This window comes from Panthera onca, chromosome A1, assembly GCF_046562875.1.
Source record: "Panthera onca isolate mPanOnc1 chromosome A1, mPanOnc1 haplotype 2, whole genome shotgun sequence".
NCBI classification, from domain to species: domain Eukaryota; kingdom Metazoa; phylum Chordata; class Mammalia; order Carnivora; family Felidae; genus Panthera; species Panthera onca.
Window position 1 is genome coordinate 160,586,733 of NC_138339.1, and position 126,302 is coordinate 160,713,034.

General features: G+C 49.0%; 3 protein-coding genes across 8 annotated transcripts; 1 reads left to right on the forward strand and 2 right to left on the reverse strand.

The window, feature by feature from the left end:
• Positions 1 to 44,075: 44,075 nt before the first annotated feature.
• ING1 (inhibitor of growth family member 1) lies at positions 44,076 to 51,097 on the reverse strand. 3 transcript variants are annotated; one of them, XM_060636689.2, is made up of 2 exons: positions 50,847 to 51,097; positions 44,076 to 45,023 (listed from the first exon to the last, which is right to left on the reverse strand). In XM_060636689.2, the coding sequence occupies exons 1-2, from the start codon at positions 50,986 to 50,988 to the stop codon at positions 44,320 to 44,322; spliced, it is 846 nt and encodes a 281-aa protein (XP_060492672.1). In that variant the 5' UTR covers positions 50,989 to 51,097; the 3' UTR covers positions 44,076 to 44,319. The 3 variants fall into 3 exon arrangements, with proteins under 3 accessions (XP_060492672.1, XP_060492673.1, XP_060492674.1); XM_060636690.2 differs by lacking the exon at positions 50,847 to 51,097 and adding an exon at positions 49,716 to 50,211; XM_060636691.2 differs by lacking the exon at positions 50,847 to 51,097 and adding an exon at positions 46,419 to 46,590.
• Positions 51,098 to 55,599: 4,502 nt separating this feature from the next.
• On the forward strand, positions 55,600 to 100,320 carry CARS2 (cysteinyl-tRNA synthetase 2, mitochondrial). 3 transcript variants are annotated; one of them, XM_078453037.2, is made up of 15 exons: positions 55,602 to 55,909; positions 56,168 to 56,218; positions 61,365 to 61,482; positions 68,322 to 68,393; positions 68,511 to 68,616; positions 71,020 to 71,103; positions 73,240 to 73,369; positions 86,070 to 86,203; positions 88,482 to 88,549; positions 95,026 to 95,092; positions 95,644 to 95,782; positions 97,536 to 97,659; positions 98,318 to 98,442; positions 99,639 to 99,845; positions 100,169 to 100,320. In XM_078453037.2, the coding sequence occupies exons 1-15, from the start codon at positions 55,698 to 55,700 to the stop codon at positions 100,263 to 100,265; spliced, it is 1,734 nt and encodes a 577-aa protein (XP_078309163.2). In that variant the 5' UTR covers positions 55,602 to 55,697; the 3' UTR covers positions 100,266 to 100,320. The 3 variants fall into 3 exon arrangements, with proteins under 3 accessions (XP_078309166.2, XP_078309163.2, XP_078309169.2); XM_078453043.2 differs by having other exon boundaries at positions 55,604 to 55,909; positions 98,344 to 98,442; XM_078453040.2 differs by lacking the exon at positions 56,168 to 56,218 and having other exon boundaries at positions 55,600 to 55,909.
• A 1,817-nt stretch (positions 100,321 to 102,137) lies between these two features.
• Positions 102,138 to 120,637, reverse strand: NAXD (NAD(P)HX dehydratase). Of its 2 annotated transcripts, none has more exons than XM_078453048.2 (10): positions 120,507 to 120,637; positions 116,629 to 116,779; positions 113,915 to 113,960; positions 113,125 to 113,213; positions 111,031 to 111,139; positions 105,474 to 105,524; positions 105,289 to 105,393; positions 104,595 to 104,733; positions 103,362 to 103,482; positions 102,138 to 102,478 (listed from the first exon to the last, which is right to left on the reverse strand). In XM_078453048.2, the coding sequence occupies exons 1-10, from the start codon at positions 120,550 to 120,552 to the stop codon at positions 102,328 to 102,330; spliced, it is 1,008 nt and encodes a 335-aa protein (XP_078309174.1). In that variant the 5' UTR covers positions 120,553 to 120,637; the 3' UTR covers positions 102,138 to 102,327. The 2 variants fall into 2 exon arrangements, with proteins under 2 accessions (XP_078309174.1, XP_078309172.1); XM_078453046.2 differs by lacking the exon at positions 120,507 to 120,637 and adding an exon at positions 120,381 to 120,500.
• Between the last annotated feature and the right edge of the window lie 5,665 nt (positions 120,638 to 126,302).

Sequence of the window (126,302 nt, forward strand, 5' to 3'; positions counted from 1 at the left end):
GTTGGAGCTCCGGGGGCTCGGGGCCCCCAACCCTTGGCGCCCTCTGACCGCCTCCTTCTGTCTGTCTGCCCTGTGCTTCACGCTGTGCACTGGGGAGTGGGCTTGGTAGCAACTCCCCCTTCTCAGGGTTGCCGGGAAATTAACAAGTGCACGTGACGCAGTCACAACGGTGCTTCTGCTCTCGGTTGTAGGGCAAATAGTTGCCGAATCAAATAGGACAGCATTTCAGGCTTCCCAGATGGATAGCCAAGTTTTCCTGGAGAGATTTTAAACCAACTTCCCCTTTCTTGGGTTTTGGGTTTTGTTTTTCAAAGGGCCTGTTCACCTGAGCCCCCGCCAATATCAGATAGTTCCATTTGCTTTAATTTGCCAATTTGACCTTTACACCATTATCTTCTGCTGGCCCCCCACCCCCGGATGCAATTTGGTTTTCTACTGTATTTTGATGCTGTTTATTTGCCATAACCCAACCCCCTTTCTGAATAGGCGCTTCTGCCTGTTCCTGGAGGGCCTGGTCTCTGTGGCTGCAGGACCATCTGGTGTGACCGACCCGGGGTCACGTCATCCTTTCGCTCTCCCCTGGGACAAACCCCACTTTCCACTCAGGTAGTTGCTCTGACCGTGCCCACCACGCTGCCCCTCCTGCGCCCGCGCCCCACACTCATACACTTTGGGAGCAGAGCTCCAAATCCACCCCAACCACTGAGCAGCACCCCCTAACCCCCAGAAGCACCCCCTGCCACTAAACAGCACCTCCTAACCACTGACAGGACCCCCTCAACTGTGAAAGAAGGGCAGAAACAAGCACCCCCAAAGGGCTCTTTGTTTAAGAGAACCTTACAACACACGTAAAAGAGAAAAATTTACTACAAAGGAAGATAACAATGTGTATCAGGATAAAATTGGCAGTTCTAAACTTAGAACAATGCATCTCATTAAAGGAGAGAAAGGAATCAAGTTTAGTTAACTATAAAAGGAGACAGGGGGGTGCCTGGGTGGCTTAGCCGGTTAAGCGTCCGACTTCAGCTCAGGTCATGATCTCGTGGTTCATGAGTTCAAGCCCCACGTCGGGCTCTGTGCCGACAGCTGGGAGCCTGGAGTCTGCTTCAGATTCTGTGTCTCTCTCTCTGACCCTCCCTCACTCATGCTCTGTCTCTCAAAAGTAAATAAACATTAAAAAAAAAATGTTTAAAAAAAAAAAAGGAGACAGAAAGTCCAGATAAAAGGAAGGAAAAAGTGCATTCTGACATAAAACAAATAGAAGTTGGGCACCTTTTTATAAAGAGTTAAAAGTGGAAGGAAATAGGGGAAGTGGGTGGACAGTGGGTTACCTAGGTGATGGGTAAGGAGGGCACTCGTGATGAGCAGGGGTCGGGCTCTGTGCTGACAGGGCCTGTGTGGGATTCCCTCTTTCTCTTTCTTCAAAAATAAATAAATAAACATTAAAAAAAAACAAAAACAAAAACTGGAGGGCAGGGTGCCTGGGTGGTTCAGTCAGTTAAGTACCCGACTTTAGCTCGGGTCATGATCTCCCAGGCCATGAGTTCAAGCCCCGAGTCAGGCTCTGTACTGACAGTGTGGAGCCTGCTTAGGATTCTCTCTCTCCTTCTCTGCCCCTCCCCTGCTCACTCTCTCTCTCAATATATAAATGAACATTAAGACAAATTTTTTTAACTTGAAAAAACAAAGGATTTATATGGAATTGGGGCACCTGAGTGGCTCAGTCAGTTAAGCACTCGATTCTTGATTTCAGCTCAGGTCATGATCTCACGGTTGGTGGGTTCAAGCCCTGCCTCGGGCTCTGTGCTGACAGCTCGGAGCCTGCTTGGGGTTCTCTGTCTCCCTCTCTCTGCCCCTCCCCCTCCTCTCAAAATAAGTGAACATTAAAAAGTAAAGGATTATATGGAATAAATGAGGCAATGCTGGGCTATACAGCGGAAGGGAATAGGCTTGTATAAAATGCTTCAGTGCTTCAGTTACTGAGAAAACCAGTGGGGTCAGCAAACTGAGGACACAGATCTAGTGCAGAGAAGAGAGCCGGGAGGGCAGCGATGGGGCCAGCGTTTGCTGGCCTTCCGTCCTGGGAGTCCATTGTGTTCATGCTCCTGATGGCATGTGGGTCCCAGTAGTGCTAGCCGCAGGAGAGGGCAGCATTTCTTTTTTTCTAACTTTTGGAAGAGTTTTTGAAGAATTCGTAAATGAGTGGTAGAATTCAGGGACAAAGCCATGTGGGCTTCTCTTTTTCAGTCGTTGTTTCACTACTGATTCGATCTCTTCCGTTCGGCCAGCACCAGCCCCTGCCCTTCCTCTTGCCCTCCCGGGCCCTGGCGCTCCGTACTAACCCGTTATTGGCCTGCACCTGAGTTAAGGTCCACAACTCGGGTGCCCATCCTGTCTGCCCTGCTCTCCCTGCGATGTACCTGCTATTGTTTCTGGACCCATGAGAATAGGGAAGTTAGCCATCCACCCAGACAGCAGCTCAGGGCATAGTCTCCTGGGCTCCATGATTTAACCAACCTGTCCACCCTCCAGTGGGCCTTGGAGATGCCACTTCTGGGGTTGCAAATGCCAAATGGGCCACTCTTCACAGGGAACTTGCAGAAATCAGAACACCCCCGAGGTTATAGCCTAAAACCATAGGAGAGAGACTGAGATTCCACTCCCACTGTCTTCCCTCAAAATGTGATTGCTGGGGGCCCCTGGGTCTTTCAGTCGGTTAAGTGTGCAACTTTGGCTCAGGTCATGATCTCACGGTTTCTGGGTTCAAGCGCCACGTGAGGCTCTGTGCTGTCAGCGCAAAGTCTGCTTCGGATCCTCTGTCCCCCTCTCTCTCTGCCCTCTCCCACTCATTCTCTCTGTCTCTCTGTCTCTCTCTCTCTCTAAATAAGTAAATAAAATTTAGAGGAAAAAATTGATTGGTCAAAGATCTAAGACTGCAGGCAACAAAGAGATGAATCCACCTGTAACTATAGGCATAGAAGAGAATGTTTGGAAAGTACTCTGGCCCTACTCTAGACACCCAAACAGTTCTGGACGCAGCCGCACATGGCGGGAACCCCATGAGCACCGCTGCAGGAAGGCCGGGCAAACACAGCGCAAACTGATGGCTTGACAGCTTAAGAATTTGAAGGAAACAAGCCAGGGCCAGCTGTTCCCTCCAACACCCCTGCAGGTAGGCGTGTTTGCAGATCCCGTAAGGAAGAGGGATGCTGGGTTTAGAATTGCGTAGGACAGACGCCTGGGGGGCTCAGTTGGTGGAGTGTCCAACTCTTGATCTCAGCTCAGGTCATGATCCCAGGGTCTTGGGATCGAGCCCCGCGTCAGGCTCCGCAATGAGTGTGGAGCCTGCTTGGGACTCTCTCTCTCTCTCTCTCTCTGTCCCTCCCCCGCTGGCACTCTCTCTCTCTCAAGATTAGTTGATAGATAGATGATAGATACAAAGAATTGCCTGGCTTTGAAATGCTCCATGGATCCTGCCAGGGTCCACAACTAACTCCATGCGTGGCGGACATAATCCCCCTCAGGGGACACCCCCAACTTCCGAGTGGGTTCTCCTGCTAACACTTCTGCCACCTTGGAGTAGGCACACCACGCTTGGGACTCCTCCCTGACACCTGCTCACCTAAACCCCCTCCTCTCACAAGGGCTCCTCACCCCCATGCCCCACCCCCACCACCCGGCTCTCCGCTCAGCTCTACTGTCTACAGGAAAGCCTCAGGAGGTCAGTCACCTTCAAGCAGAGCATGACTATGTCTCTGCTCTCCTGGGAGCCCCACCATTGATGCCCAACTCCACTCCCCACACCTTTGTCCTTCGTGAGTGCTCCGCCCTTCCCGCTCCCGCTCAGAGTCCCCGAACCCCCTGAGTCCTGTGGCCTTTCTTGCTCCCCTGAACCTCTCACAGTAGAAAAAATGCTTCCATGCCGTGGCCAAGCTTACGGCCACGTTCTCAAAAACTAGAGGCCCCAGGTCTACAGCCTAAAATTAACCCGAGGACCCCTGAACATGGTGCACATGAGAATACCCCGAGGTATGGGAAGAGAGCTGAGCCGGGTGTGTGGGAGAGCCGGCCGTCTCCCAGCGCATCCTGGACGGAGGCAGTTAAGCATCTGATTCGTGAGTTAGGCTCAGGCCGTGATCTCACAGTTCATGAGTTTGAGCCCTGCATTGGATTCTGCACAGTGTGGAGCCTGCTTGGGATTCTCTCTCTCTCTCTCTCTCTCTCTCTCTCTCTCTCAAAATAAATAAATAAGCTTAAAAAAAAAAAGCCATTGAGTTCCAATCCTGTCAAAGGCTGATTTTTTTCATTAAAATTCCTATTAAACTCTTCCCAGAAGAGTAACCAAAGCAGTGTAGACCCTGCCTCAGAATGAGCCTCGTCGGAGGTCAGTGAGCACGTCCCCAACAAAGCAAGGGCCACAGCTGTGGCGTGATGGCAAACCTTCTGGCTGCTAAGAGTCACAAAGACTGCTCCCATCAAAATCTTGTCGCTTAAATACTTAGTAAATAAATTTCTTCAAACCATTTCACATCCCTGCCCCTCAAGGATCCACAGACTCACCTCATGACTACTGGACTTCCAAAAGGTAAGGGAAAGCACTTTAAAATGTAACACTTATAGTTTCTCTTAGTATAAAAGTGAGAATTGTGCATTTGTTTTTATTATGTGTATACATACACGCATACATTTATTCTGTAGGCAACTAAGAATAGAAAATGACGAGTCGATTTTTACATTTTATCAAGAAATTATAGAGATTTTATTTTTACAATTTAAGGGGACCGAACCAACAACACACCTTTTAAAATACTCAGAGAAGGGGCATCTGGGGGATCAGTCGGTTGAGCATCCAACTCTTGATTTCAGCTCAGGTCATGATCTTGTGAACTGTGGGATTGAGCCCCACATCGGGCTCCGTGCCGACAGCTGGGACCCTGCTTGGGATTCTCTCTCTCTCTCTCTCTCTCTCTCTCTCTCCCTCTCTGCCCCTCCCCCTGCTCATGCTCTCTCTTTCTCAAAACAAACAAACATTTAAAAAATAAATAAAGTAAAATAAAATACTCCTAAAAAGCATCCACAATGGAAACACCAACACATGAATGAAAATGAAAACCAGCGACAGTGTGACCCTCCAGCATAATGATGGAGGCGTTCACGTGGGATTTCCCTGAGAGAGCAGTCTGGCCTTGCCCTGGTGAAAATCCACACAGCAGCCTAAAATCAAATGACTTCTGGATAAACATGCGGCCACCCACCTCCGCATTTTTTCAGAGACAAAACGGCGCAAAGGCAAAAATTGTTTGTAATCTGTACATGTGAGTAACCCACACTGCTTGGCAGAAAGGATCCTGGGGCTGTTTGGACGAAACTGCAGCTGCTTGGAGATGAACATCATGAACTAGATTTATCATTGAGGTCTTCTTGGTGTATTAAGAACTAAGATAATCCAATTTGTGACTCGTCAGTAGACATGAGAAAGAAGGTGTATTCTGTTTCAGGATACAAAGTTCAACATATAAGGATGGAACAGGTCTCATTAATTCTGCTGTCCGGGACTGTCACACCCCAAAACTCATTTTTCTGTCCATTTGATCTCACGTGGATGAAAGGTGAAGTTAAGACTCCTATTGTATTTTAATTTCCTCTTGCGTCTCTTAGTTGTACCTTATAAACGTGATGCTTTTTTAAAACTTTTAAATCTTATTTTTAATTTTTTAACTTATTTTTAACTATTTTTATTTAGCTACTTTGTTTTTAACTTTTTATTCTATTCTTTAACTAGTTTTATTTTATTTAACTTTTTTATTCATTTTAACTATTTAACTTTTTAAATGTTTATTTGAGAAGGAGAGCATGAGCGAGCGAGATGGGGAGGGATGGAGCAAGACGGACAGAGAGAGAATCCCAAGCAGGCTCCGAGCTGTCAGCACAGAGCCCGACTCAGGGCTCCATCCCATGAACCTTGAAATCACGACTTGAGCCGAAACCAGGAGTCAGACGCTTAACCGACTGAGCCACCCAGATGCCCCTATTTTAATTTTTAATTTTAATTTTATTTTGGAATGACTCCAAAGTATAAAATGTATGAAAAAAAGCAATACCCATATATCTTTCACCTTGATTCCCCAGTTATTAATATTTTACCCTTTTTGTCTTATCGTCCTTTCTCTCCTTCTATTTATCTGTTATTATTTTCTGAACCATCTGAGAGTAAGTTGCAGATGCAATGTCTTATTCCCCCTAAAAACTTAAGAAGTATTTTCCTAAAAATAAGGTCACTCTCCCACTTGACGGTAAAACCAGCACCAGTGCAATGCCACCGTCTGATCCGCAGACTCCCTTCTGCGGCACCCGAGTCAATGTGACTTTCCAGCACAATGTTGGAGGTTCCCAGTCCACCTGGACCACACGCTGCGTGTGACTGTCTCCTCAGTGTCCCTCACTCGGGGCCAGCTCCTCAGTCTTCACGGGTCTTTAATAACCTTGAGAGCCGTAGAACAGCCTAGTTACCTTGGGGACTGTTTCTAAACTTGGCTTTGTCTGATATTTCCTCCTGATTATATTCAGAATGTGCATTTTTGGTAAGAATACCGCAAAAAGGACACTGTGTTCTCCGTGTGGCGTATCAGGAGATGCACGATGTCCCTTTGTCTCCGCGGTACAGGTAATTGCGTGCGAGTGCTGGAAACCGTGTATGCTCTTTATCGCTGAGGATTCTTATCTGAATTGTTACCATGATGACTTTGCCAAATGTTGGTTTTCTAATTCCATCACTCCTTCTACTTGTATTAGTTGGGATTCTGCTGTATTTTCTTACTTGTTCCTGTCAGATGATACCCACAGATCTTTATTTTACTCAGTGGGTCGTAATCTATCTATTGTGACACTCAGATGTGGCCCATAGAAGCTTCTTCAAGATGACTCCCACGTCGTTTGACGTGTTCCCGGTAGCTTTGACGTTTCCTCACTTTCCGGCACAAGAGACGTTCCAGGCACAACACATTTCCCTGTGCAGCCTGGAGTCGGGCTTTTTTCAAGAAACCCTGCTTCCTTTCAGCGGAGAAGGGTATTAGAAACCACGATCTGGCCGCGAGACCTGCTGGTTGCATGGGGCCCATCGCTTCGAAGCCCTGAGTGCACAGAACTAGGAAGCACGTGTGCAGGCACATCTGAATTGACATGAGTTCGTATTGATGGAATTAACTCTAATTCAATACAACGGAGGCTGTCTGCCCCTTTTCATATTTGTAATCCTCTACGGGTTTGGAATATGGCTCTGATTAACCTCGGTGCATTACACACTTGCTCAGGTCCCCTGCACCAAACCTCCTGGCCCCCCAGACCATCTATTTGGCTGAAGCCTGCAGACGCAGCCTCACAGATGTTCCCCCCTGGGTGGCTCTAACAAACTCTCGAGCGGTCCTCCAGAATTCTCTGCTCCCAGCCCCAGCGAATGCATAATCTCACCCGCCACATCCCCCACCGAGGAGAGGGGAAGGGAGACGGTACGTTCATGATTCATTAACACTGGTAACTGTCATAACTTCACTGGATATTGTTCCTGTTAGAATTACAAAGCACTGGGGTCGCGCGGGTGACTCAGTCGGTTAAGCGTCTGGCTCTTGATTTTGGCTCTTGTCATGATCTCATGGTTTGTGGGTTTGAGCCCCACGTGGGGGTCAGCACTGACAGCGTGCAGCCTGCTTGGGATCCTCTCTCTCTCTGCCCCTGCCCTGTGCTCAATCTCTCTCTCTCTCAAAACAAATAAACATTAAAAAAAGAATTACAAATCACCATGCTTTGCTTCGTTTAATTCCTATTCTTAATTCAGTGTAGTCTGAAATGAAGATTTATATCTTTTAAACAAGTTTTTATTTTGCTGGAATTTTAGAGTTATAGAAAAAGGCGCAAAATGGGAGAGTCCCATCTGCCCCTCCCCCAGTATCTGCTCATGTCTCCATCTCACACAATTTGGTACATTTGTCAACATTCAGAGATTAAAGTTGGCATGTTTCCACTAGCCGAGCTCCAGAGTTCGTCTGGATGTCACCAGTTGCTGTGTGAATGGCCTTCTTCCGTGCAGAGACCCCACCCAGGACCCCCCATGGCGTTCAGTCATCATGTGTCTGTGGCAATTCATCAGTCTGTCCTTGTTTTCCATGACCTTGGCAGTGTGGGGAACATTGGCAGGTATGTGATGGACTGATGTTTTCACTGTGTTTAAACTAGGGTTGTAGGGTTGTTCTGGAGGACACTGAAAGTGAAGTGTCCTTCTTTCTCCCCACATCCTACCAGGCACGCGCCATCAGCACAAATGGGCACTGGTGACATTAATCTGGATCGCAGACTTCTCGGCAGTGAAGCTACCATTTTCTGGTCTCCAGACTCTAATCTTGGGAAGTAAGTCGCTGAATCCAGTCCATCCTCCAGGGGTGGGTGGGGCGGGGGGAGATTGGGCTCCGCCTCCTGGAAAGGGAGTACCTTCCTGTATCATTTGGAATTATTCTCCAAGGAACATGGGTCTTCTTTCCCTCTTTAGTTACTCTTCCAATCGTTTCTTTATAGCAATATGGATTCATGTTCAGTCTACTATACATACAGATACAGAATACAGAAATCATCACAGATATATGTGTATACCTGGGTTAGAGTGCATACATACATCTCCTAGCTTCATCTGCTACGAGGTCCTATGAGAAGTGATAACGGGGAGCGACAGGCACAGCTACCACCAGCTCTTGGTGTCTGAATATCATCCTCCGATGAAATGAATCAGACTCCCTGGAAAATAATGGATTCTGGGATGGGCCTGGAGGATCTAGTAGTGCAAACAAGTAAGGAGTGCTCAAAAAACAAAAGAATGGGGACGCATCGGAGGGATATGGGAGCCAACCAGAAGAGCTTTCACAGGCCGAAGCTAGAACAATTTGAGCAATAGAGTGATTCTTTTTGTTATTATACCTGTGTATTCTATCAATGTGTCGATACTTACGTTCTACCAAATCTTCTGTGGCTGCAAATATGCTGCTGGCCTTTTAACAGCCATTGCACAGTGACTGCAGTGTGTAAATCCATAAGATAAAATCCCAGAGATAGAATTGCTGGCTCAGATTTCAGTGGTGGCCGTTCCTTATGGCCTCTTGTCGTTTTAGCATGGAAAACATCTTCTCAGATTTGTCTGAAAGTACTAATTAGCGCCCGTACAGATTCTCTGCTGTAGTCATTCCTTTCATGGGGCCATGAACCCAGATGGATCATCTCACATATGCAGGTGGTCGTCACGATCACTTTTACATATGAAGGTTAAAATTTTATTCTCATTGCTTTTTGGTCATTGAAGTTGGTCTTTAGGAGAAAAGAGAGATGAATGTAGAAACCAAACATTCCACATTGTTCTGAATAAGTAATTCACAACAGTCGCACTTTCTGTTTCGTGGAGGAAGATTTTATTAATTACAAGGGAAAGGGAATATAAGGAACTGAACAATTATAGTAAAGATCAAGAGGGAGAGAGTACAGAGAACAAAGAAGGCTAACACACCAAACCGGGTACTCGTAACACCCCCCCTTCTGGCAGGGGAAGGCCCGTGGTGAGCAGCCCGCTTGGAGTCCTGATTAAGGGTCCTGGGCAGACTGTCCTCCCCTCAGGTGAGAGTTCAGCTAGCTCTTCCCACCAGTGCAACAGGTGCACCACCCACCCGTGTGTGATCTATGCTGAGTCATGAAGTTTACCTAAGTGCAGTCCCGAGCAAGCTGGTTTTTCTCTGTTTCTCTTATTGTATCAGGATCTTAGGAACCTGGCATCCGCGTTTTTCTCTTCCCTCCCTGATCCATTCCAGGGGCCCAGCCCGGTCCGGCTCCGGGAGGTGAGGCATGATAATCCCCCTTGGTGTCAGGAACAGAGGGTCAGTTCTGATCCCGAGGCCAGATACGGAGCACAAGCCAAGTAAGCCCCCCCGTGATTGCGTATGTGCGGCTCTGGGCAGAAACGCACAAGTCACACAAAACAGCTTCAGTACAGAACACACCTGGAGGTGAATGTTTACATATTGTTTCGTCATCTTTTAAAATTCTAGATTACGTACACTTCTCCGTATCTTCGAGTTTTCTCCAAGTAGAAATTCTCAGTGGCTGGGGAGTAGTCCCGTTGTCCAGTGAAGCATACATTTTTACATCATTTTACTATTTTTAAATATTTTGTCTGTTTCTTTTATTTTATTTTTACGTTTTTATTTCCACTCCAGTTGGTTAAGATACAGTGTAATATTAGATTCTGCTATACATTATTTTTTAGTTTAGTTTTTGGGTCTTTTTTATATAAAGATCATATTTTTAAGTAATCTCTGCATCCAACGTGGGGCTCAAACTCACAACCCCAAGATCAAGAGTCACACGCTCCACTGACAGAGCCAGTCAGGCACCCACCCTCTAACTTTGTTTAACGGATTATAAATAGTAACATACATTACAACTAAAACTGTAAGGCATATCTTTATATGTAAACCTTTCCAGACCTCTCTGATTATTTCAAGGGGATTTTTGAAAGTGATGTCGTAGGACAATCGGAAAGCGCACCTGGAGGTTTGAAACACAATGGCAAACCACCCTCTGTACTGATTGTATCCACTCACCACTCCCCCATCAGAGGGTGACTTCAGGGAAGTAACTTGAAAGTGTCCCTGAGCGGGTTAAAATAAAATTCTAAGTGTCCCTGAGCAGGTTAAAATGAAATTCTAGCCAGCTACACTTAGCTAGCTAGATGTCAGGTCACTAAATCTGAAATAGGTTCTAGCTAAAGAGGACTTAGCTGACTATGGATCCAGCAGACCCTGAGCTTCTTGGAACCCAAGGGCTGAAGAAGCCGATGCAAGGTCATTTGAAGGCTAGTAAAAGGTCATATCCTCTCCCCGATGTACTCAAAGGTATCTCTTCCCCGATCCAGAAATTCATTGCATTGAAATGAGCTCTTTGGGTGAAAAAATCTGAAAGTAAGACCATAAGGAAAAGATAGTGAGGATGAGAAGTTTCTTGGAGGTGGGGGCTTAGGAGGGGGGCCATGGGGTGCATTCGTGCCTCCCCAGAGGATAGGTGCAGGTGCACTCCCCCATGGTGGCCATGAACCTAGAATTCCCTGCTCTGGACACCTAGAAGAACCAGTAGTGAGGAAGTGGAAGCCCTTGGGTGGGCGAGCCTCAGAACCAAGACCAGATGCTGTGGTCTGTTAGATTAAGCAGAGCTGACATCTAGAAAACATTTGTGTCTTTAAAAATAATGTGGGGGAGGGGCACCTGGGTGGCTCAGTCAGTTGAGCATCTGACTTCAGTCATGATCTCCTGGTTCACGAGTTTGAGCCCCATGTCAGGCTCTGTGCTAACAGCTCAGAGCCCGGAGCCTGCTTCCGATTCTGTGTCTCCCTCTTTCTCTGCCCCTCCGCTGCTCACACTCTGTCTCTCTCTGTCTCTCAAAAATGAATGAATGTTAAAAAAATTTTTTTTAATAATAATGTGGGGGAGGGAATATCTTTCAGCTAAAATGTGTAATTTTTGTTGTACAATAATACTGTAGAGGCGCTTGAGTGGCTCAGTTGGTTAAGTATCCGACCTCAGCTCAGGTGACAATCTCGCAGTTTGTGGGTTTGAGCCCCGCGTCGGGCTCTGTGCTGACAGCTCGGAGCCTGGAGCCTGCTTCGGATTCTGTATCCCCGTCTCTCTCTGCCCCTCCCCCGCTCATGCTCTGCCTCTCCCTCTCTCTCAAAAGTAAACATTAAAAAAATTTTTTTTAATAATACTATAAACATAAATATTATAAAAATCAAAAATTCTAAGAAGAAAGTACAGATCATCAGATGAATTAAGTCTTCAGCTTTAAAGGATACTGGACTTCTCAGGGTTTGTAAGGAAACAGCCATGGCTATTTTTAGTCATACTCATGACCAACTCTTGGGCAGGGCAGACTCATTCGGTTCCGCTCATCAGGCTAACAAGATTCCAAAGACCTCATGGCCACTTCCGAGAAACAAGAACTTAGTTCCAAGAACTAAGCAAGCCAGGCTGTGACCTGCACCCCTGTGCTCCAGATGTGGCAGAACCACTTGGAGAAAGGAGTGGGTATACGTATGAACTGACACGGATTCTTCCTGTAGAATGGTCTGGAATGACACCGCAGCCGTTAACTGCATTTCCACACCTGCAACATGGAGGACTTCCTGTGTGATCGGAAAGAGGCTGCTATGACGTACACGAGAGATCAGAGACTCTCTCTTTTGAAACTCCAAGGTCATAGAAATCATAGTCATATTCCACAAAATAACTATATATGACCTTCAAGGATAGGCCCTTCCTCTTATTATTTTAAGAAAACTATATCAATCTGCTCCTTACTGTTTAACTCATTAGACCAGGAAAAAGTTCAAACGTCTTGGGAACTTACAAAATAAAATAACATTCCACTGCTCTTTTGAATGAAAATTATAAATATATATAAACCTTTAAATAACGGAATAGGGATTTTTGATACATTTCTATTCCTATTTTTACTATTCACGTTGTAGTTTGCCGTCAGATCTAGAACAATAATGACCAAGGACGGGGCGCCTGGGTGGCGCAGTCGGTTAAGCGTCCGACTTCAGCCAGGTCACGATCTCGCGGTCTGTGAGTTCGAGCCCCGCGTCAGGCTCTGGGCCGATGGCTCGGAGCCTGGAGCCTGTTTCCGATTCTGTGTCTCCCTCTCTCTCTGCCCCTCCCCCGTTCATGCTCTGTCTCTCTCTGTCCCAAAAATAAATTAAAAAAAAAAAAAAAAAAAAAGTTGGAAAAAAAAAAATTAAAAAAAAAAAAAAAATAATGACCAAGGTCAATCACGTGTGTTTTCATTACTCGTATTTCTGCTTCAAAAAAAATAAACATTATGCATTCTACTATAAAAAAAAAAAGATTAAGCAGACAACTTGTCCAATGAACAATCTTACTGTTCATTCTCCCAATTTTCAGTTAAGACACTAAGTCTTTGGTGAGGAATCCAGATGGGAAATGGCGGAGGTCCAGCCCCATTGGGTGGCTTCAGACGCCATGCTGTAATTCCTCACAGAAGGGCGGTTGCCCCAGAAAACCCCTACCTGAGTGGCTCAGACTGGGGACTCATGGCCTGGCTACTTGGGGCACCCATGGAAACAGCTTCCAGGTGCCAGAGCCCCGCTGTCAGGACTCACACACCTCAAGCACTGGGCCCTGTGGGTGGGTCATGATAAGTGTCTACTGGTTGACTGAAAACTGTACAAACTTCATCGAAGAAGGACTTACAAAATGGTAGGAGGAGAACAGAGAGATTCACAGAGAGTGGGAGACAGAACAACAGTTTCCCAGAGGCTCCCCTGTAAGTGGCGGCAAGGGGGAGGAGTGAGAGCCAGGAGAGGAGGGGGCCAGGGGGCAGGGACCCTTAAGGGTCACATATGCCCTAGAGTTTGCCACATCTGTGTGTCATGTCTTGGGTGGCCATGCTTGCTCCTCGTCCAATAAAACTTGGCAACATTCAAGCTGTTTGAAAGACCAAACAACTCATTTAGAATCCACTTGTGTTAGAAACGCACCTAAGGAATTCAGTTTTCTTAATTGGGTAAGGCAGTTTCATTAACCCTTCACAGAACTTTATCACAATCACACTACTCTTCAAATGAAGTGAGAAACCTAGAATACCAACTCTAGATTATATAATAGAAGGGGCGTGAGATTCATTTTGAATTATGAAAAAAGGAGGCAAAATAAAAAAAATCAAACTTGATATTAAACAAGTAAAATGCAGTCGTGCGTTTCCCACTGGGCTGACAAAGGAGAACAGAACTGGGCTTTGAAATTGTTGAAGCTTCTTTTTAAAGTAGACTTGGGATTTTAAACCCTCTGGTCTCTGAAACAATCATGGAGGCATTTATGAGGTTTTCAAATGAGTGGTGGCTGGGCAGAACCAGTTAGCAAAGTGGAGGGGGCCCCGCCCCAACTACTGGCGGGCAGGAAAGACCCCCAGTCTCCATGGCCACTTGGAGTCCACTTCGGTCCATTGAGGGAGGAACTGCCGATTCATGCTTTTCTCACATCATCTCCCCACCACCTATCAGGAACATCCATCCTTACAAAGCAGCCCGGAAATTCTTGGCATTGGACAATAAAGTGAAAAAGACAGCAAGATGTTTATTGCTGAACAAAATATTAGCAAGATAAGGCTGTGTTCGTGATTCAGATTTTCCACCCTAACCTATGTTAGGCAGGAGTGACAGAGGAAACAGACACAGATGCCTGGAGGAATACCTTTAAGGCTAGAAGCATCTTTGCTTGGGAAAAGAATTAAATCAACCAGTGTTCTCCACACAGTCTCCACTGTTCACCCATCGGTACATAGTGTTTGCACCCGTGCCCCTAGTCTATGCATATTTATAAGTTACATGCATGAAAGATACTGGAAAAACAGCAATTTTCTTTAATTTTTTAACATTTTATTTATTTTTGAGAGAGACAGAGCATAAGCAGGGGAGGGACAGAGAGAGAGGGAGACACAGAAGCTGAAGCAGGCTCCTGTCAGCACAGAGCCCAATATGGGGCTCAAACCCACAAAGGTGAGATCATGACCTGAGCCGAAGTCGGATGCTTAACCAACTGCTCCACCCAGGCGTCCCCCAAAATAGCAATTGTAAATTGCTATTTTTTTTGGTAAAAAAAGTAAATCATAAGTATTCGAATATTTCCTTCCTGCTCCCCAGTGTAGAATTCTGGTCCTGGGGGGGGTCACCATGCACTTTGGAGTCTACTGAAATGGTAAAGGAATTCATGGAAACATGCAGCCTGTATTTTAATTCAGAATATAACAAAGGCAAGTTGAAGAAAGAGGATGGATAGATAAAAGAGAAGAAGCATGTTCATGAGGGAAAAGGAACATGTTCTGGGTGTTTTGGTTGTCTTTTCTCTCGGTTTGTATTAAGTTGTATCACTCACATTTCTAAACAGAGACATGGCACTTTGATTTTGCATTTATTCAGAATGTTAGGTTTTAACTTCGCTCTCGTAAGAACAGAGCTATAGCAAGGAGCAGATTAAAACCCTGTAGGACTTTAAGAAAGCAGGGAAGGGAGGAGGATAGGAGGAAGGGCGTTGAGACTACTGAGAGCACTTAAAAATGTCCAGGTTATCCAGGAAGAGTGAGGAATGGAGACACAGTCAACTGGGTGAGTGTCACCTGGGAAGAGCCGGTGAACACTGCCCTGGGGGATGGGCACAGCAAACTGAGAGTCCTTGGGGGCCATTAAAATCTGAGGACACATGAGCAGTAAGGACCTGGTGCTTTACAGGCAGGGGACACAGGATGGGGACACTAGACGGGGACACTGGACAGGGAGGCAGGGACACTGGATGGGGCACCAGACGCTGCCCCCTGACCCGGGCTGCACCTTTCATATCTCGCTCCATCCCAGTGTCAACACTGCAGCCTCCAGTGAAACCCTCCCGGCTGCTCCAAACTCAGTGGCCACTGTCTGCCTTGTGCCACTGCTGTGACCAGTACGGATTTCTATTGCTGCGTACTTTTCACTATGCTGCAATTACTAACATTAGCCTCTGACTGGAAGAACACAGAGTCAGGACTATGCCTTCTTTAGAACCCATGTTAACCGCAGAACAGATAACACACAATCCACCAAAGCCGATTGAAGAATGAAGGCTGAATTTGAAAGAGTGGTTTGGTGAGACAATCCAATGATTGTGGCTAATGTCGATACCAGTGGCGGGGTCGGGATGGGGGGGTGCCTGGGTGGCTCAGTCAGTTAAACGTATGACTCTTGGTTTTAGCTCAGGTCACGATCTCATGGTTTGTGAGATTGAGCCCCATGTCCAGCTCTGTGCTGACAGTGCAGAGCCTGCTTGGGATTCTCTCTCTCTCTCTCTCTCTCTGTCTCTCTCTCTCTCCCCCCACCCCAAAAATACCAATGAGAGAATGAGGAATACCACCGGGAAGCAGCAGAAGTTGCAAAATTCTTAGGCTGAGAATATTTTTCTAAACCTTTGGAATCTGATTCCTCTAATTATGCAATTTGTCTGCAACGTAAACTTCTCTGCTGTCCTATTGTATCAAACCCGTGTGATTCCAATTAAAGTACAACGGGGCGACTTCCCAGCTAATTCGATTAAAATAAAGTTCACATGAATAGTCAGCTTCCCAGGGTCCTGTCTCATCCACACTGTGGTGTTGAGTTACAGCCTCAAGGGTTTTCAGAAAGGAAATTGCTTGGATTGTACTTCGAATTTCAAACCAATTACTTGAACCTGCAAGGGTTGTTTCTGGCGTTTGTTCCAGTAGTATTTCCTGTGCACGCGCTAATGTGTGCCAGGGCCCAGGATGTAGAAGTGAATCAATCAAGGTTCCTGGTCTCTTGGAACTCAAGGTTTAATGGGCAGAGGGAGTTGATAAGGCCCGTTTCCAGTCATAGGGCAGGCTGGATCTCCTGGAAAGCCCTGAGGTTGAAGTGATTCCTATGTTAGAAAATACTTTTTAAATGCATTGCCGACATGGCATGAAGTTAAAACAATTCCACAAAAAAAAAAAAAAAAAAAACAATTCCACAGAGGCCAAAACCAAAATGAAAGCAGAAAGCCTTGTTGGTGCCCAAAATGTCTTTCCCCTTAGGCTAAACGCTCCGGCCTGGGGCTACCCCCTGCGGGCGGCAGGGGGCCCAAGGCACAGAGTGGACCCTCACCTCTCTCGAGGCCTCCCTGGTCCAGAGCCCACCCCAGCTGCAAGTGTAGCATCATCCATGCTCAGAAAGCTAGAACAAGGATAGATTTGCCATGCGGAACAGGACAGCAAGGAAAACTATCTTTGTCAACTGTGGTCGGAAATGCAAAAATGCCCTCCCTTTCTCGTGTGTTTGTGGTGTGGATTTAACCAGCTTTATGGTTTGAAAAACCCCACACTGAGATTTTTGTTGGCCTTGGTTTCCAGGTTGCTGGGGGTCAGCAGAAGAAATGAACGTTCCAGTGGAAGACGTCACCTTCAACCACAGCCTCGACTCCTATTGATGAAATCCCGAAGAGATCAGCTGCGTCACGGAAGGAAGTGAGCTCATTAATTAATTTTAAAAACAACAAGAGAACGAGGTCCTACAGCTGAGAATGACAGACAGCAGCATAAAATCCTCGAAGACTTCAGATACTACAAGTATTGCACTATGAGTTATATACGATGTAGAATTATCCATCATAGAATGACTATGTTTAAAATGATTTTGAAATAAAAGCTTAATGATATGATTAAAGAGCAAGGAAGTTTTTCAAATAACCAAGTAGAAGTTTCAGAAATGAAAACCATAATTGAAATTTAAAATTTAATGTAGAATAGGGATGGGGCACGTGGGCGGTTCAGTTGGTGATGCGTCCGGCTGTCAATCTTGGCTCAGGTCTTGATCTCGGGGTCGTGACTTCAGGCCCCGCGCCGGGCTCCATTCTGGGCACGGAACCTACTTAAATAATAATAATGTAGAATAAATATCAGATTCAATATTACTGTCAAGGGAATTCGTGACCTGGACGATAGAGCCAAAGGAGTTATCTGGAATGTAATGTGCGTAGATCAAGGTAGAAAATGCATTTAGTAGGGACATGAAGAGAATGAGAATTTGGATCCCTGTGTGATCAGAGCTCCAGACGGCTGAGATGGAGAGAATCTGAAAGAGTAAACCACCAACAGATTTTTGCTAAAGGAAACCCCAAAGTCAGAACTTAAGGCGGAAGAAAACCTCCCAGGGACAACTTCTGAGGCGCGGGAGCTGTGGTGAGCAAAGGTGTGAAGGAGTGAGGGCAGATCTGGACAATATTGGCCGTACGAAACAGCGATAATGTCTGATTTGTGACAATAATGGTGCCATCCCGGGCAACGGTGTATCTACATGGGTGTTTATATTGTTACAGAGGAGACACGGGTGTGAATTAACCTCAGGCCTTGCTGGGGATACAGGACAAGGTCCAGAGTAAGGACTAAAGGCATACAGAGGGTGTATCACTCCTCAATGTTGGTCTTGGCAGTTATTTGGGGGGATACGACACCAAAAGCACAGGCAACAAAAGCAAAGATAAACACACGAGAGGACATCAAACTAAAAAGCTTCTTGTGTCACAAAGGAAATCAACAAAATGAAAAGGCCACCTACAGGATGGGAGGAAATATTTGCAAACCATGTATCTGATAAGGGGGTAATATTAAAATATATAAGGAACTTGGGCAACTCAAAAGCAAAAAAAAAAAAAATTTTTTTAATGGGCAAAGGATCTGATAGACATTTTTCCAAAGAAGATATGTCTTCTAGCAGAGGCCTACCAGCATCAGGGAAATGCAAACCAAAGCCACCATGAGAGATCACCCTCACACCTTTAGGATGCGACGATCTCAAAGACAAGAGGGCAATGCTGGCACGGATGTGCAGAGGGGACCCTCGTGTGGAGGGGCCTCGAAGGACGAGAAGTGGACCAGCAGTCCCACTGCTGGGGATTCACCTGAAGGAAAAATGAAGCCAGGATCGTGAAGAGACATCTGTGGCCCCATGATCACCGCAGCATTACTCACAATCGTCAAGATACGGAAACAACCCATCTGCTGACAGATGAACAGGGAAAGAAGACACGGTATTTATACACAGTGGAATATTACTCGGCCGCAAGCAAGAAGGAAATCCTGCTGTCTGCAACAACACGGATGAATCTAGAAGACATTATGTGAAGTGAAATGGGGCAGAGCAAGACCCTGCGTGATCTTACTTATATGTGGAATACTGTTTTTATGTTGAATTCACAGAAAGGGAGAGCAGAATGGTGAGGACCAGGGGCTGGGGGCCGGGGGTGGGGGTGGGGACGGGGAGACGCTGGTCAAAGGTTATAGATGAACAAGCTGTGGGCATCTAATGAACAGCACGGTGATTATAGCCAATAATACTGTGTTATGTACTTGAAATCATCCAGAGAGTAGACCTGAAGCATTTCCAGCCTCACACAAGACAACTAAGCGAAGTGATGGATGTGTTAATTGGCCTGATTGTGGTCATTTTGTAAAATGGACATATGTCAGATCATCAGGTTGTATGCTTTAAATACACACAAATTTAGGAGCGCCTGGGTGCCTCAGCTGGTTGAGCATCTGACTTTTTTTTTTTTCAACTTTTTTTTTTTTTTTTTTTTTTTTTTTATTTTTGGGACAGAGAGAGACAGAGCATGAACGGGGGAGGGGCAGAGAGAGAGGGAGACACAGAATCGGAAACAGGCTCCAGGCTCCGAGCCATCAGCCCAGAGCCCGACGCAGGGCTCGAACTCACGGACCGCGAGATCGTGACCTGGCTGAAGTCGGACGCTCAACCGACTGCGCCACCCAGGCGCCCCTGACTTTTTTTTTTTTTAATGTTTATTTATTTTTCAGAGAGAGAGAGAGAGAGAGAGACAGAGTGCAAGCAGGAGAGGGGCAGAGAGAGAGGGAGACACAGAATCCGAAGCAGGCTCCAGGCTCCGAGCTGTCAGCACAGACCCAGGCGTGGGGCACGAACCCACAAACCCTGAGATCATGACCTGAGCCGAAGTCAGACGCCCAACGGACTGAGCCACCCAGGTGCCCAGAGCATCCGACTCTTGATTTCAGCTCAGGTCATGATCTCACAGTTCATGGGGTGAAGCCCAGCATCAGGATCTGTGCTGACAGTGCAGAGCCTGCTTGGGATTCTCTCTATCTCTCTCTAATCTCTGCCCCTCCCCCACTCACGCTCATACTCTCTTAAAATAAATAAACTTTAAAAAAAATATTTATTTATTTTTGAGGGGAGAACACAAGCAGGGGAGAGGGGGACAGAGGATCCAAAGCGGGCTCTGCACTGACAGGCTGACAGCAGAGAGCTGGACGTGGAGCTCAAACTCACAAACCACAAGATCATGATCTGAGCCAAAGTCAGGCACTCAACTGACTGAGCCACCCAGGCACCCCAAAATAAATAAATAAACTTAAAAAAAATGTGAATACATAGAATTTTATTTGTCAATTATACCTCAATAAAGTTGGAGGGGAAAACATAAATAAATAACAAAAGCTATGAAAAACAACAAAATAAACTCAACGAAAGAAGAAAGTTCTATTAATCAGAAATCAATAAAATGAAAATAATCACAGATTTGATCAATAAAACCAGATACAGTCACTTTGGAAGGACTACTATTTGACCAACTGATGTAAGAAACAAAATACAATATCCAATAAACAACACTAGAAAGGAGAGAGGTTACAAGACCATAGTCATTGAGGAGATAAAAGTAGGCAATACCTTCAGCAGCAGATCGATACATGTGACAACCTGGATGAAACTGATGACTTTCAGGGGAAATGCACCAGAGAGTATAGGAAATGTCAAATGGAGTCAAGGAGAGGTAGAGAGGTCCCGGATGTAAGGAACCAGAACCTCCCTGCTGTCATGACTGCTCCGTTACTGAAGCCGCGTCCACTGACCCCCCCTGGGCCTTTCCTGTGCCTGTGACTTGCCCTGACTGTGCTCCTGGCGAGGGTCAGGCTCCCTGCTGGCCACCTCTCTAGCTGCACTCTCCTAGCTGCACACTGATGGTCCCAGTGACTGTCTCTGCTGGCACGGGGGCAGGTTCGGCCAGCCAGCCTGCAGCTGGCAGGGCTGGCGGTCCCCAGCTGGTGAAGCAGCCCGTTGACGCCCGGGCTCTGCGTCTGGGGACCGACCGGGTTCCACCCGGCCTGGGCACCGCTGACCTTGGGCGCTCGAGTTAACTGGTGGCGAGGTGACAGTTTCTGGTTTCAGTTTGGGCAGACCTCTCAGTGGGCACTTGGTGCGCAAGGGCACCTGGGCCAGTTTCTCCCGCTTCCTGGCCTTGGCTCTTGGACTTCATTCAGCCACCTCCGAACAAGGGGTGTAGGGTCTCATAGCCTCCTTTTCTTGCTGAAGAGAAGGCTGATGAGGAAGCCGGGCAGTTCAGCCAGCGAAACCCTGACTTTGAGGGAGGAACTAGAAACCAGGGAGCCGTTCGGTTCAGTGCTGAGGGCCCACATTTGGGGGAGGAACCAACGCTCACAGGGGAGCTCTGGCTTCAGTCAGTTTGTGTGTTTGCTGCAGCTTTTGGTAGCTGAACACAACCGCCGTGTTCTAAGTGGAAAATGGGAAATGAGCACATATCTCTGCTGGCAGCCCTTTGGGTCATATTCTCCCAAATTGAGCAATCTTTTTTTTTTTTTTGCAACACTGCTTGGCCACAATATTCATTAGACTCCGGAGAAAAATGGCCAGTGAACGGGTCTATAAATTATGGTACCAACTTGCAATGAGATTTGTGTTGTAAAGGGGAGACATCTGGAAATTGGGCCTTTTTGTCACATCTTGTTTTGCGTATTTGGGTGTGCGTCCACGCACGTTGTAAATGTGAGATCTTCTCGACCTCCAGTGACATTGCTAAAATTAACTTGCAAAAGAGCTCTGTTTAGTTGGTTTAAAGGTAAGCGCTTATAAGAAGTGGGCATTCTGCAACTCAGAAACACAGAAACGAACTCAAATGTTTTACAAGTTCACATGATCTGGGAAAACATATGCTATTAAAGCTAATATAAAGTCGTTTTAATTAACCTGGACACATCTTTAGAATTGTCAGCATCACATATGAGGCTTTTTTACGCTTACTGAAAGTTAAGTTGGTGTTATCTCCGTTGCAAAATTTGTCCAGAAAGAAACAGAACTTTCCAACTCTAAGGCCTCATGAAGTTTTACCGGTAAGCTAAGAACAAACACACAGGTGTAGATAATTTTAACAAATGTCATTAAGACTACTGGAAATAATCGTGGAAACAACTCTGTATGTGAGGAAAGCGAGGCTGGGTATTTAAAGGGGGAACACTTAGGACAAAATCTGAATGAATGTAGAAAAGGGTTGTAGGAGGTTCGTGAGAAGAGAATCTTTGGAAAGGACCTCCGTGTGTGATCGGGACCAGGATGGTGGAGAGCAGTAGGGAAAGGGGTTTATCAGAGAGCGATCGACACCTTGGCGGGAAGGGAGGGTAAAAGTAAGATTGGGCAGAAGTTGAGCAGTGACACGGCATCAACGGGAGTCCCAGCTGGTTCTCCGAGGAGCCCCGACAGCTGGACTGCCCTCCAGAACCATCCTAAATTGGGCCAAAAGGGCTGGGCTTTCCTAACAGTCCTTGGATGGGACCACCTGCGAAGGGGGGCCCTGGGCAAGGCGGGTGTCTTCAATGAAGGCAGATCCCTGGCGGCCTTCTCACAGCTGGGGGTCCTTCATTCCTGAAGGGGGTTCTGGTCGGCACAGCATCCAGCCTCAGAGCGGAGATCCACGCGGTTCCCTGCATGTCCTTGTCTCAATAAGCACATCTCAACGCGGGAGACGACAGGGAAGAAAAGGTAGGGACTGCACATATGTTTCCAAAAATGCACCTTGAGGGGATGAATGAGCTTTAATATAAAGTGCACCTGTATAAGGTTGGAATTGGGGTTTTCACTCTGTGGAAATGAGTTTTCTTAGATTATTAGCCTAAATTGTAAACCAAGGTTTTTCTTTATCCTTAATCTGCTTAGAAAAACAAAGTTTCTATGTTTTGTCTTTATTAGGTTGTTGATTACTTAACGTTGAATCTTAGCAATATTTTTTAAAGTTTATTTATTTTTAGAGAAAGAGTGAGCAGGGGAGGGAGAGAGAGAGAGAGAGAGAGAGAGAGAGAGAGTCCCAAGTAGGCTCCACGCTGTCAGCGCAGAGCCCAACTCGGGGCTCAAACTCACCAGCCAAGCCATGAGATTGTGACCTGAGCTGAAGTCAAGAGTCAGACGCTTAACCAGCTGAGCCACTCAGGTGCCCCTGAATCCTCTCATTATTAAAAGAACTAAGTTTTCTTAATAATTACGTAACCCTCTGAATTTGCCTTTTAGAATCTCTTATTGTGACCTAGATAAATAGATAAAGAAGTTTTATAATGACTTGTAATCTTATTTAGGCATGTGCTTTTCAACTTTTTGATATTTCAAGGAACTTCCCAAAATTCAACTTTTCTTTCTTTCTTTCTTTTTCATTTTATTTTTCTCATCATGACAAGTGCCCTCCTTAATCCCCATCACCTATTTCCCCCATGCTCCCACCCCATCCCCTCTGGGAACCATCAGTGTTCTCCATAGTGACGAGTCTGTTTCTTGGTTTCTCTCACTCTCTTTCTTTTGCTCGTTTGTTTTGTTTCTTGAATTCCACATGAGTGAAATCATAAGGTGTTTGTCTTTCTCTGACTTATGTCACTCAGCATCATACCCTCTAGATCCATCCATGTTGTTGCAGATTGCAAGGTCTCGTTCTTTTTTATGGCTGAGTAATATCCCATGGTGTATATAGAGTTATAGAATAGATAGATACCACATATTTATCCACACATTATTGACAGATGCGTGGGTTGCTGCCATGAGTTTGGTTATTGTACATGATGCTGCAATAAACATAGGGGTATGTGCATCCTTTTGAATTAGTATTTTTGTATTTTGGGGAAACCCGGTAGTGCGATTGCCAGATCCAAGGGTAGTTCTATTTTTAACTTCTTGGGGAACCTCCATACTGTTTTCCACAGTGGCTGTACCAGTTTGCATCCCATCAACAGTGCATGAGGGTTCCTCTTTCTCTGCGTCCTCGCCAACACTTAAAGTCTCAATGGTTTACTTTTGCTTTTATTTCCCTACCCTCAAGAGACCTATCTAGAAAGATGTTGCTATGGCCAGTGTCAGAGAAATTACTTCCTGTGCTCTCTTCTAGAATTTTCATGGTTTCGGGTCTCACATCTAGGTCTTTTAATCCATTTTGAGTTTATTTTTTTTGTATGGTGTAGGAAAGTGGTCCAGTCTCATTCTTTTGCATGTAGCTGTCCAGTTTTCCCAGCACCATTTGTTGAAGAGACTGGTTTTTTCTCATTGCATATTCTTGCCTCCTTCATCAAAGATTAACTGACCGTATAATTGTGGGTTTATTTCTGGGTTTTCTCTTCTATTCCATTGACCTCTGGGCCTATTTCTATGCCAGTACCGTACTGTTTTGATTACCATCACTTTGCAATGTAACTTGAAGTCTGGAATCGTGATGCCTCCAGCTTTGCATTTCTTTTTCAAGGTTGCTTTGGCTTTCTGAGGTCTTTTGTGGTTCCACACACATTTTGGGACTGTGTGTTCTAGCTCTGTGAAAAATGCTATTGGTATGGTGATAGGGATGGCACTAGATGTATAGATTGCTCTGGGTAGTGTGGACATTTTAACAATATTTGTTCTTCTAGCCGATGAGCGCGGGATGTCTTTCCAATTCTTTGCTTCGTCTGCAATTTCTTTCATCCGTGTTTTCAGAATACGGGTCTTTCACCTCTTTCATCAATATTCATTTCAATATTCCTAGGTATTTTGTTGCTTTTAGCGCCACGGTAAATGGGATTGTTAATCTCACTTTCTGCTGCTTCATCCTTAGTGACGAGGAATGCCGCAGAGTTTGGTACGTTGATTTTGTATCCTGTGCCTTTACTACACTCATTCATCAGTTCGAGTAGTTTTTGGTGGAATCTCTGGGGTTTTCTATATATGGTACCAGGTCATCTGGACAGAGTGAGAGTTTTACTTCTTTCTTGCCGCTTTGGATGCCTTTTATTTCTTTATGCTGTTTGATTTCTGTGGCGAGGGCTTCCAGTACTGCGTTGAATAAAAGTGGTGACAGTGGACATTCTCATCTTATTCCTGACCTTAGGGAAAAGGCTCTCAGTTCTTCCCCATTGAGTATGGTGTTCACTGTGGGTTTTTCATATATGGCCTTTATTATGTTGAGCTATGTTTCCTCCAAACCTTTGTTGAGTTTTTTATTTTTCTTTTTTTGAGAGAGACAGAGCACAAGTGGGGGAGAGGCAGAGAGAGAGACACACACACACAGAATCCGAAGCAGGGTCCAGGCTCCGAGCTGTCAGCACGGAGCCCAACGTAGGGCTCGAACTCACGAGCCATGAGATCATGACCTGAGCCGAAGTCAGACTCTTAACCGACTGAGGCACCCAGGTGCCCCAAGAGTTTTTATAATGAATGGATGTTGTACTTTGTCAAATGCTTTTTCTGCATCTAGTGAAATGATCATATGGTTTTTATCCTCTCTCTTATTGATGTGATATATCATGTTGATTGTTTGCAAATATTTAAAATACCCTTGCATCCTGGGAATAAGTCCTACTTGATTATGGTATATGATTTTTTAAAATATATTTTTGGATTTGGTTTGCTAATATTTTGTTGAGGATTTTTGAATCTATATTCATGAGATATATATTGACCTACAATTCTCTCTCTCTTTTTGTGGTGTCTTTATCTGGTTTTGGTATCAGGGTAATATTGAACTCATAGAATGAATTTGGAAGTTTTTCTTCCTTTTCTATTTTTTCGGAAAGGTTTGAGAAGAATAGACATTAACTCTTCTCTAAATGTTTGGTACAACTCACCTGTGAAGCCATCCAGTCCTGGACTTTTGTTTGCTGGGAGGTTTTTTTTTTTTTTTTTAACCTTTCTTTTTTAATTTTATTTTTATTGAGAGAGAGAGAGAGAGAGAGAGAGAGAGCAAGTGGGGGGTGGGGCAGAGAGAGGGAGAGAGAGAATCCCAAGCAGGCTCTGCTCTGTCAGCACAGAGCTGACACAGGGCTCAAACTCACAAACGATGAGACCATGACCTGAGCCAAAGTTAAGAGTCAGATGCTTAACCTGTTGAGCCACCCCGAGGCCCCATTTTTGCTGGGAGTTTTTAAATTACTGATTCAGTTTCATTGCTGGTTATCGGTCTGTTCAAATTTTCTATATTTTCCTGCTTCAGTTTGGGTAGATTATATGTTTCTAGGAATTTATCCATTTCTTCTGAGTTGTCCAATTTGTTGGCACATAGGTTTTCATAATTTTCTGTTAAAATTGTTTGTGTTTCTGTGGTGTGAGTTGTTATTCTCCTCTTTTATTAGTAATTTTGTTTATTTGGGTCCTTTTTTTAAAATGAGTCTAGCTAGAGGTTTATCAATCTTGGTGATCTTTTCCGAGGGACCAGCCCCTGGTGTCATTCATTGATCTGTTCTCTTGTTTTGTTTTTGTTTTTTTAGTTTCTATATCATTTATTTCAGCTCTAATCTTCATTATTTCCTTATGCTGGGCTTGGGTTTTGTTTGCTCTTTTTTTTTTTTTTCCTAGCTCCTTTATGTGTAAGTTTAGGTTGAGATTTTTCTTGCTTCTTGAGGCCTGTGTTGCTATAAACTTCCCTCTTAGAACCATTTTTGCTGTAACCAAAGATTTTGGACCATTGTGTTTTCATTTTCATCTGTTTCCCATGCAATGTCTTTGATTTCCTGGTTGACTCATTCATTGTTTAGTGGCATGTGATTTCACCTCCACGTACTTACAGTTTTTCCAGACTTTTCTTGTGGTTGATTTCTACTTTCGTAACATTGTGGTCAGAAAAGATGCACAGTGGGGCGCCTGGGTGGGTCAGTCAGTTAAGCGTCTGACTCTTGATTTTGGCTCAGGTCATGATTTCATGGTTTGTAGGCTCAAGCCCTGCATCAGGCTCTGTGCTGACAGTGCAGAGCCTACTTGGGATTCTGTCTCCTTCTCTCTCTTCCCCTCCCTCGCTTTCTCTCTCTCTCTCTCTCTCTCTCTCTCTTAAATAAATAAACAAAAAAAGAAAAAGAAAGAAAAGATGCATGATATGACTTTGATCTTTTTTAATTTGTTGAGGCTTGTTTTGTGGTCTAATGCGTAATCTATTCTGAAGAAAGTTCCGTGTGCACTTGAAAAGAATGTGTATTTTGGAACGTTCTGAATATGTCTGTCAAGTCCATCTGGTCCAGTGTGTCATCCAAAGCCAGTGTTTCCTTGTTGATTGTCCGTTTGGATGATCTGTCCATTGATGTAAGTGTGGTGTTAAAGTCCCCTAATATTATTGTATTTACTATTGATTATTTCTTTTATGTTTGTTATTATTGTTTTAGGTACTTGGGATAGTCTATGTTGGGTGCATAAATATTTATAATTGTTATCTCTTCTTGTTGGATTGTCCCCTTTGTTTTGGTATTCCTTCTTTGTCTCTTGTTTCAGTCTTTGTTTTAAAGTCTATTTTGTCCAATTTAAGTATTACTACCCTAGATTTCTTTTGGCATCCATTTGCATGATGAATGTTTCCCAAAGTTCAACTTCTAAATGAAGTCTTTTTGACGATTTTTGCTTGTTTATTTGGTATGTCAAATCACATGGGAAGCATTGTGAAATAAGTGATGATAACCTTAGGTTATATTATATGGTTGGATGCTATAACTGTTCCAGAAATTATATAAAGGCCTATGGTTTTTATATGTCCTGGTATAATGCCATCACTTGTAGCCCTAATAATTGACATGTTATGTGTCACAGAATTTCCTTGTCAATTGCACTGTTACGAGGAATACATGTCTCTGATACCTTTAAGATCATAAAAGTAAGAGTGAGAGGGGGCGCCTGGGTGGCGCAGTCGGTTGAGCGTCCGACTTCAGCCAGGTCACGATCTCGCGGTCCGTGAGTTCGAGCCCCGCGTCAGGCTCTGGGCTGATGGCTCGGAGCCTGGAGCCTGTTTCCGATTCTGTGTCTCCCTCTCTCTCTGCCCCTCCCCTGTTCATGCTCTGACTCTCTCTGTCCCAAAAATAAAAATAAAAAACGTTGAAAAAAAAAAAAAAAAAAAAAAAAAAAAAGTAAGAGTGAGAGTTTCTGGAACTAATCGGAAAATTGCACCCAACACTCTTGTTTGAAACACGGCTGGTTGTCTAATGTTTGCTCTTCCAGAGTTAAAGCTACCTATGACTTTTAGATATTTGGTAAAATATTCCTTTGTAAACAAATAGGAAAACTTTATCTTTTTCTCTCTATGTGATCCCTTCAGAAATCAGAAAGTCTCAGTATTTTTATATTTTCATGGCAATATATTTATTTGCATAAGTTCAATAAGAATCTGATCTTCTTGTAATAGGCCACCATTGGAACACTGGTCATATTACTAAGGCTTTGGCTGGGTTACCATATTTGAGAGAGACAGGTATAGACTCGGACATGTCCAGACAACTTTAAGGAGATAAGGTCAACTTTATGAATCCAATAGAGCCCCTTCAAAGAATTGACCTGGTACGTTGCTATTTATAGGGTTCCCAGAAGCCTCCCCAAGTGAGTAAAAAAGACCATTTCCCAGCAGGCACAGGAGTGTCAGGATATTTGGGGACTTTGAGAAGAGAGGAATTCACTCAAATCTATAGGTATTATGGGTGAAATCTGATGGCAAGTATTTGGCGTGGCTTATTAGTCTCAAGAAGCTGTTAAAAACTCAACCTGAAATTTCTTATGAACAGTTCCAGTAAAGGAAATTTAAAAAAACAAAAAACAACAACTATGTGGCCAATCATTATTCTTGCTGTGTTTGTGTAAATAATCAGGCCAACTTTGTTAAAATTGGACAGATTTACAAATAAATTAGTCTTAATTTGGCTATCTTTGGAAATAGGGTGATTTAAAAAAATTTTTTTAATGCTTATTTATTTCTGAGACAGAGAAAGACAGAGCACAAGTAGGGGAGGGGCAGAGAGAGAGAGGGAGACACAGAATCCGAAGCAGGCTCTAGGCTCCGAGCTGTCAGCACAGAGCCCGATGTGGGGCTCAAACTCACAAACCGTGAGATCATGACCTGAGCCGAAGTCATTTGCTCAACCGACTGAGGCACCCAGGCACCCCAGAAATAAGGGTGATTTTAAAGAGAAACATCAGGGGCACCTGGGTGGCTCAGTTGGTTAAGCGTCTGACTCTTGGTTTCGGTTCAGGTCATGATCTCACAGTTTGTGAGATTGAGCCTCACGTCGGGCTCTCTGCGCTGACAGTGCAGCGTCTGCTTGGGATTCTCCCTCCCTCTCAAAAACAAATAAATATTTTTTTAAAAGAGAGAAAAGTCGGGGCGCCTGAGTGGCTCAGTTGGTTAAGCATCCGACTTCAGTTCAGGTCATGATCTCACAGTTGGTGAGTTCGAGCCCCGCATCAGGCTCTGTGCTGACAGTTCAGAACCTGGAGCCTACTTTGGACTCTGTGTCTCCCCATTTCTCTCTGCCCCTCCCCCAGTCGAGCTTTGTCTGTCTGTCTGTCTCTCTCTCTCAAAAATAAACAATAAAATTTTAAAAAAGAGAGAGAAAAGTCATGTTTCAGTAACACAGCTTTGTTGATGTTAGATTCTAGTTCTGATTAGTTATCTTCAAGTGTTTGTTGTTTGTCTATAAAACTGGGCAGGATCTTGAATTCTTCTGGTTTCCTTGAACATCTGGCTATGACTCTCCAAACTAAGGTTTCCAGTCTTCTCCCATTCTCTTGGCTTGGAATCATTGAACTAAAACTGCTCTTTTTCCCGAAGCCCTGCAGACTGAAACTAGACAACTTGAGGTCAACCTCAGAGAGAACTTGCCATAGTGACCCATGTGTAGACAGTCTTCATTCCTGTCATTGTGTGGTGTGGGCCACTCAGAAAGAGAAGGAGGCATACAGGTAATTGAACAAGTTTATTTCAGTCATCCCAATGTGGTGGGTCTGCCATTGAAAAATTCAGACTTTGAGACGCTCATGGATGGGAACAATTTTATGGATCAAAGACAAAAAAGAACTGCATGCAGGGTGACCCATTAGCTGCAGTCCACTGTTGAGGACACCAGGAATCAGACTGACTGCCTAAGGGAACAAAGACCCCAAAACCCTCTATGATGACTTTAGTACCAGACATAGACTTAACTAAATATCAACCCCAATAGTCCTTGGAGGACCAGAGAAGAGCTAAGCGATGGGGATTTGGACACCACGCCGACTCTAAAGCTGGCTGCAAATATAATGAACCATTTTCCCAAAACATCTTATGGAAGAAGTAATTAACCACATTCACCAAAGCACCCTTTATGGGTATCAATAAAGATCTTCGGTGGACCCAGAAATATATCACGGGTCCCGATCTTCAGAGAACTCTTCAAAAATGTGACATCTGTGTTAAAAAACAACCCTAAAGCTGGGCCCCTACCCGTTCTAAAAGGTATACAATGTAGAGGCCCTAGACGTGGAGAAGGCTGCCAGGTAGCCTTCACCATGATGCCAAAAACAACAGGGTAATTCTTGATATTTGCTAGTATTTCAGTAGACAACTTTACAAGTTGGGTTGGGCTTTCCCCATGCTGTTCCGACTTCAGAAGTTGTCAAAACACCTGTAAATGATGGCATTCCTAGGTTTGGACTGCCGCTAACAATTCAGAGTGACAACAGGTTGGCATTTGTGGCAAAAGTCACACAAGCAATGTCCAATGCCTTGGTCATTCTTTTTTTTTTTTTAATTTTTTTTTAACATTTATTTATTATTGAGAGAGACAGAGCATGAGCATGGGAGGGGCAGAGAGAGGGCGAGACACAGAATCCGAAGCAGGATCCAGGCTCCGAGCTGTCAGCACAGAGCCTGACGCGGGGCTCAAACCCAGGAACCGCAAACCCAGGAACCCGAGCTGAAGTCGGACGCTTCACCGACTGAGCCACCCAGGCGCCCCTATTGCCTTGGTCATTCTATAGAAATTACGTGCTTCCTGCAGACCCCAACCAATTGGAAAAACAGAAAAAATGAACTTTGGCAAAGATATGCCGAGAAATCAACTTAACTTGGGGAAAAAGCCTTGCTGGCTGTCCTGCCTTGGGTGAGTGTGACCCCCAGAAGTATGCTTGGTTCAAGCTCCTCTGAGATGTTATGTGGAAGACTGTACACCCTTGTTGCGACTTAGGAATTCCTGACAGGCTCACACTTAGGGAGTTGGATACGATCAGGTACATTTGATACATAAGTTTGCTTCTAGCAGGCTGACGAACCCACAGATGTGCCTCTTCCTGACCTGAATCCTGGAGACGTGGTGTCAATAAAGACCTGGAAGGCAGGTGCCTGGAGGACCGGCTCTAACTTCATGGGACAGGACTTTACGAGGTGCTGTTGACCACCCATTCCTCAGTAAAACTACAAGGAATTAAACCGTGGATTCACCACCCTGGGACTACAGGCATCCGCAGGTTCCCCACACCCTGTCAGCAAGGAAGCCATAGAAAAGAACCCAGCTTGGACCATTCAACCTGTGACAGACCTGACACAACGATTTAGGAGAGCCAGTCTGAAGAAATCAATCAATAAGTACAACATGCTGCTTGGTCACGACAGCTCTCCCCTAAAGTCCTAGATAAATACAGTACAAAAACTAATAACCAAAGTGCAAAAGTCCTGGTAATGCAGAAGGTTGGGTTCCATCTGGAAACTCGAGAATATTTCTAGGCACGTGTGGAAAGGTTCCATTCCTCTACCCCAGTCTTCACCCCATGTCAAGCAGGAAGTAACCAGAGCCATAAAAACTCTAGGTACCCAGAATCCTGTGGTGCTGATCCTTTACCCAGAAAATCTCAGTTAGCTGATGAATTTCTACAAATAATGGGAAATTTCCAAGCAAGCAAGATGGCCAGATCAAGGACCAACATACAGAATTTAACTGCTTTCCTACATGCAAATAACAGCCAATAAAGCAAAGTCATGGAAAAACTCGTCCATGTATGGTAGCAACTAAAATGCAAAGTTCCAATAAGAGATAGGAGGAAAACTACCAAACTTCACTAAAGGATATAGTAGATGCTGTAAGTGAATGGAAACACACGACACACCCGCACGAAAAGATTCAAATACCAAGTATATAGATATTCTCCAATAGTTAATGGAAAGTAATAGAATGTTTGCCCTATTATATATAAAAATAGATACTAGAGGGGCACCTGGGTGACTCAGTCGGTTAAGCATCCAACTTCAGCTCAGGGTCATGATCTTGTGGTTTGCGAGTTCAAGCCCCGTGTCGGGCTCTGTGCTGACAGCTCAGAACCTAGAGCCTACTTTGGATTCTGTGTCTCGCCCTCTCCCCCTTCCCTGCTCATGCTGAGTCTCTCTGTCTCTCAATAATAAGTTAAGTAAAAGTTAAAAAAAAATAGATACTAGAAGGGCGTGCCTGGGTGGCTCAGTCGGTCAAGCATCCGACTTCAGCTCAGGGTCATGATCTTGTGGTTTGAGAGTTCAAGCCCCGTGTTGGGCTCTGTGCTGACAGCTCGGAGCCTGGAGCCTGCTTCAGATTCTGTGTTTCCCTCCCTCTGCCCCTCCCCCACTCATGCTCTGTCTCTCTCTCTCTCTCAAAAATAAATAAACATTAAAAAGAATTTTGATAGATACTATAAAGCTACTGCAACAAAAACACTGGAGCTCATTGCTGCAGATCAGTCAGTAAGTGGAAACTGGAGACATCTGTGTATTTATGGAACCTCAGCATATACTAGAGTTGACATTTCATAGGAGTGAGAAAGTAGTGGATGATTTGGCATTGGATTGAGACAATGGACCATCCATTTGGCTAAATACATGGTGAGGGTTAATATGCAACATTATTTTAAGTTCTATGCACTTTTATATACTTGTCTTGCCTGAACTTCATAGAAACACACTGAGGGATACATATTGTTACCATTTCACAAAACTGAGCCTTGGAGACAGGAAACAACCTCACTGGTCACCCAACACTCCCCCCCACCCCCAACCACCCAGAGCACAGCCATAGCCTCTGGCTTCTGGGTGTATCTGCCATGCCTCACGGCATCGCCCCCACTTCCCCATTGTATTCCAGCAGTTTCTGGAACTCCCCACCCCAAACACCAAATAAATTCCAGATGGATAAAGAAGGGTTTTTTTTTTTTAATATAAAGAATAGGGAATATTTTATAATCTTAGGATGGAAAAGACTTTCTTAAGCAAAATATAAACCCTTATAAGGACAAAAAGTTCAGAGCAGCCAATCTCAAAATTTAAAGCTTCTTTATGACAAAAGATGCCATAAACCAAAGTAACAACAACAGACTGGGAGAAAATATTTGCACATAACAAAGCAATAAGACAATTAATGACTTTAGTATAAATACAAATGGCCAATATACACCTGAAGAGTTGCAGAAAATCACTACAAACAAGGGAAGTGCAAAGTATATTTAAATACACATACTTATATATAAAATATACAATATGTATTATATAATATGTATAAAATATGTAATATTTAAGTAGTTAATCTATACTACATAATAACCATACAATTATATCTTTTTCTCAAGATAGGAAAACGTGTTAATATCCAGCAATGATAAAGATAAGGGGAGGGAAATATTCTCATATACTCTGGTATAAGTGCAAAAGGGCACAGCTTTTTGGGCAATTTGGCAGAATGATAAAAGTGTGAGGTTCTTCTCTTAAAATTTCATTTCTGGATATCGTAGAGAAATGCTCCCACGTGCATGATGAGACCAACACAGAGATACCCATCTTAGAATGGTTTGCAGTAAGGAACAAGTTGTAGCAATCAACATGTTGACCAACAGAGGAGTGTTTACATAAGTTAGGACAAAATTATTTGCAGTAGTTAATTATATGTTAATTAATCTTTATGTACTGACATGCAAAGATCTCCAGGGCAAAGTGTTACCTAGGAAAAAAATTAGTGTAAGATCAATACAGAGGATACGATGCCATTTACGTACAGGGCAAAGGGAAACCATATCTTTGCACAGGTTACCTACTGCTGTGTAACAAAACACCCCAAGTTAACTTTCCTGAGCCTCTGCGGTTTGGGCAGGGCTGTGCACTCGGTGTCACCTGGGGTTGGAACCACCTGCGGGCTTGCTCGTGCGTCTGGTGGGAGGCTCTGGCTGCCCAGAGACTCTGCTGAAGTTGTGGCAGGAACACCCATCTGGCCTTGGTGGGTGGCTGAGTCTCAGGGTGAGCCTCTGTGGACCGGGCTGGGCCGGAGCTATGCTGCCCTGTCCACCCTCACCTGGGTAGTCTCGAGGCCTCCCGGCCGGCTGGCCATAGTCTCCTTCTGAGCACAGGCTGGAAAGTTCATCCAGAGGCCAGGGGAGGGGAACTAGGCCCCGCCTTTAATGGGAGGAGTGAGAAATTTGTGGTTTCAAAACCACCAGAGAGGCGTGTACGTAATACCCTGGACAGAGATCTGTGAAGACAGACACAGCTGTGATGCTGGGGAGGTTAGCAGGGCTGGGCAGTGTAGGTGGTGGTAGATTTGGTCAGTGTAGAAACCCAACGTGGACTAGCTGAAGAACAAAAGGGTTTTTTTAAATTTGTTTTTTTAATTTACATCCAGGTTAGTTAGCATGTAGTGCAACAATGATTTCAGGAGTAGATTCCTTAGTGCCCCTCCCCCACTTAGCCCATCCCTCCCTCCCACAACCCCTCCAGTAACCCTCAGTTTGTTCTCCATATTTATGAGTCTCTTCTGTTTTGTCCCCCTCCCTCTTTTTATATTATTTTTGCCTCCCTTCCCTTGTGTTCATCTGTTTTGTCTCTTAAAGTCCTCATATGAATGAAGTCATAAGATTTTTGTCCTTCTCTGATTAATTTCACTTAGCATAATACCTTCCAGTTCCATCCACATAGTTGCAAATGGCAAGATTGCATTCTTTTTGATTGCCGAGTAATACTCCATTGTGTGTGTGTGTGTGTGTGTGTGTGTGTGTGTGTGTGTGTGAATGTATGTACACACACACCACATCTTCTTTATCCATTCATCCATCGATGGACATTTGGTCTCTTTCCATACTTTGGCTATTGTTGATGGTGCTTCTATCAACATTGGGGTGCATGTGTCCCTTTGAAACAGCTCACTCCTATCCCTTAGGTAAATACCTAGTAGTGCAATTGCTGGGTCGTAGGGTAGTTCTATTTTTAATTTTTGAGGAACCTCCATACTGTTTTCCGGAATGGCTGCACCAGCTTGCATTCCCACCAACAATGCAAAAGAGATCCTCTTTTTCCGCATCCTTGCCAACATCTGTTGTTGCCTGAGTTGTTAATGTTAGCCATTCTGACAGGGGTGAGGTGGTATCTCATGGTGGTTTTGATTTGCATTTCCCTGGTGATGAGAGGTGTTGAGCATTTTTTCATGTGTCAGTTGGCCATCTGGATGTCCTCCTTGGAGAAGTGTCTATTCATGTCTTTTGCCCATTTCTTCACTGGATTATTTGTTTTTTGGGTGTTAAGTTTGTTAAGTTCTTTATAGATTTTGGATACTAACCCTTTATCTGATATGTCATTTGCAAATATCTTTTCCCATTCTGTCAGTTGCCTTTTAGTTTTGCTGATTGCTTCCTTCACTGTGCAGAAGCTTTTTATTTTGATGAGGTCCCAGTAGTTCATTTTTGCTTTTGTTTCCCTTGCCTCTGGAGACGTGTTGAGTAAGAAGTTGCTGCAGCCGAGATAAAAGAGGTTTTTGCTGCTTTCTCCTCGAGGATTTTGATGGCTTCCTGTCTTACATTGAGATCTTTCATCCATTTTGAGTTTATTTTTGTGTCTCCTGTAACAAAGTGGTCCAGGCTCATTTTTCTGCATGTTGCTGTCCAGTTTTCCCAGCACCACTTGCTGAAGAGACTGTCTTTATTTCATTGGATATTCTCTCCTGCTTTGTAAAAAATTAGTTGGCCATTGTTTGTGGGTCCATTTCTGAGTTCTCTATTCTGTTCCATTGATCTGACTGTCTGTTCTTGTGCCAGTACCATACTGTCTTGATGATTACAGCTTTGTAATACAGCTTGAAGTCCACAAAAGGGTTTCTTGACTCGCACAATTCGCCATTCCAGGGATTCAAACGATGCCACCAGGGACTACACTTATCTCTGTTTTCCAGGCAGACTTTCTCCACGTGGTGGGCAAGGCAACCCCAAGAAGCCTCAGATCCAAATCTCACACCTTAGCGGTTCCAACAGAAGAGAAAAGTCACTGTGCTGGTAACCAGAAAAAGTTCCGGGAAAGATGCATAGCCATGGGCTTGGGGTGCCTGCCTGCCCCCACACTCCCGCTGGGCCAGCAGTGGGCACTGTAAGCAGCCAGGTCTTGGTGGCCTTGGTGGCCTTGGTGGTCTCTTCAGCAGCTGCCTACTATTCTTACTCTGATTTGCTTTGGGAAATCTCCTTTCTTGTGGTTGCTCTTGGGTACGTATTTCAAACATTTTCCCTCCCGCATGTGAAATATATCCAGTCTTTTTACTCTTTGAGGCTTGGTCCATCGTATTGATGAGGAGTCTTTCGTGGCTTCCATAGATTGAGACACCAATTCTCTCAATGTTATGTGTTTGATTTTATTGTCTTCTTTATTGGGGGTGATCTTCTGCTTTTCTGCACTTCAGGAATATTGGCCTGGCACCCTCAGCTGTCAAGATCCCAAGCTGCCCTATTGTCAAGGGGGACAGAATGGTTCAGGTGACAGAACAGTCTTGTCACACACACACCATGGTGTTACCACTTCCCTATGAAGCCAGAGATGTCATTTGTTGCCTTCTTCCCTACGCCAGATACTAAAAAAATATAAATAAAATTGTTCTAAGACTCTTACTGTGAAGTAGCCTTATAGGAGCAAAAGAAGAAATAAAATTAGCATATCCGTCCATGTATTTTGTTTCCGCAAGACATTGGCCCCGCTTATAACAGTAATCCCACCACAGTAAGTTTTTGCCAGTATGAACCAATTTGCTCCCCTGTGGTCTGTTCAGCTGTTTTGTATTTTTCGAAAAGTAGGTTGTGCTGGTACAAACTCAGTGGCAGGAATTGCAGCCTCTAAGATTTGCTCCACACCGGCAGGTCCTGTCAGAGGTTCTTAAGTGTGAATGATGTGCTTACTGGACACTGAATGTTCAGATAACTTTTAAATACAGAGTAACATGAATAAAACCTGCAAACTGTTTTCAGAATTGTCCTCACACATTCTGTTCTCACCCTTCCCTTCTGCAGCTCAGTTGGGTCTCTCCTTTTGTTAATATTCTTGAGTCCGGGAATAAGGTTTCAAAATTTGCAAAGTGAAATGCTCCTTATTAGCCTTTGACACTGAATGATGAGCCGTGAAAGGTTCTAGGAAAGTCCATCCTTATGGGTCACTGCCTTCAACTACCTGATGTTTTCTGGCAGATCTTTGTGCCCTGAGAGTATTTCACTGTTGGCCAAGTTTTAATCATGTTTAGGGAGGAGATCAATGATGAAAAGTGTCACAAATATTTTGAAAATCATGTGTATTGACCACAGAATAATTACAGTCCTCACCACCTAATTTTTACTTACCTTGAAATATAAAAGTTAGGGCGCCTGGGTGGCTCAGTCGGTTAAGCGTCCAACTTCAGCTCAGGTCATGATCTCACGGTCTGTGGTTTCAAGCCTCGCGTCGGGCTCTGTGCTGTCAGTTCAGAGCCTGGAGCCTTCTTTAGATTCTGTGTCTCCCTCTCTCTCTGCCCCCTCCCCCGCTCACGCTCTGTCTCTCAAAATATGAATAAATGTTAAAAAATTTTTAAAAAATAAAGTGTGCAAACATGTTTAAAAAAAAGAAAGAAATATAAAAGTTAATTTCCATTCCCTGAGCATATCCCAAGTAATGTGGAAAGAATGAAGCCAAATCCAGCCTGGTTGCCATGGTGGCAGTGTAATTACCCGTTTTAAACACAGCATCTATCAGGGCAAGAAGGATTTTAAAAATGGAAAAGTTTACTCCAAACACAGTACCTGACTGTCCAAGCCAGACTCGTGGCTCAGCATCTAGCAAGCCATCTGCCCTTGGCCATAGTTGGGGCCACATGTGTCTTCTCCACCTGTGCAGAACTGTTCCTCAGGTCACATCTGTGAAGATCTCATCACCACCTGTCCCCGGCGCCACTCTGCTTCCTGGATTTTCTGAAAGGTTTCTCTTCCATCTCTGCTTAAGGCCTAGTCAGTCCGTTACCGTTAGTTGCAGCCAAAAGATGCTTAAATACAACAGTAGAGAAAACAAATAACTATCAAGCAATCTCTCATGCAGAAATAAATTTGGGAGACAGCAAACCATTTCAAGCATCTTTGTAAGTGGATAAATTGTTAATAAACCCTACAAACAATTATTTACATCTGTTCTTTTGAAACTTCATAGTAGAAAATATCAAATGCATTGGGTGACCAAAATCTAACCAAATTCCATTTCTCAAATATTAATCATTTAGAAATACTGCATTTCTAACGGCCTATACATCTATCCTAAAAACATTTCCTTTACCCAAGTTTGAAATTCTGTCCTAGGTGTGATCATAGAACATTTAGAAGTTAGAAAAGAAAATGTCAAAGAAAGAAAAGAAAATGTCTTGTTTTTCTGTCAATTCACGGATCGATTATATACTTAACACACATCTACTGAAGGCCTCTGCTCTCTGCAGACAGCAGCTCCCCCCACGCCCGCAGGAGGGAGGCCAGCCCCAGGCTCAGACGGCAGCGTGGGCACTGGCCTCGGTGACCAGACCACCCAGGTCTGGCTCAGGAGCCTTACCACTGACTTGAGCGACTTCATCGTTCTGGGCCTCAGTCTCCTCACCTACACACGGAAGTGACTGAGCTAATTTTGGGTCTACTCGGATTCAATCAAGAGGGGAGTCAACAGGACGATTACCATGTCTCTCCACCCCTGGGTTCTACGCAGAGAAACAGGGTCATTTCTGGAAAAGCAGCTGCAGCGCCCCCCGCCCCCCGCCAAAAGGACGGAAGACGAAGCCGCCACTGTATTTTACAGCTGGACTTGATGTTTCTCTCCAGCTGTAAGCAATCTCAATTCCATTTTTTGTTTAATGTTTACTTATTTTTGAGAGAGAGAGAGAGACAGAGCATGAGTGGGGGAGGGGCAGAGAGAGGGAGACACAGAATCCGAAGCAGGCTCCAGGCTCTGAGCTGTCAGCACAGAGCCTGACGCGGGGCTTGAACCCACGAACCGTGAGATCACGACCTGAGCCAAAGTCAGACGCTTAACCGACTGAGCCACTCAGGTGCCCCTCAACTCCATTTTCCAGAACACATCTGTTAATTGGAATGATCAACAATGGACCAGAATTGTGTAGGATTCAGCATCCTTAGAGTGGGTGCGCACATTAGCTGGGCTCATCCCCAGACTGCGGGACACGCACGGTCAGAGTTGTCTAGGAGGATGCTGGGCGAGAAAACTGACCTCCCCAAGGTAGGCTGTACTGGTCCGCCAGTCCCGATTCAGACCTTCTGACTTCACGTATCATTCTGCACCTGGTAAACTGCGTAAAGTCTTAGGGGTGAAATGCAATCCTAAAACTGACTACGAGGCGAGGCAGGAAGCATGCGAGAACAAGGCGCAGGTGCACCTGGAGGGAAAGCCTGTGTGTGCTGCGCTCGGCAGCATCGGTCTTTCCTTCCCGTAAGAAGCCCAGCCACGAAGACCCCAGGCTAACCACCCTGATGTCTTATTCCGGCTCTACTCCTGGACCACGTGAGTTTCTTGGATCTTATTGTTTTTGTGGTCATAAACTGAGGGTAATTCCCTACCACACTGGGAAGCAAGGACAGAGACGAGACCACTGTAGACACCTGGTTCCACTCCTGACATCAGTTACTTTGGGCCAACGGTGCCACGGCCTGCGACCCGGCGCGTCTCCTGTGCAGGATGGTGGCTAAGAGGATACAGGCTTTGCAGCCACATGTGGGCCCCCTGCCAGGTCGTGGCATCCTCTCCAGGAACACTAACGTCTTCCCAGGCAGGGCTGTTGGGAAGATCTAACATACAGTATACACGGTGCCTGCACATGCAGACGATACATGGCGGCTGTTACTTTTATATGTTGGCTGAATAATTTAAGGTTGACTCAAACCTGACATTTTCTTGTTTAGTAAGAAAACTCTGGTTTAAAATGAAGCACCGAAAGGCACAAATCAAGACTTAGCCAGTTACTGTTTGCAGGGACTTCTTTTTAAGTAAGGATTTCTCTGTTTTATTCATTACAAGTGGGGGGTAGGGGCAGACACAGAGATTTCCAAGCAGGCTCTACGCTGTCAGCAGAGCCCGACATGGGGCTCAAGCTCACGGCCCCTGAGATCACGACCTGAGCTGAGATCAAGAGTTGGACACCTAACCAACCGAGCCACCCGGTTGCCCTTCTAAGTAGGGATTTTAAGTTGAGAAAGCATCGACCCCATCTTTATGAACAAAATCAGGTAATACAAAGTATTTGAGGCAAGAGAAGTGACCTAATGCTTTCCTTCATTCCAGTTAAAACCATGTATTTGTTGTCCTTTTTTGGTGGGTTGGGGGAGCGGGACACAGCACACTGGTGTTTGGTCTGTGAGGGAAACAAAGCCCCCACAAAACCCTAAAGAGGCCCTTTTGGTACGTGACGGACCTCTCTCCTGCTGTTCCCACCCCCGAGCCCTCCACAAGCTTGTAGACGGAGGGTAAGGACAACACGAGTTCCTCAACAGCAGTAAATGATGACTAGCCAGTTCTCCAGGTTAAACGAACCCAGAAGTCTACCTCCCAAATTGCTTAAAAGCACCTGGGCCCCAAGACTAAAGAGCTCAAGCTGAAACAGCGGGAGACCGACAGCCACGAGACCTCGTTCCGTACATGTAGTGATCGCAAGCAATCAGCAATTCCTTTAGACAGACGGTGCAGAAAGGCTGGTCTCCTGCAAAAAAAACACATCATGTCTTTAAATAGTGCGTGGACAAAATGTTTGAAACTCTGCCTAACGAGGTTTGATACCTTAATACATTCTGAACACTATGAACATGAGATACAAAAGGATATTACGAGTAAACATCCGTTCTTTCCAAAGTAGGTAGATAGTAAGACCATGCCTTTTATGTTGGTACACGCGTTATTACGTCAGCACTTGCAGCCTCTTACAGCCTTGGGTACAAAGACCAGCACACCCCAGTGTCGTCTGGGTGGGTGGCCTATGGGTCCTGCCACTGCGGTGTTCCTTCTCAGGACGGGGACGCAGGCTCCTGTGCCCCAAGAAAGCCATGCCACGGCTTTCAGTACACACCGGTTACCTGGATGAACCAAGGTCCTCAGTCCAGGTTAAAATGAAGCATATAATTGGGGCACCTTGGGGCTCAGTCGGTTGAGCGTCTGACTCAGTTTCGGCTCAGGTCATGGTCTCATGGCTTTATGGGTTTAAGCCCCACATTGGGCTTTGTGCTGATGGTGTGGAGCCTGCTTGGGACTCTCTCTCCCTCTCTCTCTCAAAATGAATAAACTTAAAAAAAAAAAAAAAAAAAGACTTGTTTAAAAGTAAATAAAAAGAGGTATTCATTCTACTGCAAAGTTTAGACTGTCTATGTGAAGCGTAGTAACTCAGTTATTAAAAACAAACAATGGATGGCTGCCAGAGCAGGCATGGGCAAAACGGGTGAGGGGGTCAAAAGATACAAACTTCCAGTTGTAAAATATGCCAGGGATAGGAGTACAGCAGGATGACCACAGTTAATAATACTGTATTGCACATTTGAAAGTTGCTAAGAGAGTGAATCTTTAAAAAGTCCTTATCAACAAGTTTAAACAAAAAAAGTTTAACTGTAGTGACAGGTTAACTAGGCTTACTGTGACGACTTCATAATACATAGAAACATTGAGTTATCGTGTACCTCTGAAACTAAAACGTTACAGGTTATACCTTAATTTAAAAACTCTTTTATAAACAAAGAAATCTAAGCAGCCGTTCCACATTAGCTAGCCTGGCATTCATCTAGTTTCACAGACTCTGGCCCCCTTGCAGTGTTTCCCACGGCCACCTGCATCTCTCTACTGTATCTAATCATGACCTAAAGCCTAAAGCTTGACGTGCTGAGTACTCACGTGTGATTTTACTGTTCACTGGAAATAATAAAAGGGATTTAAAGATCACTAAGTCAACAAAATCTTCCTAGACCATCAAATCCAACAGAATCTGCTTCTGTAACGTTCCGTGTTTTTAGAAAAAAACGCCTAGGCTTTTGTCCTTATGGGAAACTTCATCAAAGGTAGGGGAAAAATACCCAGCATTTGTCTTATCCACTTACCCTGACTTATTTCTCAGAGGCACCTTTTACGAAATAGGGGTTTTAAAAGTGACCCGTGGATGGAGTTAAGCTGTTTATTCAAGATCAAACCCCTAAGGGACAAAGATGGGTTTAAACCCAGCAAAGTTTAGCCTCTGTGTCTGTGTCTCTACTACAGCCTTTTACATACACCAGAACTGTATAAATATGAAGAAATCCAGTATTAGCAACTGTGTTCTATTCAATCTTAACTCCCATAACTTCACTTTCAGCGTTAGCTCTAATTAAAATAGAAGTAGAAAAAGCAAATGGAATTTTCTAGAAGGAAAGATTCTTTTGAACTACTTTTATTGCCACTGGACTGCTAATCAAGTATCTTAGCTTTTTATTATTTGTCTAGGTTAATCTTAACACTCAAAAAGATTCTTAAGGGGCACCTGGGTGGCTCAGTCGAGCACCCGACTTCGGCTCAGGTCACAGTCTTGCGGTCTGTGGGTTTGAGCCTCATGATGGGCTCTGTGCTGACAGCCTATCAGTGCAGAGCCTGCTTCAGATCCTCTGTCCCCCTCTTTCTGCCCCTCCCCCACTCACACTCTCCCCCAAAATAAGTAAATGTTAAAAAAAATTTTTCTTAAATGTTTTTGAAGTTTTGCCTTCTTGTAGATCCTGATATGCAAAAAGGTCACATTTGAAGGTATAATGAACTGCAATTCGCATTTCTTCACCAGACAGTTCTCTATGACAGGGATTCACTGTAAAACACTGAGGGATTTCCATCTGGCACAGATAATGTTCTCGGTGTTCATCAAATGAAGTAAACACTCAGAAAACAACCTAGTGTTTACCCAGAGCCCTGTGTGCTCCAGCGGCCACTCAGTTCTTCCTTGTGACGGCTTCATAAGCGGCTACAAGGCAGACTATACGAAAGAAACAAATTCTCTTCTCCACTTACCGCTTAGAAATGTGAACCATATTATCCCCTATAAATGAAGTTGGTCTACATCAGAAATCAGCAAACCTCTTGAGCGCAGGGCCAGAAAATAAGTAATATCAGCTTTGTGGGCCATTTGGTCTCTGTTGCAAACAACTCTGCCATCGTACAAAAGCAGCCACAGACGATGCTTAAGCGGATGAGAATGGCTGTGTGCCAATAAAACTTTATTTATGGACACTAAAATCTGAATTTTATAATTTTCGTGTATCATAAAACAGGATTTTTTTTTAACCATTTAACAATATAAAGCTCATTCTTGGCTCACGGGCCCTACAAAAACAGGTGGCAAACTGGATTTGGCTTATGGGCAGTATTTCCCACCCCCTGGTCTACATATATATTCTGCTTTGACATTTATTTGCTGGCAATTAGATAACTTCTACTTCGTTATTAAGAACGACAAAAGAACTTGCTTAAGGCTTCATCTAAACTGCTGGTATACAAATTTGTAAAACAAAAGTTTAAAAATTACTTCCATCCAAATTAAATATCCTGCTAGAGGAGCAAAGAGACCAAATTTATCTCTCGACCTCGCGTCTGCACAGCTCTCGTGCACACACAGGAAACACACCTTAGTCCTACAGTGGCATTTGATGACCGTGAGACAAGCACAGGGTCGCTTGGAAATGCACATTTACGCGCCTTATGTAAATGAGTATGGCCACACTGGGGTGTGTGATGGCACAGAGTGATTCGAAGTTCCATGACCAAGCCACTTCCATGTGGTTTCATAAAAAATATGTCCAATCACTTAAAAAATGGCCACTTGGGGAACAAGCCAGTATATAAGATGTTTGCCAGGTAAAACTTAAACCATTTCCTTTTCTACAAAATAATCTTCAAATTTAAAACCTTTATATTGAATTGTTAGATGGACAGACATTATTAGAGCAAGAAACAGATTTGCTACGGGCTATGTTTGTAGCAATTCGGCTAATTTTTTTCAACATACTCATGAAGTGATGACATTATTTTTATTGAAATAGCAGCTACGTGAAATCTCTTTCCACATTTACTGCGTTAGGTTGCTTCCAGGCCACCCCCAGCCCAGCCAACCAAAAACAAAAAACAAATCAGTCTGAGACTCACTTGAGTGTTTAATTCAAACCTATATTTGTAGTTTCTAAAATGTTGATCCACAGACCACTCTCTGGTTACACGTGTGTAGCAATGAAAACAAAGGCAGAGAATCCCGGCCATCCCGACAAAAGGAACAGCTCCTTTCCCAACATCCTTTAAAAATACACATGGGACCGTCTGGCACATCAGCGCGGGCGGTGGTGGAACACACGGGCTCCTGGTGCTCTCCTCCCTGCGGGCCCAGCTCCGCCAACTACCTGTTGTAAGCCCGCTCCTTTTTGGATTTCTCCAGGGCCTTGTCCATGGTTTTCTCATTCTCCCCTCGACACTTGGGACAGTACCACTTGCCCTTTGGTTTATGATTCAGCCCCACGCAGGAGAAGTGGAACCACTCGATGGGGCACTCGTCATTGTCGCAGCCGATCATTTCTCCATAGGAGACCTGATTGCACAGACAGTACGTGGGCTCGTTCGGGTCGATGGGAAGGTCTGCAGGGGACGCCTCCCTCTCGGCTTTGGCCTTGGAGCGCTTCTTCTTCTTGGAGGCTTTCGCCTTCTTCTCCTTGGGCGTTCCCGAGGTGACATCATCATGGTCGTGATGATTGGCCGCGTTCTCCCGGTTCTCGTTGTTGCGCTGCCGCCGGGACCTCTTGCTGTTGGTCTTTTCCGCCTGCGTGACGGTCTCGCTCTTGGACTTATCCTGGCCGGCTTTGCCACTGTGGCCAGTGGTGTCATTGACCTCCTGGTGGGCCTCAAAGAGCTCCACGTGACTGTCCACCTGCCTGGTCCGGTTCTCCACCAGCTCCACCATCTGACTCACGATCTGGATCTTCTCGTCTCCCAGCTCCTGGCTCCGAATCAGGGCTCTCTGAATGCAGTGTAACACTCTCCTCTTCTGGACACCGTCTGTCTCACGTTTAAATTTCTCATAGTACTCATCCAGCTCCTTTAGGATTTCTGCAGAGGGAAAAAGAAGCATTACACCCATGCCACAAACACTGCTGAACCTTTTATTTGATTCTCCAGTCTAGGAGAAAGCATTGGCGAAGCACAGAAACGATCGCTGCAAGATTTCCTAGGATGAAAATCCTGCAACCTACAGGCCTTTCGAGGGGGCACCGTTTTTCTCTATTGAAAAAAATCCCTGGAACTAAATACAGATGCCAACACCGTTCCGGTTCAGCGAGGTGCCGCTCAGAGCCCCCCGGGGGGCTCTGTGCATTCAGAAGCATGAGGAACGTTTCTCAGAATGGGCAAGGACGAGGAAAAGTTTAAATTTAGATGAAGTGCTGGCACCCAAACTTTTATTTTCTATAAAATTAATGATTTATGTCCTATATTTCCATTATTTTATTCAAATATTCTTCTAACTTAAAGGCCTGTATTTCCTTCATTTTAATGTACCAATGTCTAGAATACCCTGTTAGAGAACGTATATAAATAGTACCCAGTGACCCAGAGCCTCAGTTTGTCACATCTTTCTCCTCCTACCACATTATTCCTCCGTATTTACTGAAAACAAGAATGGTTTGTCACAATAAAGCCCAACAACCTAGCTTTGCTTTGAAACAAGGGTGTCACATTTTGCTTTCGCATTTACTGCTTAAGACAATACACATTCATATCTATAAAAACAAACAGATTTTAAAACATTACCAAAAACAAAAACCCTCAGTACTATATTTAAACCTTGTACAGGGGATGCCTGGCTGGCTCAGTCTGTAGAGCATGTGACTCTTGATTTTAGGGTTGCGAGTTCAAGCCCCACATTGGGTATAGAGATTACTTAAAAATAAAATCTTACAAAACAAAAAAAACAAAAAGCCCCAAAAACTCTGTACAGACACTATATGATTGGAAAATGTAACTTGGGAAAATTAGGAAATTTCCCAAGAAATAAAAGTTGTTAAATTATCTTGATCAAAATAAAGTAAATATTCTTGCCAAAAGCTATTGAAATACAAATAGAAATTCCCAGTTATTTTCCCCAAACAGTAACAAATCTAAATAGAATCAGGGGCACGTGGCTTAGTCGGAAGAGCACACAAATCTTGATCTCTCAGGGTTGTGAGTTCCAGCCCCATGATGGGTGTAGAGATTATTAAATATCAATAAATAGTATCAGATTTTTTTTTCCCTGAAACCCTCTGTAGTCTCTTAAAATAATGCAATTCTACTCTCCAACCAGGAAGTATGTGTATGTATGGGGCCGGTGGTGAGGGGGGCAGGGGAGCAGTCGGTGATGTATAAAATGTAACCTGCAAGGGTTCCAGATCTTATCTTCAAATAGTTATAAGGCATAAACCTAACACTGAAATAAACACAGGCACTTAGGCCAACCCTGAAGCTTACCTAAATGTAAGTATTCTGGGGTGCCTGGGTGGCTCATTCCATTAAGTATTGAACTCTGGATTTCAGCTCAGGTCATGATCTCAAGGTTCATGAGTTCAAGCTCTACATCAGGCTCTGCGTCGACACTGACAGTGTGGAGTCTGCTTAGGATTCTCTCTCCCCCATGTTCTCTTTCTCTCTCTCAAAAATAAAGAAAACAAAAAAGAGAGCTCTGAAGATACTTCCTAATTGAACAACGTAGACTATCTGCCACCAGAAAGGAGGAATCCCACAGTCTCATAGCGTCTTAGAGTAATTCTGAAAATAGGCTCAAGGTATCTAAGTTCTATTTCATAGATATTAAAATATGAGTTTCTGCAACGTATTTTTAAATTGATTGCACATTACAAAACTATTATCTGGTTTAATCAAGTAACCTTTTTTTTTTTTTTTTTTTTAAGTTTATTTTGAGAGAGAGCAAGCGGGGGAGTCAGGGAGAGAATCCCAAGGACGGTCAGCACTGTCAGCGCAGAACTGTACACAGGGCTTGAACTCACCAACCTTCAGATGAACCTGAGCCACCGATTCAGAGTTAGATGCTTAACCAACCAACCAAGCCACTCAGATGCCCCTCAAGTAACCAAATTTCTAACGACAATGTTACTCTTTGATAGAAGAGAGAACGATTTTACCTTATTGCTAATATTAAAATCAGTAAGGTATGGCTTCTTTTATATCACAAGCAAACTTATATCCATGTGAGGCCTCAGTCTTGGGAAAGAAACAAAAATGACATCACAAAATTACCCAGAAGTAATTCTGTTCCCTACACAATGGCTTAATTTCTGAGACTCTCCAAGTACACCGTTCCATCAGCAAAGCCAGTTAAGTACACACTGTAACAAGACCACCACCAGTTCTAACTGCGCGGGCGCCCTGCCAGGACACTTTCAGGAGCTTCTTCAGTTCCACCAGCTCAAACTGCTGCTGACGTTCCTTCTGAAACGCTCCACACCAACATCACTGTAGGCAAGCAATGGTACCACGGAAAGAATTTAAGGATTAAGTGAGACTGTAGCAAAATTTAATGTGATCTGGCCAATGTATAAAAGGCTGCACTGGTGTTCTTTATGAAGCTGACTTCCATTGCGAGGTGGGTATTTTTAAAATACTTGAAACATAACGCAAAAATAAGTTTGAATTCAATAATCCAAGCATAACCTCAAATAACATTTAAAATTGGTAAACTAATTATAATCCATCTTTATGAAGCAGTCTCCAGTTGATGCGTACTAAGCAAGTCTGACCCGCAACACAGGCCCTTCGAACGAAAAGCCCGAGTGTTCCCACGTACGGTGCACACCCCCACATGCACAGCGGAGCCCCCAGGCGAGGGGTGACCATTACCGGCAGCTCACTCGGCGGCACCGGCTGCCCGCGGGCACGCCGTCTTCCCCGCAGGAGCAACCAGCCCCGCCGCGGGTGCAGGCTGTACTGGAGACACCTGGTCCCGAAGCAGCAACAAAGTAACTTCGAGAGGATGCTAGATGAATTCACAAACACTGTCATCTTGAAATTTCCTGTAGGCGCTAACGGACGGTGAGGGCGACAACGACTCCCTTTGACCTCTGCACCGAGTCGCCGTCCCGGCTCGCCCTGCGCCCGGCCCCTGTCCCCTCACGCTTCCCCCGCTCCGCGCGGACCTGGACCATCGACGGGCCCGGGGAGGGAGGCCTGAGCTGCAACCTCTGCAGCTCCGGCACCGGGACGCCGCCATTGCTCCGCGGCCGGAAATGGCCAGGCTCGAGCCCCTGAGGGACAGGGGCGGGGCCTGGCCCCCAGCCAATGAGGAGGCGGTCAGCGGGCGTCGCGCCCCGCCCCGAGAGCCACCGCCTGTGGGGATCGCCGGGCCGTAGGGCGGAGGCCGAGCGGGGCTCCAATCACAGCACAGGATCGACGAACACGGCCCACCCCAGCAGCGCCAATGGCCAATCCCAGGCCGGAGGCCGGGCGACCCGAAGACATTCAAATCAACTCGACCCCCCTCCTCCTCCCCGCCCCTCTGAAGAAAAAAGAAGGCAGCGGAAACAGAGACCCGTGCCAGTCACTGCGCAATGCCCACCCTCCTCCGGCGCAGCAACCAATAACTCAGCAGCGGATGGATAAGGACATTCCATGGGGGACGCCGAGACCAATCACAGGGAAGCCAAAGCGGGACGTTCGCAATATGCTAATAAGACCCCTATAAAAGTCGCTGCGAAGCAGAGACTCGGCTAGAGCGCGCAGGGGGCGCCATGCCCGCAGGGGTGCCCGTTGCACTTCGGGGCGTGCGGCTGCTTCCCACCTTCCCCCCCCCCCCCCCCACGCTTCCGTTTCCCTGCTGCGCAGCCCTGTAAACATTAGTAAACTCCGAGTGACGATCCGCGTCCCATACGCAGCCCCCACTGCCGTGCCTGACCTGGCAGGAAAGTTTCCCCAACAGCCAACAATTCCCAGCGGACACGAACCCTCCTCCTCTGTCCGGAACTCTGGGCAGCCGGGGCTGCAGAGAACGACCCACAGGTCCTCTCCCCTGCCATGTTCCTCTGCAAACAGACAATCTTTGCCCGCGCCCCCCGAGCACAGATGGGCGACTTCCTCGACCCATCCTCCCTTCCCTTCCCTCTCTTCCTCTCCCCTTCCCCACCGCACGCACAGAATAAAGCCCTAGCCCTCAGCGAACTACACCCGGCCGCGCCGCCCCCTACACGGCGGCCCTCACTCGGTGTCCAGCTCCACGGGAGGCCCGGGGGGCTGCGCGGGGGCGGAGGCGGCCGGGGCCACACCGCGCGGAGTGCCGACCCCGGACTTTATATAACACTCAGATTCGGGACTGGGTGGGGGTGGCTCCGGGGATGGCAAGCAGAGCAGGGGACCCGCCGCCCGCAGCGCCCTCCCAGAAGCCCTGCGCGCAGCCCCGTCGCTGCGCCCCTCAGCCCCAGCTACCGCGGCACATCCCTCCCTCGGCGCCCTAGCCTGCGCCCCCCTGCGCCCCCTCCCCCGCAGCACCCCGCCTCGTCACTTCACTACAAAGAGCGCTTTGCTCGCGCAGCCTGGCATTGAGACCTCTCGTTCCTCCTTCCTCCTCCGTGTCCGGGCTTCGCGCACAAGGACCTTGGCGAATCAAAGACGCTCCAGACCTTTTGTTCCTGCCCGGCCGGGGCCACCTCCGCGGGCCCGCGGCTCCTCCGGGCGGGGAACAGGACGGCCCGCGGCCCCGCGGCGCGCCGCGACCGGCGGGGATGGAGCGGCCGCCCCCGCCCATCCATCCCGCCGTACCTTGGTATTTCGCGTCGATCTCTCGCATCAGCGAGACGTTTCTCTGCAGGTCGAATGGCAGAGACTCGATGGAGTCCAGGTAGTCCTCCACATAGTTCACCAGGTGGATCTGCTCCCCGTTGGCAGGGCTCAACATGGTTCACCGAGGTCCCCGGCGACTCGGCGCGGCTTTCCGCTTCCTCCAGCCCCCGCCCCCTCGGAGCCCAGCGCTGCAAAATGCAAAGCTCCCGCCCGCCGGCGCCCCCCCTCCGGCCGGCCCCGCGCCGCTACATCTGCGAGCCGCGCCGCCTGGGCCCGGGGACCCGGCGCCTGGCGGGCCGGGCCGGCGCTCGGCGGCCTCGGGCGCGGGGCGGGCGCGGGCTGCGCGTGCGGGCGCGCACCCCGGCGCAAGGGCCGGGGCCGGGGCCGAGCGAGCGCGGGAAGGGGCGCGCGCCGCCCGCCGCGCCGCACTTGTCCAACGTGGAGAACCCAAATACCAGTTTCAAACACTTGGGAAACATTCGGCCCCCCGCACCGCGCATGCGCCCCGCCCCCCACGGCCCCCTCCCCGCGGGCCCCGCCCCCGCCGCATCACGCCCCTCACCGGCCCGGCCGCGCGGGGGGTGTGGCTTTGTCTGTCACTTTGGCTGGGGAAGGGGTCGCGGGAACAGGGGCGGCGGGAGAAGCGCAAACTTTACTAGGAGTTTCGCACTTGGAAGCAGAGCCTGTCGGGCGGCAGTGCACGCCCACCGGGGAACGTGGGGGAGCAGCCGGCCTCGCCGAAGACCCGGTCGGAACCGACTTAGTCGTGGTACCAATGCCGCCGAGGCCATCGCTCGCCTGGGTTGCCACCTCCCTATCCACACCCAGCCCCTCACTCTCCAGAGCCCCGCCGCGCAGCCGGGCATAAGTAAGGCCCGAAACAGACTGGCAACGCCAAGACCCAATCCGCTCGCCGCCCTTCCTCGATAGCCCAATCAAACCGAAGGAGAGGCGGGACGAGTGAGGATAACCCCTCCCACGCTCTTACTACGAGAAACCCGCGTCCCGCGGGGGGCGGAGGGAGGGGGCGCGCCGTGCAGGGCGGAAGTGGTGGCGCATGCGTACTTGCACGGCCAGGGAAGCCATCGGCCCGGGAGGGAGGAGACCTACCATTAGGCGGCCGGACCACCGCTCCCAGCAACCTCAGCGGCTCGCGCGCCTGCGCGGTCCTCACCGCCTTCCCTTTGTGTCGCCGGCTGGAGCCCAGTGCCGAGCGGCTTGGAGACAAAGGGGCCCAAGAGGGGAGTTGCATTCGTAGCCGGGCTCCCGCAGAGGGCGGGCGATCCCGACCCCATCCCGACTGTGCCCTGGGATCCGATCTTATTCGAAAGGCCACTCAGATCGGGGCGGGGCAGGCGTCCGGGACCCGCTCCCCTTGCCATCTCGGCCTCTCCCCTCCCCCCACGGCCTCTCTCCCCACCCTAAGCTCCCGGATTTGGGTTTTCTGAAAAGCCCCGCGCAGACGATCCCGTTGCCTAGGCGACGGACCAGCGCGCAGGCCCGCCGCTTCCGGCAGAGGCCCCGCCCCGTGGGCGTGGCCGCGCTCCGCCTTTGTCCTCTGGGCTCCGGCCTCTACGGCCACAGCTGGTGCCTCCGGGGCGGGCCTCCGCTGCAGCGATCCTGTGCAGCTCGCAGGCTTCCTTCCCCCAGGTGGGCGGGGTGTCCTGTCGGGGTCTCTGACCGTGTAGCTGGCTCAGCTCTACCTTCTCCCGGTCTCTGCGGGCTGAGCAGGTGCCCTGGATCCCGCGGGATGCTCCTCCACAGACTCCGAGCCAGGGCGCTCAACTGCTGTGCAAACTCGGAGTGCTCGGCGAAGGGAGGCATGTTGTCAATAGGCCAGGCCATTGGCGATTTTTAAATTACTGTATGTTAGGGGCGCCTGGCTGGCTCAGCCCGTGGAGCCTGCGACTCCTGATCTCCATCCAGGCAGTGAGTTCCAGCCCCAAGTTGGGTGTAGAGATTACTTAAAAATAAAATCTTTAAATAAAAAGTAAAGAAAAATAAATTACTGTGTGTAAGCCACTAATATTTCAGATCAGCCCGACTTTTATAAAATAGGTTGTTATCCGGTGGTACTCATTCCAGCGATCGTACGGCATTTTGTGAGAGGGATGCCAGTAGAGCAAATGAGACTAAATCGAGCTGTTTTGTCTTTGAAATGGTTGGTTCTCGTTCCAACGTTGTTGCGGTGATAAACGACGAAGAATGTAGCACTTTGAAGTAAATAGATTTGATCTTCACTCTTAAACCCCTTCATCCCTTCCCCACATCAAAAGAATGCTCGCTTTGATAATTGGGAAAATAGTTATTTTACTTATGGATTCACACTTCTTTCAGTCTTGGCTCAGTTTAAAGCAAACGATGAAGTTTCATTTCATTTTATACAACAAAATGTATTGGCCACTAGTCTGCACGAAAAGACTTGAATACTATGACATTATGTGACAATAGAAATGGTATATGGGATAGAGATAGGATACAAAGTTGAATAAGAAAAATAATTACTAAAAAATAATTACTTTTCTCTGAGAGCAGACAAAAAATTTTAAAGTACTTATTAGTAGATCTTTGCATTTATTGGCTCTAGAATGAGTGTTTGTCTGAATTTAAGAATAAAGGTAAGACATAATTTACTGCTTCCAGGGATAAGCCAGTTTGAACTAGGGTATCTTAAAAAAAAAATTTTTTTTTTAATGTTTATTTATTTTTGAGAGACAGGGAGAGGGGGAGGGGGGAGCGGGGGAGGGGTAGAAAGAGAAGACCTATAATCCAAAGCAGGTTCCAGGCTCTGAGCTGTCAGCACAGAGCCTGTTGGGGGCTGAAACTCAGAAACCATGAGACCTGAGCCCAAGTCGGAAGTTTAACGCACTGCGCCATCCAGGCGCCCCTGAACTAGGTTATCTTTTTTAAAAATCACGATATTATCTGAATAATGATTCCTTTCATGTTTCCATGGTCTTCACAGACACAGAAACAAAAGGTTATCTTAATCATTCAACAAGAAATATTTTGTGAGTGCCAACCAGGTGCTAGCTACTGCTTAGGCCCTGGGGATACAGCAGTGACTAAGGAGCTTACATTCTATAAGATAGTTTACCCTGTGGGCTAAAAAGTCAGAAAATATTTTATTAGCTTTATAAAGTTCTTAAAAAACATAACAATGACTTAACAGTTTTCTGAACAAGGTTAGAACACCAAAGGCTAAAACGTAACTATGATCATGCATTTTAAATATACTACTAAGGAAAAGTAATTCTGAAAATACATCGAAGAACCCTGGCTGTTTTAGTTCTGCTCTTTGGAGTGTGTTGCAAAGATGGATATTAATTTTTTTTCTGAATTATATTTCTAGTTTAACTGGTGATACTCAAACTCATGGGGGAATAAAATCAGAAGTGAACATACAGTTTTTGTTTGTTTCTTTTCAGGTGCTTAAAAAAAATAACACATTTATTTCAAACTTGAAATACCTTAAACACTGTGCTACCTTATCTACCCTACTTTGGGTTTTCAAGACTTGGCCTTAAAAGCAAAGGTATTACTGAGAACTACATTTTTGGTTGTCATTAAGGACTAGGAAATGGCGTTCAAGATACTTTGAGATCATTATTATTATTTCTTTTTTTTTTTTTTTTTTTTGAGAGAGAGGAAGCGAGCAAGCAGGAGAAGGGCAGAAAGAGAGGGAGAGAGAGAGAATCCCAAGCAGCCTCCACACTGCAAAGCCCAAACCCATGAACCATGAGATCATGACTTGAGCCGAAATCAAGAGTAGGACGCTTAACCCGCTGAGCCACACAGGTGCCCCTGAAATCATTAATTCTAATATACTTCTTTGTTCTGACCCAGCGTGAGGACGAGTCCCTCCAAATTAACAGGATTCTCTTTTTTGGGAATATATTTGCTAATCTTCCCAGTCATTTTTACTATACCTGAATATTCAACCTGCAAAAGGAGTTGTATTTTAATTATTCATAATTAATCATATTTTAATTATTCTGTATCATTAAATAGAGGGTTATGTTTATCATAGTTTTGATGATTTCCAGAAGACTTAAGAAAAAGTAGAATTGCTGCCAGTTAGGGCTGAACATATTACACGACCGGTTTTCTGAAGACAGAAGATCCCATTGTTCATTTAAAAGTCATGACTTTTCTATGGCCAATTCAAACATGCCAGCTATACAGATTCATGTGTAGGATTTGGTCTTCAGTGTTACTAAATCTGTTTTCAAAACTTCTAGCCTTTCCCGTGAATTCTGTGTGTTGTCACAGATTGCCTTTTGTTCATTTTCCTCTTCTACCAGCACATCTAATATCTGGACCAGAGCTTTCCCTACCAGATATTTTACTGCCCAGATTTCCTCCCACAGGCACAACAGGTGGATTTCACAGAGTAATTCAGCAACCCTTTGCTGAATTTAATCTGCTTACAGTGAGAGAGTTCAAAAAAATTTACAATCTCAAGTACTCAGAAAAATATACACATTGTACTACAAATAAGAGACAGTAACAAAGGAACCAAAATAGGGATGCAGAGAGCAAGGGAGGGATAACCTGCCAGTAGGACTTTGAGGAGTCAGGGAGCCTGTGCTTAGCACTGAGGGAGAAGTCGCCTAATTCTCAACCACAGGTTCTAACGCTTCAGCACTATGCATTAGAACAGAGTTTACGTTGGATTACAATTTAGCTTGAAGCACAATTGCAGAATTAGACTTCAGGGACCTTGAAAGAAAGAAAAAAATAAGGAACATACCATTTTGTCTCTGGTTAAGAATTTTCCTTTCAACTGAATGACCAAAACAAACCAAAAAAAGGAAAGAAAAGAAAAAAAAAAAAAAACAACTTAGGGACCTCTGTGCGGTTTTGAGGAATGTAAAAACAAAGGGGATTTCTTTCTCTTTCTCTCTCTTTTTTGAGACATTGTTTTGCAAGACATCAGTAAGGGTACTTTTGTCAAGACAATATGAAAGCGACTTCAAATGAATCCGCCTTTTAAAAGTCCCACTGAAACCGCAATTCAGATTGTTTTTGTTCTCCAGAGGAGATGATATAGAATGTTTAACCTTAATGAATCCCAAGTAGACACTTCCCACTACTGGCACTTGATGAATGGGGCGGTTTCCAAGCTTTGGTCTTGCATCCGGAGACAGAATGCTGTCTTGGGGTGCAAGTGTGCCTTGTGCTGTTAAGTGGAGACGTGCTGTGTGCGTCTTGGGGTATCAATATGCTGTGCTGGGGTGCACACGTGCCTTGTGCACATTGGGATCATACGTTGCTGTGTTGGGGTGCAGACGTTCTGTGTTGAGGTGATGTGTTTGCTGTGTGTGTGCGCTGGGGCACAAACGTGCTGTGTTGGGGTGCAGACGTGCTGCGTAGGGGTGCTGATGTGCTGCGTGTTGTGTTGGGGTGAGACGTGCTTCCTGAACAGGCGAGAAGCCGGAGGCGTGTGCCCGCACGGTGAACTCCGGCACGGGCGGGAGGTGGGCACCGGCCCTAATTCGTCAGCGCACAGCCCGCACGACGGGCTCCAGGGAGAAGAAGGGCCCCCTCCTCCGGACGCGAAGGAGCGCCTCTTCCTACCTCCTCCCGCGCCCGCGCCGCGCCCCGCCCCCAGCGCCGCAGCAGGCGCCACAGGCCTGTGGGAGGTGCCGCGGCCACTTCCCGACCCCTTCTTCGGGGGTTGACAAGGCCGAGGCAGGTCATCTTCCGGAATGGGCGGGCAGGGCTGCGACCCCTTCCGGGATGGGCGTGGCGTGGTCAGATCCTTTTCCGGGTTGGGCGGGGCCTGGGCGTCCGCCGTTCTGGGTTGGACAGGTCACGGAAAGCCTTTTCCGGGGTAGGCGGGATCTGGAGGCCCTCTTCCGGGTGGGCGGGCCCAGTGCGAGTCCCTCCCGGAGTGGGCGTGGCGAGCCTGTCCCGCGGCCGCAGGTCCCCAGGCTCCGAGCCGCGCGCCTGCAGGCCATGCTGCGAGCGTGCGGGGCGGGCGTGGGGCCCCAGCTTCTGCGGGCGGCGCTGGGCCTGGGGGCCTGGCCCGGTCCGGAGCGGGCGGCGTCGGGGACGCGCGGGCAGGGCTGGCTGCAGCCGGCGGGCCACGACACGGGCGTCAAGGTGTACAACAGCCTTACCCGGAGGAAGGACCCCTTGATCGTGGGCAGCGCGGACGCCGCCTCCTGGTAGCCGCCGGGGACCTGGGGGACCGGGGTGCTGGGGACCAGGGGCGGGAAGGACTGTGCGTCGGAAGGTTCTCAGGTGGAAAGCATTCAGTAAGTGACAAGTGCGTGGCGGCACAATTGGAGATACTGTGCTGTAGTCACGGGTACTTGACAGGCTTGGGCTGGGAATCCCCCAAACGTGGTTCTATGATACCCTGAGAATGTGGTGTCCTTTCTTGCAAGTATGATTCACGTGATGGATTGTAACTGTGTTCCTAGGTATAGCTGTGGACCAACTGTCTATGATCATGCACACCTTGGCCATGCTTGGTGAGTGACCCCAGTTTGATTTTTCATGCTTCAAGCGACCATTTATTTTGTAAAGAAAGAGTCTTTTGCAGGTTTTTTCCATTTCCCAAGTGGAAGCTTAATACCGAATATAGTCCTGGTGCTGTGGGAAGCACACCTGTTAACAGTCTCTCATTTCGTTCTTGTAGTAGTTCTAAGCGCTCATGCCCATTTCACGGGTGAGGAAACTGAGGGAGGCAATGAGGAGCGGTGATAAATGACCTGTTTTGGAATTAGATGTTTAATGCGATGAGGCCATTCCAGGGGTTAGGACTCAGCTGGTGAGTTATTTCTGGCCCCACTAACTTCTTTCCAACTTTGGACAAGCCACTTTATTACCTTGAGTCCTGCTTTCTTTATCTTTGTGACGGGGACGATAATTCTATCCATCTTTTTTCAACCTGCACAATTTTTTGAAATAACGCCCATACAGTGCTGCTTGCAGAGTGCCTGAAGTGTGATGCGTGGTGGGGACTTCACAGTTAGTGTGAGGAACTTCCCCGAGGTCACACATTCAGGAAGCCTGGAGCCTGGTGTCTCTGATCTCCCAGGTACTCGCTTTCTCAACCTGCTAACCAGCAGCTGCACTCCTGCCTACCTTTGTCAGAATTGCACTTTTCCGAATACTCTCTATGTTCTCTCATTCGTGTTTTAAACTTGTTGTGTTTCAGACCTAGACTAAAAGTGAAAAGCTACCTGTACTCATTACACTTCTTACAAAATCATGTATCACCCAGGAAGTTTGGAGCATTTTTTGTGTTTTGTTAACATCAGTAGTGTGGGAATCCTTTCTTCCTTCACTGTGGGCTAACTTAGCGTTACTTGTAAAAAGCATATCTTGACCTCTTTATTGAAGTATGAAATATGTTGGGGAAGTATTAAAAAACAAGAACTCTTCCCAACCTGGAAAAACCTCTCCACAAAGGCAGAAGAGAAAGCAAAGTTTATTGTTGAGTAACATTAAATCAGAACGGGACATGGTCACAGGCAGCCCGCTAACAGGATTGCAAAGACAGAACTCTCATAGAGCCAGGTGGGTGACACTTGTGAGATCAGGTGGGGTTTGTGACGTGCAGTCAGATGACACGTCCGGCCCGTCCCTCTTCCTTCCTTGATGACTTTATTTCAGAAGGGTGGCTCTTAGTTCTGACGGATGTTAGCAAACAAATGGGGTCCCAGTGATCAATACAAGTTCTGTTTACTGAGCGTTGATGCCGCAAACTGAAGAAAGGAAATGTTTCACTATAAAGCTGCTTAGACTGAAGGTCTTCTAGAAGCCATCCGCACAATTTTCCACTTGCCCAGGAGACCTTTCCCCTCTGCATGCACGAGATCGCGTTAGTGTGTCGTGTTGGGGTTTACACTGATTAATAAATACCTGAAACTCAGAGCGCCTGGGTGGTTCAGTCAGTTAAGCGTCCGACTTTGGCTCAGGTCAAGATCTTGCAGTTTGTGAGTTCGAGCCCCACATCAGGCTCACTGCTGTCAGCATGGAGCCTATTTCAGATCTTCTGCTCCTCTCTCTGCCCCTCCCCTGCTCATGCATGCTTTCTCAAAAAAAAGGAAACATTTAAAAAAAATAATATCTGAAACTTAAAAAAAAAAAAAAAAGGTGGCTCTTGGGTCCTTGAGAGTTTTCTGGTCATGGGACTCAACAGAGGCTTCCTTAGCCATTAAAGCCATCTACAGAAAACATTTCATAAAAATTAAAACAAACTTTTTTTTTTTTTTTTTTTTATTTTAGAGCACACATGTGTGCCTGGGAGTGGGCAGAGGGAGGGACAGAATCTTAAGCAGTCTCCACACTCAGCGCAGACCCTGGCGCGGGCTCAATCCCACCACCTTGGGATCATGACCTGAACCCAAATGAAGAGTCAGATGCTCGACCAACCGACCCACCCAGGTGCTCCTTACATCCATTTTAGTAGGACTGAGGAATTTCTGAAAGAAAGGGGCGGTGGGGGAGAGCCTGTTTCCTTATTTTCAGCTAGGAGAACCAAGCCTCTTGATTATAATTTGTACTTGCCCTTACAAATACAGAAAAGAGTACAAATGTTAAGCGTACAGCAGAATGAAGTGTTCATGGCTCTTAGAGGGAGACATGTTACCGACAGCCTAGAAGCCTCCCCAGCGCCCCATTCGTCAGTCTCGCGCCCCCCCCCCCCCCCCCCGACTCCCCTCAAGGATAACCGCTAGGGAAGGCTGGGCTGGGAGACAGAACCCATTCTTCAGGAGTCCTTCAGGATGTCCCTGGGGGTGGAAAATCTAAGAACTACAAGATTCTGAAGATATGAGGTCGTATGGGCAGGGAGGGGCAGGCCTGGCTCCACTGCCCCTAAGGTAAAGTTCGAAGTCCTGAGGTCGTCTCTGCAGTTCTATAAGCCTGTCCCGACTTACCGTCCAGGCTCACGTCTCCCCACCTTCCTCCCCAGGTAGCCACACTGGCCTCTACTGAAAAAGACGTGTACCGGGCACCTGGCTGGCTCAGTCAGTAGTGTGTGCGACTCTTGATCTCAGGGTTGTGAGTTCAAGCCCCACCTTGGGTGTAGAGCTTACTTAAAAAAGAAAAAGAAAGAAAGACATGTAGTTAACAGACACAACACCTGCTCTTGCTGTGTGCCAGGCTCTGCTCTAAATGCTCTGCAAACACCAGCCACTGTAACACCCTAACGGCACCGGATGATGGTGCTGTGATCCCCCAGCTACAGATGGGGACATGCCGGGAAGGGGCTGACATCGTGGACATGGAGTGGCCCCTGGGGGAGTCATGCACCTGTGGCCTCAGTGCCATGAAGCCCTTAAACTCCTCAGGGCCAAGCATGTGACTCTTTTTACTTTGTGCTTCTTACTTTTTCTCTGAAATCTCACTGCTTGTAGGGTCTTTCCCTGCTCAAGTCGCAGGAAGGGCATGGTGACGCCTGTAGGAACTCGTGCTGCACAGGCCTCAGGATCACGTCCAGCAACCCCATGGGGTGGTGGGATTTTGCCCAGTTTCTGAGTAAGCAGTTCAAGCCTTCAAATGATTAAATATCTTGGCAAGGAGTTTCTGACATTGCTTTGTCACCCAAGCTGCGTTCGGGGAGTTGGGGTGTGGCAAGCCGAAGGGGTGTGATAACAGGGCTCGTCCTCGAGGGAAAAGGATGTTCGGAACTTAGAGACGTTGTGTGGATGACAGATGAGCGTGAGACTACCTGACCTTGAGCTTTAAGGTTGCTTTTATGAGAAGCCAGATTCTTTTTGCAATTTATATCCAAGTTAGTTGGCGTTTAGTGCAATAATGATTTCAGAAGTAGATTCCAGCAATTCATCCCCTACTTATAACACCCAGTGCTCACCCCAGCAAGATGTCTTCCTGAATGCCCCTTACCCATTTAGCCCGTCCCCCTACCCACCTCCCCTCCAGCAACCCTCAGTTTGTTCTCTGTATTTAAGTGTCTCTCTTTCTCTCTCTTTATTTTTTTAATGTTTATTTTATTTTTTTTTTTTTTTTAATTTTTTTTTATTTTTGGGACAGAGAGAGACAGAGCATGAACGGGGGAGGGGCAGAGAGAGAGGGAGACACAGAATCGGAAACAGGCTCCAGGCTCCGAGCCATCAGCCCAGAGCCTGACGCGGGGCTCGAACTCACGGACCGCGAGATCGTGACCTGGCTGAAGTCGGACGCTTAACCGACTGCGCCACCCAGGCGCCCCTAATGTTTATTTTTGAGAGAGAGACTGAGTGTGAGCTGGGGGGAGGGGCAGAGAGAGAGAGGGAGACACAGAATCCAAAGCAGGCTCCAGGCTCTGAGCTGTCAGCACAGAGCCCGACACGGGGCTGAAACCCACAATCCATGAGATCGTGACCTGACCCAAAGTCAGACGTTCAACTGACTGAGCCACCCAGGTGCCTGTGAATTTAAGAGTTTCTTATGTTTTGTCCCCCTCCCTGTCTTTATCTTATTTTTCCTTCCCTTTCCCCGTGTTCATCTGTTTTATATCTTAAATTCCACATGTGAGTGAAGTCATATGATATTGTCTTTGACCAATTTCACTTATCATAATGCCATCCAGTTCCATCCATGTAGTTGCAAATGGCAAGGTTTCCATTCATTTTGATTGCCGAGTAATACTCCATTGTATCTATATATACCACATCTTCTTTATCCATTCATCCATCGATGGACGTTTGGGCTCTTTCCATACTTTGGCTATTGTTGATAGTGCTGCTATAAACATGGGGGTGCACGTGTCCCTTCAAAACAGGACTCCTGTAACCCTTGGGTAAATACCTAGTAGTGCAATTGCTGGGTCGTAAGGTAGTTCTATTTTCATTTTTTTGAGGAAACTCCACACTGTTTTCCAGAGTGTGAAGCCAGACTCTTGACATTTACAATTTTTTTTTATGTTTATATATTTTTTTGAGAGAGAGAGAGCGTGAGCGCAAGCTAGGGAGGAGCAGAGAGAGGGGGAGAGAGAGAGAATCCCAAGCAGGCTCCATGCTGTCAGCACAGAGCCTGACGCAGGGCTCGAACTCCCAAAATGGGACATCATGACCTGAGCCCAAATCAAGAGTTGGACATTCAACTGACTGAGCCACCGGGCACCTCCAGATTCTTGACATTTTAAGTGGCTCTTGAACCCTTCTGGTTTTATAAGTTTGAGTTGCCCCAGTGTAGCCCACGGATAAGCCGATGTGTTAATATTCTATGATAGTTTTACACGTTCTTTAGGAGTGACACTGTACAGCTTTCATTGTACTTGCCTCGATTTGTTGTTCCTGCTGTTCTGCCATAGTGAAACATTACAGTTACTCTAGAACACGAACTGGGATGGTAACAGCTCTCTGTATTTTAAGCACCTAGTGCCATTGTATCAGCGGTGAATTTTTATACAATCCAATGGATGTAAGCGCACTTACCAGCTCCAACGTTAAAAGTGCTAATACTGCACCTGACATTGAGGGGATGCCTTTGTTAGTTTCTCGCAAGGACCCGCGTGGGCCCTTCTCCTAGCTGCACGTGAGCTGTCCGTTCTGTCACACACCCGACTGCTCTGTGGCAGCCTGTTAAAATGTAAGGCGCTCCGTTTTAAAGGTCACGGCGGTGATTTTCTGCATTAAAGATGCCCTAATACTTATTTCCTTGCAGCTCATATGTTAGATTTGATATCATTCGAAGGATCCTCACGAGGGTTTTCGGATGCAACATCATCATGGTGATGGGAATCACGGACGTGGATGATAAAATCATCAAAAGAGCCGGTGAGGTAAGCGTCGACGACGACCATGTTGATCGTGTGAGTGTTCTGATCCCTGCGTGGCAGTGCCGTGGCTGTTGCACACGTGTGTTTTATGTCTCACTGTCCATGTGTGACCCAGCGAGGTTGTGCTGACAGGTTCTCAGAGGAATCCCTGTACCGGTAAAAGAGGCCTGTTCGATTCTGGTCGCCAAAGCCTTTGATGCCGAGTCTCGCTCTGTCCCGGTCTCCTGCTTGAACCTCATCCTTTTCTGGCCCCTCGGCCCCCCAGCCTCCTGCGCAGAGGGAAGTCAAGGGCCACTTTGGGCTAGAGAAACTGAGCTCATGGGAAGCTGAATTTTCCCACCTGTTATGTGTGAAGCGAACGGGGCACTTACAACTCATACGGTATTTAGGGGAAGTTTTTTGGGGGGAAGTTTTAACTGAGGGGTTGAAGTTAAATATTATAGTTAAATTTTTAAAAGTCAACTTTCAAAGGTTTGTCTCTTCTGCTTGTCATAATTAGCAACTTTGACAATTATCTCTAAAGATCTGTAAAGGATTGTTAAACGGTCCAATCTGTGCAAAAACCTACACAGAGCATGTGACATTCCTGTTATTTTAGAAGATGTATGTATGTACTGAGCACTGTATGTGCTATTTTTTTTCTTTAGGAAACCAGTTTATAATGTTTTATAGTCTGCTTCCTCCACTTAGTGTATTTTGAGAATTTTCTTCACGTTCTTAAATATTCTCGAGCATTTTTAAATAGCCTCGTAACATTCCATCACATGGACATATCATAATTTATTTACCGTTCTTAGTTTTGGACTCTTAAGTGCTTCCATAGTCAAACTTATTTTCTAGAAACCACATCTCCCTGTTTCTCACAACTTGCCTTTTTTTTTTTTTTTTGTAACTTTTATTTACTTAAGAAATCTCTACACCTGACATGGGCTCGATGTCACGACCCTGAGATTAAGAGTCGCACGCTCCTCTGACTGAGCCAGCCGGGCGCCCCCCAATTTGCCTTTTTAACAACTCAACAGCATTCCATGCAGGGGGCTATGCAGCAGCTCCCCGTCTGGGCTGCGTCGTTTATAGCTGTTAAAGATAGGGCTGCTGTGAATGTCTTTTTTCCATAATGTCTTGTTTCACTAAATACTTTTCCCAAAGTGAAATTTCTGGTTGAAGGAGGAGTGGGTTCTTTGATAAGGCTTTTCTTCTAAGAGTTGGGCCACTCAGAGCGTTTACCAGCGGCACTGAACATGGGCTCCGGCTTTAAATGTGTTTCCTCGAGTCCCTCGGCACAGCTGGGTTGGCCAGTGGGCAGCTTAGCCGGTGTGCCGTGTTCCCCTAAGGTAGACTCAATCTCCATTTCCAGAACTGTCCCCGAGGGTGTATCGAGCCACCAGGGGTCAGACCTCCGCCTGGCTTTGTGCCCACGAAGGTGAGGGAGACGCTTCCTGGCCGCACGGAGCTTGTGTCCCCCATGAGGCGGACGATCCCACAGAGGGATGCTCGTGTGTCACATGGCTCATCTTCTAGCCAGGATGGGGGACCACAAGGAAATCCATCAAACCGCCCCGGAATTCAGAAATGACTCCCTGGAGGAGGTTAGCCCGCTGACCCGCAGTTAGTGTCAGAACAGGGTTGAGTCCCGGGACACCGGCTGCACGTTCGGTGACAGAAAGAAGATACCGCAGGCTGGGAGCAGAGAGCCGGCAGGCCGGCCTGGGTCACCGTCCCTGGTGCCCTGGTGGCTTCCATTCTGTCTCTGCCGCTGGGGTCAGGTGTCCCCCCGCTCCAGCCAAGGCCGTGCCGACGTGGGGAGCCGTCCCTTTGTCGGGAGCTGCAGTGAGGGGCAGACATGAGAGGACAGCAGGGAAGGCAGGGGCGAGGGGTCCCCGGGCAGGTACCGCTCTGCGACAGCTGGCTGACCCCACAGGAGGAGGGGCTTGGAGTGGCTTCCCCAGGACTGTGTGACTTGAGTGCGTGCTCAGCCACCTCGCTGGGGGCACAGCCTTCTGATCCTAGAGTGAAGCTTTTGAGCAAACGAGCTGGCCTGGGGAGGGGCGGGGGGCAGGGAGCTGTGCTGTTGTCTGGAATGTGCTAGGAGCGGAGGCTGGCCTGGGCAGGCGCTGGGAAGGCTGACCCCACAGGGGCTGAGCAGGAAGGCCTGTGTTCAGAATGGAGACGGCACCCAGAAATCCGTGGTCTCTGACGTCGTGAGCACGTACTTGGAAGGAACATGGCAGCACGAGGCGTTTGGAAATGCAGGTTGGTTAAGGAGGAAGGTGACGCCGTGAGTGTTTCCTCCATCCTTACCCTCAGTGGGCACCTGACAGCCCAAATGGGTCCCTGAACTTGATGAATCGGGCTCTGCTGTGAATCTGCAAAATCGGGGGTGGAAACCTCGACCTGAAAGGCCTGGGTGGAGACGGTCAGGCTCTGGAGGGCCCCGGGGAAAGGGGTGGGGGTTGGTTAGCCAAGTGGGTGACGGGACACATGTCCCAGGAGGGGCGGCAGCAGGGGTAAACGCAGCTAGAGGGAAGTTAGAGGATTTCACAGATACCATGAGGAGGCAGCGCATGTCAAAGAATTATGTTATACTTAAGGGCACAGGCATGCCTCATTCGGTTAAGTGTCTGACTCTTGATCTCAGCTCAAGTCATGATTTCATGGTTCGTGGGATCAAGCCCCATGTCAGGCTCCGTGCTGACCATGCAGAGCCTGCTTGGGATTCTCTCTCTCTCTCTCTCTCTCTCTCTCTCTCTCCCTCCCTCCCTCCCTCCCTCCCCCCCTCCCCCCCTCCCCCCCCTCCTTCTGTCTCTGCTCCTCTCCTGCGTGTGCTCACTCTCTCTGTCTCAAAATAAACCAAAAACAACAACAAAAAAATCATCTCCTACTTACACTATGAACAGGCTGGTAGAATTGGCTGAAAGATTCTGTATGCAGAGAGCGCTTAATTTTTGACCCCTGAGAATTTCCATACTTGTCCTGTCATATGATGCTAATGTGGCACTGGGTAGATCTCTTCAAGATATATCTGTAGGATGATAAAGCGCGTATCTGAAACATGGTTATGAAAACATCTATTTGTTTTTTAGCATCTCGCAAAAAAGGCCGTCTTTGATCCAGTGCAACCTTTTTAAGTGACGGCGGTATTCTTCGTGCCATCTGCTCCGGCACTTTTAAAATATTTTAAATTATAACATTATGCTTTTCTGAATCACTCCCTTGACTTTAATTTTTGGCTCAGTGTTACAGTTTGTCGGGGATAAAAACCACAGACAGGTTTCTGGGGTGACGGTTTCCAGAGGAATATGGTACATCTGCATAGTCACCGTTTGTAAGAAAACTTGTAATGAGTGTGGCATAGAGATTTGAGCCAAAGGTATTCTTTCTGTGCTTCAAGAACACCGGCCCCTGTTGCTCTTCTTTCTGGGAGGAAGGCTGGACGCTCAGCGTGAGTGCCAAGGCCCGAGCAGTGGGACTCTTGCCAGGGGGAGAACCAGCTTGAAATGGTTTATGATGGTCAGGGCGAGCTGGACAGGAATCTGAAATCACAGGACTAAGACGCCGTTTGGGCACCTGCGTCCTACAGTTTGCTGGGGGGGTGGGGAGAGGGGAGCAGTGCCAGCCCGATGGTAGTGGGATGACCAGCTGCCTAAAAATCAAATTTAAAAACTTTACTTTTAGAATATGATTCCGCTCCTCCCTGCAAAGCCGGAAATGGATTGATATTCCCCTTACAATTCACTGTCACTCAGCATTTCCGAACCATGCCCTCTGGGCTCGTGCGTGTGAGCTGGAGAAGCCACAGGCGGAAGAGGGGTTGCGTGTTTGCAGTATGGTACTTGCTAGGTCGTTACAGGAGTGTGTGTGTGGCCGTGTGCGTGAGTGTGCATGTGTACAGCTGTGCGCATGTGTGCGTGTGCATGTGTGTGCAGCTGTGTGTGTGTGCTGCTGTGCGCACACGTGCATGTGTGTGCAGCCTTGAACGTATATGTGCGGCCGTGTGTGAGTGGCCGTGTGTGTGCGTGCATGTGCTGCTGTGCGCGGGTGTGTGCAGCTGCGTGCATGCATGTGTGCAGCCATGCACGTCTGTGCGTGTGTGTGTGTCTGCAGCCATGCATGTGTGTGCATGTGTGTGCGTGTGCATGTGTTCTTACTATTCCCCTTCTTCTGAACTAGAGACCCGGATTCTAAAGTTCACACGGGACGGCACAAAAGCAAGAGTAGCAGGAAAGTTCTGTAAAAGAAGAGTATTAAGGAGGGAGTAGTCTGACCCGATATTAAAACATACTTTTAAAGCTATGGAAAATTTTTTGTTTTCATAATCTTTCCCTTTTCTGGCACAGTTTTGAGGTCAAACAGACCTACAATCAATTGCATTTAGTGCACACGAGGCCCACAGCACGGTGACGTGTGCACCTGTGAGCCCGTCTCCCGTGTGCAGACGCATGTCTCCATCCATCCATCACCCTAAAAGTCTCCTCTGCCCCTGGCCATCCTCCCTCCGTGCCACCCTGCCCCCGAGCATTCACCAGTCTGCTTTTTGTCGCTCTCAAGGTTGTAGGAATTAAAGGTCGTTGTACAGATACAATGAGCAGATAACAGGACACGTTAGAAAGTTGGACGTAGACACATTAAATAATGGAAATTTGTTTTATGGTAACGATGGCACTTCACATCAGTGGGGAAGAGAGGAGTTATCCAGTAGAAAATGTTGACTGTTAGGTAAGCATCTGGGAGAAAAATAAACCCCAGTTGAATGTGTGCCTCAACCAAATCTAGGGCAGATTGGAGACTTAATATAAAAGAAATGGAACTCCAAATTACTAAAGGAACTTTGGGGCAGTTTTTATAGCCTCTTATTGGGGAAGGCTTCCCTAAATTTGTTTCCAAACCCAGGAGCCATTTGTGGGAAAAGATTGAGAAATATAATTTTTTTTAACGTTTATTCATTTTTTGAGAGAGAGAGACAGAGCATGAGCGGGAAAGGGGCAGAGAGGGGGAGACACAGAATCCGAAGCAGGCTCCAGGCTCTGTGCTGACAGCTCAGAGCCCGATGCGGGGCTCAAACTCATGAACTGCGAGATCATGACATGAGCCAAAGTCGGACGCTCAACCGACTGAGCCACCCAGGCACCCCAAAGATTGAGAAATATAAAGGATTGCTAAATATAAAAATTTTTTCTACATGACCTAAGATAACCATAGTGTTGAAAGACTGTGAAAATAATTGAAATTCACATCAGAGATAAAAGGCTAATTTCTTTCATGTAAAAATACTTCCTACAAATCGGTAAGAAGAGAAACGGGTATGGTGGCCATACGTTCCCTGTGAATGTTTCCTAAACACGTGAGATGTTCACGCCCCCTCAGAGGAGGGAAATACATGTTACAGTTACGAGAAAGCATCCGTTAGCTGTCATGTTGACAGCGTCCAGAGGTGAGTCCCCTGCGCGGTTGGGGCTGGCCCCGCAGACACTGACGCACCCTCCATGGGGACTGTGGACAGTAGCCAGCAAGGGTATGTGCATGTGCCCTCTGCCCGGCTGTCTCAAGTCCAGGGCCGTAGCTCAGAAATGAACCTGCATGTGTGTGATGTGACGTGTGTCCCAGCAGAAGACAGCGTGACGAGGGGCCTGGGGAGGGGCTCTGAGTGTGGGTGTGTGATGGGAGGCAGTCAGGGGACAGGTCCGGGTGGTGGTGGTATTGTGTGCAGGCCGCAGGTTCAAGGCAGGGCGGTACATTTCAGGAGGGAGTTGCAGATACGTGTGGGGAGGTGCTGGGTGTCGTGTCTTCAACAGAGGTGTTAACCAGCATCGTCCATTCACACCATTGTCTTCACAGCCGCACCGAATCCTCGTGGCAAACTTGGGGGTCATCTCTGTGTTGCAAAGAAAGCCTGAGGCACAGGGGTTCATTGCCTTCCCCACGGCCACACAGCTGAACCGCCCCTTTGTTCGCCAGGTTTATTTATTCAGTACCTGTCTGTTGGTGAAAATTTCTAGGATGATTATCTGTCTGGGGCCCTGGGCAAGGAAGACCATGGCTGCAGAGTGATGGGGTTGGAGGGGGCATCTCACTTGGGAAAGTTTCTTACTGTCCGGGAAGCGGGAAACGGAGCCCTGGCCTGGGGGCCAGGGGCTGGGGAGGAGCCGGGGCTGCGGAGGCCAGTTGAGGGAGGGAGCGGCTCCCGCTGCCTTCACATGCCCAACAGTGTCCGGTGCCGTGTCCTGCTTTTGGTCTCTGAGTGTTTTTTTCTGCTGATGCCGAAAAGTAAAAAATACTTTGGGAGCCTGGTTTTGTGCGCCAGCGCCCTCTGAGAAGCTGGGGCTGCAGGTGCGCGTCCCCATATGCCCCAAGCGCAGAATTCCACGTCTGTCTCCGGGGCCGGCCTGCCCACCCGCCCTTGGGTGGAACACTGCCCGCCCACTGCCCTGTGTTCAGGTGCTGTGTTACTTTCAAAATACTTCCCCGAGTTCCTCTTTCATGTATTTTTGACTTGTTTTCTTTTGCCCCCTGAGGGGTAAGGGATAAGATAGGAACCCAAGTTTCTGCTTATTATGTAGAATAGATTGAAGTAGCTTGCCCTTGCCCTTGCCCTTGCCCTAGAAAAGTGGAGGCTTTTGTGTGTGTTTTTGGGTTTGAATTACGTAACAGAAATCGTCACATTGTTTATTCCTTTTTTCTCTCTAACCAGAACACGGGGTCTGTAATGAGCCTTCGTGACTAGCTAAGTGACTACAAGGACTTGGAGACCTGACACTGAGAGCCCCTGTGTGAGCCGGCCATGGTGAACTGAGGCCAGCCGCGTGGGGCTCCACCTGCTGACCAGCTCGCCTGTCTCTCTGCAGATGAATGTGTCACCTGCTTCTCTGGCCAATCTTTACGAAGAGAATTTTAAACAAGACATGGCAGCCTTGAAGGTAAAGCGTGTTGTTGAGTCCTCTCACCACAAGGGGGTGCCATGAGCGGTGGAAGCCAGCACGGTGGACCTCCACTTTTCACCCGCCGAAAGTCACTTCTCCTTTGCCTTCCGTCAGGTTCTCCCCCCGACGGTGTACTTGAGGGTAACTGAAAATATTCCTCATATCATTTCTTTCATCGAAGGAATAATTGCTAACGGGCATGCTTATTCGACAGCACAAGGTAGGGTTATGCTGCTTGAACTGATCATTGGGGAAACGCCTGTAGGGTTTGGAGGAACTGGACACGTGTGAACGACTTCCTGGAGTAAGCCGGATGGTTTACTGTCTTTCTTGAGGTGATTCCTGTGTGAAACGTGAGATTTTCTTATGGTTATTGTACCTCTTGGCGAAGCTGTTGAATCCGTTCTTTTTAAAAGTATTTTCCGTGGTCACAGGAAGACCTGAACATCTGGAGAGCTCACCTAGATAAAGCAGTTACCGCGGCCAGGTGGCAGGCATACAGGTGTTCTTTCGAGCCCTTCTTTTAGCGTGGTTGCAATTTTCCATGACAAAAAGCTGGGGACGAAAGCCGTACCCTTAAAGTTGCACATTTTGTTAAAGACTAGCCCTCTGACATTTTTCTCTGTGTGCGGGTGTATGTTTGAGGGGCCAGCGAAATCGGGCTGTGGACATCCTGACCCTCCCACGTGCACCTCTGAGTAAGAGAGCACCCCGCATAGCCGGGGTCGTTATCCGACCGAGGTGCCGGACAGTCCCTACCGCATCCTGTCCTCCACATATTCACGCCCTCCATTTGTCCCTGCCTCTCCCAGCCTGGTCCCCTGCTGGCCGCCCACTGTCTGGGGCTGTGCCTTCTGTCTGTGTTACCACTGGTCAGCTGTTTGGGGGGGCCCCTTCCTCTGGCTGTGTGTGTGTGTGTGTGTGTGTGTCCCTCTGGCCGAGGTCTCCTGTCCTCGGAACTTTTCTCCTGGCATTTCTGCCTCTGGGATGTCCTTCACTCTCAGCTGCACCCCCTCCCCCTCCCCCCGGTCCTTCTTGATCCAAGTCCCACCTGTCCCGGACCCCCCAACCAAAGCTTTCTCCCTCCCAGGACGCTGCTTCACCACTCGTGGTGGAAAGCGGACTTCGGCCCTGTTCTGGTGCCGGTGCTGTGTGGTTGGTAGTCAGGCACGTGCTGCCTGAACTTGCTGGTCATGCCCTTGTGTTTTGTCACTTTTTGTCATTTCTGGGGCCCCAGGAACCTTGTGCTGTTAATGAATGACCCACCAGCATGCCCAGCCTGGGGCTGGGAGAAACGGGTATTGTGACGTTTGTTGCAAGTAAATAACAAGTTAAGTCACAAACTGTAAGGCCTGAGGGTGGACACAGCTTCTGCAGGTCACTGGACTTACTGGCCGGAAGCATCCTTCTTGCAGGGTTCTTGCTGGGAACACAGACCCATGTGAGGGGCCCTGGGTCCCCCAGGTCCCCAGACCGTGCGCTGCCTCTCTCGGTAACCTCTGCGTACACAAGAGCATGCGTTTTTGGTTTTGTTTTTCCTTTACCTTATTTAGATTTTGTTTCCAAGAAGAACTTGTTTTTAAGGGGCTTAGGGGACTGAACTGGAGTTTGCTCCAGAAAATACAAGAATTGTTTCCCTGTGGCCGCCCTGTGACGTGGAGTGAGACGCACCACCTGGAGGGCAACCCTCACGAGGGGCAGAGGCGCTCATCCGAACGCGCTGTATCATTTTATTACTGTGCTTTATTGTCAGTTTTTAATAATAGACAGCGTAAATGTAATGAAGTCAAAGTAAATTGATGTTAACTCAAACTCCATTAATTTGAACTTTTCAACAGTTCCGTAAAATCTCGGTTGTAATTTGAATTTTGAACTCTTTGAGGAAACAGTTCAGCAAATCGGTAACATGAGCAAAGGTGAGGAGAATTGTCTCCTTTTTGAGAGCGTGTTGACGTTCTGACGTGGTGGACAGCAGCTCCCAGTGTCCCTACTTACCCCCGGCGTAGCTTGGGCTCTGATATGAGCTCTGGGAGAAGAGGACAGGCCGGGGCAGCGCCCAGCCACCCAGGGCCCTTGTATCAAGTCCTTCCCCGCCCCACCCCCACCCCCAGTCAGGATAGAGATCTGATGTCACAGTCCTGGCCGCTGAGCACGGGGCTCCTTCCTGTGGCGGGGGGGGGGGGGCGGTGCTCCAGCACCCGCTTCCCCCTCGTCCATCAGGGTGCTCAAGTGTGGAGGTGTTTGGGCTCCAAGTGAAGAGATGGTCGTAGACATATCTGGGTCAAGACGGGTTTTTTGTAGCCGCAGAGCCCAGAGCTGAACGCAGGCTGCGGTAACACTCTTTTTCCCCTCTCGTGAAAAAGAACCATCTCGTTTGACGTAGATCTTACACTTGGGTTTTCACACCCACTCTGGATGTTCGTGATGTGTGCAAATGCGTGCTTTTACGAAATAGTGGTGGTGGCATGAATTCTGAGTTAGAGACAGAACAAAGGGGCCACGTGAAGGCCAGATGCCAGATTCTGAGTTTGAGTCCTAATTACCAGTCAGCTCCTAAGCCCGTGTAGATGCTGATACTTAAGACTTGAGAAATGATGAGTTTCTAATTACCTTTGTAAAACAGGCAACGTCTACTTCGATCTGCGGTCAAGAGGAGACAGGTACGGCAAGCTCGTGGGTGTGGTCCCCAGTCCAGCCGCAGAGCCAGGTGGGTGGACACCCCCCTCCCCTGTGTTCAGCTTCCCCCTCCCCTGTGCTCGGCCATGGTGATGGCGCCAGACCGTCCATCCCAGCCGTGCTGTGCATTTAAGTCCCTCTTTTCTAAGAGAGGAAATTTGTGGAGTATGAGGTTCACACGGCAAGTCGTGAGTCTCCCCCAGCCCTTCCCCAGAGAGCACACGTTCACGGTGTCCCATCTCCCCACTCTCCTCCGCCTTGCTGGTGTGTTCAGTTCCACATGTACTTGGCCATACGTTACATCCCCGTAGGTATTTTACCATATAGTACGTTCCTAGGGGATTTTAATCTCTTCCTGCAGTCCCTTCTGTTCCAGTGACTGTTAGAATGAACCTATTTTTGTGGAGAAGAAATGTGTATAGAGAAGTAAATTTAAAATAATTTTAGGGGCGCCTGGGTGGCTCAGTTGCTTAAGCATCCGACTCTTGATTTTGGCTCAGGTCATGATCTCACTGTTCGTGGGATCGAGCCCCACGCTGGGCTCTGTGCTGATGGCATGGAGCCTTCTTGGGAGTCTCTCTCTCCTCTCAGCCCCTCCCCTGCTCTCTCTCTCAAAATGAACAAACTAAAAAATAAAATAAAATAATTTTAAAAGGATACTATTTAAAAGAACCAAATAAAAACAAGCAACATCTCAAAAGACAAATTGTCCAAGTCATTTCTGTCTTCAGGCATTATCCTCTGCTCTATAAACAATGCCATTTAAATTTAATTACTGACAGTATTATTTGACTCCTCAGAAATGGTGTCTGTTACTCTTAGTAGTATCCTGCTCCCCTTCTGAAAGGCCAGAACCGAGGACCGCTGGACTGGCCACACGTGTTCATATGCGGTGTGCCCCCTGGAGTCACAGGACGAGCTTCTGAGACACATGTTCTAGCATCAGCAATGCTTTTGTGTTTTGATAGACTTTATTTTGGGGGGCACTTATAGACTCACAGCAAAACCGAGGGGAAGGAACAGAGATTTCCCACATTCCTCTGCCCCTACTCGTGCACAGCCTTCCCCATTTTCAGTGTCACCCACCAGAATAGGACGTTTGTCATAGTGGACCTGTGTTACACATCATCACCCAGAGCCCATGGTTTAACATCAGGGTTCACTCCTGGTGTTGTACATTCTTTGGAATTGGGCAAATGTGTAATGACACGTATCCACCATTGTAGTATCACACGGGGCCACTTCCCTGCCCTCAGACCCCTCCCCGTGCTCCACCTGTCCGTCTTCTATCCCTCCTGACCGCTGGCAACCAAGGATCTTTTATCATCTGCATAGTTCAGCCTTCTCTAGAATGCCATAAAGTTGAAATCATACAGTCTGTGACCTTTTTCAGACTTGCTTTCTTCACTCAATACACATTTAAACGAAAATGTGCATTTAAGCCACTAGGCCCCACCAGGACGTGGGCAAGGGCAGAGCCCCTTGGGGACAGGGGACTCAACTACCTTCCACGTCTCTTCATGGCTTGATAGCTCATTTCTTTTTAGTGTCGAGTAATATTCCACTGTCTGGATACAACACGGTTTATCCACTCACCTGTCAGAGGGAATCTTGGCCACTTCAAGTTTTGGAACAGAGAGCCCAGTAGTGGTTCATCGTACAACCTCGTGTTATCTCCTGACCCTCCTCTTTGGGGTTTTCTTGCCCCTCCAATGTGATGGATATTCTGGTTTTTGGTGTGTGGTTTTTGTTGTTGTTATTTTTCTCTATATAATTCTCTTTTGGGGGGAAAAGTTACCTGAAACTCATTTGCTGGCAAACACAGCTTTCTCACAACAAGAATAAGGCAGAGAGAGCTCAGCTCAGTGCCCCCCTGGGAAGAGGCCTCAGTGTTTGTTATTTGAAATCCCGACTCGTTCTGCTTGGTGGGAGCTGGCCTTAGCTCTGCAGTGAGACCTCACAGTCCGGCATGTTTTAGATAAAAGCGTTGGGTAGTCCTTCCAGTGGCCACCTGGGGAGAGAGACCCGTGAATGAGAGATGTGAGGTCACTGATAGGAAGGCACAACATCTTTGGGTTGTGCCTCCTGCCTCCGTCTGGTGGCGGTGCTGTGTGGGTTTGCCTGTTGTAGATTCTCGCCCCTGATCGGTCACTTGATCTGTTGGCAGTTGATTCTGACAAGCGGCACCCCAGCGACTTTGCCCTGTGGAAGGCAGCTAAACCCCGGGAGGTGTTTTGGGCCTCTCCTTGGGGAAACGGGAGACCTGGCTGGCACATCGAATGTTCCACCATCTCAAGGTAAGGTTTTGTGTCGCCATGGTGGCTCACACAGTGCCCAACCTGGCTGGCACAGGGTGTGGGTGTGGACAGTGGGGACCATTCCGGGGCTTGGGAGGAAGGCTCCGGGCTCCAGAGGAAGGGACCAGCTGTAAGAAGGGAAACCAAACCCCGTCCAGTCTTAGCACCTGTTCTTTTTAGTGGAAAAGCTAGGTGTACAGGTCGGTTCTGGATTTCCCGTCACACACTGGACACTTCCAGGTGCCCCTTTGTCTTTCCTCTGCTGTGGGTTTGGGGCGGGCCCCTCAGGGACAGGGCACTAGACCACCTTCCTCTTGATTTTCTTCTTTTTTTCTCTTTCATTTTTTTATCTTAGTTCCGGTATAGTTAACATGCCGTGTTCTGTTAGTTTCAGGTGCACAACGTGGTGATTCAACAATTTCGTACTTTACTCAGTGTTCATCACTATGAATGTACTCTTAATCCGCACCCCCTATAACCCCCATCCCCCGCCCACCTCCCCTCTGGTGACCATCAAGTCTCTATAGGGTTAAGAGTCTTTCTGGGTTTGTCTCTTCTCCTTTGTTCATTTTGTTTCTTAAATTCCACACATGAGCGAGATCATAGGTATTTTTGTCTTTCTCTGACATATTTTGCTAGCCTTTATTACGCTGTCTAGATCCATCCATATTGTTGCAAATGGCAAGATTTATTCATTGGCTGAATACTATTCTATCGTGCGTGTGTGTGTATGTATTTATGAGTACATATATGTGTGTGTGTATGTATGTATGAGTATATATATATGTATGGGTGTACATATGTATGTATCTATGTACAAAACACTTTCCTTATCCATTCATCTATTGATGCACACTAGGGCCGCTTCCATAGTTTAGCTCTTATGAATAATGCTGAATAAACATAGGAGTGCATGTATCTTTTTGAATTAGCGTTTTTGTATTTTGGGGGTAAATACCCAGAAGTCTGATGACTGGATCCAAGGGTAGGTCTATTTTTAACTTTTTGAGGAGCCTCCATACTATTTTCCACAGTGGCTGCACCAGTTTGCATTCCCACCAACAGCACATGAGGGTCCCTTTTTCGCCACCTTCTCGCCAACACTGGTTGTTTGTTGTATTGATGATTTTAGCCATTCTGACAGGTGTGAGGTAATCTCGTAGTTTTGATTTGTATTTCCCTGATGAGAATGATGTTGAGCATCTTTTCATGTGTCTGTTGGCCATTTGGATGTCTTCTTTGGAGAAATGTCTGTTCACTTTGGCCCATTTTTCATTGGATTCTTTGGGTTGTTTTTTTTTGTTTGTTTTTTTAATTTTTTTTTTTTCAACTTTTTTTTTTTATTTATTTTTGGGACAGAGAGAGACAGAGCATGAACGGGGGAGGGGCAGAGAGAGAGGGAGACACAGAATCGGAAACAGGCTCCAGGCTCCGAGCCATCAGCCCAGAGCCTGACACGGGGCTCGAACTCACGGACCGGGATATCGTGACCTGGCTGAAGTCGGACGCTTAACCGACTGCGCCACCCAGGCGCCCCTCTTTGGGTTGTTTTGTGTTGATTTGTATCCATACTTTTTCCTTCCTTCCTCCCTCCCTCCCTTCCTCCCTCCCTCCCTTCCTCCCTCCCTCTTTCAAGTAGGCTTCACACCCAGCATGGAGCCCAACACAGGGCTTGAACTTATGATCCTGAGATGAAGACCTGAACTGAGATCAGGAGTCAGATGCTTAACAGACTGAGCAACCCAGGCATCCCTGAGTTGTTTAGTTCTTTATGTATTTTAGACACTAGCCCTTTATCTGATATGTCATTTGCAGATATCTTCCCCCGTTCAGTATGTTTTCTTTTAGTTTTGTTGATTGTTTCCTTTGCTGTACGGAAGCTTTTAATTTTGATGAAGTCCTAATAGTTTATTTTTGCCTTTATTTCCCTTGTCTCAGGAGACATATCCAGAAAGATGTTCCTATGGCTGATGTCAGATCACTGCCTGTGCTCTCTAGAAGGATCATTATGGTTTCAGGTCCCACATTTAGAGCCATCATCCATTTTGAGTTTATTTTTGTGGATGGTATAAGAAAGTGGTTGTTTCATTCTTTTGTATGTAGCTGTCTAGTTTTCCCAACACCATTTGTTGAAGAGACTGTCTTTTTCTCTTTTTCTTGCATATTCCTGTCTTCTGTGTTGAAAATTGACCACAGAGTTGTGGGTTTATTTCTGGGTTTTCCATTCTGTTCCATTGATCTGTGATGTCTGTTTTCACCAGTACTGTGCTGTTTTCATTACTAACACTTGAAGTCTACAATTGTGATATCTCCAGTTTTTTCTTTTTCGAGATTGCTTTGGTTGTTTGGGGTCTTTTGTGGTTCCATACAAATTCTAGAATTGTTTGTTCTAGCTCTGTGAAAAATGCTGTTGGTATTTTGATAGAGATTATAATAAATGTATAGATTACTTTAGGTAGTATGGACATTTTAACATTTGTTCTTCCAATCCATGAGCATGGAATGTCTCTCTTTTTAAGTAAGTTCTATGCCCAGTGTGGGGCTTAAACTCACAACCCCCCAAATCAAGAGTTGCGTGCTCTACCGACTGAGCCAGCCAGTTTTGTTTTTTTGATGAGTCTGGCTAGAGGTCTGTCAATTTTTCTGATCTTTTCAAAGAACCAGCCCCTGGTTTCATTGATGTGTTCTCTTGTGTGTTTTTTTGTTTGTTTGGTTGGTTTTGTTTGTTTTTTAGTTTGTATATCATTTATTTCTGCTCTAATCTTTATTGTTTCCTTCTTTCTGGTGGTTTGAGGTTTTGCTTGTTCTTTTTCTAGCTCCTTTATGTGTAAGGTTAGATTGTTCATTGAGATTTTTTCTTGCTTCTTGAGGTAGGCTTGTGTTGCTATAGACTTCCCTCTTAGAGCCACTTTTGCTGCTTTCCAAAACATGTAGACCATTGTGTTTTCATTTTCATTTGTTTCCATGTAATGTCATTGATTTCTTGATTGATCCACTCATTATTTAATAGCATGTTATTCAATCTCCCTGTATTTGTAGTTTTCCCAGATTTTTTTCTTGTGGTTGATTTCTAGTTTCATAGTGTTGTGGTCAGAAAAGATACATGGTATGACTTTGATCTTATTCAATTTGTAGAGATTCATTTTGTGGCCTAATGTGGCCTAATTCTCTTCTGGAGAATGTTCTATGTGCACTTGAAAAGAATGTGTATTCTGTTTTAAGATGGAATGTTGTGAATATATCTGTTAAATCCATCTGGTCCATTGAGATGAGAGGGGTGTTAAAGTCCCCTATTATTGTGTTACTATCAATTAGCTCCTTTATGTTTGTTACTAACTGTTGTATGTATTTGGGTGGTCCCATGTTGGGTTCATAAATATTTACAGTGATTATATCTTCTTGTTGGATCGTCTCCTTCATTATTTTATAGTGTTCTTCTTTGTCTGTTGTTCCAGTCTTTGTTTTAAAGTCTTTTTTGTCTAGCATAAGTATTCCTACCTGGCTGTCTTTTGACGTCTGTTTGTATTATAAATGTTTCTCCATTCTCTCACTTTTGTCTGAAATGAGTCTTGGGGTGCCTGGGTGGTTCACTCGGTTGAGCGTCCAACTTGATTTTGGCTCAGGTTATGACCCCAGGGTCATGGGATTGAGCCTCACATCAGGCTCCATGCTCAACACGGGGATGCTCTCTCTTTCTCTGAAATAAAAAAAATAAATAAAAAATAAAAAAAGATTTGAAATGAGTTTCTTGTAGGCATCATATATAGATGGGTCTTATCTTTTTATCCACTGTCACCTTATGTCTTTTGATTGTAGCATTTAGTTTACATTCAAAGTAATTCTTGATAGATATGTATTTATTGTCGTTTTGTTACTTGTTTTGTGGTTGTTTTCATAGTTTTTCTCTGCTCCTGTTTCCTCTTTCATGGTTTGCTGGCGCTCTTTAGTGATATATTTGAATTTCTTTCTCTTTATTTTTTTGCAATCTATTATTGGTTTTTGATTTGTGGTTACCTCTAGGTTTGTTTATATTGTCTCCTGTATATAGCAGTCTATATTAGGTTGATGATCACTTAAGCTTTAAACAATTTTTTATTCTTAACCATGTTTTAGGTATATGGTGTCATACTTTACGTCCTTTTATTTTGTAAGTCCTTTGACTGATTTTTTATAGATATACTTATTTTTACTGCTTTTGTGTTTTTTCATTTTCATAGTCTTAGTTTGGTCTTCCCTTTCTACTCAGAGAGTCCCCTTTAACATTTCTTACAGGTTTGGTTTAGTGGTTATGAATTCCTTTAGTTTTTGTCCAAGAAACTCTTCATCTCTCCTTTTATGAGTGATAGCCTTGCCAGATAGAGTATTCTTGGATGCAGGTTTTTTTCTTTCAGTACTTTGAATATATTATGCCTCTCTGGCCTGCAGAGTTTCTGCTGTTCTGAAAAATTAGCTGATAGCCTTATGGGGTTTCCACTGTATGTAACTGTCTTCTCTTGCTGTTTTAATTTTTTTTTTTTATCACTATATTTTGCCATTTTGATTATTCTGTATCTTGGTGTGGACCCCCTTGGGTTACTTTCCTTGGGGGATTTCTGTGCCTCCTGGATCCAGATATCTGGCTCCTTCCCCAGAGGAGGGAAATTTTCAGCTATTATTTCTTCAGATAAATTTTCTGTCCCCTTTTCTCTTATTCTGGAATCCCTATAACGTGCTTGTTATTACACTTGACAGGGTTGCTGAGTTCCCAAAGTTTATCCTCATTTTGAGTTTTTTTTTTTTTTTCCTCTCACCAGCTCAGTTTGATTACTTTCTGTTGCTCTGTCTTCTGGGTCATTAATTAGCTCCTCTGCTTCCTCTAGCCTGCTGTTTATTCCACCTAGTGTATTTTTAGTTTCATTTATTGTGTTCTTCATCACTGTTTTTGTTTGGTTGTTTGTTTAATCTTTCTGTTAAGGGCCTCACTGACATCCTCCACTCTTTTCTCAAATCCAGTGAGTATCTTTATGATCACTACTTTAAATTCTCTTTCAGATACAGTACTTACCTCTGTTTCACTCGGGTATCTTGCTGCGGTTTTATCCTGCTCTTTCATTTCGGACATACCCCTCTGTCTCATTATATCTAACTCTCTGTTTCTAGGTGTTGGGAAAGTCAGCTATGTCTCTTGCTCTTGAAAGTAGTGGGCGGTATGCACTTTTAACTTTTAAAAGTCGGTATGCCTGACTTTTAACAAGGGGCACTGGTCCTTTTCCACGGGGGATGCCAAGCTGCTGTGGAAACGGGGTGGCTGGGGCTACTCTGCGAAGTATGCACGGGAAGGGGGTGCAGTTTTAATAAGGTTTGTGTGTCCTCCCTGGGAGGTGACCCGCCACCCCACCGGGATCGAGGCCCCACAAAATATGTGGGTTGGGACATTCGGTGTTGGTGAGCTTCGGGTCAGTCTTCTGGGGAAGGGGATCGCAGCACTGGGGCTAAGTCAAGCATGGGGTAGGGGGACAGTATAAGCAATTTAGGTCATGTCAGTGCAGTGCTGGTTCCCACAGGTGGCTGTGTGTTTATGCTGAGGGGCAAGGGAGGGAAATGGTGTCTTCCATGGCCTTTGTTTCTGGAGGGATCTCCCTATGATCCCTGCCTCTCCAGATACGTCTGAGATGAGTAAATAGCTGTCCTTCCTGTATGCCCCAGGCTTTTTTCAAACTGCTGCTTTGGAGTTAGGACATGTGCAGGCTGTTTGTTGTGATCCCTCTTTAAGGGCAGACACTCAGCTTCCTAACGCCCTCCTGGCTCTCCCAGAGCCTAGCTGCTGATTTTTTTTTTAATTCTAGGTTTTTAATTCCTGCTGGTTGTAAGAACTCATGAAATTCGGCCTCTCTCACTTTCAAAGCCAAATGCTGTGGGGATTCATCTCCTCCGTGGGGGCTCCCCGGCATGAGAGTCTGTTTCTTGCCCTCCTGCCTGCTCCTGGCTCCCTCCCGACTGTGGTCAGCCGGGGCTATTTTAGCTCCTGACTGCATCTTTGCCCTGCCCACCCCTCTTTGATGTGGCCTCTCCTCTACCTTTAGCTGTGGAGTTTGTTCTGGGAGTCTTTGGGTCATTTTCTGGGTTATTTCTGCTGATGTGAGTGTTTTCTAGTTGTATCTGTGGGACAACGTGAGCTTAGGATTCTCCTATTTCACCGTCTTCCCAGCCTCTCCCTAGACCACCTTCCTTTTACTTGCTCTTGGTTACCAACCCGCTCCCCAGAGATGGTTCTGGATCGGACCCCTCAGGCACCACCCCAGCTTCCCCTTTCCTGGCTCCTCAGTCTTCAGTCTGCCCACTCTCCCAGCTCTTCCTGGGCAGCACCAAGTACTGGATGTTTCTGTCTTGGGGATCTCCACAAACAGATGCTTTTGTGATCTCAGTTGCAGATTTGCAGGAATCTGCAGAATCTCCAGATTCTGCTGCTCTTTTTTTTTTTTTTTTTTTTTTTTTTAGAGAGAGAGAGAATGAGCAGGGGTGGGGCAGAGAGAGGGAGGGTGAGAATCCCAAATAGGCTCCGACAGCATGGAGCCCAGTGCAGGGCTTGAACTCACAAATCACGAGAGCATAACCTGAGGCAGAGTCAAAAGTCAGGACGCTTAACTGACTGAGCCACTCAGGTGCCCCGTCTGCTTCTCATCTTACCATCTGCATTTGACCTGCTGTTGTCTCCAGGCATCCCCACTGACTCCTGAGGTCTCCTGAGGTCAGCAGTGACCCCCACCGCCAGCTGGTCAGTGACTGGTGGTCAATACACCTGCCCTTTCCTTGGCTTCTGTGAAACAACTTTCTTCTGGTTTTGCTGGGGCCTCCTCCACCTTAGATCTCTGTAGACGGGTCCTCTGACTTCCCATGGTTCTGTCGGTAGCGAGACGCCCCTTTTCTGTGTGTGTGTGGGGGGGGGGTCGGTGGGTGGTGGGGCACACGGTAGGCGGCACACCACATGTGCTCTCTTGTACAGGCGTGCCTCATTTTACTGTGCTTTGTAGACGCTGCTGTTTACAGACTGAAGGTCTGTGGCAACCCTGTGTAGAGCAGGTCAGTTGGTACGAGTAGCATTTGCTCACTCTGTCTCTCTGTGTCACATTTTGGTGATTCTTGCCATAGCTCAAGCTTTTTTATTATCGTTATAGTTGGTATAGTGATCTGTGATCAGTGATATTTGGTGCTACTGTTGTGATTGGGGGCACGTGACCCCCGCCAGGTAAGATGGCGAACTTAATTGACACGTGTGTGTTCCGACTGCTCTGCCAACTGGCTGTTGCCCCATCTGTCTCCCTCTTCTCGGGCCTCCCTATTCCCTGAGACACAACAGTGTTGAAATTAGGCCACTGATAAGCCTACAGTAGCCTCTAAGTGTTTAAGTGAAAGGGAGAGTCACACGTTTGCCACTTAAAATTTTTTTTAATGTTTTATCTATGTTCGAGAGACAGAGCATGGGTGGGGGAGGGGGAGAGAGAGAGGGAGACCCAGAATCCAAAGCAGGCTCCAGGCTCTGAGCTGTCAGCACAGAGCCCAATGCGGGGCTCGAACCCACGAACGACGAGATCGTGACCTGAGTTGAAGTCGGACGCTTACCAACTGAGCCACCCAAGCGCCAGATGTCTCTTACTTGAAATCAAAAGCTAGAAATGCTTAAGCGCAGTGAGGAAGGCTTGTGAAGACTCAAGACAGGCCAAAAGCTGGACCTCTCGTGCTGAACAATTAGCTGCCTTGTGAATGTAGAGGAAAAGTTCTTGAAGGAGATGAAAAGTGGTATTGCGGTAACCACATGAATGAGAAGAAAGTGAAACAGCTTTTCTACTGATATGGAGAAAGTTTTAGTCATCTGGATAGAAGATCACACCAGCCACAACATTCCCTTAAACCAAGCCTACTCTGGAGCGAGGCCCTGACTCTCTTTAATTCTGTGAAGGCTGAGGGAGTTGAGGAAGCTGCAGAAGGAAAGTCTGAAGCTGGCAGAGGTTGGTTCCTGAGCTTTAAGAAGCTGTTTCTGTAAAAGCGCAAGGTGGAGAAGCGAGCGCCGACCCAGAAGCTGCAGTGAGCTGTCCAGAAGATCTAGCTAAGACAGTGAATGAAGGAGCTACGTTAAACCACAGATTCTCAGTGTAGACAGAGCACCTCTCTGTCAGAAGAAGATGCCATCTCGGACTTCACAGCTGGAAAGAAGTAGTCAATGCCTTGCTTCAAAGGACAGACTGACGCCCTTTTAGGGGCTAATGCAGGCGGCTGGCGACTTTAAGTTGAAGCCAGTACTCATTTACCATTCCACAAATCCTAGGGCCCTTAAGAATTAACGCTGAATTGGGGCGCCTGGGTGGCTCAGTCGGTTAAGTGTCCGACTTCAGCTCAGGTCATGATCTCACAGTTTGTGAGTTCAAGCCCTGCGTCAGGCTCTGTGCTGACAGCTCAGAGCCTGGAGCTTGTTTCAGATTCTGTGTCTCCCTCTCTCTCTGCCCCTCCCCTGCTCATGCTCTGTCTCTGTCTCAAAAATAAATAAACATTAAAAAAAATTAAAAAAAAAAAAAAAAAAAAGAATTAACGCTGAATCTATTCTGTGTTCTGCAAGTGAACAACAAAGTCCGGATGACAGCCCATCCGTTTACAACATGGTTTCCTGAATGTTGTGAGGCCGCTCTTGAGACCTGCTGCTCAGAGAAAAAGATTACTTTTAAATGTTTTTTTTTTTTTTTTTTACGTTTATTTATTTTTGACAGAGAGAGAGAGACAGAGCATGAACGGGGGAGGGTCAGAGAGAGGGAAACACAGAATTTGAAACAGGCTCCAGGCTCTGAGCTGTCAGCACAAAGCCCGACGCGGGGCTCGAACTCACGGACCGTGAGATCATGACCTGAGCCGAAGTTGGCCGCTCAACCGACTGAGCCACCCAGGCGCCCCGAAAAAGGTTACTTTTGAAACTGCTTGTTGACAACACACCTGGTCACCCAAGAGCTCTGATGGAGCTGCACAAGCTTAGCGCTGTGTTCCTGCCTGTTAACCCAGCACCCATTCATTCTACAGCCCATGGATCAAGGAGTAATTTCAACTTTCAAGTCTTAATATTTAAAAAGCACATTTTGTAAGGCTATAGCTGCAGCAGAAAGTGATTTCCTCTGGTGGATCTGGGAAAAGTAAACTGAAAACCTTCTGGAAAGAATTCCCCATTCTAGATGCCACGGGGAACATTTGTGATTCATGGAAAGAGGTCACATTTCAACATGAGTAGGAGTTTGGAAGATGCCGATCCAACATCATGGAAGAGCTTGAGGGGCTCGAGACTTCCGGGGAGGCAGTCACTGAGCTGTGGTGGAAACAGCAAGACAACTAGACTCAGAAGTGGGGGCTGAAGACACGACTGAATGGCTGCATCTCAGGGTAAAACTTGAACGGTTGAGGAGTTGCTTCTTAAGGATGAGCAAAGAAAGTGCTTTCTTGAGATTCCTGGTGGGAGACGCCATGGAGATTGGTGAAATGACCACAGTCATTTATGAAAGCTATGAGACTGTGTCATAAACTCAGTTGAAAAAGCTGCGGTAGGGTCTGAGAGAATTTTGAAAGAAGTTCTGTGGGTAAAATGCTATCAAATAGCTTTGCCTAAAACAGAAATCATTCATGGATGGGAGAGTCCATCGATGTGGCAAACTTTCGTGTTGTCTTATTTTAAGAAACCACCACGGCCACCCCAGCCTTCATCAGTCACAGCCCTGATGAGTTAGTGGCCACCACCATCAGACAAGACTCTCCACCGGCAAAAAGATTACCAGCCACTGAAAGTTCACGTGGTGGTTTGCATTTTCAAGCAATAAAGTATCTTTTCATTAGGGTGTGTACGGCGTTTTGTAGACAGAATGCTGTTGCACACTTAATAGCCAACAGTGTAGTGTGAACATTTATATACGCTGGAAAACAAAAAAGTTCATCTGATTGGCTTGTGATACTTACGTTACTGTGGTGGTCTGGAACCGAGCCTGCGGGAATCTCCTGGATTGCCAGCAATATCTTTTTCTCCCTCTGCACTGTGTCCGGGAACCGCCTGCGGTGGTTCTCGAAGCCCGTCATTGTGCCTCAGCTCCATGGCGCTGTGCTGTGTGGGTGCACCATTCAGCTAGCTGGGACCCTATGGATGAGCGTTCAGTTCCCAGTGTTTTGTTCTTATAAATACCTGCAGTGAGTAGCCTGCAGTGAGTAACACTATTTATTTCCTGTTTCTGGAGGTGAGGGGCTTTTTAGTATCGTTAGGAGCCCATGATTTTCAAACATTTGATGTGTTTGCCTTCATCGCAGATGTTTATTATAATAAGCAGTTTTAAAGATTAGAAACATAGGGGCACCTGGGTGGCTCAGTCGGTTAAGTGTCCAACTTAGGCTCAAGTCATGATGTCGCAGTTCGTGAGTTCGAGCCCCGCGTTGGGCTCTGTGCTGACAGCTCAGAGCCTGGAGCCTGCTTCTGATTCTGTGTCTCCCTCTCTCTCTGCCCCTCCCCTGCTCACACTCTGTCTCTGTCTCAAAAATAAACATTAAAAAAAAATTTTAAAAAGAATATTAAAAAAAGATTAGAAACATAAAATACAATTAAGGTAAACAGGTCAAAGTGCCGGCTATGCCCAAACTTGAAGACCGGCAAACCCAGCCCCCTTGAGTTGGTCACCGTGTGGTGCTGTTTGCTGGCCAAGTCTGAGCGCACGCGTCGGGCGAGTAATGCCCCAAGACAGCACTCTGCCCCAGCCACTGACCCCAGACTGGCTTCCTTGTCCGGGGACGCTCTTTCCGTTCCACCGGGTGGGAGGGCCACGTCCTCCGGGACCCGCCGATCCAAGATGCGTTCATTCCACTGATGGCCTAGAGGGATGCTTTTCCACCGTGCCTCCCCTCCTGTCCTCACCTGTGATGACGTCCAGATGACTCTTCTGGAAACGCATCCGGGAGCTCCAGGCCCAACTTTTCGTTAACAAACTACCATACTGTCAGTCCTGCTGTATACACTTAGGTGTATATATAAATGCTTTTGATTTAAGACCAACGTGGGCTGCATATTAGGTTGTAAAAAGATACTTATTTGTAGATTCGAATAATTTCTCTAAAGTAGTAGAAAAAATGAACTAAATTTCAAATTAATATTCCCATTAAATATTTTTGTTGAAATCTAATGAACTAAGAGAACTCCTCGGGGTTCTCTTATATTGAAACAGGTCTAACATATGGACAAGGATAGAAACTAATGTAAGCAACAGCAAGGATCCACAGTGTAGCTTTATTTTTTTTTTTAAGTAACCTCCACCCCAACGTGGGGCTTGAACTCACAACCCTGAGACCAAGGGCCGCAGAGCCAGCCCGGCACCCCCTCCCCCATTTAGCTTTGTTAAACCCTCATGCTGTCAGCTTTGTCTCTGATCTTTGTAAAAACGAATCACTCATTATAAATAGAAAGGAGCCTCTGTTGCTCTCCTCCCTAGTCCTGCCCCTCCTGCCTCATGCGCCCTGCGCGGTGTTTGAACCAAGACTCCGAGATTCTCTAAGCCCGTCACCAAGGATGTACAAGAATGGGCTGGCAGGTTTTTGCCATGCCTGGCGTCTCTGTGGCCAGCGTGGACGTGGTCTTTCCAGAGCCGGCCTGGTGGGAGAAGAGTCGGCTTTCAGCAGAGGGAGCTCAGCGAGGCTATGGCCCCTTTGGAAATGTCTTTTTTAACCACAGTGTCTGCACCCGCAGCCCCTCTGAGCTCTGGGACGGGGAGGGGACAGGTGGCTGCATCTGCCCACAGGCCTGCGTTCCCCCCATGCTGACCACGCGTCTCCGTGTCGTCCGAAGCGTCCTGCTCAGCCTGGCCTGTAGGTGCTGGTGCCTGTTGCTTCGCAGGTGCTCTGGGGACAGAGCCAGCTCCGTGGCCCCCAGCAGCCCTGTAGGTTTTAGGGTGCAGTTTTGTGGGACGTGAGGTTTTCCGGGAACGCCACAGAATCAGACGAAGCAGATGTGCCGGCAGCTGAAATGCATTGCTTTGAATTCAGTTACCTTGTTATTTATAAGTGATTACTAAATAGGTACATTTTCAAGAGCCATGACAAGAATTCTCTTGATTTTATAGTTCTCTTTTGTTAAAGTTGGAAAACCACTCAACTCTACCTGTTGAAGAAGAAAACATAATTTTGTTGTTTTTAAAAACTGTATATTGTAGGTGAATATTGTAGGTATTTTCCATTTGAAAGACATTCTTCTTTGGGGCATCTGGGTGACTCAGTCGGTTGACCATCCAACTTCGGCTCAGGTCATCTCACAGTTAGTGGGTTCGAGCCCCACGTCAGGCTCTGTGCTGACAGCTCGGAGCCTGAAGCCTGTTCGGATTCTGTGTCTCCCTCTCTCTCTGCCCCTCCCCCACTCGGGCTCTGTGTCTCTGTCTCATAAATAAATAAACATTAAAAAAAATAATAAACAAAAACAGTATATTGTATCCAGAACAAGGAGAATTAAGCCTCTTTACTAGGATGTAAAACTATGAATCAGGGATTTATGAAGTAAAAACAGAATTTCAGTTTCTCCCTTTTGCATCAGCTAAATGATCACACATACTGATTTTAGATTGAGATCCATTTGATCCTTGCACAAAGGCCAGGAGGGCTGGCCGCCAGACGGGGTATGGAGACGCGTGCTGTTTGAACTGACCCCCCACTCTGTGCTGTCCTGCAGCTTGGTGTTTGGAAGCCGGCTGGACATCCACTCGGGCGGGATAGACTTAGCTTTCCCGCATCACGAGAACGAAATCGCCCAGTGCGAGGCCTTCCATCAGTGCAGGCAGTGGGGAAATTATTTTCTGCATTCTGGTAAGTCGTGACTTCAGGTTGACTGTGCTCTATTTCGGTGCTGTCGCTTCTGTCACAATTGGAAAGACATAGCTCGGTTTGCAGGGGAAGAACCTGTCCTCTGTCAAGGTGTTGGAGTTTAAGTCCGCCGGATGTGAACTTCCTTGGATGGGACTGGAGTTACGAGGGCGGGAGGGCTGACTAGTGCGTGCAGAATGTTCTCCGTCGCTGGGGCAGCGCTGGCAGAGGCACTCTGCTGGCTGGCGCACGAGGCCCGGCCTCACTCATGCAGGCGTCCGTGACTATAAGCCCTGAGGCTGCTTGGCCCAAAGCGTGTCCACTGCCACGTTTTCCAGTGGACAACGACTGCCCCCACAGTCGCCGCCACGTCTGCCGCTGTGCCCTGGAACAGCCGTCGTGGGTCTCTGCCACCCCAAGCCCATTTCTGCACCTCCTTGGAGGAGCGTGCGGAGGAAATGCAGAAGCGGGGCCGGTGAGCTGTCTGGTACCCGCTCCGGGACAGAACCCGGCAGGGGCCAAACTGCATTTCTGCCGGCGGTGTGCACGCTGGCGACTCCCTGGAGGGGACAGGAGCCCCGTGATGCTGCAGGGCCAGCCCGGTGGGCGCCTCAGAAGTGACCCCCGGAGCCCAGTGTAGCCCACAGTCAGGGGCCCACCCTTGGCTTCAGGAACCTCGGGAAATAGAGCCTCCCTTTGGCCTGGGGACTGGAGAGGAAGGCCCACGTCGAGTAAATGTGTGCAGAGCCTGTCGGACAGGGAGCCTCCGCGGAATGAAGGGCTGTGTCCCACCCCGGGTCAGCTGTGTGGGGGCCTGCACCACACGTCATGGTCGTGCTCCTGGTCACTTAGTTTTCTCCTGCGCCTGTCAGCGAATGTGGGCCCGGGGACCAGAGGGGACAGCGGGCCAGCGCCCCTCCTGCTTCCCTCCAGGAGTCACTAACGAGGTGTTTGGGGGCCACAGAAAAGCAGGTCCTGTTCACCCCCGGTTTGGGAACAGAAAAGGGTTTTCGTTGCTGCATTGTGACGACTGTGACAAACTATTAAGACAGCGGGCTCTCTGCCACTCTGCTGTTACCCTGTCCTGGAGAGACACTGGTGTCTCCTGATGCACAGGAGGGTTAACACCCCTCTTCTGAAGTAAGTGAACGGAAGATGAGTAGTCGGATGTATTTCATTTTCTAAATATTGTCAATTAAAAAAAATGGGGGGGGCCTGGGTGGCCCCGTCGGTTGAACGCCCCGACTCTTGATTTTGGCTCAGCTCATGATCCCATGCTTCGTGGGATCGAGCCCCGAGTCGGGCTCTGCACTGAGTGCGGATCCTGTTTGGGATTCTCTCCTTCTCTGCCCCCCTCCCCCGCCACGCATTCTCCCTCTCTCTCAAAATAAATAAACTTGAAAAGAAAAAAAAATTTAGTTAAAAAAACTAATAAAAAAGCGTTTAAGTTTAGTTATAATCTCTACATCTGACAAGGGGCCCGAATTTGCCACTCTGAGAGCAAGTCACATGCCCTTCCAGCTGAGTCAGCCAGGTGCCCCTAAGAGAGTTTTAATTGTGTTTGGTATGTATATGTTCTATGACGTTATGTGTTTGAGGTCATAGTTGTTTGGAAGCTACACTTTTTAACCAGTTCTCAGAAAAACTGGCATTGGGGCTCCCTTGTGCTCGGGCTCCTGTCAGAGAAGGCAGAAGCATTTTCTGCGGGAGAGGTGAGGCCCCCCATCTCCCGCGCCCCACTCCCCCCCGCCCCGGAAGGAAACCGTGTGAAAGCAGGGACTGAGAAGCTCCTGACGTGGGCTCTTGTCTCCCATCACACACACTCACACACACACTCACACTCACACATTCTCCCAGGCCCTTGAGAGGCCCGTGCCAGCAGACTGCAGCACACAATCGGATCATTCGCAGAGACCCGCGCTTTGGAACCTCTGAAAACCGGCACATATTGCCAGGCGCGGGGTCTGCAGAGCCCCGGGCTCTGTCCTTTCCTGGGGTGAGGGGTCTGCGGGATAGGGCGGGGCAGACCTGCCGACCTCGAGCAGGCGTGGCTGTGGGTTCCCTTTTCCTGGGGGGCCGAGCGTGGGCGAGGGTCTGGGGAGGGGGGGTGGGGCACGGGCGAGGGTCTGGGGGGGCACACTATCCACACAGATGCGGGCGTGTGCCTGCTGGGGATGCAGCGCAGCATTGCGGGAAGTGGTGCCTGGCGCTCCGACAGAACCAGCCCTCTCCTCCTCCTCCTCCCACCAGACTCGGCACAAATCACCGTTTTTTGTTTCAGGGCATTTGCACGTGAAAGGCAAAGAAGAAAAAATGTCCAAATCGCTGAAAAACTACATCACTGTTAAGGTAACCCTGCACCGCTGGCCTGTCTGGAAGGGCGACCCCAGGTCTTTGACCCCCGTGCTCCAGGTCCTTGTCCCGTGGCCCCGACAGGCTTCTCCTACCTCCCAGCTTAACGTGCGGTCTGAGGGTGGAGGCAGCCCTACTCTGCCACCCGGTGTCCTCTTGGGGCGGTGCCCTCCGCGTCCCCCTGCCCTCTCCGGGCGGCCTCCCCATGGATGCTGCCTAGCTCCTCCTGCGTGCTGGGACTCACGCCACCTTCTTGCCTGAGCCCCTTCCCGCACTCAACCCTGAGTCACACCTACCCCTTTTCCTGTCCCACCACCAGCCTGCTGGCCTGTGGCTTTGGGGCTTCACTGCCTGTGGTTTTGAAAGCCACCTGTTGAGAAAAGCATCACTGCGCCGTGGGGATGAGGGGCGGGAGGGGGCGTCCACACGAGTGGAAAGCAAGTGAGCCAACGGGAGCGCTCCAAACACTTCGGTCTTCGTGTTTGGGGCCGTGAAGCCAAACACGGTTGTAATGGCAAATACTGAAGTGACAAGGACAGTTACCAGACCTTTGTCCCCTGAGTCCCTGGCCCGGAGAGCTGTCCCCACCAGAGTTACGTTACATACAGCCGGCCCCGTATCTGCGGTCTCACTCACCGGTGTCCAGAGGCAGTGACAGCCTCACGCTGCGCCACTGCCCTCCTGTCATCCCAGGGGACGCTTATTTTCTCACAAGAGGGGCGAGAACAGGACCAGAAGGTATGTCGACAGAGACAGAGGCCACGGGCACTTACATCACAGTATGTTGCCACAGCCGTCCTGTAGTTGATCTCGTGCTGTGCCTCAATTACAATGAAACGTCGTCACAGGCGTGTTTGTATAGGGAAGACCAGTAAACACGGGGCTCGGTGCTATCACGTGTCCAGGCGTACACAGGGCCTCAGAACGCACCCCCTCCGTGGACGGGGCGGGCTGGAAGCCAGAGCGGGGGTCCTCCTCATAAAAGCGTCTTTATCGACTCCTCTTTAGCAGAAGTGTTCATTCTTAGACACGTTTTCCTGCAGAAAAGTTACTTACACGCTCACCACACAGGTTCAAGAGTTATCACTTTTCCTGCACCTAAGGGAGTGGTGGGCATGTGTGCACGTATGCATGGTGTATGTGTGTCTCATCACCACTGTCGTTGAACCGTTCAACACCGCAGGCGTCACGACCCTTCCCCATCCCGCCCGCACTCCTGAGGACAAGAGTGACACGTCAGCAGTGGCTTCTCAATACCAGTTCCCCAGTCTGCGTTCTGACTTTTCCACGTGTCCAGTGTCCCTCAGAGCCTGGTGTTTTTAAAACCAAGACCTGGTGAAGCTTCGCGTGCTGCGTTTGCGGGCCGTGTCTTTCCAGGCTTCTCAGGGGAAATGCTCCGTGGTGGGAAGGCACGGAACCGAGTTCCCGTCGTAACCGTTCTGCGGGTACAGCGCGGTCGTGCTGACTGCCCTCACTGTCGGGCTGGATGGCTCTGCCGCTTCCTCCTCGTGCACAACCGACACTCTCCCCATTGAGCATCTCCCCGCCCGGCCCGGCCCCGGCATTCCGCATCCGCTTTCTGTTCCCACGATGGGGGTGTTCCGTGGACCTCGCGCCAGCGCAGACAACGTTCATCCCGTTGTGGCTGTTTCACTGGGCACCGCGTTCACACGTCACCATAGCAGGTGACCGGGGCTCCTCCCTCCTCACACGCAATTATATCCTCCTGTTGTTTGGTTGGGTGGGTTGTTTTGGCTTCTGATCGACAACAGCCTCTCCCTGTGGTGTTAACCTTTTTGAAGGGATGAGGCCAGTTTTGGTGAATGGCCCACGTTTTGCATGTCTGTGGTGTCCTGTATCATATGTCCTTTGCATATCTGTGGTTTCCTGTCTTTCCTCGTAACTGGAAGCGAGGCCTCAGGCCTGATTCGGTTCAGGTTCAATCTTTCTGGTGGGAAACTTCCTCCGTGGTGCTGTGGGCTTCACGCAGCATCCCTCTGGGGCCACAGCGTCAGGCTGTCCTGCTGGTGACGCTGGGCTTGACTGCTCGGGTAAGGATGGCCACCAGTGGAGATTCTTTTTTCTGTATTTTTTTAGTATTTTTTAAATTTTTAAAAAAATGTTTATTTTTGAGACCGAGAGAGACAGAGCATGAGCAGGGGAGGGGCAGAGAGAGAGGGAGACACAGAATCCAAAGCAGGCTCCGGGCTCCGAGCTGTGAGCACAGAGCCTAATGCGGGGCTCAAAGTCACAGACTGTGAGATCATGACCTGAGCTGAAGTCGGACGCTTAACCGACTGAGCCACCCAGGTGCCCTTTTTCTTTCTTTTTTAAAGTTTATTTATTTTGAGAGAAAGAGAACAGGGGAGGGGCAGAGAGAGAGGGAGACACAGAATCCGAAGCAGGCTCCGGGCTCCGAGCTGTCAGCACAGAGCCTGACACAGGGCTCAAACTCACAGACCGTGAGATCATGACCTGAGCCGAAGTCGGACGCTTCACTGACTGAGCCCTCCAGGCGCCCCGCTGACAGAGAGGTTCTTATTTGTCTTTCGTGAACATGGAGAACCGGCGAGGTGATCTGCATGGGGCGTCCTCTTCCCAGACCACCTCCAGTCTGTGGTTTTCTCATGCTCTGGTGGCTTCACCCCATCGTGCGTGTCTCTGGTCCCTGCAAAGCACGCTATCTTGTGCTGTTGCCCCCGTCACACTCCCTGGCTGGCAGTCCTTTTCAGAGACGGGGGCTTGTCTGTTCTTTTTTTGGTACCACTAGGAGTTAAGCTTTTATTTTCACTCTGTGTATTATCAACTCAGCTTTCATTCTTTTTGTGCTGAAATTATTCCAGCTCTGGCCTGGGCAGGGGGGAGGGACGGGGAAGAGGCTCCTTCTTCTGGGGGAAATGCCCCGCGCATCCTGGCTTTTGGCCCCGTTTCCCGTTGCATCCTGCCCCAGTGCTGCCACTCCCCCCAAGGAGCTCGCTGCCTTTGCGGGAAGATGGAATCTCGAACCAAGATCTGGATGCTCGGTGTGTCTACCGCAAGAGTGACATTGTTTCCAGGCCTCTTCAGGGGACAGAGCTGGTGGAGATGAACCCATGTGCGTGTAGTTGGTCCCTGGAGTTCATTGTGAACTATCCAGTCCCATACTATAGGACTTTCTGGTTTTAGCTCTTTTCCCTCTTTATGAAAAATCTTGTTTCCTTCCTTACAACAGCACATCAACTTCATGCTTTCTCTTAAAATTGACATATTTAAAATGTTAATACCAATAGTCTTATTAATGGTAAAACTACTGAGTGAAGTTAAAGTTTCCTTGCAATTCTTGTTTTTAAGAACAGCTTTATTGAGATATAATTCACATATCAGAGGATTCACATTTTTTTTTCATTTTATTTATTTTAGAGAAAGCACACACGGGGGAAGAAGGACAGAGAGGTAGAGAGAACATCCCAAGCAGACTCTGCACTGTCAGCATGGAGCACAACATGGGGCTTGAACTCACAAACCATGAGATCATGCCCTGAGCTGAAACCAAAAATCAGACACTCAACTGACTGAGCCACCCCAGGATTCACCCTTTAAATTGTATTATTTGGTGGTTCTCAGTGTCTTCAGTGGCTGCACAAGTCTGTGTTCCCACCAACGGTGCACGAGGGTTCCTATTTCTTCTCCACATCCTCACCAACACCTATCGTTTCTTGTGTTGTTGATTTTAGCCACTCTGACAGGTGTGAGGTGGTGTCTCATAGTGGTTTTGATTTGCATTTCCCCGATGATGAGTGATGAGCATCTTTTCAGGTGTCGGCCATCTGGATGTCTTCTCTGGAGAAGTGTCTGTTCATGTCTTTTGCCCATTTTTGAATCAGGTTGTCTTTTGCTCTTCATAGATTTTGGATACTCACCTCTTTATCAGATACACAGTTTGCAAATGTTTTCTCCCATTCCGTGGGCTGCCTTTCCGTTTTGTTGATGGTTTCTCTTGCTTGGTGGTTGGATGCGGTTGCCTTTTCCTTCTGTTATTACCAGGAATTAGTCCCCAGAGACTGATTGCTGTAGAAAGACTACAGATTTCTACTCAAAGTACTATACTCTACAGGCGCCACCCCCCTAAGGGGGTAAAAATTCTGAATGGGAGGAAAACCCCTTTAAAATAAAATCGTAGGGGCACCTGGGTGGCTCAGTTGGTGGAGTGTCTGATTTTGGCTCAGGTCATGATCCCAGGGCTGGAGGATTGAGCCCCGCTCAGCGTGGAGCCCGCTTAAGACTCTTCCTCTGCTCCCTCCCCTGCTCATGTTCTCTCTCTCTCTCTAATACTAAATAAATAGTAAAGTAAAATAAAAATAAAATCCTACCATCCTAACATCTTAAAACCCTTTTTGGAGTGAAATAGAGAACACAGCTACCCAGAAATATACGAAAATGGAAGGGAGGCTGTCTTTGTTTAGAGACGTCAGAGAGCTTCATCAGACATAAAATGGCTGTATTACCACAGAGTCTTTAAATGTTTTTACTAAATGCACAAATACAAGCATAAAGTCAGCAGGGAAGGAAAGGTACCCAGTTCACAGAAAACACAGACGTGTGCAGAACAGGTGCATTCTGGGTGCGGCTGTATTCGGACCCAGGAGATGCACCGCTTTGCTCTGCTGCAGACCACTCCCCACGACTCCCACTGCACACACCCGACATCTGGCAACATCTTGGGAGGAGAACACAAGCAGCAGTAGCAACAACAAGGAACTGAAATGAAGGGGGGCGGGGCGGCACGGGTCCCCTGACGCCAGCTCGCAAGGAAGCAGCTCACACCCGGCTGTAGAGCCGTGGAGCCTGTGCTTTTGGGAAGGAATTCTCAAGAAATGGCCCCAAGCTGAGGGGACCCCACGCGGGAAGCCTGCCCCCCCCGGCCCCCGCTCTGCAGGTGCAGACCCAGATGGGCACTTGGGTCCACCGGGGCCGCACACGGGAGCTGTGACACCAGGGGCCTGTGCCTCAGCCGCCCTGCTCACACAGCCTCACAGACCGCAGTGGGGAAGGGACCCAGAAGTAAGACCTAAGTGGGGTGCAGCTTGGAGCCCGCAGCAGAGCAGGGATCTGGTGCCGTGTGGGCCGCTTGTCAGCTCTCCGCGCCTCGTGTCTTTGTCACCGTGGTGGGGCAGACACTGTTGTGACGCAGTGCAGCTTAGCAGTTTGTGACGAAGTCGTGGGAGCCTTCCAGTAGGTTCTGCCATTGGCAGTGTAGCAAGTACTCAGCATGTAAGGGGCTACATCCACCCCCCACCCCCCTGCCACCACAAGGCCACGTCAGCCCCCGGCGTCCTGTTATTGCTATGCGGGCCCCAGGAGGCCAGCGGTCATGTTAACCCAGGGGACAGGCTCTGCCACTGCCTCCAGGGAGCTGCCCACCGGTCCTCATGCAGGGTCCCGGCCACCGCGTCCCCCCCAGCTGTGACATGTGGGTCCCTATGGCCAAGGGGAGGCCGGAAGCCACCGCTAGACGTGGAGCGGGAGAAGGGCTGAGAGAGTCTCCTTTTGCTCACACAGAGTCCACGACGCAGGGACATTTGACTCAAACCCCACGTTGTCAGAGGGTCCCGTTGGAGCCGGCCTGTCCTCGGGGCCACTGCTGGTCATCGGTGTGGGCCCCCGTGGGCTGGGTCTGAGTGTCCCAGGCAGGCCAAGCGGTGCCCAGTGGCCTGTCTTTGCATCCCTGCCCTGTGAGGTCGCCGAGTGCCTCTCACCAGCCACCACAGACAGGGTTTGGGGTTGTTTTAACAACTTCTACAACAGGTTCTTGGGGTATCTGGGTGGTTCAGTGAGTTAAGCATCTGACTTTGGCTCAGGTCATGATCTCACGGTTCATGAGTTCGAGCCTCGCGTTGGGTTCTGTGCTGACAGCTGGGAGCCTGGAACCTGCTTCGGATTCTGTGTCTCCCTCTCTCTCTCTGCCCCTCCCCTGCTCCTGCGCTCTCTCAAAAGTAAATGAACATTAAAAAAAAATTAAAAAGAATTTAAATGACAGGTTGTTAGTTTTCCTCAGTTTAACCAGGGGCAGGGTATCCTCTGAGAACACGAGCTGGGTGCCCGCCTCAGTGCAGTGCGTCAGGGAACAGCCTGTGGGAGGGTGAGTTGGTCTCTGCCCTCAGTCTGACCCTGGTCCTGGCCTGTTTTGATGTCCCAGGCAGCTTCCGCTCCTGGGACCCCTGCCATCATGGGGCCTGGAGCTGTGCCCATCCTCTTGGGACCATGTCATGGCAAGGGGCTCCCAAGGTAAACATCGGTGTGGACCCCCTGCGTCAGCGCAGAGCAGGGGGCCTTCCCCGCAGACGCAGTCTGAAGGGAAACGTGGGGAACGTGCAAATAGGGTGGAAACAAAACCAAGCTGTCCATAAAAACTCCGACGTCTTGGTAAGTGGGGTTGGCTCACACGGTCATAGCGCACGTTATAATTTCCGGGTTCTCCCTGATTTCTCTGCCAGGACTTCCTGAAGATGTTCTCCCCCGACGTCTTCCGGCTTTTCTGCATGCGAAGCAGCTACAGGTCAGGTGAGGCCGCGGCTAGGGGCCGAACCCAGTGGTTCGAAGGACCCACACTCAGGCTGGGGAGGAAGCACAGCCTTGTCAGTGTGGCTGCCCTCGTGCCTGTGGGTTTGGGTTCTGAGTGCAAGCCCAGCGCTCGGCCAGAAGATTCTAGAAGCTTGTGTCTTGGAGGCCGTGGGTTCTCCAGTCAGCCCCTGCCCTGCTCTGTGTGGGTCTGGATGGGGTCCCCCGGTGACCCCCTCCCAGGTGGAGAGTGCGTTCTCACTGTAAACGCTGAGTTTGAGGGCCTGTCCTGAAATACAAGCCCCGTGTCCCCACCACCGACTGATCCCCCAAGCAGTGGTTCGGGGCCCAGGATCTCCTGTCCGCAGGAATGAACCCCTTGGCCAGGCGTACTGGGGGTGGTTCTCCGTGTCTTCCAAGGAGGGGAGGCCCGGGGCGGGGCGGACCCTCGCGGTCCCAGGGGGCAGGGGGGCGGTGGTATCCGTGTCTGCTGCTTCACTTGTGGCTGCGAAGTGCAGTAGCTCCCCAGGTGACCGCATGTGTCCCCTCCGCAGCCGTGGACTACAGTGATGGCACCATGCTGGAGGCCAAGCACCTCCTCCTGGCGGCAGCCGCGTTCATCGAGGACGCCCGGGCCTACATGAAGGGGCAGCTGGTGTGCGGCCCCGTCGGGGAAGGCCTGCTGTGGGAGAGGTAGGTGCCCCCCATCCGCCCCAGGGTCCTGGGTGCTCGATGTGGGGCTGCCGAGAGGGCAGAGGCTTCTGGGGGCTGATGCGGCGCCTCAGGCGAGTGGTGGTCCTGTTGGGGAGGGACGAGGACGCCCTCAGAGGGCGGCTGTGCAGGGGTGGGTGACACCCGTGCCCGGACAGGGCGCTCACTGGTGTGCTGGTGAGTGACGCACAGAGGTTCCAGGTGCCTCGCTCCATGGTTCGGTAGGGCTGGTGGGTGCGAGGCCGAGTGGAGGGGGGTGGCCTTGGTGGCTGAGCTCAGACCTGATCGGGGGTCGACCTGAGGGTCTGCATGAGTGTGTGTCCCCCTGCCCCCTGCTGTTGCACGCGGGTGTCTGTGGTCACAGGGCAGCCGAGGTAAGTATTAAGCGGGGGACGTGGGGGGACCCCCGACCCTCCACGTGGAAATCGCCTGGTTCTGCTGCTTTGTTAAGTGGTTAGATGTGTTCACAAGACCAGGGATTGACATCAGAGATGGAAAGGAGCTGGAAAGACCCAGGAAACTGGGGAAATGCTTGTCTGGTTAGGAGGAAAAGCAGCAAAGCCTGGAGCACTGGGACAGGTGGGGGGGGGGGGGTGGCACCATCAGCAAGACTCGGCAGCCATCTAGATGGCGGATACAAGGGACAGGTGGACACCCTCTTTGCCTTGGGTGCTCCTCACTACTGGGCCTGGTGGAGGGAGGGGGTAGAGGCCATTCGGCACTCTGGAGGCCAGGTTCTGCTTTGTGACAGAGAGCCCTAATTGTGGCCTGTTCCTCGTTGCCTGGTCACTCAGGCCAGGCTGGAGAGCAGCCACTGCCCCACCATCCAGGGCCGCAGGCCCACCAGAGGGGCGAGTGTCCAGGGGCTTTGCCGCCCCAGTTCAGGGCTGCTTATGATGCCGGAAAGGGTCCCGGGGCTCCACCTGCTTGGAAATCGGGGAGTTCGCAGGAAGTGGGGGGATGTCCAGTAATGGTGGACAACAGGGAGCCCATGTTGCAGACGAAGCTTCAGTGTATGAGGCAGCAGGCGTGCAGGAGAGGGGAGGGCCAAGGGACACCTGCACGTCCTTGGCATGGCTGCGGGCGGGGGGGGGGGGGGGGGTGGGGAGGAGGTGGACTATCATGGAGACTGCACTGGCTGGCAGGGCTGTCACAGCAGAGGGACAGAGGTGGAGAGGCTGCAGCCAGGTGTGGGGAGCAGGACGCACTCAGAACCTGGGGGAGGTGGGGGCAGGCCCTAGGGGCCATTGGATCCCAGCTCTGACCAGCTGCCCACAGACAGGTGTGGTTCACGGGGTGGGGGCAGGGCACAAGCTGCTGTGGCCTGCTGGGACTGCGTGACCCTGAGGTGGCCCGTCGGGACCTGAGGCTGCCCTCCGAGGGAGGCCGGGCTCTCACCATGCAACCATGTGCCCTGCCTGCAGGCTCCTGGGCAGGGGGGTTGACCTCGTGCCGTCCTTCCCTCCAAGCCTGCCCAGGCCACTTCTGTGTAATGCGGGCCGAATGCGGCCTGGCCTCGCAGGAATGCTGCCTTTCCCACCACCGCATTCTTAAACCCTTACAAGCTGCCCACACGCATAGCAGGGGTTCAAACCTGGGTTTTAGGGGCTTTCTCCCTCTGAATTCTGGGGTAACGTGACGATTCTGGGCTAGTTCTCAGTAGGGGCGTCTGCAGTGGGGAGGGCCCTGTGCTGGGCAGGGCGGGGGCGCTGAGGAACACCCGTGTCTCTCCAAGGCTCCGCCACACCAGGGAGGCTGTGAAGGCTGCGCTGGCAGACGACTTTGACACGCCTGCAGCGGTGGACGCGGTCATGGACCTCATCCACTGCGGGAACGGACAGCTGCAGGCACGCACGAAGGTAGCCCCAGCACGCGGCCGTAGCACTTTCTATCGGCGGGAAGGCAGGGATGCCACCCTGCCACCTCCTGGGGTGGCCCCCAAGGCCTCCCCTGACTTCTGGGAGCTGCCCTGTCCTGCATGGGACCCGCCCTCCCAGAGCAGGGAGGTCGCACACACGGACAGGCAGCATCACGTGTTTGCTGATACAGGAAGTACCTCCTGATGCCCCCGTTTGCTCAGGGGAACTCGGGAGAACCCGAGTTTGATGGGATGTGAACTAGGACGTTGGGGGAAGCTGTGTGTTGGGACCCCAACTGTGCCCACCCCACCAGGCCCATCTTTGGGCCTTGGCAATAATCCCCTTGGTGAGGCTCTGTCCCCGTGAGCCAGTGACCCCCCCCCCCCCCCCAAGGACCCACCTGCTGAGAGCATCACACCGGGGTTAGGTTTCAATATCCAACTTTGGGGGACACAAGCATTCAGACCTACCAGATCCCCGTGTTACAGATGGGTAGACTGAGGTGCAGGGGTGACGTGGCTTCCCCGTCGTGCGGCGGGCTGGCGAGGGGCAGCTCTAGGACTGAGTCTAGAATGTCCTCCCGGCACAAGGACCTGAAGCCGGGACCGGCGGGGACCTGCCAGGTCTCTGTTCCACGTCACTTCCTGTGCTTTGAAAGTGCCCCTTTTGGGTGATCTGCCCCAGGAGCCCAGTGGTCCCAGGAGTCCTGCCGTGTTCGGCTCCATCGTGTCCTACATTGAACACTTCTTCGAGACCGTCGGGATCTCTCTGGCGGACAGACAGGTACACCTTTCTCTTTTCAGGCCTCACTTGTAGGATTAGGACTATGTGCAGGAACCACTGACTTTTCCCCTTTTAAAACATTCATTTCAGTGGATAATTGTGTTGAATTTACTTACGTGCTTAAAACACATTCTTTAAAAAGGAAAGAGGCTTAGAGCTAGTATCTTCCTTCCGGAAGCTGCAGGGAGCCCATGCGGACTGCCTGCTGTCACTTCTGCACGTGTACTCCTGTGTGGTGTTGACTTTGTAAGACTCAAAACGCAGGTAGTTGCACAGAGGACGTTTTTCCTGAGCCTCTTGAGAGTAAGCTGCCGGCCGAGCCCCTCGGTGTCTCCTGCCCCCCCCCCCCCCACCTCCTCCTCAGGCAGCCTTCCGCACACACCCCCTCCAGGGCCCCACCTCCATGGCACCCTCCCCACGCTGTCCTGCCTGATGGCTTCAGGACTGCGAGACCAGGGAAGGAGGGGAAAGGTCAGGGCTTCAGACAGGTGTGACCGTCACACGCGTGCTGGGATCTCTCTTCCCAGATTGTGCTGTTGAGTAAGAAGAGGCCTGCCTGGCCCAGCCCTCATCAGAAAGTGCTCCCTCACCTTCCCCGCCTCGGCAGCTGATACCGGCTCCCACTTGGGGCTCACGTTTTTGTAGTCGGAAATTCGTCTTTTACTGCAGAAGCAGTAACTGAAGATAGTATATGTTCCAGAAGCTTGACCCCACAGTTGTGAAATGTGTAATTCACACATGTGAACAGCTGCTAGGATCCCCTCCCGTAAGGAAGAAGCTATGTCGGGGAGAGACAACTTCTGGCAGCTTCAGATGCATGCGACCCACTGAAATTTCTCCCCTGGGCACGGGGAGTGTTGGCCAGTGTGCGAACCACGTGCGAGGTCTATGCAGTTTTGAGTATCTGGTTAGAGGGAACAGATTCGGTTCTATTAGTCGGTATGGCGTGGACTTTCCGACTCTTGGTAATCACATCTGTGCACTCGCAGCTCCTGGCACGGCCGCCTGGCCTCCCGGGGACCCCTCCCTCCCAAGGACGTGGGTGGCAATGGGGAGCTCTGCCTGGTGACCTAGGTGTGCAGGCCAGGAGTGTGGAGAGGGGCCAAGGGCCCAGCCCAGGGAGGACGTGCTGCACCCCCCACCCCGGACACGGCCGCTTCCCGGCCTCACTAACCACGCTGCTCCCCTGGGTATAGTTCGTTCCAGGCGACGGCAGCCAGGCCGCTCTCCACAGCGTGGTGGAGGAACTGGTCCAGTTCCGGCTCAAGGTCCGGCAGTTCGCGCTGGCCAGCGGAAAGGCCACCGGGGAGGCCCAGCGGCAGCAGCGGCTGGACAGGCAGCCCCTGCTGGAGGCGTGTGACGCTCTGCGCCAGGACCTCACCGCCCACGGCATCAGCATTAAGGTGAGCCACCACGGCCGGGGGCACTGTCACCCCGAGGGCCTGTGTAAACCAGGTGGGGGCACGCAGACACGGGATGGTCCGAGCCAGACCCGCTGGGCTGATGGCGCTCGTGAGCAGAGGACCACCCCTCCCCCTGCCCCACTGACACGAGGGACCCATGGGAATATGTACTGGGGAGGAGACGCTGCGGCTGGGGATGGATGCAGGAGCAGGCCCAGGTGGCCCAGGCCCGTGGAAGCATTGGGGTGGCAGTGAGCCCTGCGTCGCCCCCTCACGCCGTGAGCTGAGGGAGTCCACTCAGCCAGAACCTTCTTCCTCTGCAGGACAGGAGCAGCACGTCCACGTGGGAGCTGCTGGGTCAGGACCGCAGACCAGGGAGCTGAGGGCTCCCGACACAGTTCTGTAAAAGCTTTACATTAAAGTTTCCTATTGTAGCTGTTTAGTGAACATGGAAGTAAATCACAGTGACGCCGTATGCCCGAAATGTGCATTCTTCATGGTGCCGATGGACAGGGGCGGTTCTCAAACCTCCTCGACAACATTGGTCCTTGACACTGGCCCTGTGTCCCCGGGTGACACCATGGCAGGACCCCACGAACACTGGAGCCCCGACATCAGGACGCAGGTCTCACAGGAGTCAGGACGGAGTGGCCTGCACCTTGAGCCCTGGGCAGTGCTGAACTAGGGGTGAGGACCCGTCCCTACATTCCCTTCTGGCTACACAGGTAACGTGTTAATCATAGGAAACAACATAACCACTCCCGCAGTCACTGCTGCACTCTGACCGTGGTCTCTTCACGCCGCATGTAACCTTTTCAACCATGGTTCTTGTGTGCCATCCTTTGTGGGAGACATAATTGGGCCGTGCTCCAGCGGCCGATTCTGGAAGAGTCTGGATGCCAGGGTGAGAACAAGTCACAGGGCGGGACATGGCCGCGTGGCTCATGGCATGGCTGAGCGTGTGGTCTCCCTGCTTTCAGTCTGTCTCTTCCCCCCCCACCCCCACACCCCGCAGGCCGTGGCTGCACCCCCCCTGCTGTCCCATACTGCCGAGATGGCATTTCCTGGGCCTGTGGGTGAGCACACGGCCACCTTCACTTCATCCCTGGCCTCCAGGACCCCAAAAGGCACCAGTGTCCCCTTCTACCCATTCATAACTAGACTTGCCTACAGTGACCCAGCTCGTGCAAATATACCCTGGGCAGGTATGCCTCTTACAAGGATACCAGAGTCCCTTCAGTACCTGGGGGTCACACTGTCCCCTGATGGCCGGAGGCCGACCTCGGCCCCCCAAATGTGCTCTGTGTTGCTAGCCTGCTCTCAGGAAAAGCACATCCCTAGCTGGAGCTAGTAAGTTCATACGGGTTTGTAAAAGCACAAGAAAGCAGTTAATTTTCGTAACAGCCACTTGCCCCTAGCTACAGGAATTTTGAGCAAGAGGGTTTGTACTTAGAGCAAACCTATAAAAACCGTTGCTGTGACTACTACAGTTTATTTTCAGCAGAAGGAAAGGCCGAGCGCATTTTAACAACGTTGGCAACAGGCTTTTACATTTTCATCTCCCTGCTGTGTCCTCACCTAGGAAAGGCATCTGCTAAAAAAGGAATACAAAACCATGCGTTGAAATAGTCACCAGGATTTAGATAGAATTCCCCAAAACGAAAAACAGGAAGTTTTTAAAGTTACACCTGAAACAAGGGGGGTGGGGAGGGAGAGACAGGTTTTTAAGAAATGTGGCTTTAAAGGAAGGATCCATTTGAGGTCAGGGGTCACACAGTATCACCCCAAACATCAGGGGAAAATGGCGTTTGAAGGAACCACATGGGTCACGAGCGGCTGCCCAGGCATCACACAGACATCAACTTCTTGACCGGAATCTGCTCCTGAGGACACACCACCTCCAACCAGCAGGGCCCTGCTGTCTGACCGTGTTCAGTCCCCGTGCCCCGATGGGCCACGTCGGAACCCCACCCACCGCTCAGGGCTGTGTCGTTTCCTCCAAAAACCAATCACTGATTGTTCTGAAATGCTTCCATTAGCCCAAACCACCAATGCTTATTTCTGCCGGGTTTCAATGTAATCAGTGTTTAAAAAGCAAACGTGAACAAGAAAACGAAGGCCACGCCACCCGGTGGGCCTCAATTTTAAAAAGCACAGCTCATCATCGTGCAGGTATTTGGACAGGACCCAGGGGATCCCCGTGGGGGGGCATCTAGCACGGGGAGCTCCTCACAGAAACAGGAAGCAGGCCGAGTCCACAGCACCAGCTCAGCGGCCGGGACCGTGTACGTCTTTCTCTCCATCACTGCTGAACAGCCAGGAAAGTTCAGGAATCCCGTTCAGTGTCCCTGTAACACCTATAGCTACGTATTAAGGCCAAAACCAACCTGTGGATCATGCTGCTCTCGTACCCCAAGGACGGGGACCCGCGACAAACGCAGCGTCCCCATCCGTGGTGCGGCCTGTTTCCCGTTGCCTCGGCTCAGGTTTCGAAGAGTCTGCGGAACGCGGGCCCGACCTCCGCGATCATGTCGGTGGTGGTGGTGGAGCGGCCGTGCTTCTGGAAAGCCTGGTGGCTGCACTGGCGTGTGAGAGAGCATGCGCCCAGGGCGGCCAGGAGCAGAGGGCTGGACCTGGAGGGAGGACCTTCAGACAGGCTCCACTTTCCCTCCCACGTCCCCCTGACACCCCAAACAGGTTCAAGCCTGCTGGGCCCGAGGCAGAAGGCGGCTTTATGACCAGGGACATGGATATGCCCGGATACAATACCCACCTGCCTGGAGGACACACTGCAGCTCCCCCCCACAAAGCATGGCCTAGAGCGCCCTCGGTGCCAGGGTGCGAGGACGACCAAAGATCTGAGAACGCGGGTCCTCGCCCCCGTCTGACACCAGACACCCGTGTGGCACCCGCACGGTTCCTGCCCACCAGCAGTGCCGCCACCCTGCAGGTCCCATAAAGCTTCACGGGTGTCGAGGGGGCCTCCAGACCCGGGACATCCCGCCCCGGCCCATGTGGCCACCAGTGTCACATGATGCGTGTGCAGGATGGGGTGGGGGAACCTGCCCGAGCTCACAGTTCCGACCCGGAATGTGAGCCAAGCCTGCATCTCCCAGTCCTGCCACTCAGAGGAAACTCCACTCTTTCGGGACAACGGGCACAGCCGGCTCCCCTAGGCCCCGCGTGTTGGTCCCACGCTTCTGCCGTACGAGGGGGTACACCTCGTACCCCCTGGAACAGGGTCCCAAGCATGGCCACCATGTTAGAATTAACTGGGGGGCTTTAAAAACTCCTGACACCTCGGAGCCATGGGCGCCAAGCAACAGGGCAGGGCCCCAACCTCGCATGGAGCAGGAGCTGTGCGGGTGACCGTCCTGGGACCCCCCCTGCCCTGGGGTCGCCTCCACGTGATCCCGAGCTTTCCCCTGCAATGTTCCAAGCGGCTAAACGTACGAGCAAACGAAGTGGCTCACACGGCTGGGAACCGGAAGGACAAGGGAGGAAGACGTCACATACCCGTTTGTCTTCTCGGGGCTGGCGTGCAGCGCCCAGTGCACAAGGACACCCAGGGCACCCGACATCAGGTCTCCCTGGCCGCCACACCTGCGGCTGCTGCCTTCGTGGGCACACTCGAGCACTGCGGGGCAGGAGGGACAGGGCCGTCAGAGCGAACTGGCCTGTGCCCGGGGTGCGATCTGGATCAGCTCCGGCCCTTCCTGTCTGCTCCTAATGAGGCGGTGTGTTTTAAGGAGAGCAAAGCCAGACGGGGCTGGAACCACCTGAGCCACGCAGGTGGCGAGCAGACTCGTACAACTGGTAGGGCGCTGCCGGAACACATCGGAGAATAGCACAGGTACATGGGGTGGCCAGGCTCATGGGCTCCGAGAGCCCAGGCCACCCAGGGACCAGCACCGCCTTCAGGGAGGTGCGTGCCACGCGAGTGCCCCCGGCACAGACCCAGCTGTGACCGTTTCGTTCACTCTGTGTCACGAGCAGCTGTTCTGAAAATACGGATCTTGAAAACGGGTTATTACAGCCTCTGAATGTGTCACACTCCAGAGCTCTCTCCAGCAATAAAAGCCCCAAGGGTCTCAGGGTCCCCCAGAGGACACGTGCTGTGTCTGTTGACCGCAGCCACGTGAGTTGAGCACTCTCGGTGCTCAAGGGTTTCTTCCCCCTTACAGCAGGTGACAGTCCTGGGTCACGCTGTTACAGCCAGTGTGCTCCCTGCCCCCCATCATGGTAAGTGAGCGGAGGACTGGCCTTCAGGGCACTAGGGAGGCAATGCAGCCGCCAGAACCTCCCCCTGCTCGGCCCACTCAACAGCCCACAGGCCCCGGCGCAAGGACGAGGGGGACGCAGCCCCTCCAGCACCTGGCAACCCCTTCCCCGGGGTCGGCTCTGAGCACCTCCTCACTCTCCCACTGTTTTCACAATAGAACAGAATGCGGTAGAATAGTCAAACTCGTCTATGACCCCGCAGGAGTGGGAGGCAGCAGGCCAGGGACCCTGGAGCACCCCCTGCTGACGGGACCGCGTCGCCACCGCCCCTGGCGATGGGGAGGGTGAACGCCCTGCGTGCTCAGTCCCCTTTGCCAAACAGGAATAAAACTAAGCTCATCAGGAAGTCCCTCTGTGTGGAACACGTGTGGCACAAGGGACCGCATGTGCCACGGGGATGGGTCTTCCAGAGCCCAGGGCCCAGCACGGCCACCCGGGCTGACAGGCGTGAGGCCTACAGCTACCCACCGTGTTCGCCGTCAGACATCACGTCCCGCTCCCCTTTCCGGACCACGGTCACGTTCCCCAAGGCCTGGCTGAGTCTCCGTACGGCTTCACGATGATCACTGCCTTCACGATGATCACTGCCGTTCACAAGGTCCCTAAGCTGCGAGGTGGGACATCACAGACAAAGCTGTCAGCGGACGCCAATGGCGGCACGAGCAGCACAAATACCGCCCTCCTGTTGACACGGAACACTGCCCGTGGTGGAACTTTCAAGGCTCACAGAAGTGACACAGGCCTGAATGATGACGCGCTAACATTCACGGGGTGCTCAATATGGAAGAACTCGTGGGTTTACATCCGTTGTGTCATTTCGTCCTCACAGGCCCTACGAGGTGATGCCGTCATTACCCACATTCCACAGGCCAGGCAACGCGGGCAGGGATGGGCTGATCCACAGAGCACCCACCCACCTCTCATCCACCAAGAGACACGCTAGCGAGAAGATGCCCCATCATCACACTCCCCGCCAGGAACCAACAGCACTGTTAGCATGTGGGGAACACGCATCTACCCGCTGGCCGTGTGCAGGGACAGGTGGGGCAGAATCACAGCATCGTCCCACCCCGTCTTCGAGAGTGGAGAGGGGGGACCTCACACCCCATCTCAGGAGGGACTCAGGCTCACGCCCCGTCTCCTGGGAGGTCAGCAAACTCACCACGGCGTCAGAGAGTCTGGTGAATTCCCCGTGGTTGGGAGTGAGAACGGCCTTCCGGTAGCCGTGGATGAGGGCCGGGTGCTGAGCAATGAGCCACAGCCCATCCTGCAGACAAGAACAGGTATTTAGCGCACAGCCTCGGGGCCTGGCTGTGAGAAGGGGAGCAGAGGAGAGGCCACACTCACCGCATCGATGATGATGGGGACATCCCTGGCCTTGGATGCTTCTAAGATGCCCTACAAGGAAAAGGAAACCACACTGAGCGACAAGCCCTCACCCCTCACCCCTCGTTGGAATTCAAAGAACACCAAGCAAGCAGTTCCGCAATGAATTACAACAACAGGTCATTGACAAGCAGAAATTAAATGTGGGCAACAAACAGAACAGACCCCCCCCCCCCCCCCGACCCAACAGCCGGGCCCCTCTGGAAGTCAGGGCCAGCCCACAGGGTGGACCCCAAGGCACAGTCTCCCACTCTCCCATCAGCACTCACCGGGGTTCCCAAATCATCAGTTCTTATGCAAATTTCCTAACACTTTGTGTTTTAAAATAAGTGACCACGGGGCACCTGGACAGCCTTCCATTAATATCCTCAGCTCTGGTCAGGATCCCAGGTGGGACTGAGCCCTACACTGGGCTCTGCGCTACCAGCGGGGAGCCTGCTTGGGACCCTCTCTCTTACCCTCCCCTGCTCACATATGCACTCGCATGTGCCCGCTCTATCTCGAAATAAACTTTAAAAATAAAAAGATAAATAAAACCAGTGATGATAATAAGCAATAAATCACCTCTGACAAGGTTATACTCCAAGTTTCAGAAGTTTTTTACTAAATTATCTTTTTTTCCCAATATATGAAGTTTATTGTCAAATTGGTTTCCATACAACACCCAGTGCTCATCCCAAAAGGTGCCCTCCTCAATACCCATCACCCACCCTCCCCTCCCTCCCACCCCCCATCAACCCTCAGTTTGTTCTCAGTTTTTAAGAGTCTCTTATGCTTTGGCTCTCTCCCACTCTAACCTCTTTTTTTTTTTTTTTTTTCCTTCCCCTCCCCCATGGGTTTCTGTTAAGTTTCTCAGGATCCACATAAGCTATCTATCCATAATCAACATACATACACTTGCTTATTGCTATGAACCAGTATTTTACAAGATCATGTGCTGCAAATGCACTTGAAAGTAGAAAACATTAAGAGAACAATGAAACAAGAGCCCTGCTCTAGGACGGCTGGTGTCCTTGGAACAGGAGAAGAGGAAGGACACGGACAACATGGAGACAACTGTGTGATGACACAGCAGGAAGGCCAAGGAGACAGGCCTCAGGAAAAAGCAAACCTGCCGACACTCTGCTGTCAGACATCTTCCAGGACAGGGGGAGCGGGGGGACCAATGTCTGCTGTCCCAGCCCCCGCCTGTGGTTGTCTGTGGTGGCCACCTGAGCAGGCAGGTACAGATGTCTAGTGCCTCAACGGCGTAAACTCCAGTGTCTTCTGGGCCCAAGAGGAAAAGCAAAGGAACCAGGGGATAAATCCAGGACAAGTGACAGCTGCCTTAATGACGGCCCTGACTTGGGATTTGTAAGATCTGTCGATCTCTGTGAGGCAACTGTTTGACTTAGGCTTCAAGCGAAACGGTCCAAGATATGTACTGAGCAGCTAGGACATCGCCAGGTCACACGCTCTGGACCTCCAGAAAGCATCTTGTGATGTACACCGGCTCAGAGTCCAAAGACCGTCCCCGAAGCCCCAGCTCTGCCACTTAGAGTTGAGTGAACTTGAATCACTTTACTTCTGTGAGACTGGGTTTTCTGATCGCTAAAATAAGGATAAGGCCTTGAGTAATACTCTGAAGTTTGTATGAGGACTAGAGATACCACCTCTAAAGATTTACCCAGCTCTTGGCAAGGGAGCTGACAGTCCACAAATGGTAGCTGCAGTAATCATTTTAAGTACACAGTCTAGCCCTGAGCCTGACAACTGCTTAGGTCTAACACACATTTACCTTTAAACTCCTATTTCCTTCAAGTAAATTATTTTGGAGGCTCCGAGGACCTGCACATACCTGAAATGCAACCATTAAAAAAAGGAAACAGTAAAACAAAATACATGGTAAGCAGAAATAACTTAAAACATTAAAAGGTAAATCCACATACGTTTCACACAAAGTTATTCTGAAAATGAAACGAAGAGCCCCTGAGACCAGAGCTGCCCTGCCCCACGGCCTCAGTGGTCCTTTGCTGACACGGGTGTGAGCGACGGGAGAGCGGCCAAAAGCCCCCTCAAACGAGGGTCGGGGCACAGGAGCCTCGTGGAGCCGTACTTCCTCCCTTACAACGTAAACACTCCTGCTTGCTTGGAGTCTGGCTCTCCCATTAGAACAGATTCAGCTTGGCTAATTCCACTTTCCCGGATCTCTGGGTGCAGGCTGCAGCGTCTGGCCACAACGAGGATGCCTCCACCTCTGTGCTTTCCTATCACACTTCTCCCAGAGAACAGTGAAGTCCACGTTCAAACACCGAGAAACCTCAGGCAACACAGCGGGGCATCTGAGTCGTGTAACGTCACAGGTCACTTGGCTCTCCTGAAGCACAGAGCCACGTGTCAGTTGCCCACTGAAGGACCAACTGCTTCCATCACTCAGAGGACTCGTACGAAGTGCACTGTGCACGTGGCTTCGTCCCCACTGACTCCGCTGCCAGGACAGCGGCCACAGTGGCGGCCAGGGCCCCAGAACACAGGAGACAGAGGGGAGCCCAGGGAGACCAGCTGATGACACGACCACACCTCTCTCCGTGCACATCCAGTTAGCGCTACAGGGTCCTACAGGGTCCTACAGGGTGGATGGAAAGGAGTAAACGAGCGCCCCCACAGGTCAGAGGAGGCTGCGCAGCAGCCCCGAGTGTCCAGCAGAAAGACGCAGCTGCAAACAAACCAGCAGGGGGCGCCCAAGGGTCAATGGGTTGAGGGTCCCACTCCTGATTTCCGCTCAGGTCGTGATCCCAGGGTTGTGGGCTTGAGCTCTGCATCAAGGCTAAAGATCCTCTCCCTCCTGCCCCCCACCCTGACTCGTGCTTGCTCGCTCGCTCTCTTTAAAAATTTAAAACAAGTAAACCAGGAGTACTCCCTGGGGGACAGGGCTGAGGGGAGAAGGGACGATGGCCCCCAGAGCAGAGTCCTGGCCAGGGCAGCACTCCAGCAGAGGGAACAGCCGTACGCACAACTTGCAGACGGTTATCCTGAAGAAGACGCCCAAAAGAAATGGACGTACACTCATGCACAAATGTTCAAGACATCAGCACTGCAACAGGAAAAAGCCAGAAGCAGCCCAAATGAACTAGTTAAATATGGCATGTGGTGATGTAGCTATTAAGAATCATGAGGAATATACACATACCCTGTCAGGAGAAAGTGTCCAGGACTTAGCACTGAACAAGCACAAACTACAGATAAATAGAATGAGGCTAGTCAAGAGCCTACATTCTAGATCTGGAAAACTCTGATTCAAAACCAGCATATGAACTGGAAGACTTCATAGCAGCAATACCCGCCCCCCCCCCCCCCAAGCTGACCTACAGATTCAACACAATCCCCGTCGGAATCCCATCTGCCTCTTCGGCAAACTGACACGCTGATCCTAAAACTCCTGGAAAAGTGCACAGGACCTAGGACAGCCAGAATACTCTTGAAATGAACAAAGCTGGAGAGATCCCACAAAGCTTATCGCATAGCCACCGTCATCAGGACTGTGTGGCACCAGCACATGGACGGCCGTACAAACCAATGTACAGAAACCAGAGCCCAGAAATAAACCCTTACGCCCACGGATTTCCAGCAAGGACACCCAGACAGCTCACTCGAGGCAAGTGGAGCTAGAACTGAACATCCACTTGCCAAAGAACACAGGTGGACTGCTTCCTTATACCATACGTCAAAATCAACTCAAAATGGACCACAAACCTAAATATCACAGCTAAAAAACAATTAAGCTCTTAAAAGGCAGGACGTGATCAGAATTAAAAATGTGTGCTGCAAGGGGCACCTGAATGGCTCAGTCGGTTAAGTGTCCATCTGACTTTGGCTCAGGTCATGATCTCATGGTCTGTTGGTTCCAGCCCCGCGTTGGGCTCTGTGCTGACAGCTGGGAACCTGGAGCCTGCTTTGGAGTCTGTGTCTCCCTCTCTCTCTGCCCCTCCCCCACTTGCGCTCTGTCCCTCAAAGATGAATAAACATTAAAAAATAATTTAAAGTATGCTGCAAAAAACAAAAATCAAAAACAAAAATTGTGCAGCAAACACAAGTTCCTCAAAACGTGAACAAAAGTGATCACAAAACCTGTAACAAAGATTCGTGGTGGCGTTACTCGTAACAGCCCAAGCGGAAGCGACCCAATCGTCCATCAAGTGATGGACAGGTAAACAAAATGTGGTCCATCCACAAGGGAACGTCAAACAGCAATGAAAGGAGTGGAGCCCTGGGCCACAGTGGACACAGACGAACCCCGAAATGCTGGGTAAACACAGCTGGTCACAAATGCCACGTAGTGTAAGACTGAACTGCTAGGAAAGGCCCAGAACAGGCAGAGCCACAGACCACGCCGCCTGACACCTCACCTTGGGCGGGGGGGGGGGGGGGGGGGGGGGGGTGGTCAGGATTCCAACACGTGAGACTGGAGGGACACACACACTCAGACCACAGCTCTTAAAAGCAGCAGCCAGAATTTTGAGGTTACGTTGAATCCATCCACACCAATAGCATATCTATGTCTCCACAGCACGTGAGCAAGAAACCTCGCCATAATTCGATAATCAGCGTCAAGGAGCACGAAAGAAGAAGAAAGAGGCCAGAGAGACTGTTGTGAGCTCCACTCTGTCACAGGGCCAGCGGTGAACTGGTAGGTCACAAAAGGTCAAGAATCCCATCATCCTGAGGGTCATAGGGGCAACCAAACACTCTGACCCTATTCCGGCAGGAACCCTCACTTGCCTCTCTTCCCAAAGACAAACCATGTGGCAGAGAGGCTGTCCCAGGCCCTGTCCCACCCACGCTGCGTGGACAGCCACCATCTCAGGACAAGAGCACACTGCAGACCTACTGTGTACGCACGGGGATGCCCCTCCCGTCTCCCTCTCGCCTCACGTGACCCAAGGGGCCTGGCACTCCTCAGCTATGATTGCACCAACTTTTCAGCAAGAGGTCAAGGCTCCAGGGCTGGATGATGCCACCGGGCAGGCAGCATGCCCCCGTGCTGGTGCAGGTGGCTCCGAAGCAGGAGCGCCCCAATGCCCCTCATTTACAGGGTGTCACCTGGAACTACTGTTCAACTGTGCAGGACTGGCTCTCAGATTATCTGCCCCAAATGTCCCAAGTGTTAGCTCTTTCGGCTCTCTGGAGGACAAGTCAGTGGCTGTCCTCCCATGGCAGGCGTCTGTCCCCACGCCTCTTGTTCCAGAGCAGAGTGGGACACCCGCACGTGAGCGATCCCAGTGACTCCCCCGCTGCAGGGTGAAAAGCTGACGCCCCAAGAGCAAGAGACGCATCCCATCCCGGTTGGTTGTTAAAACCTAAAGGTTTGCTACTCTCTCTCTGCCTAGTTCCTCCTCCCTCCCCCAAACCATCTCCATGACTCCATCAAGAGGCACCAGAACACTGAACAGACGCTCCATCAAAGTGCTCGTCTTCTGACTTCTGAGCTCAGTCGGGTCCATGAGAAGAGGGAAGTTCGGTAATTCTCTACGTTACTTACCTTAACGTTTTCGAGAAGAACGTTGTCTCTGCCCAGGCCAGGTCCTACCACCAGGGCGTGCAGTCGGGGCAACCATGTCTCCACGTCCCGCACGGCACTGGGGCTGTCGCTGCGCAAGGAAAAGAAGGGCAGAGCACTTACAGTCTGCACGTGCTGGCTTACCCTTTAGGGAGACCACACGTTCTTCTGGATTCCCCCGTTCTTATTCCGAGTTCCTTCTCTGTGCCGGCACCGCGCCCGGCATCCAGCCATCAGCCTCCCTGGCCTCCTCCGCACACGGGTTCTCCCCAGAACACCCAGCTGTGGAAACCTAGCTCTCAACATCTACGATAAGCCAGATAAGACACGTGCCTCCTTCATAACCATCTCTGCCCTCTGGAAGGAACCCGTCTGTCTCCATCACTCACAGGAGGCGCCCGGGGGACCCTGTACAATGGAAGAGTGCCTTCACTTAGCACAAGACCTGACAGCTGGAGGCACTTGTGTCACTCCTTCCCACCCACCATCTCGCTCTTAGACTCTTGGAACCCACCATGTAAAGCCTTGCCCAGAACAACCCCACCGTGAGCCCCAAGCAGCCGTGCTTAGTCTTTGTGTGACTGCAGGGACGCAGGCACTTCCAAGAGGGTGCGGTTGTCCAGAACACCCCCCCCCCCCCCGCTCCCAGATGTCTGCATGCTGGGCCGAACCTGCTGACACGCACTCCTGGGTGGCCTCATCCTGTCTCCTGGCTTTAAACCTCTCCCACACGTGAACAACCCGATTTACCCTTTTCCTGACCACCTCCGTCTCGTCCGGTGCCTGACGGCAATGCGCTCGGATGTCCGACAGGCAAGTGAAAACACACCCAAAAGCCAGCCCCTGTCAGGCTCACCCGAACCTGCTCCCCCACGCCCCCACCTTGTTAACGGACAACCAGCTTGGACCGAAGCCAGGGCGGCCTTCACAACTCTTTTCCTTCTACCCCGCATCCCACCTGTCAGCAGCCCCTGGGCTGTACTTTCAGACGTGCCGCGAATCTACCCCCTTCTCCTACTCGTACCCATCACTCACTGTCACCTATGACACCCTCATGCAACCCCTGCTTCCACCCTGGGCCCCAAGAGCTGTCAACACAGCAGCCAGACGAGCCTGTTACAATATCCACTGGATGCGGCTGTTGCCCTGCTCAGGGGCTCCAGCGGCCCCTCTGCACTTACATGAAAGCCAGACCCTCGTGATGACCCCCACAACCTGCTAAGCTTGACCCTGAACCTCTCTGGTCACCTGCCCTACCTGGAGCTCCTATTGCTCCCCAACACCCCGCAGCCTGAGCTGTTGCATCAACCCTTCCCCGTGTCTGCAGGGCCCTACCTGAACGCACCCTCTGGGCCCCCGCTCACGATCACCCCACGGAAAAGCACACACACGCCACGTGCATGCACCCCATGTGACATGTGGTGTTCCGTCCCCTGCCCTGGCTCTCCGCGTGGTCTTTACCGCCCTCTGACACACTTGTCCTACTTGTCTGTCTCCAGGACTTTGCTGCCCAGTAGGACAGACATCAGCCCCATGTGGCTACTTAAGTTTAATTAAAATAAAAGCTCAGCTTCTGAGTCCCACTGGCCACATTTTAAGTGCTGGGTAGCCACGGGTGGTCAGCAGCAAGGAGAACGTTTTCATCACTGCAGAAAGCTCTAGGGCACAGGGCTGTCCCAGAAAGGAAGCTGCACAGAAGCAGGTGTTTTGTCTGCTTGGTCCTATACTGTCCCTCTGGAAGCAGGGCAGGGACTGGAAGGGGAAGCATTTGCTGAATGAGGAAACGGCCCCACTACGGTCCGACGGGCTCCTCATTACTGCTGTGGGGGCGTGGCCACAGGCAAGGCCCCAACCTCTCCCTGGAGGCCTCAGCCCTTTCTGACAGCCACGGCACACAGGGCCCTGGTGGCCCGAATCTCGTCCCACGCTGCACACACATGGCTGCTGGGCTTCTGACCTTACGGCTTTGTCCCCTCTCCTGAGGGCACCTCCCGTCACCTCCCAGCACAGCAGCCACCGGGCAGAGGCGCCTGCAGCCCCTGACGAGCTGCGAACCACCTGCACGGCCCCACTCACAGAACAGGGTGAACGATCAGCTCCGGGCTGTACGACTTGATCACGGGAGCAGCCTCCCGCGTGCAGAACACGTGCGATAGATCTGCACCCTAAGAAACGAGCACAAGGGTGGACTCAAAGCACGGCCCACCCGGCAGGCACCAAAGGGGTGTCCGTACAAGCCCCTCGCCGCGGCCCCACACTAGGGTGAAGTGGCTCAGAGCAGGACAGACCCTAAGGAAAGGTCTGCAGAGAAAGCCTTTTGCCGCACCCCCTCCCCCCCAAGAGGCAGGTCAACCCAGACCAACTCAGCTGTGTCACCCTAAGGGCCGCGGGGGGGGGGGGGGGCACATTTCACTCATACTGTGCTGACAGGGCTATTAGGACTTGATCAAAGGCCTAGGAAATCGCGAGGTGTAAAGACGCCAACTGCTTAAGGCAGGACAGAGGCGGTGTCCCAGGATTGCACTGAAGTACAGTCCTAATGAAACTTCAATTAAAAACTCCCAGTTTTTTGGTCACAGCACAAGGTCAGGATAGATTTCAAGGTGCTTTTCGGGGCATCTGGGGGTTCAGTCGGTTAAGTGTCTGACTCTTGGTTTTGGCTCAGGTCATAATCTCACAGTTCAAGGGATCAAGCCCTGAATCAGGCTCTGTGCTGACAGTGCAGAGCCTGCTTGGGATTCTCTCTCCCCCTCTCTCTGCACCGCCCCCCGCCCCCGACCCTGTCTCCTTCTCTTCCTTTCACAAATAAACTTTAAAAGACAAAGACAAGCTCTTCACTAGACAGAGAAGCTGTAAACAGACCTACCACTTTGAGAGCGGAAATTGCTGCGAAGTAGGGGGCTCCTGTGTACCTAAAAAGGAAGATACTTACAGTCAGAAACTACTGGGAAAGAGTCAATACAGCAGGTTTATCAGAGGATTACAAAGACATGAATCACACGGCCCAAGGCCCAACACCTCGCAGGTGCTCAGAAAATGTTCAGTGAACTTCAGCAAACATGGGTCACGACCAGACAAGTCACTGTGCCACATAAGACCTTTGTGCCACATCAGGACCGCCACTCTCTGCAGCACGGTGCCCACACAGAAGACGGAGGCGGCCACGTGAGCTCACTGAAGGGTCTGCCAGGAGACCCCCAGGGGCAGGGGAGCACAACACAATCAGGCACCGAGACTCACACAGCTTCCTCCTGCTTCCGCCCTACCATTCCAGAATGCCTGTAACTGTTTTTAAGGTTGCATCAAACACAGAAAGGAAAATTCTTTTTGGGGGGGGAAGAGGGGAGAGAGAACCCATTCACATAAGGGCGAGGGGGCAGAGGGGTGGAAGGAAGGAGAGGAACTAAAGCAGGCTCCACACTCAGCAAGGAGCCTGATGCAGGGCTCGACCCCATAACCACGAGATCATGACCTGAGCCAAAATCAAGAGTTGGACGCTTAACCTACTGAGCCACCTAGGTGCCCCTAGAGAGGAAAATTCTTGAACTTGTCATCGGACTAGTGTAACCTTTACGTCAATCCCGAGCAGCGAAGGGAACTTAGGAAAAAGACTGAGGACTCTCTACACGAGACACTCTCCCAGAGCAGGGCCGCCAACGGGCCGGGAGCACAAGGCAGGACACACACACCCTCTCTGGCCCACCCCACAACGAGGACACAAAACAACGAAAACCAGCTTGCCTACTTGCCCAGCAGAAGCTGCCCATAGTCACAGGGCAGGGGGGCGGGGGATGCTTGCTGGTGGCAGCACACACACTGGTATCTGGAAGGCTAACAATGTGTCCTTACTGTATTATCATGTGGGGTACCATAAGGCTGTCACTTCACACATCTCTGAAGTGCTTGAATTTTTATAAACAAGTACATAATGCTTTTCTAACCAGAATGAAGAGGATCCTACTTTAAAGGTTAGTTCCTAAAGCTAATGGACAGATTTTAAATTAGATAATTACCCCCTAGCACGCTACACTACCAGACTATCTAAAAAAAAAAACCTGAAGACCAATTCTTCCCATGCAAACGTCCCAAAATACAAAGCCAGAGATGGAGGGGATCTGAGGAATAAAACCCCTGACATGCTCAACACTCTCAAGGGGGCCGGGACCCAAGGGCCTGGCAGGGGCCCCCATCCCAGAGGCCGGAGGAGGGCTGTCTTTTAACTGGGGGCCTAAAGGAAGAAAGGCAGCTAAGAGCTAGTGATCCAAGAGTCCAACATGCGGTAGCAGGAAGAGAACCAGGTGCGACATGACAGCCAGTAAAAGGCAAACTTCCCCCATCCAAAGGGATCATGTCTACAGACAGAAAGCACTCAGCAAATCTCAACATTACTGAAAAGAAGACACACCCAGACACATCTGGAGAAAACTGCAGAATTCTTAAAAAAAAAAAAAAAAAAGAAAGAAAAAAGAAAAAGAAAACCTTACAAACAGCCAAGCAAGAGTAAATTACTTACTTACAGATTAAGGTGAACTTTTAAGGTGCAGAGTGGAGGCTAGAGGACAATATGATCACGTGCGTGGATTACCAGAGAAAATCGCTGCCACCTCGGCCAAGGCGCAACTCAGCCTGCCTAGCAAGACACCGGGGGTGTGCAAGTCCTCCACGGGCCCCCTGCACACTCTGCACAAAGACCATGCCAGAAGAGGCCAAGGACTCCTACCCTGACTGCAGCCCACCAGGCCAGGCAGGAAGCAGACAGCAGTGTAAGTGGCAATATACAAAGTGACAGTCAGCAGTGAGAGCTCTTTAGGAATTCTTAGATCACGTGTTCACTCTCCCCAGAGGCATTTTTAATTCACAGTAGGTAGAAAAGGCAGCCACTAGCTACATTTGAAAGTATAATAGGGGCATCTGGGGGGCTCAGTCAGTCAAGCGTCCAACTTTGGCTCACCATCAGTGAGTTCAAGCCCCGCAACAGACTCTGTGCTGATAGCTGGGAGCCTGGAACCTGCTTTGGATTCGGTGGCTCCCTCTCTCTCTCTGCTCCTCCCCCATTCGCATGCGGTCTCTCACTCTTAAAAATAAATAAACATTAAAAAACAAGGACAAATTACAAAATGTTATGCGTTGAATAACTCAGCGGCAAAATATATAAAACCAGAAGAGAGACCGGGCCATGAGAAAAGGGTAGGCTCTAATTTCATTAATGACTCCCAAGAACATCTTCAAATTGACAAAGTACACCAAACACATGCTGTTTTTATCCTGATTACAAAGTAATACCTGTTTGTAGCATGGAGCCTGGGCCATATAGACAAGGGTAAGGCAAGAAAAAACAGCCTCAGTCTCCACCACAGGCAAAATCGTAACACTGACACACCCCCGCGGACCGCACACTCAGGGCCCGTTTTCTCCTATTCAGTCAAGAAGCTCATCACTGAAAGATACCGAGTGTTGTAACATGGAACTACATTTAGAGATGATTACTGGGGTCTAACTGGACAGATGGCGGGCCGCTAAGGAGGCAGACAGCCAGGTAACAGAGGTTGTTGACACGCTAACGTGGTCCAAGTCACTTACTCCTGGCAGCCTCCGACTATACCTATTCTTCCGTCCTGACCTTTGTGCTTCTTGGTGGTTAGAGGAGGGATGATATTCCTCACCAGCTGTAAAGTATTTTCCATATCCGTTATTGAATGTGGTTTATGCAATGAAAATGCTCTTCTTAAAACTGAAAAACAGGAAAACAAATTATTTAGAAAAATAAGTATCCATCGGCATACACAAAAGAGACTGAAACAAGACAGCCTGTTAACCAAAACACCTCACAAAGCTGACTTAATATCAATGCTAGATTTTTATCCAAAGGCTTATTTTATTTCTATAAGCAAATGTTTGGAAATTACAACACAAAACACAAGCTGTACATTATCAAATTTGTTTCTGAAATGTATCATTTTGAAGTCTAGCTAATCTTTCAGAAAATGTTTTTAATGCATTCCTCCTTAATAAACTATACACATTCCATTTCAATCCTCCTTTAAGTCTTTTCTCTCAAACTGGAAAAGCAACTTCCCACTTGTTACCTTTCACGGTCACATTCAAGTCTGAGATTCACAATACTCCCAATTTGCCAGTCATGCTTCTGACACTCAGTTGGATACATTAAGTAGTCCAGAAATGGGGGGCGCCTGGGTGGCTCAGTAGGTTAAGTGTCCCACTCTTGATTTCGGCTCAGGTCATCGTCTCATGGTTTTTGAGTTCAAGCCAATGCACTGATAGGGCAGAGTCAGCTTAGGATTCTCTCTCTCTCTCTCTCTCTCTCTCTCTGCCCCTCCCGTGTGCACTGTCTCTCAAAATAAACTTTAAAAACTTAAAAAAAAAAAAAAAAAGCAACCTAGAAATGGCATTCTAAATAATAAGGTGATTTTTAACTGTCAGCCCCATACTTTCTACCTTCTTGCAAACCAACACAAGCTACGACTCAAAACAATCACTGTAAACCTCTGGCCAAGAAAAGGCACAAGTGGGCTTGCTCAGGGACAGCCCCAGCCCGCTGACCCCTGTGCTTCCAAAGTCCCGGGGAGTGTCCACAGTGCCACCTCCCAGAGGCGCTGCCTGTCCACACCCCAAATCTGGGGGCTGCACAGTCTCCTCGTGGGCACCCCCCGGTGAGCTGCATGAAGGGAGCTAGAGCCATTACAGTCACATGTGACAAATCACTGCTTGAGAGCAATCCACACGGTCATGAAAATGGTTGCTCTGTGTTTGTTCCAAACGTTAGCACATCTACGTAAGGACCGGACTGGACAACACAAGAATATCAAAGAACGGCCACTCCTTCAAATTCTCCACATCAAGAAATACAGTTGCTTTTTACATTTTTTTAAAATTTATTTATTTTTGAAGGAGAGACAGAGTGTAAGTGGGGGAGGAGCAGAGAGAGAGGGAGACACAGAATCCGAAGCAGGCTCCAGGCTCTGAGCTGTCAGCACAGAGCCCAACGCGGGGCTTGAACCCATGAACCCTGAGATCATGACCAGAGCCGAAGTCGGGCCATTAACCGACTGAGCCACTCAGGTGCCCCTATGGTTGCTTTTTAAAGTCTAGAATTGTGAAAGCACAATCCAAACTTACCGGTCATTCAAGGGTTGTTCTGGGTTCCTGACAATGTTGTGGTTTATCAGGGACCGTAACTTTATGCTAAGGACTTAGCCACACACAAAATACTCCTAAGGCCACCCCACAGCCCTTTGCCTACACAGAACATGGTTCAGCCCCACCTACAGATTCAGGCTAGGGGTCCCCTCACCCCCAACCACCTTAGAGTGGCACAGAGCAAGACACTCCATAGACGCTGGATGAATTCAAAGCATGTTGGTTTATTCTCATTAGAAGCTAGTCTGTCCACTTACAGACCAGGACACTGGAGCCCAGGGAGACAGGCCTGTGAGGACACCTGGGTTAGTGACAAGTAAGCCAGGCCAGAAGACACCGCTGTACCAAAATGCTGCCGTTTTAAGGCAAATCGTTTTTCTTTAACCAAATAGTCACCACAACAACCAAAAGACGAGACAGAGATGATCAAACCTGTTTCAACTGCCCCCATAACCATTAGGGTCTGGGGAATAAAACCACTCGGGAAGTATGGCATTTTCACTCGTGAACCAGTAAATCCACGCTGCTCACCAGCACCCGCCCCATCCACCTGAGGGCCAAACCAAGGTCAGTTACATTTCCTTACACTTGGCAGTTAATCGGTTTCAGCTGGCTTACCGGGGGCAGACCCCGTTCAGGGTTGTCCACAGAAATATTTAAATAGAAACATCAAAGTTCTGCAGGAGAAAAAGGCCTTGACCAAAGGCGATTCTAAATGTATCCAATTAAGGGGCGCCTCCGCTGCTCAGTCAGTTAAGCTGCCTGACCAGCTCAGGTCATGACCTTGCGGTTTGTGAGTTTGAGCCCCGAGTCCGGCTCTGTGCTGACAGCTCGGAGCCTGGAGCCTGCTTGGGATTCTGTGTCTCCCTCTCTCTTTGCCCCTCCCCTGCTCATGCTCTGTCTCTCTCTCTCAATAATAAATGTTAAAAAAAAAAAAAAATTAATCCAATTAAGTCACCTGGTCTTCACAACAATTCTGAGTCTGGAAGAACAGGTCAAACCTGCCCGTTTTTTGTTTGTTTTAAGTGGCTGAGGCCGACTGGAGAACTGAACGGATTTCGTAAGCCTGGGCTATTTTCTGGAATTACTTACCACCAACGACCCTCCCTGATAACATGTCTCTTTGTGCCCGCTGTGCCTTTACACTAACGAGACCCGTCCTAATTTGGAGTCCCTGCACCTGACAGCATTCTGGACAATAACAGAGATGTCCTAAAGCTAGCACAAGGGGTCAGTGCTCGAGAACTCCACCTGTGTTTTGGTAAAAGTTCAGCAGGTCAGCTTAGTAATAAATCTTCAAACTCCAAGAGAAATAATAACTCATCACACGGTACAAATTTAGGAGAAAGGGCTACCAATAAAAAGTCTCTGAACAAACTGTGACCAGAGGCTCCATATGCGTCTCAAAGCGTTTGGCACCTGAAACTAATGGCATGCTGTGTGTCAACACGACTTCATACTGTGTGTCAACTATCGTGCAGAAAAACAAAAACCCAAAACTCCTTAGGTTATTCTGTGCCAGGCCCAACTATATACACGCCTTTGGTAAAATCCATCTGATGACTATTACAGCAAAAGTAAATTTTACCACTTCAGTTACTTACTGGCTAGGGAACCGTGGCTTGCTTAATTTTCGTTTTCTCAGAGCCTCTTCCACACAAAGGCGGATAAACAAATGTCTCCACCGTGTTGTGAGAAGTGAGAAAATACAATATACAAGCTCTTTCACGGCTTAAAATATATTCCTGTATCTTACACAAACACAAATAATGTACATGTACATAAACATCCACAGGGCAGAGAGGAAAAACCCTCGAGGGGGTACGGGGCTCCGACTGGGACACGCTTGTTCCTTACGCGCCTAAATCCTTTTACACCGTCCGTCCTACTTAACAGCCGAGGCCGGGGCTGGGTCCTCGGGGGGTCATTCGGGTGAACCCCGCATGCGACCTGGGCCCCAGGCGTGCCCACCGGGGCCGGGCTGCGCGGGGCGCCCCAGGACCCGCTCGGTCCCCTCGCCCAGCGCTTCCGGCACTTCCAGTCCGAGACGCGGAGGAAACTCTGCACCGCCTCGGCCGCCCTGCTGGCCCTGGCCCGGCCCCCCCCGACGCCCCCGCGTCGTCCCCGGCTTTCGGCGGCGCCTCCCGTCCGGACGAGCGCCTGCGGCCAGGTACCTGCGTCCAGCGGCGGCCCGTAGAGCGCGAGGGCGGCCGACAGCAACGCAACCACGGCTGCGCCGGCGACCACAGCCCCGGCCCCCGCCCGAGTGGCCATCCCCGCAAGGCCGATAGCGACCTTACCTCGCCGGCCGACCCGGGCAGCCACCCAGACGCGACCCACGACCATCGGCGGACTTCCGGGCTCGCGCCCCGCCCTGCGCCGCCGCCGGAAACACGGAGGCCCGCGCCGTCCCGGAAGCAGGCTCTCAGTCCGGCCTCGCCCCACCCACAGGCCAGCCTCCACCAGTCATAGTTGGTCTCCTATGATTGACAAGCTCAATGCCCAACCCAGCAGGGCCCCAGCTCCGGGCGCCTGGAGTTTTGCCGGAAAGCAGGTTAGGGCATCAGCGTGCGCCGTAGTGATTGGGGGTTTGGGTTGTTTTTGTTGTTCCTATTTTGGGCCGGGAGCATTATGGGAAGTGGGGCAGCACGCTGCCTCGTTGACAGACACTTTGCTTTTGGGAAGCAGGTGGAGGGGTCCGGAGGAGCATCTCTGCGCAGCCCAGTCCCTCATGTACCCGACCTCTCCCCTGGACTCCCAGACTGGTCCGTCCAGCTCGGTGGCCCCCGCCAGGCTCCCCGCCTCCATAAGCCGGAGCTCTGCCATCGCAGCTGCTCGAGTCAGAAACCCGGAGGGCAGGCTCGCTCCCCTTGTTCCCCCGCACGCATCCCTCCTCCTGAGGGCCTGCCTTGTGGAGGCCGCTTTTAGGGAAACAGGCTTGAGCGGTGGAATGCAGAAAGGGTCCACGGCGACCCCCTGGCTGAATACGCACAGGCCCATCAGGAGACCCACCTCAGGACAGCCGTAGCCCCTAACTGACCAACGGGCTACTTACAACCAGGCGCAGTTACGCAAACAGGGAGAATTGCGTGCCTTGCCATACTTCGTCTTCCCCCTTTAAAGTAGCCCCCGCCCACTGTCTCCTTGCAGACAGCCGCTGCTCCCTTGCCCTGTATGCAAACGTGCATCCCCTTTGCTCTGCCTCAGGTGAATTCTTTCACTTCCCTCGCCCCTGGCTTCCACCCCCATCATAGCCTCACGTTTGGGGGCCCCCATCCCACCGGGAGAGACACCACGTTTAGACACCACATGCCTTAGAAACGGATTCAGAATTCGCCTGCTGGCACACTCTGCTTGAAGCGCTGTCGTGGCTAGGAGATGATGGCAGTGGCACTCTGTTAGTGTCCTGGGGCTCCCATAACAAATTGCCACACCCCGGGAGAGGGGGACACAGAACAAGAGAAATTTCTTGTTTTATGGTTCTGAAGGCCAGAAGTCTACGATCGAGCCTTGCCCTCTGTAGCTTCTCTCGGTGGCATCATCCTATCATCCTGGGCGTCCCTTGCCTGGCAGCTGTATCACTACAATCTCTCCTGTGAGTGTCCTCAGGTCATGGTACTCGAGTCTTCTTGCAAGGACACCAGTCATATTGAACTAAGGCCCACTCTGATTACCTTATCATAATTTGAACGTCTGCAAAGACTCTGCTTCCAAATACGGTTACACTGACAGGTGCTGGGGGTTGAGACTTAACATATCTTGGGAGACACAACTTCCCCATAACACCTTGTAAATCCATCTCCCTATTTCCCTACAGCAACAGAATGATTTTTTTTTTTTTAAGATAATTTGTTTTGAGAGACAGGAGGGGCAGAGAGAGAAGCAGAGAAAGAATCCTAAGTGGGCTTTGCAGTGTCAGTGTCAGTGTCAGTGCAGAGCCCTAGGCGGGGCTTGGTCCCACTGAGTAGGTGAAGGTCTAGCATTAGGCAGGGATAGATAAGGGATCCTCAGGGAGGCAGGCTGCAGTCCAAGTGAGAGGCTGAAGGGTTTTGGAAAAAAAAAAAAAAGGGTAAATGTATCCCAGACCCACCTGGGCTAGGTGCCATGACTGCAGTCTCACGAACGTTCTGATAAGGTCCCAATAAAAAATCAAAGACAAAAATCCTTGGTGGCAACCCAGTCAGGGACCCCGCTTACTCTTAAGAGCTTTGTGACTTCATCTCAATAAACTCTATCGCTTTGCTCACTCTCTGTTGTCCATGAGATTCATTCTTCGACTCCGGGAGACCGGGACCAGTGTCTCTCCCACCCTCCTGTAACACCATGAACCCTGAGATCATGACCCGTGCCAAAATCAAGAGTCAGATGCTTAACCAACTGAACCACCTAGGTGCCTCGACAGAATGATCTTTCTTAAATGAAAGATCACGTCACTCCTCCGTACAGAACCCTCCAATGATTTCCCACGTTGGAGCAAAATCCAAATAGGTGCTGTCTTTCCCGAGGAATAATTTACATAACAAAAACTTCACTGATTTTAAGTGTACAATTCTATGAGTTTGCACAAACGTATACAACCATGTAGTCACCACCACATTCATGATTTAGAACACTTCTATCAACACTCCCACATCAGGCTTTTGATGCTATTATAAATGGTATTTTCTTAGTTTGAATTTTTAATTGCTCATTGCTTATATACGGAAATACAATTGATTTTTATATATTGACCTTGTATCCTTTGACCAGGCTAAATTCACTTATTAGTTCTAGCAGATACTTTTAAGATTATTTGGGCTCTTCTTATAAGCAATGACAGTTTGCCATTTTTGATGACGTTAACTTCATTGACTTCCATCACTTGTTAAGGTGGTAGGTAGCCACCAGATTTTTATTATCAGTATGAACTCCTGAATTTTCATTTTACTCAGTAAAATATATGAGTTTTTATTTTATCTTATTCAGAATTTTTAATTTTATATATTTTTAACTGCCCAGTTATTTATTACCAGTATGAATTCATGAGTTTTTATTTCATTAGTTCATTTTATTTTCATCTTATTTATGTTACTCTTTTTAATATTTAAAGAAAAATTTTAACATTTATTTTTGAGAGAAAGAGACAGAGCGTGAGGGGGAGAGGGACAGAGAGAGAGGGAGACACAGAATCGGAATCAGGCTCCAGACTCTGAGCTGTCAGCGCAGAGCCCGACGCGGGGCTCGAATTCACGGACCGCGAGATCATGACCTGAGCCGAAGTCGGACACTTAACCAACTGAGCCACCCAGGCACCCCTCTTTTTAATATTTAAATGCAAACATATTTAAATATTTACATTTCTTTTTTTTCGTTTTTTAAAAATTTGTTTTTTGAGAGAGAGAGAGACAGCATGAATGGGGGAGGGGCAGAGAGAGGGGGAGACAGAATCCAAAGCAGATTCCAGACTCTGAGCTGTCAGTACAGAGCCCGAACTGAGAGATCATGACCTGAGTGGAAGTCTGATGCTTAACTAACTGGAGCCACCCAGGTGCCCTAAATATTTACATTTCCACCATTCCCCTAGGGACCCCAGCCTCAGAGCCAACTCTAATCCTTGTGATAAAATCCTTCCCACAGAACGCAGCATGTGAGTTCCTTCTCCTGTGGGGGGTGGGGGAGGAGATCTGTGCGACCTTAGAAAAGTTGTGCAGATCGATCTAAAGGACTCTGCCTCACTCAGCTGTGGAGCCGTGAAGAGGTCATTGGCACTGGCCCAGCGCCAGTGGAGGTGTCATGGCCGAAGCAAGAGCTTGAAGCTCACTGGACGCAGACCTGCTTCACTGCAGTGCTAGGATGGGCCTTCCCAAGCCAAAACCACAGGGAGAGGAATGTAACCCATCTGAAATGCGGGCACCCACTTGGTTTCCAAACATCACCTCTGAACTAGAACAGCTTCACCTTTGGCCCATCCCTCTGGCAACGTCCAGAGGTGACCTTCACCTTCCAACAGTCCTCCCCAGGTTCTTGGCCTCCAGGCTGCTGTCCTCATCAGCCAGGCTCAGAAATTGATCCAAGAGAGAACAATCGGAACCCAGATCTTTTACTATCCAAATATCACCTTGGATAATATCATAGAAGACTGGTAAGAACGTTTTTCAGTATTCACCCACAAAATCTGAAAGTTCATTAATGCTGAAATAATCTGTAATTTTCTTAGTAAGCTTGAGGGGACCATAATTAGCATAACACTGACAAGGGATTTGCATTCCAATTAGCATATTCCTATTAATTTAATTACCGCGGTGGGAGCAGCTCCTTAGCCTGCCCTTTGATAATTGGGAGGCTGTCCTTTGCTTTGAGAACTATCTCTCGTGACATCTTACCTATTATTTTTAGCTTTGCAATGAAGAGCCATATAATTAGGGGATATAGCCAGAAGGAAAAATAAAATTTATGTCCAGGATCAGCAAATTTTTATTTTCAGACTTAAGGAAAAGCCAGTCAGGCTTAGGTAGATTTGGTTTCCCCGGGGGCTTATTTGAAATGCAGAAGCACAAAGGGACCTATTCTTTCCATAACAGTTAAGTCGTCCATTTCAAGGGATTGCTGTGATTCAGCGTCTTTCTTAAAAGCACAAATAAAATAACCAATTGAAATGTTGATGCTGTTATTGATTTGCCTGGAACATTCTTTACCTGGTGTGGCCTCAGCAGGACGTTGTCCTCGCGACCCCAGGAGAGGCCAGTGGTGAATGCTGAACACAGTTTCACCATAGTCTCAACCCATAGGTCAGTTCGATGGGGCTGGAGAACAAAATTACCAAAATCTCATGAATAAAGCACTTCTCATATCTGTCACCCTTGCAGACGGCACTGCGTTGGTGTTCTTAATCACTTTGTCTTACATAAAACTCCAAGAGACTGTTTCTCCTTCCTTTCTCCCTGCATTTACCGAAGGAAACCACACTGCACTGGATCTGAGGTCATGAAACTCATCTTACTGACCTCTGTTCGGCGGGGGGGCGGGGTGAGGCTGAGAGCAAGTAAAACGTCTGGCTGTATAAAAAAGGAAAGAGAAAATCTAGCTAGTGCTAATCTCAGTGAGAAACTTTAGAAGGCCTACAGTTTAAATAAAAACATCTTATATAATCATAACATAAGGGAAAAAATACTAGGTTGAGTCTGGATGTGAGTTCTAATCCTCAGCGGTAACCTTGAGCATTTAGGAGAGCTGCCTCAACTTTTCAGGTCACAGAGTTTTTATCACCAAAAGATGAAATTAGATGAGATAACCTTTAGTGTTTCTGTCAACTCTAGAAACATATTTGATCTACTAATACACTTGCTTACATTTTATCTTCAATTTCATGTTACTTTTAAAATACGGTTTTGAAGTCCTCTAAGAGGAACAGTAATGTGCTCGGGAGTTGAAATTAAACAAGTGGGGCGCCTGAGTGGCTCAGTCAGTTCAGCCCCCGCCCGACTTTGACTCAGGTCATGATCTCACGGTCTGTGGGTTCGAGCCCCATGTCAAGCTCTGTGCTGTCAGCTCAGAGCCTGGAGCCTGCTTTGGAGTCTGTGTCTCCCTCTGTCTCTCTGCCCCTCCCCTGTTCTCTCTATCTCTCTCTCTCAAAAATAAACATTAAAAATTTTTTAAAAAGAAATTAATCAAGGATATATATAGAACAGAATCCCAAATGATATTCTCCTCCCCTCCCCTGCTTACACTGTCTCTCAAAAATAAATAAACATTAAAATTTTTAAAAAAGAAATTAATCAAGAATTTATATAGAACAGAATCCCAAAGGATATTCAGACCAATATCTCTTACTTTTTAACTGAAAAATACCTTCTTCTTTCTCTAACTGAAATTTTTCTCCAAAATAAGAGAAAGCCACTGGAAGGGTGGCCAGGTGATGTCACCTGATTGGAAGCCAAGTGACTTCATGCCATGGATACCCTCTGTCCCTAGGACATTCAGGCTCATCAGACCTCGGGAGTTCAGCCTCTCTGCTAGACTGGTCCCAATTTCCGTTATTCTTGGTGGCTTATGTAAGGGAGGAAACAATCTTCCTCTGCCCCCTTAGGGTAGGGGGTCTATAATCAGACTGACAAAAG

Excerpts from the sequence above, each read along its gene's own strand:
- NAXD (XM_078453046.2), bottom strand. The coding sequence starts at position 120,480 with ATGGCCACTCGGGCGGGGGCCGGGGCTGTGGTCGCCGGCGCAGCCGTG. Across the intron at positions 105,525-111,030 it reads TTCTTCTCGAAAACGTTAAG|GGCATCTTAGAAGCATCCAA; the intron begins GTAAGTAACGTA and ends TTTTCCTTGTAG. Across the intron at positions 104,734-105,288 it reads CCAGACTCTCTGACGCCGTG|CTTAGGGACCTTGTGAACGG; the intron begins GTGAGTTTGCTG and ends CCCACCTCGCAG.
- ING1 (XM_060636689.2), bottom strand. The coding sequence starts at position 50,988 with ATGCAACTCCCCTCTTGGGCCCCTTTGTCTCCAAGCCGCTCGGCACTG. Across the intron at positions 45,024-50,846 it reads GGTGGTCCGGCCGCCTAATG|AAATCCTAAAGGAGCTGGAT; the intron begins GTAGGTCTCCTC and ends TTCCCTCTGCAG.
- CARS2 (XM_078453037.2), top strand. The coding sequence starts at position 55,698 with ATGCTGCGAGCGTGCGGGGCGGGCGTGGGGCCCCAGCTTCTGCGGGCG. Across the intron at positions 95,093-95,643 it reads GCGAAGCAGCTACAGGTCAG|CCGTGGACTACAGTGATGGC; the intron begins GTGAGGCCGCGG and ends TCCCCTCCGCAG. Across the intron at positions 97,660-98,317 it reads AGCTGCAGGCACGCACGAAG|TGCCCCTTTTGGGTGATCTG; the intron begins GTAGCCCCAGCA and ends GTGCTTTGAAAG.